Source organism: Nyctereutes procyonoides, unplaced genomic scaffold, assembly GCF_905146905.1.
Source record: "Nyctereutes procyonoides isolate TBG_1078 unplaced genomic scaffold, NYPRO_anot_genome, whole genome shotgun sequence".
Taxonomy (NCBI): domain Eukaryota; kingdom Metazoa; phylum Chordata; class Mammalia; order Carnivora; family Canidae; genus Nyctereutes; species Nyctereutes procyonoides.
Window position 1 is genome coordinate 16,921,610 of NW_026575160.1, and position 143,719 is coordinate 17,065,328.

The 143,719-nt window shown below is 43.7% G+C and overlaps 3 protein-coding genes, 1 long non-coding RNA gene and 2 other non-coding genes across 13 annotated transcripts; 2 read left to right on the forward strand and 4 right to left on the reverse strand.

The window, feature by feature from the left end:
• Positions 1 to 5,755: 5,755 nt before the first annotated feature.
• Positions 5,756 to 5,824, forward strand: LOC129503008 (small nucleolar RNA SNORD2). The gene has a single exon (XR_008663098.1). It is a non-coding gene; the product is annotated as a small nucleolar RNA SNORD2 (small nucleolar RNA).
• A 2,468-nt stretch (positions 5,825 to 8,292) lies between these two features.
• LOC129502789 (uncharacterized) lies at positions 8,293 to 31,752 on the forward strand. Of its 2 annotated transcripts, XR_008663029.1 has the most exons (4): positions 8,293 to 12,398; positions 14,454 to 14,645; positions 17,049 to 18,168; positions 31,148 to 31,752. It is a non-coding gene; the product is annotated as an uncharacterized LOC129502789 (long non-coding RNA). The 2 variants fall into 2 exon arrangements; XR_008663028.1 differs by having other exon boundaries at positions 8,293 to 14,645.
• NOD1 (nucleotide binding oligomerization domain containing 1) lies at positions 17,473 to 84,649 on the reverse strand. 6 transcript variants are annotated; one of them, XM_055314588.1, is made up of 14 exons: positions 84,550 to 84,649; positions 84,278 to 84,457; positions 60,501 to 60,681; positions 60,081 to 60,391; positions 57,115 to 57,289; positions 52,871 to 54,695; positions 50,168 to 50,251; positions 48,166 to 48,249; positions 47,157 to 47,240; positions 42,873 to 42,956; positions 41,896 to 41,979; positions 38,997 to 39,080; positions 35,584 to 35,667; positions 17,473 to 17,606 (listed from the first exon to the last, which is right to left on the reverse strand). In XM_055314588.1, the coding sequence occupies exons 4-14, from the start codon at positions 60,312 to 60,314 to the stop codon at positions 17,534 to 17,536; spliced, it is 2,895 nt and encodes a 964-aa protein (XP_055170563.1). In that variant the 5' UTR covers positions 60,315 to 60,391; positions 60,501 to 60,681; positions 84,278 to 84,457; positions 84,550 to 84,649; the 3' UTR covers positions 17,473 to 17,533. The 6 variants fall into 6 exon arrangements, 5 of the variants coding, with proteins under 5 accessions (XP_055170563.1, XP_055170562.1, XP_055170561.1 ...); XM_055314587.1 differs by having other exon boundaries at positions 60,467 to 60,681; XM_055314586.1 differs by lacking the exon at positions 60,501 to 60,681 and adding an exon at positions 63,758 to 63,893.
• LOC129503003 (small nucleolar RNA SNORA24) lies at positions 24,862 to 24,946 on the reverse strand. Its single transcript, XR_008663093.1, has one exon. It is a non-coding gene; the product is annotated as a small nucleolar RNA SNORA24 (small nucleolar RNA).
• On the reverse strand, positions 26,702 to 30,105 carry LOC129502788 (lysine--tRNA ligase-like). The gene is given in 2 exon segments (XM_055314590.1): positions 26,702 to 28,210; positions 28,213 to 30,105. Coding segments are annotated over 2 exon segments (1,788 nt in total). The 5' UTR covers positions 29,830 to 30,105; the 3' UTR covers positions 26,702 to 28,039.
• Positions 84,650 to 99,042: 14,393 nt separating the features above from the next.
• GGCT (gamma-glutamylcyclotransferase) lies at positions 99,043 to 112,736 on the reverse strand. 2 transcript variants are annotated; one of them, XM_055314687.1, is made up of 5 exons: positions 112,486 to 112,736; positions 108,250 to 108,395; positions 107,060 to 107,195; positions 104,544 to 104,719; positions 99,043 to 99,729 (listed from the first exon to the last, which is right to left on the reverse strand). In XM_055314687.1, exons 1-4 carry the CDS (start codon positions 112,624 to 112,626, stop codon positions 104,576 to 104,578), a joined length of 567 nt encoding a protein of 188 aa, XP_055170662.1. In that variant the 5' UTR covers positions 112,627 to 112,736; the 3' UTR covers positions 99,043 to 99,729; positions 104,544 to 104,575. The 2 variants fall into 2 exon arrangements, with proteins under 2 accessions (XP_055170662.1, XP_055170661.1); XM_055314686.1 differs by lacking the exon at positions 99,043 to 99,729 and having other exon boundaries at positions 104,113 to 104,719; positions 112,486 to 112,735.
• Positions 112,737 to 143,719: the final 30,983 nt, after the last annotated feature.

Consider the following 143,719-nt stretch of genomic DNA (forward strand, 5'->3'; position numbering starts at 1 on the left):
TTTTTTTATGTGGATGTGTGTTTTCATTTCTCTAGGATAAATATCCAGGAGTATGATTGCTGAGTCTTGTGGTAAGTCTATGTTTAACTTAATAAGGAACTGACAAATTCTTTTCCAGAGTAACTGTACCATTTGATATTCTTACCAACTATGTAAGAGATATCTAGTTACTCTGCATCCTCACCAGCAGTTGGTATCGTGGAATTTTTAATGCCATTCTAGTAGCTGTATTAGTGGCATATCATCATGGTTTTAATTTGCATTTTTCCTAGTGGATAATGATGTTGAAATCCTTACGTGTGCTTATGTACCATTAAATACTGTTTACCATTTGACTATCCTCTTTGGTGAAATGTCGAAGTCTTTTGCATATTTTCTCATTGAATTTTTTATTTTCTTACTGTTGCATTTAGAGGGTTCTTTATATCTTCTGAATACAGATCCCATGTCAGAATTGTGAATTGCAAATATTTCTCTGAGTCTCTTTCTCTTAACGGGGTCTTGCTCAGAACAAAAGGATTTGGTGTCCTAAGAACTCCGCTTAACTCGTAACATTTTCTCCTGTGTTGTTTTCTAAAAAAATTATACTTTCAGTTGTAAAACTGAAGATTTATGATCCATTTTGGTTAAGGTTTGTATCAGGTGTGAGGTCTAAGCCAGAGTTCCTATTTATGCCCAGGAATGTACATTATTCACACACCATTTGTTGAAAAACACATACTTTATCCTTTGACTTGCTTTTGCCTTTTTGTCAACATCAGTTGGCTAGATTGGGTGAGTTATTTCTGGCACTCTCTTCTGTTGACCTGCGTAATCCACATTACCACATTGCCTTGATTATTATAGCTATATAGTAACTTAGAAAATTGGGTAGTGTGATTACAGCAACTTTTCTTTCTTCCCCTTTTTATTTTCTGTTTGTTTTTGTATTTGTATTGAGAAACCGTTTCTCTAGATCTCCAAAAAACCCTTGAGATTTCATAATATACAGTAAGCCTGTAGTTAATTCAATTTGGGGAATATTGGTATCTTTAGTGTGTTGAATTTCAAAACATAAACATAGTAAGTTTCTCTATTTAGGTCTTCTTTTTTTTATTTATTTATTTATGATAGTCACAGAGAGAGAGAGAGAGAGAGAGAGGCAGAGACACAGGCAGAGGGAGAAGCAGGCTCCATGCACCGGGAGCCTGATATGGGATTCGATCCCGGGTCTCCAGGATCGGGCCCTGGGCCAAAGGCAGGTGCCAAACCGCTGCACCACCCAGGGATCCCTATTTAGGTCTTCTAAAAATGTTTTTTATCAGAGTTTTGTACTTTGTCCATACAGATCCTATACATATTTTGTTAGATTTAGCCTGAAATAGTTCTCTTTTAGAGGGAGCAATTATAAGTGGTTTTGTGTTTTTAATTTCAGTTTTGATATGTTCATTGCTGGTATATAGAAATACAATTGATGTTTGTATGTGACTCTTCTCTCCTGTGACCCTGCAAAACTCAGTCACAAGTTTTTCCGTTTCCTGGAAGAAATGGGTTAAAATTGCTGTTATTTATTTTTTGAATATTTGGTACAGTTCAGTAGTGAAACCATTTGGCCCAGAGACATCATTATCAAAAGATTTTAAGGGGATCCCTGGATAGCTCAGTGGTTTAGCGCCTGCCTTTGGCCCAGGGCGCAATCCTGGAGTCCTGGGATCGAGTCCCGCATTGGGCTCCCGGCATGGAGCCTGCTTCTCCCTTCTCTTGTGTCTCTGCCTCTCTCTCTCTCTCTCTCTCTCTCTCTCTCTCTATCATGAATGAATGAATGAATGAATAAATAAATAAATAAATAAATGAATCTTTTTTAAAAAAAAAGGTTTTAAACTATTGATTGAATTTCTTTAGTATTTGTGAGACTATTCAAGTTACCTATTTCATTTGGGGTAAGTTTTGATAGTTTGTAGCTTTTGAGGAATTGGTCAGTTTCATCTAAGCTGTTGAATTTATGTACATAGAGTTGTTTGTAGTATTCCCTTGTTATCCTTTTATTGTCCGCTGGGTCTGTAATATCTGCTGATACCCCCTTTTCCATTCCTGATGTTGGTAATTTGTCTTGTCTCTTTCTTGTGGGCACTAAAATGCTTTTTTAATCCATTGTGCTCATTTCTTTTAATTCATATGCGTCAACTTTATATTTAATGTAATTATTGATATGTTAGGATTTAAGTCTATTTTATTTTTGTTTCTTCTTCTGTTTCTCTTTGATCTTTGCTGTCTTCTGTGAGTCACTTGATCGTTTTTTAGTATTCCATTTAGATTTCTTTATAGTGTTTATAAGTCTGTTCCTTTGTATAATTTTGTTAGTGGTTACTGTACATTTGAATATGTAACATCACAGTCTACCATTATCAACATGATAGCACTTCAGATAGAATGTAGAAGCATACATTGGATAGTTGGGGTTTTGTTTCCTTTTTGTGCTAGGGTGCCTATCAAGTGAACAAGTTGCTCATGTCAGATTTCCCCAAAGTGACCACTGCATTACATAATTGTCCTTGATGCGATTGTGCATCTTGGAAGGTTGTATGCATGATTTATCAATATAGCAGGATATCATGAAGGAAAAGGTGTTTGGTCTGAAGTTGAATGCAGACTTCAACTACAAAGACCTCATGAGCATTATGGCACTGATAATATGCTTGTGCAACTACATGTCTCCAGCATCTGGCCAAGGACCAGCTTTTGCCAACTGAGGACTCATGTAAAAAAACAAAACAAAAAGAGCCCTAGGAAGATACAACTAAAAACAGTCATTCTTAAAATATCTTGAAAGGTGACTGTTGTGGGCTGAATTGTTTTTTCAAAATGTTATGTTGAAGTCTAAACCCCAGGTACCTGTGAATATGACATTATTTGGACCCTAATCTAATGACGGATATTTTTATTAGGAGGCTAGGTTTGGAGATGCAGAGATACACAAAGAGGGAAGTAGGCCATGTAATGACAGCATCAGAGATTGGAGGGCTGCTGGTATAAACCAAGGAGTACCAAGGATTACAGCAACCACCAGAAGCCAGGATTTTTCCCTGCAGCCTTCAAGTGGGCGTGGCCCTTCTGCCACTTTAATTTTAGACTTCAAGTCTTCAGAATTATGAGGGAATTGGTCAGTCTATTGTTTTAAGCCACCTCGTTTGTTACATCTGTTGTGGCAACCCTGGCAAACTAATAATGACGCAAGGTAAAGTCTGTTCCAAAGATGCAGCGCTGATGAGATGTCCTGAACTCATCAGCCATCAGGACCAGCCTCACTGAGTTTGTCTGGTCCATGTCCCTCACTATAGGCTTTTCCCTTATAAATGAGTGACAGTTAAGACAGTGGATAACCAGACAGATAATAGTAATGCCGAGTTAAATGCTTAAAAGCAAAATTTCACCAAAAATTTCATCAGAATTCAGAAGTCCTAGGAATGAATTCTAGACCTAAGACCGAAGGGCTCAATAGATTATTTGGAGCTCATCTTCAGCTCCTATTGTTTCAGAAAGGGTGGCCTTGAGAATATGGAGATTCAAGGAGTTTGAGGTATATACACCATTTCCAGGTTAAGGGTCACAGTTTGGGTAGGGGAGGGTTGAAACCAGATCTCCAGAGCTTCCACTTTTGTCAAAGCTCACCAGCCAGAGACCAACCCCGCATACAACCGAGGTCAAACAAAGTGAGGTTTCTGGACCTAGCTGAGGAACCCAGGGGCATCCTTGTGAGATAATGGTGCAAGCTTGTAGGTTTGAACTTGTTCTGGGGATTTAAGAAGGGCCAAAAGAAGTGGAGACCAGTAGTGATTTGGGTACTATTGGAGCTATTCGATTATGTACCTTGGTAATCTTACCTAAGAGGCGGTATGCTTAAAGCCGAGCTAGTCCTCATTGTCCGAAAACAAAATATTGGAAGAGTGGAGATGTATAATTATATTTGTAGTTGCAATGAAGTTTTTGTCATTCTCTTGTTTCAGACATGCTCATGGGGTGGCTGTACTCTGTCTTGGTCCACCATGGTCACAGAGTTGCCTTGTCATTGTTGACGTATTATGATCATTGTTTATGTTCCAGTGGGAATGTTACAGCCTTTCTATTAGTTGTCAGGGCCATTTTGCCCTTTCTAAGGGCCTGGCCTGGAGATAGCATATATCAATTCTGCCCACATTCCATTGGTTAAAATGCAATTATGTGCCCACACTTAAATGTACAAGAAACTGGAAAGTAGATTTTAGCTGTGTGCTCAGAAAGAAATGTGAATTACATAGCAACACTCTTTGTTTTGGGTTTTTCTGGCTGTTCCTTTTGAATCATTTTCTTCCTTTGTGCCCATTCCCACTCCCATAGACCTACACCCCAGTATATTTAATATATGTCTTTCTGATTTACCTTTTCTATATTAATTAGATTTTATGCATCTCTGAAAAATATATATGATTCCTTTGAGTATGTTTTTAAAATGTACATAAATGCTTGTCTATCATTTGGATTATTCGTTTTTTCACTATTTTTTGGAGATCTATTTATGCGGCTACCTATAAGTCTAATTCATCCCTCCTGATTGCTTCAGAATACTCCATTCATATTCATTCAACAATTTATTCTGCTGTGTACCAAAGACAAAAGCTTTCCTGATAATGTCATGTTTATTCTTTCAATTATTTTTGCTGCATAGTAAATCACCTCTAACTTAGTGCCTTAAGATAACAACAATAATTCATTTTATTCCTAAATTTGCAATTTGGGCTGGGCTTGCAGGGACAGACAGCTTCATCTCTGCTCCATGTGTTATTTTTTTTTATAATTTTTTTAAATTTTTATTTATTTATGATAGGCACACAGAGAGAGAGAGAGAGGCAGAGACATAGGCAGAGGGCGAAGCAGGCTCCATGCACCGGGAGCCCGACGTGGGATTCGATCCCGGGTCTCCAGGATCGCGCCCTGGGCCAAAGGCAGGCGCCAAACTGCTGCGCCACCCAGGGATCCCCTGCTCCATGCGTTATTAGCTGGAGCTGGCAACAACTCCCTGGGTTGGAGCCAGAACCAGCCGAAGGCCCAATCTCTCACATTTGGTGGTCGGTGTTAGCTGTTGGTTGTTTGCTGGCACATTTACATGTGACATGTCCGTGTAGCTATGTGGCTTCCCCATAGTGCAGTGGCTCGATTCCAAGAACAGTTGTCCCAAAAGGACAAAGAAGAAGTATATGGCTTCCTTGTGACTTTGAGACAAAGTCACACACAGTCACTTCAATGGTACCCTGTTGGTCAAGGAGGACACAGGTCATTCTCAGGTTCACAGGGAGAAGACATAGACTCTACTACCCAATGGAAGGAATGTCCATGTTACATGGTTTTTAAAAAAAAAAAAAGAAAAAAAACATGTGGGATGGAATATGTTGTGTTATCTATCTTTAGAAAGGACAGTCTGTCACATTTGTGACAATAAAAAAAATCTGATTTGGATACAAGATTATTTGAATATCAAGACTGATTAGCAAAGGTTTTAATTGTAAAAGTAATATTCCAATATGCTCTTTCTTCTTGAACAGAGTACTAGATTGTAGTCAACAAATACTTGCTTCCTATATATTCTTAGACTTTTTTTCTAAGATTATCAATATCTTCCCCCTCAGTCCTTATTTTTTATGTGGACAGTATAACAGATGAGATCAACCAATTTATAGGACATGATTACAAAGAATGTAATACAGAGAAATTGATTTTTTTTTTCTTCAGAAAATGTATCCTATAGTGAAATGATGGCAATCATCTTTTGGGATTGACCTGAAATGAAGAGAGTATTCATTGCTGATCACTTGGCTATTTGGGGGGAAAAAAAATCTTACAGAGTAGTAGCAAAAAAAAAAAAAAAAAAAAAAAAGTAGTAGCTGTTCTCAGCCATTTTTATTTTTTGCTGCTGACAAGAGGATCTCTTATGTACTGGATATTCTGATTAGATACCCTAATATACATGTGACTATCCTGAGTTTCTTGTCTCCATCACTAGAAAATAGATCTGTAATTTTTGTGGTTCTCGTGCTTTTTTCTCTGATCTGTTCTCTCCTGAGACTATTAAATATGAAGGTGTTTAAGGGAAATGCTGCCAAGATATCTCTGCCTTTCTTAAGGTGATACAATGTGAGGAGAGTAGGGAAGTGTTTTAGCAATCGGTAAGGTCAAGAAGTAGCTGTAGTTGGATTCATCCAACCCTGTCAAGTCCTGATTTCTGTAGATCACTTTAACCATTTCTCTCAAAATCCAGAAAAACCACAGCCAAAAAGATGATAATGCTGATCATGACAGCATTTCCCTTTGTAGTACATAGAGTTTTCACCAAAGAAGAAAATGACTTGTAATTTAATCACACAATTAAAAGTGTGATGTAAACGGGCCAGTCAAGTCCATCCTTTCTTCCTTCTTGAATCTCTAAGTCAAGATGAGACCAGTCTTGGGCTTCTGTTTTCTTTTGTTTGTTTGTTTAGTGAAAATTTTCAAATGTATACAAAAGTAGAGAAAACGGTGTGGTGAACTCCCATTTACCCATCCCCTAACTTAGCAATTACCAACTCATGGCCAATAGACACTCTTTAAAAATATAACCACAATAACATTACCATACACTTGAAAATTAGCAATTCTGGAGCCTGTTGAAACATGCAAAGGGTGTCATTGGAGAAAGGGAAGCAAAGATATGTAAATGGCATATAACATGAAAAAGGAAAAGAGTTCCAATCTCTGACATCTTGGAGAAGGTTCCAGTTTGGCAGGTCTTCCTTTGACGTGGAGAGCTACACCCTTTCTATCCTAATAAATCCTCTTCTTTTTTTGATAACACTTGTTTGAGTTGGACTTCTGTGATTACACTTGGACATGTCATGACTTATGTTGCTACTATCTGGATAGCTTAGTGTAACTCCTCATCTCCATGTTCTTTGATTTCTCACACCATCCAACTTAGTAACAGTAATAATGCTTTTAGCTACCATTTTTTGAAAGCCTGTCACTCTAACCAAGTGTTTTACATTTAATCCTTATAAAATGTAGCAAAAAGTTATTTCTCTGTGTTGTAGATGAAGATTTACATGGATTAGCTTCCCTGTATTCTTGTTGTGCCTAAAAAGGTAATATAAGTCTGTAGAATCAGACTCTGAGTTCATCAGACTGTTTCCTTGCCTTCCTAGGCACAGAGAGACGCCTTCATTGCACTTATGGTTGGTCATGTGATTGGGTTCTACCTCTGAAACGTGAATAGAAGAGATGTGCCCTGTTTCTTGACCAGGCCCATGAAACATCCCATTTGCTCCCCTCTGTGCCCTCCGTGTCTGCTATCTGGTTTGCCATGCCTGGATGACCTTGGCAACCACACGTTGAAGGTGGCAAAAACTGATGGCCTGGGTCCCTGGAGTGGCTGTATGCAACAAAGCCCCCTACCACCAATCTGAAACCTTCTGGAGCTGCTTTTATGAGTGGTAAACTTCTATTGTATTTAAGCCACTGTGTATTAGCGGTCAATTATTACAGCTGCTAGCCTTCCTTAAATCTTTATATACTGCTTCAGTTATACCTCACCAAGTAACAGACCATCCCAAAATTTTGTGGCTAAAAAGCACAGCCTTAACTCATGGTTCTGAGAGTCAGAAATGTAGGCTCCTGCCTATACTTGTTCATGCAGCTCCAGCCAGCAGATGCATCAGCTGGGGGTGGTGTTGTCTTAGTCGCACATTTCTGGAGATAAGTGCAGGCTGGCTGCTGGCTGGACCACGTGTCTCCAGCAGCGTTGCCTGGGATTACTGACATGGTAGTGGAAGGGTTCCCAGTGGCAAGGGAGGACAAGCTGCAATCTGCAAATACTCTTCAGGCATCTGCTTGCATGTGTTTGCCAATGCATCATTTCATGACCCCTTGCAAGTCACAAAGGTAGAGGGAAATGTAATGTATTGGGGAAGCATTTGCTATAATGATCTACCACACATATTATAGTACTAATGCAAATCAAGTTAGGCAAATCATTCACAGATCTATAACATCTTGGACACATATTTGATAATATAGTCCAGCTATGAGGCTGTTTTCATAACCTGACTCAAGTTCTAATATCAGTGTTGGTTATAGTAAAAATCATGTTGATTTTGTTTCAAAATTACATTTCAGGCCTATTTATAATGATGAAATATTTACAGATACATCATAAATTTAGATTAGTAGAATTGGCATTTAAAGAAATAAGCCTTGGGGCACCTGGGTGGCTCAGTGGTTGAGTGTCTGCCTTTGGCTCAGGTCGGGATCCTAGGATCGAGTCCCACATCAGGCTCCTCACAGGGAGCCTGCTTCTCCCTCTGCCTATGTCTCTGCCTCTCTCTGTGTCTCTCGTGAATAAATAAATAAAATCTTTTAAAAAATTAAAAAAGTAAAGAAATAAGCTTTCATCATCATTTGTATCAACCACTGCAGTGATGTTTTAGCTTACCATCCAAGTTAAGGTAGCCCTTCGTACCTGATGCTTAACGGATCCACCTGTTCCTGCAGCCTCAAACTGTTCCTCGTCTCTCGCTGAAGGTCTCCTTGTTCCTGCTCATCTTGGGATTACTCTTTATTGGTGCTTAGGGATAGCGGTCGTATGGCGTAATGGTTGAGCATACAAACTGGAGCCAGATGGCTTGATTATCTGCGTCTCACATACTGTGTGATCTCGGGCGAGTTACTTTAACTCACTGTAGCTCAGTTTCCTTGATATCATCAGGTTACTGTAAGGAGTGGAAAAAAGTATATATAAATGATTAGAAGAGGGGCTGAAATACTGTGAACCTTCTATGGGCGTTTGGCACAATTACAGTAATGTTTTGGTGTCCTTGACTTCGTTCAGTGAAGTAGGCTCTGGAGGCTTCCTTCTGAGGAAAGACAGTTGGGGGAAGACTGTAAGTGCTGCCTACTTAACACCTTTTTTTGTCTTTTCAGAAACCAAAGGAAACAAAATGGGCAAAAATCCTCCCAAAAAAGGTTTCCACATTTAGAAGAAATATGTTCTATTCTACTCTGTTTGTGGTTCCCCTTCTCCATGAAGAGATGATTGTTTCAGAGTCTGGCATTAGCCCTGGTTGTTGACAGTGTGCCAGCATCCCCCTCCTAGCCTCACATACCCATTTGGTCCGCACCCCACCTTAGCAAAGCCTTGCTGCTTGTGAAAGCCTCAGTCTCTCATTTGTGCTACAGGCTGAGGCCCAGCTCACCTCAGGAGCCTCGAGTTCTCAGTCACCACCTCACTCCCTCCTACACCTGCCACTCCTCCGACACCTGTCTCTCTCTCCCAATTAACATTTAACTCCTGGTCTGTCTTTAGATGAATGAACCCTCCCTAGATTCCATATCCCCTTTGAGCACTGTCCTATCTTTTCTTTCATATATTTCTTGAAAGACCTCCTAAATTCAGTTACTTCTCAACCCACTCCAGTCTGGCTTCCCTGCTATCAGTTTACCAAAATGGCTGTTATCCAGGTGATGCTTAGCCTCCATGTCACTGAACCCATGGGCACTTTTCAGGACTAATCTCACTTTGACCTTTCAAAAACATTCAGTGTTGACTAATTTCCTTATTGAGACCAATTTTATTCACCATCAGCTCTCTGCTGTCCTGTGGATGGTAAAGTCTTGTGTCTCTGACTCAGGAGTCTCTTGTGTCATGCCAGCATCCATGAAACAGTAACAGTCTAACTTATTAACTTGTAAATAGGGTAAAATGAAATTCCAGACATGACATTAATCATTATATTCCTACCAGCCCCCAAAACACTTGAGATAAAGTAGGTCTTCAATATTTATCTCTGAGGGGGAGGAGTTGGGGGAGGAAGGGATGGAAGGATGGGCGGGCCTTCTCAGCTCTGCTTAAGAGTTGCAAGGATCAACCCTTTCAAAAGAGCCCAATGTGTTCTGGAGTTTTTCTGGGTTGAGGATACCGATATAGGAGTTAGGCACTCTGGGCTTGCAGAGAGGCTTGGGTTCTATGGGTCTCTTGGATGTGTTGTCAGGGTAGGGGAATTAGGAGGTGAGAAAGGGAAGTGGGACAACAGCAAAGGCAAATTTGGTCAGCCTTCAGTTCTGCCCACAGGCCTGGGGCAGTCAGTGAAGTTCAGCTCTGAAGCTGCTGGTGCTGGAAACTTCAGGTAGGAACCGTCCCCGTTAGGACAGCCTGTTCCCCTTTTACGATTAGCATTTTTTAAAAAACAAGACCAGCAGTGTTTTTGCACAATGATTAAAATTGTTTTAGAAACAAAATTGCTTTAGGACAGATAAAAGTGAAGGAAGGAATAACAATGTTGTAACTACAAAAATTTATTAGACTAGAAGCTGAATAATGTGTATAAAGGCAGTCTTTAGGTGGCAGAGGGTTTTTTGAGATGGCAAAGGTAACAAGAATTATCTTGGGTTTGACTGGATCAAGCATTCTCAACCAGGAGGGTATCACCCCTAAGAGGGTGAGAACTGGTTCATGGGGGACCAGAAAGAACTTGGGTATTCAATGATTTGTGCCCAGGGGCCATAAAGAGAAATACAGTATAACTGTGGTGTTAGAATTTCATGGTGGGGAGGCAGATTAGGAAAAGATGTCTAAAAAGTCTCCTTAAAGGGACAATAATGGAAAAAAAGGGGTTGAAAACTAGATGAATTTCACTGAACTAGATGATTCAAATGGAAGAATGCTGTTGATCACCAATGAATCCTCCTGGGAAAATGAATTAGAAATAAGTGCATTATCCTGACGGAAGGAAAAAGACCTTACACATTGCCTAGGAATGTGGGAAATAGAAAATAAAACCCACTGGGAAATATAAAAGTAGCAGTGGGCAGCTGGGATATCCCCCACAGCTGCTCAACAGATGATGAGCCGCTGTCTCTGTAGATATCAGGGCCCAGGACACTGGGCTGATGGCCTGAGCCACACTGCGCCAGCCCCCGGACAAGGTGCTAGGAGCTGACACAGCTGGGTGCGAGCCAGGATTCAGTTCACCCACCCACCTCCCACCCTCCCGATCTGTTTTGTTTTCCCTTGTCTATCTCCCTTCCTACTGTCCTCTCACGACTCCCGTCATTCATTCCTTCAACAGGCTGGGGAATCAGGAGCAATGTTAATGAATGAAAGAAAAGAATGCCAGAAACAGAGAACCACAGGCTGACATCAAAGAAATGACCTCCAGCCATATGATTGTACGTAGAAGGCCAGATAGTACATGCTGACATCTGTGAAATCAAATCACAATGCAAACAGGCTTTTGGCCTCCCTCATCCACATTTCTGGGTATGACACGGATATGCAGTTCCTTAGCAAAATAAAAATGAAAGACGATGTCAAGTACGGGGAATACATCTTATCCCAGAGGTATTCAGCCTTGGAAATGGCTTCTGGCTCGAGGCTGCTTAACAGTCCCGAGCTTGTTATCAGTCTGAAAATGGTGGTGGTGTTTCGGAGGGGCTCTGAAGGACAGGGATGATGGCCCAGCACGGGCCCCTCTTTTCTTTTGCCTTAATCCTGGTGCTCATGAAGGCAGTGCTGGAAGGAAAATGTTGTGATCAGATAATAAGAGTTACTATTCTGGAACCCTTACTACAGGTTAGGTACTGTCTTACGTGCTTTACGTATATTAATACACTCCGTTAACCAAACAACCCTCTGAGGGGAATACTGTTATTAGCGTGGGAAACCCAAGCAACAGAAAAACTCAGCTACTTGTTCAAGGTCACATGACTACCCAGTCGTACTGAGATTTGAACCTCAATCCTCAGGGCCCAAGGACTTGCAGTCAGTACTACTCTTTACTGAGCCTTCACCGACTCTGCTTACCCATGTCTTTGAACACAAGGATGAATGGACTTGAAACGAAATTGCTTCTTTCACTGTGTATTTGGTATGGAGTCTTCATTAAAGGACAATGTGTCGGTCACGAGGCCCCCAGCACAGCTGGACCCTTGGGGGCCACTGACTGAATGGATTAGTTGCTTGCTGGACACATGCTGCCCTCTTGTGATGAGAACCATCCAAATAGGATCTTCTCCAGCTGTCTGGAATGCACCTACTTCCTTCCTTTGGTCCAGATCCATGGTTGGGGGGTTGGAGGATATGTGGCCAATGAGGAAGCTGTGGGCTCTGGAGAGTCAGACTCGCATCACCCAGCCTTCTCCAGAGCGTTCCGAGCCTTGTGACTCTTGGTGACGCTTGTAAACATGACTCCAGAGTCTTGTAACTTTTAGCACCAGGGATATAAGAGACTTTTCTTATTGTAGGCTTCCTGAAGAATCCCAGGGACACTGCAGAGACCTCATCTGTGGTCTTAGGACGAGTTTATTTTGTTTAGGTTGCCCTAGTGGATTGGACCAGATTTACCTGATTTAGCAGGAAGATGGTGAGTTGCAGAATGAACTGAAGGTCATAAACTATTAGAACAGAGGGAGGGACGCCTGGGTGGCACAGTGGTTGAGCATCTGCCTTTGGCTCAGGGCGTGATCCTGGGGTTCAGGGATCGAGTCCCACATCGGGCTCCTTGCATGGAGTCTGCTTCTCCCTCTGCCTGTGTTTCTGCCTCTATGAAATCTGTCATGAATAAATAAATAAATAAATAAAATCTAAAAAAAAAAAAAACCAAAAAAAAAAAAAACGGGAAAACCAAACCACAGAGACCTGTGTTCTAGTTCGTGCTCTACCAGTAATATGCTATGTGACCTTGGGCAAGTTGCTTTTGCTTCAACACGTTTCCTCAGTGGTAGAGTGTGGGAATTGAATAAATGAGCTCAAAAGCTCAGGTGTTGCCAGCTGTGGCTTTCTACATTTGCCAAAATCCCTTTCCTGAAGGGTTTTTCTCCCCTACCTCAGCCCACCACACACACGAACACATTTTTATGCACATCCTGATTAGTAAGAAGAGCTGCACCCATAGTCACAGGTTTTTAGTTTCCCTTGTTCATGAAGTCATTCCTACTTTGTAGGGTTGTTGGGGAGAGAGAGCTTCCGTTTGACCCAGTATTAATGGGTCCAGTCAGACTAGGTCTGTTCAGGCAAAGCAAGGACATAGATACGTCTATATAAATTTTTTAAAACTGATTTTAAAGATACTGATACCTACACTAATGAATTACTATCTTGCATGGTACCAGTTTCAAACAGATACTGATATATGGATCATTCATTCTTTCCTAAAGTTGTAGTGGTCACCAGTGCCAGTCTGTAGCTATAATCTGTAGGGTGGGGAGGCAGGGGCAGTGCCTAAACACTGTCTAGGGTCAGGGCCCAGGACACATTGCTGGCTTCACGTGACCTTGTTCTGTAATCTCCACCTGCTTCCAGACAATTTAGTACACCCCTAGACTCTATGGGCTGACACAGGTTGGAAAATGAAAATTTCATAGCAAGAAACTTTGACTTGATAATCCCACTCCGAAGAAATAATCCTAAAGAATTTTCTACTTCCACAGAAATGTTGTATAAAATAATCACCACCAAACCAATCTGGAAGACAGGATTTCTAACATTTGGAGCATAATTAAGCAGACCAACAATACGAATGATCATTATAAAGCCTATGTAACAATATGGGAAAATGCACCTGAGGACATTATGCTAGGTGAAATAAGCCAGAAATAAGCCAAAATAAGTTTGTTTTACAGAAACAAAAACAAACACTGTGTGATCCTACTTATGAGATACTTAAAATCCTTGAGACAGGGTGGTTGCCAAGGGCTGGGCAGAGGGGAGAATGGAGAGTCATTTAATGGGAGCACAGAGTTTCAGATTCTAAGAAAATTCTGGAACTGGATGGTGGTGTTGGTTGCACATTATGAATATATTTAATACCATTGAACTGTACATTTCAACATAGTTAAGATGGTAAATTTTATGTGTATTTTACCACAATAAAAAAATTGGGGGAAATGTCATAGAGTAAGCAAAACCTGGGAAGATGACGCGCAAAAAGTTAAAGTAACTTACTACTGTGTTATTTATAAGCATTATTTAAAAAATTTCCTTTAATATTGTGATACTGCTTTTTGTAATAAAAAAGCACTGGCAGGGAAAAAACCAAGGAAAAAACTTTGAGACCTTTTGATACTTGTTATTTCCTCCCCCCCCAAAAAAAAAAACCACCCAAGTAGTCATGGGAAAAACTTGTTTAACATCCTTGCACTTATTTTATGATTTACTGTTGTTTAAAAAAATTTTTTATTACAGATCACTGGGGACCCATAACCTTTTCAGTGCTTAGCGCCTCTAAAAGTTTTAAGCTGGTCTTGGGTGTAGTCAATTCCAGTTCGAGGCTGGGAGACTCATGCTGGGATGGCCCGGGGGACCCTGCTGCTCTGCTACAGCACGTCTGTGGTACCTCGGCCTCCTCGCCAGCAAATTCCATTTTCATTGAAATTCCTCTCTCTGGACCCGGAATGATGATCCTGGTTTTGCCTTTCAGCTCCAGGGCAAGGGCTTTTGTCTGTAAGCGAGCACTCAGTTACCGGAAATAGACATGCAGCACACCTGGAAATGGACCAAAATATCCAGGAGGCAAATGCTTCCAGAAGGGGACACCGGTAGAAAGCTCCTGGGCTCCTGCTCCATTCTTTACTGCTTGAGGACGACATGGCTGTGCCTCCCCCTCAGTTTGGTGAGTAACACTTGAATGGGTACAGGGCTCCTTGGTGATCATGATGGAAACTGAGGGCTATGCCTTTCTCTGTCAAAGCCAGACTATTCTAAGCAACGTGATGGGGAATATTCTTGGACCTGACCTGGAGAACTTCCAGGCCCATACGTAACCCCATCAGGAAGTTCCCTAAGCCTCCCAGCTGAGAAGGGCACCCCCCAGGGGGTTCCACTGAGCTGAAAGGAACAGCAGTGGTTACAGTGACTAGCATGGGCTGACCCAGGCCCCACCACTGCACCACCTGCTTTCCAGAATGTCTGAGCCTCACAGCCACCCCGGGGATCAGTGCTGGGATTCCCAGTTTTCAAAATGCAGGTTGAGCTTCTGACAGCCTTACCACCCGGCCCAAAGCCACCTGGTGACTTGACATGGCTTTTCTTTTCTTTCTTTCTTTATTTTCTTGGTAAGTTCTGAGTCAGCACAGACATGCCATAACCGTATGTCTGAAATGTGGGAGCTGTCGTTTCTTTCCCAAACCAACCAAAATGTCCCGTGGGAAGAGAGAGTCCTATCCTAGGTTTGTGGAATTTTTTTTTTTTTTTCAATTTTCAATGGTCTTTCTTTTGGTTAGGAAGTGTCTCCTCTTGTCTGCATAGAAGCTCACCAGTGAGTAATGGAGAACCCTTCTGGCAAGTTAGGAGACTGAGGGATAGAAAATCCGTTGTTCACCATCTAGAAGACCAGAAGTATTTCCAAGTAAAATTTAAGCCAACACTACACAAATTCTAATTTCCTTAAATTTAAGTAATCTGTAAAGGCAGTACTATTTGGTAGTTTCTGAGTAAACTTTAGTCTCTCAAAAGTTTAGTTTTAGTGGTTTAATGAAATCTGAATCTGTCAGCTGTGAAGTACAGTTCTTTGACTCAGGAGGTCATCAGCTCACCACGCTCATTCCATACCTCTTGCCTAAAATCTCTAATCGGGAGAGAGTTGCTGCCTCAGGGAGTAACTATTGAGTGAATACTCAGGTCTGGGGTGAGAGGAGGAATAGGTCAGAAGGTTCCCCTTACTTAGTGGAACTTCCTCAATCGCATGCCTCCTGACGGGCTGCTATACAAAGCCAGACTGGACCTCAGAATTCAGAGGTACTGTTGGAAGGTCCCCTCATCCCTTCCCCTCTCGTGTTTGGTCCTTATCAGCTTGGTGCCTCTTGCCACGGTGGGTGACAGGTCCACTCAGCAGTGAACAGCCACGGAAGGTAATGGACGTTGAGCCTGGCCTGCCCTACCGTGGCATAATGGTGAGGGCTGTGGAATTTGGCCCATGAGGTCGATCCTGGCCCTAGCCATCCCTGACCAAGTCTGCTCCCCTGGGAAGCCAGCTGTATGGATTCAGAGGTCAGATGGAGGAAAAGGCCACAGTTGCTTCCTTGGCTTTTTTTTTTTTTTTTTTTTGGTCCCTTGGTAGGTGGAGAGGCCTGCAAAGGACCATAACAATGACACGCCTGGCCTTCCTTCACCAGGCTCTTCACAGCACCACACGCCAGGGCCCCACCCAACACAGTGATTATCTCTGAAGGGAGCCAGGCATGGAGTCCAGGGATGCAGCATGCTTATCAGGCTAAATTCCCTTTTAAAAGTCCCAGACACAAGGGACTAGGGTGGCCCATTTGGTTAAGCGTCAGCCTTTGGCTCAGGGGATTGAGCCCCGAGGGGGAAACCTGCTTCTCCCTCTCCCCCTCCCCCTGCTCATGCTCACTTGCTCATTCTCAAGTAAATAAAATCTTTTAAAAATAATAAGGGATGCCTGGGTGGTTCCGTGGTTGAGCGTCTGCCTTTAGCTCAGGTGGTGATCCCGGGGTCCTAAGATCGAGTCCCACATCAGGCTCCCCACAGGGAGCCTGCTTCTCCCTCTGCCTGTGTCTCTGCCCCCCCCCCCTGTGCTCTCATGAATAAATAAATAAAAATACTTTTAAAAATAATAAAAATCTTAGACTAGGGCAATTAGAAATATTTTCAGTATTTTATTAAATGAATTGGCAAAAGAAACGAGTTATCTGGTAATATCACTGCCCCCTCCTCCATTTAACATCCAGCACATAACTGCCATGATGGTCACTGTAACATGCTCTGCTGGCTGGGTTCTCAGCAACCACAGCCTAAGTCCACTTGGGTCATCCTCACTACTATTCCAGGGCAGGGAAGAGACTCTCTTCCTCACGAGGGCAAGAGACAGGGAGAGAAGCTTCTGTTTAGACACCAGGGCCAACAAAGGCAAGCCAGGCCTTCTGCCTTTTGGAAGATGGGCACGGTTCTTCCTCAGGCCCGCCCTTATCATTCTTCCTGAGCAGAAACTCAGCATGATGAGGACATCACCCTATCTCTTAAGCCTGCTTAGGGGGTACCCCGTGATCTCTATCAACAGACCCTGAGACTCCAGGAGTAAAACAAAAGCCTACGAAGAGCCCTTGTTTTGGCAAAACGGTGGACATATCAAATCCTGACTCTGCGCACTCCTCAGTATCCACAGCTGTGATGTGGGCAGACGGTCAACGTGTGGGGAAGACCTGAGGAGGAAGAGAATTTCCAGGTAAAACACTTGTTCGTTGAGCACCTTTTCTCCAAGAAGCTTGGCACCAACTCTAAACCATGTCCTCAACTCTTCCATGAAGGCAGCATGACCAACTCACTGCCCTGGACCTGAGGGCCGTGTTTGAGCTCAGTCTTCCTCTAACGTCCGATAAAAATAACCCTGGATGTGCTTACGCCTCTTCATAGTGTATTTACAGTAACTAAAATGGCTCTCCAGGCACACTCCTGCCCTGTAAAATTGTAACAGCTATACAGGGAGGCTCATCTGGGTCATCGAGGCAGCAGGCTCTCCCGGACCCCCCACATAGAAGTGGCCTCTCAGAAGCAGATAATCCTCTTCTCATCTTCAAAGACTTTGGCCTCCTCTGGCTTTATCAAGTTTCCATTTAGGCTGTCGGAGAAAAAGAACACAGGTAAAATGTTAAGAACTCGTAGGGAGCCTTGCCAGTGCGTGTTCCTAACAGACTCTGATTCTTCACGTGGCCCCGAAGTGAAGGAACGTGCTCTACTCAGACACTTGTTTGATAACATTACTCCTTCCCAGCTATCGTCACTCTCTGAACTGGCTCTCACTAAGGTCACCAATTAGCCTCTGTGACCCTGAACTTAATGACATCTCTCAGAACCCGTGTGTCCTTCACAGGCATTTGGCTGTCCTGCCCTCTGCCTCCTTGAAACCCCACACTCGCTTGGTTTGGTATTACGCTCTCTGGTTTTCTCCTCTGTCTGACACTCCATCTCCGTCTCCTCTCCCATGTTCTCCTGCATGTAGCTTCTACATACTGGATTTCCTCCAGGCTCCCCAGCGATTGGTCCCCCAGGCGACCTCATCCCTACATCATTGGACTTGCAGCCCAGACCTCTCCTGTGTGGCTCCACCTACCTCAGCATCTTCATCTGGATGCCTTGCAGGCACCTCAAGGTGGCCATACCTGCCTAGGGCCCCTCACTCGGTGAGTCGGACCCCTCTTCATCCAGCTGTGCAAGTTAGTGACCTGAGGATCAGCCTTGACTCCTTCCTCCTCATCTTCACATTCTGTCATGGAGTTCTCTCTTTAAACATCCCCAGAATGCCTCCCTGGAACTGTCCCCATCCTCACCACCATCATGGTGGTCTGAGTGCCATCACCTCTTCTCTAGATGTCTGCAGTGTCCTCCTGACTGGTCCCTTTACTTGCACTCTTCTGGCCCGTTCCAATCCATTTTCCTGGAGGACCTAGAGTGCTTTTATATATATATATTTTTTTAAGATTTATTTATTTATTTATTCATGAGACACAGAGAGAGAGAGGGAGAGAGGGAGGCAGAGACACAGGCAGAGGGAGAAGCAGGCTCCATGCAGGGAGCCCGACATAGGACTCTATCTCAGGTCTCCAGGATCAGGCCCTGGGCTGAAGGTGGCGCTAAACCACTGAACCACCCAGGCTGCCTGAGTGCTCTTTTTATAATGCAAATCTGGTCATCCTCTGCTTCAAACCCCTCCATGACTTTCCATTGGTTTTGGGATAAAGACCAGTATATGTAGCATGACCCACAAACGTCTTATGTTCTATTGTGCCTCATCTCCTCTGCCCCCTGTTGCCTCTTCTTCCATACTGTCTGAGCCCCAGGGCACATCAACATCTCACTATTCTTCAAGGATACCGTGCTCCTCTGTCCTGCCTCGGAGCCTCTGCATATGCCGTTCCCTCTACCTGGAACACTTTCCCCTCACCTCAGCAGACTAACCCCTATTCAGTCTTCAAGGCTTAGCTTCAATACCACTTCCTTAGGGAGAAGTTCCCTGAACCGTCATCTGTATTAGGTTCCCTTCTTAGCTTTCTCCTTAGAGCATCATGAATGATTTTTTCTTTCTTGTGCCTGTCACTAGGTAGTGAACCTCTGAGGGCAGGTCCATTTCGGTCACCACTAGATGGTGCTAGCACAGTATCTGGCACTCAGACACTTGGTCATTCAGCCAATAAAGTCGCTCAGCTCGGGACAAGAAGTGACCACTGTATTTTTTTTTTTTTTTAAAGAAACCACCCACAGGCCCCAGGTTAAGGCCCCATCTCAGGAAGCTGGGACTTAATACCTCATCTAACTGCAGTTCCACGTCCCCAGGAATACCACCTTTAGCCAGGCCACAGGACCAGGAAATTTCCTGAGAGACCCATTCTGCGCCCCTCAGGAGGGCAACCTTGCCTACACAATGCATTCCTGACCAGTCAATTCCCTTTTTTTTAATGCTCTGAGTCCTCCGGGTTTGTGCCCTCCTTGCTGCCCCCTCGCTGCTCACCTAATGGGTCAACAGGGTGGTGTAGATGAGGGGCTCTCACGGAGCACCAGGCCTGAGCCCTGGGCCAGTCCACGCTGGGATCCCTCCCTTCCCAGCTCCCATGCATAGTCCCCACTTAGTGGGCTTTGCTGTTCTCATCCCTTCCCCATTTGCAGTGGGCAGTCCCACCATGGGGAATGCTGGGCCAGCCCATGCTGTGCACTGCCCTCTCTGGGCCAGTCGCAGGTTAAGGCCCCGTGGTGACAGCCCCGCTGGGTTAAGGTGCGCAGGTGCGCACGTTTAAGGGTCTTGTTTTGTGTAAACAAAGGCTTGTTAGCTAATGGGATCCTTAAATTCTGAAGTGTCAAACATGCCACCTCCCGGCACACCTGCTCATTTTATGTCTAAACTCTATGGTGCCAGAAGCTGTATCTAGAGAAATGGCAAAAGTTTGCTAAAAACAACCTAGAAGTACAATGGCCACAATGGGGGACGTTCCCATTAGATAAATGGTAGTTGAAGAAGTGTGTTTGAAAGCCTGGGTTCCCAAAATAAACCAAGCGGGATACCAGTTTACACTGGCCAGCAGAAGCTCCAGAAGTTTTCAAAATTCCAAAATCTTTTCATTAAAAGATTAATTAAAAGTATTTGGCAAAAGGCTAAAGAAAACAAAAGGTGTAAGAGGTCCCTAAAACGAGGTTCCAGTAACTCCCCTCTGTCCTCTCATTCTACTAATCCTCTGACTGCTTTGTCTTCCCTCCCACCCCCGAAAAAATGCCACCAGAAACCAGATTCACCTTACAGGCGCCCCCCCATATGGACCATTCTCAGAGTTAACGAAACCAGAGGATTTTTTTGGTGAACTGCTACATTATTCCCTTAGACAGCCAAGAGGAAACTCCAGTAGAGAGCAGAGCTCCCACAGGGGACCCTGGAAGGACTGGCAGCGGAGGGTGAAAATGCTGCGCAGAATCACTTCTCCTGGATGTGCCACAGGGCCCAGTGCAGAGGGAAAAGCAAACCATCCATCACCCTTACCTTCCCGAACCCAAACCCCTTGTTCCCTGATCCCCTCCCTCCCAGGGGCAGCCGTCACCCTCTTCCTTCCTCATCTGGTTTTGTGCAACCAGGCCTGGCTCTCTGCCTGCCTGGCACCGGCAGGTGATTGGTTCTTTCTTTTGACTGTCTTCTGGGAGTGACTGGATTTTGGGAAGGTAATATCCTTTGCACCCTCTTTGGGAACCCAGCTTAACACCCAAGGGGAGTTGTTATTCAGGACTGCCAGAAATATCTGAAATTAAAATATGTGCCCAGAGGGAAAGAAATGGATGGAGGATAATGTAGTTGGGGTAGGCCAGTCAACCTATGATGTCATTCAAGTTAGAGCCCAATTCCTTGAGAAATTGAGGGCAACTGTCCTTATCTGCCTTTTTTTTTTTCAAAGTAAAAGTTCGCTCCAGGCACAATTCAAAATTCACCTATTCCTTTACCTATTCCAAAACTTCCCTTATGTATCTCAAAAGACTCGTAAATGATTGGTCTTGGGAAAACCCAAGTCCTTCTTCCAGGAACTTACATTCTTTCCCTGTCCCTTGAAGTTCTACATCTATCACGTCTTTGAAATGTAAACAGCCCACAGTTACCTGAGTCAGAGAAAAAAGGAAAAAAAGAGGCCTTTCGAAAATACAGACTGCTTTAAAAGGGCTGTTGTGACCAAATTCTAGCACAGCCTCCGTAAGCTTGATTCCACGGACAAATACAAATCTTAAAACCTCTTCTCCACAGATACTAGTAACTACAGGGTCTTTGCCTCTGTGTGTCTGTATGTATGTCATAAACGTGAGATCGTGTTTCTGGGTGATATTACTAAAATCAATTTGTAGAAGAGCTCTAGTCAGTTGCTTTTGTAGGGGCCAAGGGCAGGCTGCTCCAAAATGGGCCACTGTGGCATATTGATTATTTTAAATAAAACGTATCTAAGAGGCAACCTGTATAAGGATACTCAGAAAGCAGGGAATAATTCGCCAGGTGAAAGTCACCCTCCCTCTACGAGAGAGGTAGAGACCTTGTTATCACCAAAGCTAGGAAGTTTAGAGCCAAGAAAGCTATCTAAAAACAACCCTTGTTAATTTTTTACAGATTTAATATCACACCCCAAATTCTGCCTAGAACTTCTTCCTAATTGGAGCTCCCAAAGTTCCATTTTCTTGGTCCTATCAATTCCTCATTAATTTATTTCTGGTTTCTGTCTAAAAAGTATAAAAACTACCCACCTTAGTCATTTCTTTAGCTCTCAATTTCATTATTGGCCCGCTTGTGCACACGTAATAAAACTTGGGTTTATTCCTCTGGTTAATCTGTTTTATGTAAAGTTAACTCTCAGTCCAGCTGGAAGACCTTGAAGGGTAGGGGAAGAATTTTTCCTTCCCTTTGGTTGGCACAGTGGGCAGGATACTAATCTCCGTTCTGCTGCAACATGGAGACCCTGGAACATCTGCCATCCAGCCAGCAGAAGGGACGATTTCTGATGGCATCAGCCTCCTGGCTTCTCGCAGGGTCTGGTGGAATGAGAGGGGTGAGAATCTTTCTTTCTCTAACTTAGGTTAGCAGGAGAAAATACTATAGAACTAGTTCCTTGGGCTTAGTGACTATTGGTGAAAATTTGGTAGCGTACTCTTTGGTTACTGATCATTCCCTCCCAGAGATGGTCACTGTTGTCTATTATGTTGAGTGTCACAGAAAGGACTTCTCACAGGACTGAATGTAGGCTTCGGCCCTATAAGCCTGCTGTGTAGCCGGCCTCACAGACTGGTGAGGTCACGGTTCTCCTCAGACCAGTGTCTGTTTAGACAAACTTTGCTGTGGGTTAACATGAACACGAGGTAAAGGATGTTACTGAAGAAACATCTTGGAAGCCCAAGCTACAAAATTGGTGGTCACGGGTCAGCACTTAGAAGCTGTTAGAGTGCTTATCATTAAACTCAAAGACTTCCCGTTAGGATAATTTGGCCATGGAATGGGTTAGATTCATACTCGGTCCCCTGCTGGCTTCAAGAAAATGTCCATGCAGCAAGGTAGATGGTAAAACACCCCAGAGTCCCCAACCTCAAGGCATATCCCTTCTAGGTATTGATTTGGTACCCAGAGACCCAAGGCTTAAGGCAGGGCTGTTAATGTGAATATAAGAGATTTTTCCTTTTGTTCTGTGTCCTAAGAGCTTGGCCTTGTGACCAGTGAGAATATTTTCTCTGGTCTCTGCCAGTCGGGAGGGCATACTTACTAGGGTGCGTCTTGGCGGCCAGTCCAATAGACCGGGGACGCAAGATGCACAGTTACAAGCAGCACTCTCTGTCCAGCCATGCCAGCTCTAAGGAAAGTTTCTTACAAAAAGATCCCAGCCCATAAGGGGCCTTTGTTGCTTCAACCTTCGTTGCTCCTTAGTGCTGGAAAAATCTCATCCCATTAGCACCTGCCTGATGTCACAGATTAATTAGCAGGTCTGTGACTAGAGGCATCTCACACTCGTGGGAGACCAGAGGCACCGTAACACCACCTCGTTCTTATGGCCTGTAAAACGAAGGTGTTTGCTTTCTCAGACTATTCTTGGGAGTAAGCTGTTGGATCATGGGAGCTGCATCATCTGTGCTCTCTCTAGGGATGCCTCTTGGGTCTTTGTTTAAGCTGTTGGGTTTGAATCACTATTGAAATCGGTAAGATCCTATTTGTCAATGGCCAGACACTAGGTCCTTTAAATTGGCTGTTTGAAAGCAGAAACTCATCTATAAAGAGCTCTCAATTGTCTTTTTAGTATATAATGGCTAGTCTTAGGGATTCCCTGGACAAGATAAAAGGACAAAAATTCAACTTAAGACAGATAAATGTCTATATCCCCTTCTTAAAATCCAGCCCAACCTCTAGATTCAAAGTACACAGGCTACTTTTATAAATCCTAAAAGCCAGAAGGTGAATTTCACAGAAGCACCTGGGACAAACAGAAGGGCATGGTTTACTGGAATTGACCCATCAGCCTCAGACATTTTTATATGCTCACGTTTGCAGGTGGATCCTAGACCCCGTCCCCCCACCAAAAAAATTCACGTCCACAGATCTTTTACAAAGCCCTTTTTCCTCTAGTTTCAGAAGATCCTATCAAGCTTAGAGAAACATTTAAAAGATTTGACTATTCACAACCCCCCTTCACAGAGGAAAGAGATGACCAATACAATTTCTCCTAGGCCCTCCTACGAATGATCAGAAGGCTATGTTGAGAGGCTAAGAGAAGCCAAGGCTGAACTGTGTAACCGTGAAGAAGGCTTTTGTTAAAATGCTTTATACAGACTGTACAAAAGCATAAATCTTTTGATTCCCATTTTAGTTAAAACTCCCCTTGATACAGAGAAGCAAATTTAGTTAAAAGGTTGGCCAGTCAGGCACCTGGGTAGCTCAGTGGCTGAGTGTCTGCCTTGAGCTCAGGTGGTGAACCTGGGATCCTGCGATCGAGTCTCACATCGGGCTCCCTGTGGGAAGCCTGCCTCTCCCTCTGCCTATGTCTCTGCCTCTTTTTCTGTGTCTCTCATGAATAAATAAAATCTTAAAAAAAAAAAAAAAAGGTAGGCCAGTCCCTTGATATTCGGCCTGGAATCTAGTTTTATGGGGGAAATTAAAAACAACTGTCTTTGTCTTACAAATCTCTATAAAACCAGAAATGAAACTCTAAAAATAAGTCAAAACCCACCTATCTTTACCAATCTCCAAAACTCACCTGTTCCTCTCAAAATACTTATGCATATTACCAAGGTCAGGATATTGGAACAAAATTGCCCTGTACTTAAAGAGAAAAAAAGGTAAAAAAATTTTCCCCCCAGAGGAATCAAGCATTTTATTTTTTTATATTTTTAAGATTTTATTTATTTATTCACGAGAGAGAGAGGCAGAGACACAGGCAGAGGGAGAAGCAGGCTCCATGCAGGGAGCTCGATGTGGGACTCGATCCCGGGACTCCAGGATCACACTCCTGGGCTGAAGATGGCACTAAACTGCTGAGCCACTGGGGCTGCTGGCATTTTATTTTAAATAGAACAAGGAAGCACTCACTTATTCTCTCCTTAAATCTATATTCAGGCAGAGCTAATATTCAGGCCTATATAAGAAAATACTGCCCTGATAGTTTCCAGAACATTATTTACCATTCTGGTCCCAAGCTGCTGAGATTTAAAATCACTTTTGGTAATGAACCACAGGATGGTAAATAAACAAGACTCCAACCACATCACTTTGAATTTCTTGATATCTTGTCTTGTGTTCTATCACCCATCAGAACAATTCAGCTTCCTTGAAACATTTGAATAGATGTGTGTCCAAGAACCTAGCACCACGTTTTTAAAACTGAGGAAGTTACCTGTGCAAGTCAGAATCTAATATCCATTACATAGTGACAGCTTGGCCAATAAATAAGAATATGTTCTTTCCGGCAGCCCGGGTGGCTCATCGGTTTAGCGCCGCCTTCAGCCCAGGGTGTGACCCTGGAGCCCAGGGATCAAGTCCCACATCGGGCTCCCTGCATGGAGCCTGCTTCTCCCTCTGCCTGTGTCTCTGCCTCTCTTTCTCTCTATGTCTCTCATGAACAAATAAATAAAACCTTAAAAAAAAAAAAAAAGAATATGCTCTTTCATGGCTAGGAAGAGAGACTGCCACGCTGACATGTTAAAAAAAAAAAGTCGATTTTAAGTCACAATTACCCCAAAACTCTTAGAAATAAAGTATTTTTGCATTATTTTTCTATTCCTGTAAATCAAATCTTATCTCACTTTTGAAATGTGAACATAGCCCACCATTGCCTGAGGCTGAAGGAAAAATCGGAAGGGAAGAGAAGAGGCCTTTTTAAAATACCAACAGCTAACAGGGCTCTGGTGCCCACTCTAGCGCCTCTGATAATAGGCAGATACGCTCCAAATCTCCACCTTGGACAAAGCTTGGATACCTTCTCCATACATTTTCCACCCCCATCTTCTCTAGGACTTAGGTAGGAACCGTTCTTTGAAATGCAAACTTGAGAGGGAAGTTTTTCATCAGAAAAAGGGAGAGAGGGAGGAGGTATTTGGAAATTGGGCATGTAATCTCTCTACAAACATTAGTAAAACCAAAAGCTAGAAGATTCTGTTTGCATCTGGTCTGTGTATTTGTTGTGTGTGTGTATCCAATGTGTTGTAAATGGGAGATATTTTCTATACTTCTGGATGGTGTGGCTAAAATTAATTATAACAGAGCTCTATTTAGTTTGTCTAAAGGCAAACGCTAGTAAGAACTGGACATTCTAAAACTCAGAGAGCTAGGGGCTTGCCTGAGTGGCTCAGTCAGTGAAGCGTCCGATTCTTGATTTCAGCTCAGGTCATGCTCTCAGGGTCATGAGAGGGAGCTCTGCGTCCAACTCACTGGGAGTCTGCTTGAGATTCTCTCTCTCCCCCTGTCCCTGCCAACCCACCCCCCACCCAGGCCTGCATACATTCTCTCTAAAATAAATCTTCAAAACTCAGAAAGCTAGAAACTAACCCAAATTTTTTTTTTAATTCACATGATCTGGGAAAATATTTGGTATTAAAACTAAAGTTATTGGTTTAATTAAAATAGACCTGTCTTTAATCAGCATTAAATATAAAACTTTTACCTGCCTGTGTTTACTGAAAGTCAAATGGGTTTCATGTTCTCTCTATTGCAAAATCTGTCAGAAAAAAAAAAAAAACAGAATAATGGTTAAGTTTGTCTAATGCCTCATGAGGCTTTATGAGTGGTCCAGATATAATTATTAAGAACAAGTAAATTAAATAGATGTAAAGATTAAAAGGTTTCTAGGTAAACTTTCTAAGTAGATTCCAAAATCTTTTGAGTAGTAACCCAAAAACTTTGAAGTTTTGCTAAATTAAATGGGTAGTTCAATTCACTGAGTATCTAGATCATTGCCAAATAAGAAAAATTAATACAAGATTAAGTATTAATAAAGGTTAACTACTTTCACCTTTAGTTTCTCTGTATAAGACAAATTTGAGTCTGTTAGCAAAACCTGTTTTGTGCTATTGTACTATGAAGAAACATGTTTCTAAATTACGAAATGTATTCATAAATTTGTTATTCTAGGGGTGCCTGCCTAGCTCAGTCAGTGGACCATGCGATTCTTGATCTCTCAGGGTCATGAGTTCAAGTCCCACATTAGGCATAGAGCTTACTTCAAAAAAAAGTAAGAGAAATTAAAAGTAATTTTTTTAATTTGCCAATCTAAAGAATTCTGATATAACAGTAAGCAGTTGTAAACTACTTACTTTTCACTAGAAATTAAGGTTTCTAAGAGTTAAGAATTCTAATAAATGTAATTAAGGCTACTGAAAATAAGAGAGACAAATCTATATACAGGACAAGTAAGATATGTGTTTTTGATAAGAAAAAATAGGAATAAAAGCACATTCTTTGTAGTGGAAAAAGAAATAAATTGGTCCTGAAGTGAGGCTGAAAACTTAGGGCAAAATCTGAATGTAAAAAAAAAAGTTGTAGAAGGTTTATGGAAAAGAAATCTTTGGAAAGAAGTTTTCTGTGTGGCCAGTACTGGGTAACAGTAAATTTAAGTAAATGAGTTTTATTATCAAAAGTACACTGGTACAAAATTAGGATTATTTTCTCTGTGTTAAAAGGACAAAATTTTCTTGGTCTGCTCTTAGTAAGAAATTATAAGCAAAAGTTTTTCTTTACCTTTAAAGGATGCTGCGTTTTGCCAAAATAATTTCCTATGTTTGTCAGGCCTTTCATTATTTAAATAAAACTGAGTCTTAATATTAAAAGGGCTAAATTTTGCTTACAACTATGTAAACTTCTATTGGCCTTTATAATCTTTTATTGTCACTTTGGTTAAATGGATAATTAACTATTGTTTTATAATGATTCGTGTTCCTACTTAACCAAATGTCCAAACCTTTTATATTTTTTGACATAACTTCCCAAAATCAAATTCTAAAATGAAGTCGTTCCGACCACAATCTTAATTGAAATTTTCCAGAGGGCTCCTTGCACATTTCAGAGATTTTGTGAGTAATTAATTAGGCTTGTTTGTTATTGTGTTTAATCATATGGACAGCACTGTCAAATAAGTGCTACCAAAATTTATATAGATGTTGGTTATCAAGATAAGTGTTCTAAAAATTATATGAAACTCCAAACAATCTGATAAGTCCTGGTATGTTATTATCTTAAAGCATTATATGTCACAGAAATAACCAAACATCCTTGCCACTTGCATCATAATAAACTCTAATCATATCTTTAACCAAATGGCCATTTTTAAGACTTCTGTCATTTACAGTTATACTTTTCACACTCAGATGCTTTTTTTTTTTTTTTAGAGACAAATGGTTTATTTGGGAACAAGAAGTAAAAAGGAATTTTTAATTCCTCTTCTCTATTCTCGTAGCTGAACTGAACTGTGATCGTCAAATGGACAGCAACACACGAGCACTCCCCTGCAGTCCTTGAACTTGTGCAAGATGCAGAGAGGCCTGAGTTACAGGACTTGCAGTGATCCTTTTCTAGACAGAAGTGCCAGCTGTCGTGCTCTGTAATGTTTCAGGGGTAGCTCCACTGTCTTTCTTGTCTTCGGGTTTCATGGCAGGAAACAGAAGTACTTCCTTGATGTTATTGGAGTCTGTGAGAAACATGGTGACACGGTCGATGCCCATGCCCCAGCCAGCGGTGGGGGGGGTAGCCCGTATTCCAGAGCAGTGCAGAAGTTCTCATCTATGAACATGGCTTCATCGTCGCCAGCAGCTTTGGCCTTAGCCTGTTCTTCAAATAGCTGCCGCTGCCGCTGCCGCACAGGGTCGTTGAGCTCGGTGTAGGCGTTGCAGATTTCCTTCTTCATGACAAACAGCTCAAAGCGCTCAGTCAGACCCTCTTTAGAGCGGTGCCATTTAGCCAAAGGGCTCATTATCTGCGGGTGATCACAGATGAATGTAGGATTGATGCATGTCGTTTCCAGGAACTCCCTGACAAGCCTGGCCGTGGTCCGAGGTGGAGGGCATTCAACAGCTCTTGCTAGACAGATGTCATCAAGAATTTTGCGAGTTTCTTCAGTTTCAAAGAGCTTAGTTTCTGGCAGCTTCACCCCCAAGGCCTTCTCAAGCTCTTCTACCATGCTGATTCTCCGGAAGGGTGGGGTGAAGTCAATCTCATAGGCTTCACCCTCTGGGCCATCTGGATGGTATGTGACCTTGTAATTGCCCGTAATGTGCTTCACCATCCCTGAAATCATCTTCTCTGTGATTTCCATGAGATCATGATAGTCTGCATAGGCCATGTAGAACTCACAGGTGGTGAACTCAGGATTGTGAGTCAAATCAATTCCTTCATTCCGGAACTGGCGTCCAATTTCATAAACCCGGTCAATGCCACCAACCACCAGTATCTTATGGTAGAGTTCTGGAGCAATCCTCATGTATAAATTCATGTCCAGCTCATTGTGGTAGGTGATGAAAGGCTTGGCCACAGCTCCCCCGGGGATGATGTTCATCATGGGAGTTTCAATCTCTAGGAATCCCAACTCATCCAAGAAACTCCTTATGTATGTGATGATCTTAGAGCGGATAATAAATTTCTGCCTCACAAAGTCATTCAGGATCAAGTCCAAGTATCTCTGACGATACCGTGTTTCCTTGTCTTTGAGGCCAAAGTGGAGATGAGGTAACATATGCAAGCAAGGAGACAGCAGTGTGATCTCGTAGGGAATGATGCTCAGCTCACCCTTCTTGGTTTTCCCAGGATTTCCCTTAATTCCAATTATGTCTCCCTGACGTAGTTTGTTATTGATGTGATTAAATTCTTCTTCTGATTTATAATTCCTGGAATTGGCCATGACTTGCAACTTGACCCCTTCTCCTCGAAGGTCATAGAAGATGAGCTTTCCCCCAGAAGCTCTTTTGGCATGTATCCTACCTGCCACATTTAAGGTGATGTCAGTCAGGTGGTCCCCAGGCTGCAGGTGACCATACTCTTCGATGAAATGAGTGAGTGAGATGTCAACAAGGAACTTGTGCGGGTATGGGTCTTCCCCATTGATTTTCAGTTGGTGGATTGCTTGGCTGCGTATCTTGAAGTATTGATTTGGGTCTAGACTCTCCTCCTCAGCACCCACATCATTATCAGTGGTGTGATTGGTGGCAGCAGCAGTGGCCTGGCTTAGCTGTTTTTCACTGAGCTCCTTCTGCTTGGCTTCCTTCTCTGCAATTTTCTTCTCAGCTTTTAGGCGCCTCTTTAGCTCATTTTTGCTCAGTTTTGGCTCGCCGGCGTCCACTTTCACCTCAGCACCCTGCACCGCAGCCATCTTTCCCGAGGGCCCGACCTGAAAGGGCCACTCAGATGCTTTTTACAGAAGCTTCCTGCAAATGTATTTTGTCTTAAATGAGACTCAGAAAGACCTCTCAATACAGGTTTCTGATAACCTTCAGCTCATAAAACTAAACTGGGTAAGAATTTCCAGAACTCATAGAAGAACTCAATTCAAGCAGAACAAGAAAAACGTGATTAAATGCACTAAAGAGGATAATTTTTATAACTTTTCACTTAAAATATCACTGACGTTTGGGGGATCCCTGGGTGGCTAAGCGGTTTAGCGCCTGCCTTCAGCCCAGGGCCTGACCCTGGGGACCTGGGATCGAGTCCCACGTCGGGCTCCCTGCATGGAGCCTGCTTCTCCCTCTACCTGTGTCTCTCCCTCTCTCTCCCTCTCTCTGTGTATCTCATGAATAAGTAAATAAAAATATTTAAAAAAATAAAATATCACTGACTTTTTAAAAATGTTTTTTTTCTCCAAATTTAAGGAAACTTCTTAAAATACTTAAAACAATTACCAAGCGTAGGTTTATCTGCATTTGACTACTTATTACAAGGAAACTAAAAATTTAGATATCTTAGTGCTACTTTGGGAAACTGAAAAAGGCATCTACCTCTAGAAATTGTGAAACATACTCATAAGTCTGAAAATCTAAAGAATGCTGGCATAACAGTTCACAGTTGCTTACTTACTAGCTTTCACTGAAAATTAGGGTTTTAAGAGTTAAGAATTCTAATAAAGGGGCACCGGGCTGGCTCAGTCACAAGAGCATGTGACTCTTAATCTCAGAGTCATGAGCTGGAGACCCATGTTGGGTGTAGAGATTACTTAAATAAATAAAACTTTTAAGATTTTATTTATTTATTCATGAGAAACACAGGCAGTGGGAGAAGCAGGCTCCATGCAGGGAGCCCGACGCAGGACTTGATCCTGGGACTCCAGGATCACACCCTAGGCCGAAGGCGGCACTAAACCGCCAAGCCATCTGGGCTGCCTCCAATAAATAAAACTTAAAAAAAAAATCTAATAAATATAATTAAGGTTACTGGAAATAATAAGAGAAACAACTCTGTATGAAAGGAAAGAAGGTTGTGTATTTTTTTGGTAAGAAAAAATAGGAAAAAGAGAAATACACCTTAGATGGAAAAGAAAGGACAAAATCTAAATGTAAAAAAGAGAAAGTTCTAGTAAGTTTTTAGAAAAGAAATCACTGGAAAGAAATTTGAATGTGTGGTCAAGGTGACTTTGGTGCAAGACAACAGAATCTATAAAGACGTGTACTAACTCCATTCTCCTTCTCCTTCCGCAGAAAATGGCCCCTCATTGCCAGACTTTTGCCATCCTGGCATCCTTAAAATATGGCAAAGATCTGCTCCAGAACCAGAGAAATTAACGTTGGATGGACACTTGGTTCTTCCTTGCTCCTTGACAAACTCTGTTTTTGGTTTTGGCCTTCCTGTACTCATCACAGTGCATTCAAGATGACTCAAATTATATAGACACTGCTGAAATACTCTTTTTGCAACTTTATAGAAGTTTCCCCACTAATGTCTGACTGATCAAGTCCCTAATCCTGAAAAAGCTGTTTTGTTTGTCCCAGAGGCCTCTGACCTCCCTGCTCTGGACCCTTTGAACACCTGCTCTTGGTACCAGTCACCAATAGTCTGGTTATTGCATGGGCCTCACCCTCCCACAACACTTTGCCCTCCCTGTGGGAAATTTAAAAAAAAAAAATTTGTGTCTCTGCCTCTCTCATGAATAAATAAATTTAAAAACAAGAACAGGGGATCCCTGGGTGGCGCAGCGGTTTGGTGCCTGCCTTTGGCCCAGGGCGCGATCCTGGAGACTCGGGATCGAATCCCATATCGGGCTCCCGGTGCATGGAGCCTGCTTCTCCCTCTGCCTGTGTCTCTGTCTCTCTCTCTCTCTCTCTGTGACTATCATAAATAAATAAATAAAAATTTTAAAAAAATAAAAAAAAAAAATAAATAAAAAGAACAAAGAGTCCTGTTGGTCACAGTCTAGAGCCTGGAAGCGATCAGGTATTCGGGCAACATCACCAGAGAAAGACAGCTCTTAGGACCTGACCAGTGACACTGATGCACAAGTAGAAGGTACTGAGCCTTGAGTACCCATCACATGGCTGAAGAAGGCTCTGCCGGAGCCCTGGTCCCTGTACCGACGCTGGCGACCTACCAGTACTGACCAGGGAGAGAAACAGCTGCCACCAAGGTAGACTGCTTCTGCTCATGCACCGGATAAGACTTTACACCCTGGCATGAATGTGACACCTGTTCTCCTCTCTTCCTTCTCTTCACTCAGGCACTAGGTTGGAGAAATAACAGCCTTATCTTTACTACCTCCCAGGCCATGCTCAGGGGGCAACTCTGGACCTGAGAGCAACCTTTTATTTCAGCCTAGGAGGAAATCTAACTTTTATCGTTGGTCAGCTCTTGTGATTTTACATTGTGAGTTAGAAGGGAACTACCAGGAGGCTTTCTTGATTCAGGACTCTCCATTTGGCAGATCCCTACCTCCCAGGGATAAATATAAATGAAGCTACGATCAGGAGCTTCTTAATTCTTCAAATTTCTACTGAATCGCCACTAAAGCAAGAACTGCCCAACAAAGATCCTTAGACTCTCTGGCCAAAGTTGTTCACGATCACAGAATAGCCCTTGACCATCTTTCAGCTGAGCAAGGAGGTGCCTGCTGTAGCCAATACCACCTGCTACACCTGGATTAGCCCTTCTGGGAAAGTTGAAACTCAGTTATATCAAATCACAAAACAAGCCATTTGCCTTAAAAAAATGACTCCATCCATGGGGTCTTTGATATATTTGATTTTGACTGGACTAGAGACCATGGCTTCAAGGTATCCTGCAAACATTGGGAATTATCTTGCTTATTGTAATCATAATAATCTCCCTGGTGCATTATATTCTCTCAAGGATTTTAAATGCGTGTTTGCAGCCCCTGACCACCAAGCAAATGGTCTCCCTCAGACTGGACCAACAAAAAAGGTACAAAGAGAACAACCGACTTAAAAGAATATAAATCTGGGGTGCCTGAGTGGCTCAGTCGTTTAAGTGTCTGCCTTTGACTCTGGTCACAATCTCTGGAGTCCTGGGATTGAGCCCCATGTCAGGGTCCCTGTGCTCTGCAGGAGGTCTGCTTCTCCCTCTCCCTCTTTCTCCACTTCCCCACCTCCCCACTTGTGCTCTCTCTCTCTCTCTCAAATTAATAAAAATAAAATATTAAAAATGCAAAAGAATATAAATCTGAAGTTGTAACCTGTGGATATCAGAGAGAGAAAGCCAAAGCATCATGACCTGAGAAGGCCAAAGATCAACCAAAGCTGTGAGAACTACAGAGCAGTAGCGGAGAGTGGCACTAATGCCTTAAATTTTGATCACATCAAAAAAATTGTTTTGATCACACCTCTCAAGCGGACAGTCTGGTCAGAAGGGAGCTACACGCACAGGCCCAAAATGGCATCGCTTAGTTAAGGCCCCAAATCAGTAAACCAAAACTTAGTACCTATCCTAAATTTTAACATGCCAGGAATCACTGTAACCTCTAATCAGTCAACCTAGAATTTCTTAGTCAATGCTAGGAAATTTCCCGAGAGGCCCCTTTAGCTCCCCTTAGGACAGTAACCTTACATAAAACAATGGATTCTCTGCTAATAACTTCATCTTTCTTTATACCTTCTGACTTTAATTAAGAACCTTTCTTTTGTTCGGCTCAGCAGAGCTCACCTGTACTTGCTAGATGGAATGCTGCCCAACTCATGAATTGTTTAATGAATCCAATTAGACCTTCAAATGTACTCAGTTGAATTTTTTTTTTAACACTGTGACCCAGGCCCCACCCTCAAAGACCTCATAGTCTGGTGGAGCAGCCTCACAGGATAAGTACGTGTGATAAATGCTGTGCACCGTCAAGTCCTGAAACCCCTGACCTATCTTTAAAGAATTCACAGCGGGACTTCAGACTGCAAGTTCTTTGGGACAAGGGCAAGGAGATGTCAGCACAAACAAGTGGCTGTGCCGCTGGTGCCTGCGGACGGAGCGGCTCCCTCGCCCCCACGGCCCTGGACAGGACTTTGTGGAGCCCAGTTCCATGAAGTCTACACACGTGGGGCCAGCCAGGGACTGAGGTGAAGCAGCCCCCAGGCCAGCACCTGAGCCCTCCCTCTTGCCTGCTCTCTGAATCCACACCTCCCAGCCCTCCCAACCCCTCTGCCTCCAAACACACACAAAGTGCCTCCTTCACGCCCTGGGTGTAGCACAGTTTGCAGCTAAGGACACCTGGCCCTGCACACACAGTTCCTTGTGTAGGAACAGTGGTCCGTCAGAGGCAGCAAAGGCACATTTTCAAGCTCAGCAGAGTTCAGTAAAGCAGCTGTGTATCCTTGCAGCTGTCCTAAGCACCTTCGAGAAAGGTTGAGGCCAACCACTGTCTGCAAACTTCTGCAGCCTGGCCTGCCTCCTCCCCCTCGCCCCGCTGTCCTGCAACAACAGAAGCAGCAGGACATGAAGGTCCCCTTCTAGGGAGGGGACCACAGGCAGGAGGGGGGCTGGAGATGAATGCAAATTCAAGCTCCATTTGCTCTCTGGACTGAGGAGTGGGTACGTACGGCCTCCCAGGCACACAGGCCACAGCACCTCCCTGACTCCTCAGAGCTGGGCCTTCTCTAAGAGTTTTCCAGATGTCTTTTTCAACCATCACCCAAATAAGAATTACATTTTGCATCGTGAACCAACTGTGCATACACGCATACCTATATTATAATTCCGAAATGGGATTAAAAATACCACTTCATGCTGTACACAGCGCTTTCTGGTATTCTGTTCAAGCTTGTTTTTTTTTTTTTTTTTTTTTTTTTTAATGATGCTGGTTGCAACCCACCAAACTCCTTTCCAGATCCGCTAACAAGTTCCTAAGCAAAGTTCATCAAACACTGTTGTGGGAGCCAAGGTCAAGGAGCTGTATCTCAACTTACTTTTTTTCTTCCTTTTGGCTTGGAAGTTCCCCCCAGTCATGAAGAAATAAAGTAGTTAATGAGTCACTACCCCCTGAGCTGAGGATCTGAGTTCATAGGCTGCCCCCTGGGTCTCAGACAAGCCACTGTGAGAGCGTGAACTCTCCCTCCTGGTCTGTGTCCTCAAGGGAGGTCTGGCTCTGCCCCCTGCCAGGTCCTCTACACATCACTCTGCAGGGCTGTCTCAGGCCTGAGGTGCAGCACAAACCCCAGGGCACTTGGGAACCTGCTGGGCACAGGTCAGCTCAAATCCAGCATGGAAGTATCTCCTCAAGCCCGGGGAGCCCAGAAAATGAGAAGAACGGGCCCCAAACTCCAGCTAGCACATCCATCTCTCAGCCTCATGAGTCCCCAAGTGATTCGCTTCCAGTGGGAATCCCTTTCCTGGGCTGTCTGCCCCATGCAACCCCAAGAAGGTGGATGAGGACAGGCGGCCTGGGATGAGAGCACTGACCACAGAGTCAGCCAGTCTGGACCAGATTCCAGTTCTCCTCTTAGGTGGTACCTTGGGCAAGTTTTACTTCACTGCACTGGGCCTCAGTTTCTATATCTGTGAAGTGGAAATAATACCAGCTACTGGACAAGATTATGGGAAAGATGAGGGGTAAGTGCAAAGGGCTCTACATTGTGCCCGGCACACAGTGGTGCTGAGTACGTACGCAGTGTTACCATTATGACGAGCAGTGGATGTGTCTTACCAAATCTCCATTATGCCAGTGTTCTTCTGTAAGGCATCCGCCAGCTGGGCAATCCCCTTGGCTGTGATCTGGTTCTGGATAAGCCTGAAAGAAGAACATATCTTGGAGCAGATACATAATCCTGGACCAACTGCCTCCTCCATGAGGGAGCTGTGAGGGATGATGGGAATGAGACACGGTCAGGGGAAGAACTGTGTCCGCGTGGCTTTAATCTGGCTAAGACGGTCTAGATCAGATCTACGAGAATAAAGGGCATCCTTAAAAATGTTTAATTTTTGTTTTGTTTTGGGTTTTTTTGTTTAATTTTTTTAAGAGTAAACAATGTATCTGTGCATTTATATGAAGATAACTTAATACATGAACACATTTCAGGGTGCACGCTGGCATTTTTCGCTGCAGAGGTGCCTAGTCAAAAACGTTTGGAGGCCTCCAGCCCGAACAACAAATTCTAGGAAATATCCAGGAGACAGGCGGCTCCTTCCAGCTGGCTGGGGAAGGCAAGGCAGTTTTCAAAGAGGCGGCCAACTGGCCATTCACTTCTTTGGGGAAAATGAAGGCTTCTAAGAACGCACCATGTCCTCTCCAACATCTGGGGGAGGGAAGGGAGCGATCATCCTGCTGCCACTCACGGGTCCCAGCAGGAAAGCACCAATAATGGGGCCTCCAAGAGTGCACCCTATTATGTCAGGTAGCAGCGATCCAAATGAAACAAAGGTTTCTGATATCGCCAAGGAGCCCCGGCAGTTTCTCAAGTGCCCCCCGGGGCAGCCGTGCTTCCAACCCAACCAAGAACACACTGCCAAGGCAGCCGTGGGTCTCTATTTCATCACAGACCCACTCCTCATTCCTGGCCATCTGTAGAATAAAGCTACTGCTGGACTTGGCTCTAAGAAACCCTCAGTGGCCCTGGAAAGTATGACCACAACGTAACTTGCACGTTTTTGCAAAAGGACCAAAGGTAGAACCTGCAAGTGGACACAGACCCGTGCATTTGGCTAAACTGCTGTGTTCTAATCACCTCCATGGCTGCTACCACTGGCACCACCTACAGTTTGCGGGGAGAGCTGCTTCCAGCCAAGACCCAGCAAGAGACTGGGTAGCAAGAGGGCCCCAAAGTGTGGCAGTGCTCAGGCACACATGTCCCTTGGGGCCTTCTTCACAAGAGCCAGTGTGGTCTGTCCATGCATGAAGCAGCCAAGACTCGCTCTCCAACCCCGTTCTAGCTCTGGGCTGCCTGCAGAGGCTGGCATAGCACCAAGGAAAGGAGATAAAAGACAATCTACAGGCCAGAAAAACTACAACAAAACAAACGTAAAGGGGCAGCCTGGGTGGCTAAGCAGTTTTTTTGTTTGTTTGTTTGTTGTTGTTTTTTTTGTTTTGTTTTGTTTTTTTGCAGTTTAGCGCCACCTTCGGCCCAGGGCGTGATCCTGGAGTCCCAGGATCAAGTCCCATGTTGGGCTCCCTGCATGGAGCCTGCTTCTCCCTCTGCCTGTGTCTCAGCCTCCCTGTCTCTCGTGAATAAATAAATAATCTTAAAAAAATAAAAACATGTAAAAGCAGAGTCTGGCTGTTTTACAGAAACTGACAAGGCAAGCTAAAATTCATATGGAAATACAAGGGACCTGGAATAGCCCAAACGATATGGAGAAAGGACAAAAGTTGGGCGACTTCCCACTTCCTGATTTCAAAACTTGCTACATAGAATTAATGAAGACAGTGTGATCCTGGCACAAGGATAAACAAATGGATCGATGAACTAGAATAGAAAGTCCAGAAATACACCCATACATTTACGGTCTATTGATTTTTGGCAAATGTGTCAGGGCCATTTAAAAGGGAAAGATACGCTTTTCAACAAGAGGTACTAGGACAGCTGGAGAGCCACAGGCCAAAGAATTAGTTTGGACCCTAGGCCTCATGCAGCACACAACAACTGACTCCAGAGATTAACATTTAGGATCAAAGACCTCAATGCAAGAGCAAAACTGTAACACTTAAAGGAAAACTTAGCTGTAAATCTTTGTGACCTTGGATTAGGCAACAGTTTCTTAGTAAGACACTTAAAGCACAAACCACCAGAGAAAAAAACAAATTGGACTTCCATCAAAATTAAAAACTTTTGTGCTTCAAAGATCACTACCAAGAAAAGTGAAAATCCCCACAGTGGAAATATTTGCAAATATTCTATCTAGTAAGCGTCTAGTACCCAGAATATAGAAAGAGCTCTAACAGCTCAGCAATAAAAATGCAAATAAATTTATTCAAATTTAAATTAAATTTTGGGGAGGGATGTGGAGACGTTTCTTCAAAGATACACAAAGGCCAATAGGCACAGGAGGGGCACCTGGGTGGCTCAGTAGGTTAAGCGTCTGCCTTGGGCTCAGGTCATGATCCCAGGGTCCTGGGATGGAGCTTCAAATTGGGCTCCCTGCTCAGCGAGGAGTCCACTTGTTCCTTTCTCTCTGCCCCTCCCTCCTCTCATGCTATCTCTCAAACAAAATCCTAAGAAAATAGGCACACGAAGAGATGCCCAATGTTAGTCACCAGGGAAATGCAGATCAAAACCACAATGAGATACCACTTCACACCCACTAGAGTGACAAGATTCAAAAAATGGACAATGATGACTGTTGTTGGTGAGCATGTGGAGAAGTGGGAGTCTTCCCACATTACTGGCGGGAATGTAAAGTAGAGCAGCCACTTTGGAAAATACTTCAGTGGTTCCTCAAAAAGTTGCATCCAGAGTGGCCATATGACCTAGCGATTCTAGTCCTAAGTTTATACCCAAGAGAAATGAAAACATGTGCACACACAGACATGCACAGGAACGTTCATGGTAGCATTATTCACAACAGTCAAAAAAGTAGATGCAACCCCAATGTCTACCAACCGACGAATGAACAAAATGTGGCCTATCTGTACAGCGGAACATCAGCCACACAGCAATGAGGTTCTGGCATGGGCTACAGTGTAGATGAACCTTGAAAACTCATGCTAGTGAAAGAACATGGACAAAAAATGACATGTTGTAGGATTCCATTTCCATGAAATGCCCAGAAAAGGCAAATCCATAGGGATAAAAAGTAGATCTGGGGTGGGGGCAGAAAGACAGGGAGGCACAGCTTAATGCATACTGGTCTCTTCTGGTTGGGAGCGGCGGGGAGGTAAAACCATCTACAATTAGATGGAGGGAATGGTTGTGCAACCTTGTGAAATACTAAGAACCACTGACTTGTGCATTTTATTTTTTAAGATTTTTTTTAAGTGATCTCTACACCCAACATGGGGCCTGAACTCACAGCCCCAAGATCAAGAGTCACATGTTCCACCGAATGAGCCAGCCAGGTGCCTCATCTCAAAAAATATTTTTTTTAAAGTAGCACAACCTGAAATTCTGAGGTTCTCTGACTTACCACAAATGTTTCAATGTCTGGTTGACTTTCAACATCTCTGCCAAGCTCTCTGCCACTTCATCATCAAGTTCATTTTTGGTGAGCCTAGAAAAGAAGTGTTTACTCAGGAGAGACCTACCTGGCACACATTTTTAAATGAGTTCTCAGAAGTGGGATCCCAGCCCAGATCTTTCCAGCTTAGGCTGCTAATCACTTGCTGAACTAAGCAAACAGCCAGGTCCCTGGCTCAGCCTCTGAGCCCCATAGACAATAAAGGGTGATTCATTTCTAGTGCAATCCTGTACCCAAGCTCATATTTCTTAGTCCTGCTGCTATAGAGGAGCACTTGCTTCTCCTCCCCATCTTTCCTGGGGCCTCAGATCCCAACACCTGCTTCCCAGGCTTCCTCCAGCCCCCAAGGCCCCTTGAACACTCCTGACAGCCTGTAACCAAAGTCAGTCATATGAAAACCCAGAAAAGCTTGTCAACTACATGTTAAAATGTGCTCAATGCTTTGCTCTGAAGCCCATTGTGAAGGACCCAAGTTCAGTGACTCAAAGTTCAGGAAGTCTCTCAATTGTTCTTAAAACCAAAAGTGGTCTGGATAAAGCACAGAGAACTAGGAAGTTCCCAGATATAAATAGGATTGGACTTTGTCGTGCCAATGGATGGAAAAATAAATTAGGAAGGAGAATGAAATAGAACATTCAAAAAAAATCATTCCTCAAAGGGCAATTTGGTAGCATCTATCTGAAGATAATTTTAAATGTGTTCTACTTTGAGCCAACAATGGCGCTTCTGGAAACTGACCCTAACTGTGCAAAGATGTGCACACCAGGATCTGTACATGCAGCATCAACGGCAGTGTTATCCGTTGTAATGTATGTGAGCCCGAGTAAATAGCAGTAGAGGCTACTAGGGAAATAAACTGCAAACATCCATTCAGTGGGACGTTGTGCAGCCTTTAGAGGGAATGAGGGGTAGAGAGAATCAGGCAAAAGAACACGATAGATGAGAGGACCCTGGAGCCAGACATGCCGTGTGCGTGTCACTTGCTAGCAGGACAACTTCGGGCAGGTATTTTAACTTCTCCGGGCCTGAGTTTTCTCACAAGAAAAATAAGGATGAACAGTCACAGTATAGACATTATGGGGTGGCTGTGAGGGTGAGTTAAGACATACAAGAGGCTGAGAATAGGGGCTCCTGGATGACTCAGTCGGTTAAGCGTCTGACTCTTGATATCTCTCAGGTCATGAGCTCAGAGTTGTGAGATTGAGCCCCGTGTCAGGCTATGCACTGGACATGAGGCCTGCTTAAGATTCTCTCTCTTCCTCTCCCTCTGCCTGGCCCCCACTACCACTTCATCTCTCTTAAAAAAAAAAAAAAAGTAAAAGGCCAAGAATAATGCCTGGTGTACAGTCAGCACTCGAGAAATGCTGGGTGCTAACATTATTACTATCCATGTAGAGTAGTAGCTCTCAACTGGGGTGCTTTTCCCTCTAGGGGATATTTGTCAACATCTGGAGACATTTTGATCATCACAGGTGGAGGCTACTGCTGGTATCTAGGGGCTGATGCCCAGGATTCTGCTAAACATCCTATAAGGAACAAGACAGCCCCTCACAAGAATGATTTGGACCAAAATGTCAACAGTGGAAGGTAGGACCGAGAAGCCCTGATATAAAAGGATATGTAAAATGTGGACAATATATGGTTAAGATTTTCTTTTTAAGATTTATTAAGAAAAAAGATTTATAAAAAAAAAGAAAAAAGATTTATTTATTTTAGAGAGTGCACGTAGAGCGGGGGAACAGAGGGAGGGAGAAAGAGAGAATCTTGAGCAGACTGTACACTAAGTGTGGAGCCCCCCATGTGTGGCTCAATCTCTCAACCCTGAGATCAGGACCTGAGCCAAAATCAAGAGTCAGATGCTTAACCAATCGAGCTACCCAGACACCCCTTAAGATATTTTTTAAAAGCCACCTGGTAAATGCTATTCTATTTTGTAAGAAAAGGGACATACATGAATATGCATTCAAATACTAGAGAGGTAGAATATACATTCAAAGGCTAGAAGAAAAAGGTTGTATCTGGAAAACATGAAGGAGGAAGTACTGTACTTCCTACTTTTTGGACTTCCTTAGTTTTTTTTTTTTAATATTTCAAAATATTTTTAAGAATATTTTTTTAGAGGAAAAGAATTAAAAATCCATTTACCGGCCAGCCCATCTAGTAAGAGAATTCTCAAAATGATGGTGTTATATATTAACTAAGTCAGCTGATACCTCACGTGCCCTGAGCCCTAATATAATTTCATTACCTGTAAGGAATTTATGATACAAGCAAGTAAATAAAAGTTCAAATAAATAAAATAGAGTAGATGACAAAAAGAACAACAACAACAAAAGCACTGTCAGAGGGCAACATATACTAAATTAGTACCCCTAGAGGACAGGGAGGGGTGAGGAACGTGGGCTTCGGGTGGCCGGTGAGCTGGACCAGATGGTGCATGGTGAGAAAGGCAGCTCAGGAGGAGAAGGGAGAAAAGCGTGAGCCGAGCGCACTGAAGTTGGACTCTACAAGGCATCTTGGAAGGTGTTCTGAGGATAATCCGGATAGAACCACCAACCTTCAGGTTTCCCTGAGGCCTGGGTTGGCGAAGGCGGCTAAGGTCAAACATCATACCCCTGGGACACACTTCCCCCTTCGGTACCTGTTTGTGCTTCTAGAAATGGCTGTTTTCTTATCTAGGAGGAAATTAAATTATCAACTTGACACTGAAGAAAAAGCCTTTTCAGTTAAAAGTCAGCTTTTTCAGTTAAGATTCCAGGCTTTTCAGGGAAGATTGCACATCCAGTGAAGATGCGGTCTTTGGAATAATCCCCGAGACCCAGCTTTTCAAAAGGGCTCTGTTTATTACCAGAATATTCTCAGAGAGGTGTTCTGCTGCAGGGCCTGTGCGAGGCTCTTTCCTCCTTCTGTGGAGATGCCGTTGAATGCAAGACTAGGAAGGAAAACACCTGGGGTCAGTATTTTAGAGACACGTCTACATTTGGCTTTGGCTTCAGCCACCGAAGCACCCAGAAGGTGCCACCTGGAGGCGGGGCCTGCCCAGGCTGACATGAGGCAGGAAGCAGAAGTACTCAGCCTTGCCAACAGCCGCTCCAGCTTGGTTGCTCCAGAGCCCACGCTCCGAGCATGAGGACAGGCACAAGACAACTCAAGGAGAGGCCAGACAGGAAGCGAACATGAGGCCAATGTCACAGGCCAATCAGGGGCTACGAGGGCTCCACTTCAGGAGGCTGACATTTTCAAGGTGTCCGGCAATGAGACCTGGAGAGGTGCCCTCTGTTCTCATGAAGAAAACTCTGCTAGTGCCTCCACTGTCTTGGATTCTTTTTCAGTGTTAGGAAGAACCCGGGCAACAGGAGACACCCGAGGCTCTGAGATTTGGCCAGAGGCCTAAGAGGCGGCCAGGGAGGAGTAGGTCTCTACAGAGATGAAGGTTCCCCTTCCTACTCAGCATCATCCTGTGAATGAGGAAGGGCCAGCATCCCTTTCGGTTTTATCTGGACTTCCCACTTCCCTACTCCCAAGGGGCCTGGGGAGACCACTGAGATGCTGGCAAAGTCCTACATCTGGGTCCGGGTGGTGGCTATGTTGGTGTGTACATATGGCAAGTGGCCGAGCCAAACAGTAATGTACTTTGACGTAGGCCTCTTATATATCAATAAAACTGCTTACAAAAGAAAAATCACACACACACGCGCGCGCGTGCACACACACCCCTTCTCCACTGTGAAAGCCAACCGCTCTCTTCCCCCTGGCAAACCAAGAGGCCCACGGAGTGACCCGGTTGGGCCCCGGTGACAGCAGGTCTCAGAAGGCAGCAGTTACCTGAGGTTGGTCAGACTGGGGTGGTTCCTCAGAGCCTCTGCAAAGGCCTTTGCTCCTTCATCACCGATTCTGTTACCCCACATCCTGAGGATAGAGGCAAGATGGTGAACATTAGCTCGTGCCCACCCCTTCCTTTCTGCTGGTGGCCACGCTTGGCGCTGCACTCATGGGCAGGGGTCTCTGCTCTGTCCCTGGAGCTCTGGCCTGGAGTAGATTCCCAGACCAGGCCCTTCATGAAGCTGCTCTAGGTTCCAAATCCAAAGGGAAAGGTGGGGTAAGGGCAGCAAAAAGGCTTGTGAACAGAAGCCCAGCAGGTGGCTACACAGAGACTGAGATACCCTGGGCTTTCGGAGAGCTGTCAGAGGGCCTGAGCACAGGATGGTCCAAGAAATGCCCCCACCGAGGATGCAGGTTGGCAGCAGCCTAAACTGGAGGCCTATGGAGGTGCAGACTGCCAGAGTCCATCTGACCCTCTGCAAGGGTCTGAGACATTCGTGAGGACACAGTGGGTCTTCCAAGAAGCAAATATCAGGAAGCACCCTCAGGAATCTCCCCAGCAATGCTGCTTTTAGGTGAAGAGGACCCTACTCTCACGGGCTGGTGCACTGTTGCAGTCTGGGGTCTCAGCGGGGAGCTGCAGTGATGAAGCCCCACACCCTCCCTCCCCACAGCAGATGACTTGTGAGGCTCTGGCAGGAGGAGGCTGGCCCCCTGTTTTAACTGGAATTTTTTTTTAAGATTTTATTTATTCATGAGAGACAGAGGGAGAGGCAGAGACATAGGCAGAGGGAGGAGAAACAGGCTCCATGCAGGAAGCCCGATATGGGACTCGATCCCGGGACTCGGATCACACCCTGAGCCAAAGGCAGGCGCTCAACCCTGAGCCACCCAAGTGTCCCTTTAACTGGATTTTTATCTGGATTTAAGATTCACTCTGGTGAATCACATAATGTCTTAGACCTTATTCTACTTTCTGTAAAAGAGGGGCTACTAATAACATTTCCCCTAGAGTTGTGGGGATTAGGTTAGTTAATAGATGCACAGCACTTAGAACAGCACCTGGCCTACAGCAAGCAACAGCTGTTTTCAACAGGCTGAGAGCACCATCTGCCCAGCCCACACACAGCAGAGCCAGGGCCGCCTGGGCAACGTGCTCTCACCGCACCAGCGACCCACTGCCATCCCTCCCGGGGATGCTGGAGCCCAGCCATGAGTTCTCCGTGTTTTGCATAAATGTGTACTCCCATGCAGAGAAAGGGGAACCTCTTACACTCCTGGGGGAAATGCAAGCTGGTGCAGCCACTCTGGAAAATAGTGTGGAGGGTCCTCAAAAAGTTAAAAAATAGAGCTACCCTGTCACCCGGCAATTGCACTAGGTATTTACCCAAAGGATATAAAAATACGGATTCAGGGGCACCTGGGTGACTCAGTGGTTGAGCGTCTGCCTTTGGCCCAGGGCATGATCCCGGAGACCCGGGATCAAGTCCCACGTCGGGCTCCCTGCATGGAGCCTGCTTCTTCCTCTGCCTGTGTCTCTGCCTCTCTCTCTGTATCTCTCATGAATAAGTAAAGAAAATATTTTTTAAAAATACAGATTCAAAGGGGTACACGCACCCCGATGTTTACAGCAGCATTATCAACAATAGCCAAACTATGGAGAGAGCCCAAATGATGTCCATTGACTGATGAATGGAGAAACAAGATGTGGTGTGTGTATATATATATAAATATTACTCCGCCATCAAAAAGAATGAAACCTTGCCATTTACAATGAGGAGTATCATGCAACAGAGTCTCATGGAGCCAGAGAGTATCATGCTAAATGAAATGTCAGAGAGAGACAAATACCATAGGATTTCACTCATAAGTGGAATTTAACAAAAACAACAACAACAACAACAAAACATGGGGGGATAAAAGAGAGGCAAACCATAAAACATACTCTTAACTACAGACAGCAAACTTTGCTGGAGGGAGGTGGGTGGAGGATGGGCGAGATGGGTGATGGGCATTAAGGAGGGCACTGGTGATGAGCACTGGGTGCTGTATGTAAGTGATGAATCATTAAATTCTACTCCTGATATGAGATTAAACAAAAAAAAGAATAAAATTCTGTACATTTAGCTTGGCCTTTACTGGATTCAAAATATATTGGATATTTTGCACACACCCGTGTGTGAGAGCAAGAAAGCTTAACTGACCTCAAATGTTGACAATATTTCTGAGATGATTTTCAGATTTTTTGCATTTTTCCTAGTTTACAGATAAAATTATCATGTTTGTTTTATAATCAGATAAAAATGATAACAATATAAAAAGGTTTAGGGCAGCCCAGGTGGCTTAGCGGTTTAGTGCTGCCTTCGGCCCAGGGCATGATCCTGGAGTCCCGGGATCGAGTCCCACGTCAGGTTCCCTGCATGGAGCCTGCTTCTCCCTCTGCCTGTGTCTCTGCTTCTCTCTCTCTCTCTCTCTCTCTCTCTCTCTCATGAATAAATAAATCTTTAAAAAAAAAAGGTTTAAAAAGCCTCCTGAATCAAAACCACAATGAGATACTACCTCGTACCCGTTAGGATGGTTACTATTAAAGAGCAGAGAGTAGGGCCACCTGGGTGGCTCAGCAGGTGAGCGTTTGCCTTTGGCTCAGGTCATGATCCCGGGGTCCAGGGATTGAGTCCTGCATTGGGCTCCCGGATGGGAGCCTCCTTTTCCCTCTACCTGTGTCTCTGCCTCTGTGTGTGTGTGTCTCTCATGAATAAATAAATTAATCTTAAAAAAAAAAAAAGAACAGAACAGCAAGTGTTGGCAAGGATGCTGAAAATCCAGAACCCTTGTGCACTGTGGGTGGGCATATAACGTGGTGCGGCTGCTGTGACACTTCCTCAAAAACCTAAAAATAGAATTACCAGCCGATCCTACAGCTCCACTTCTGGGTACATAGAAAAAAAAAATCAAAGAGGTATTTGTACACCCATGTTCCTGGCAGCCCTACTCACGACAGCTAAAATGTGGAAGCCACCCAAGTGTCCGTGGAAAGATAAATGGACGAAATGTGGCACATACACACTGTGGACTGTTCCTCAGCCTTAAAAAGGAAGGAAATTCCAATACAAGCTACGGCATGGGTGGATCTCGAGGAGAACACTGTGCTGAGTGAAGGAAGCCAGGCACAATGACCCAAATACCTCGCATGGCTCCACTTCAAGAGCTACCTGTGGTAGTCAAACCCCTGGGGACAGGAAATCCAAGGGTGGCAGTGGGGGCTGGAGGAAGGGAGGATGGGGAGCTGTTGTGAGATGGGTAGAGAGCTGCTTTTTTGCAAGATGAAGAGAGTTCTGGAGATGGTGGTGATGGTCACACAACTACGAAGACGCATAATGCCCCTGAACTGTACCGCTACAAATGGTTCAGATGGTAGCTCCTGTGTTAACGGATTTTACCACAATTAAAAAAAAAAAAATTGAGGGCAGCCCGGGTGGCTCAGCAGTTTAGTGCCACCTTCAGCCCAGGGCATGATCCTGGCGACCTGGGATCAAGTCCTGCATTGGGCTCCCTGCATGGAGCCTGCTTTGCTTCTCCCTCTGCCTGGGTCCACTCTGCCTCTGTGTGTGTGTGTGTGTGTGTGTGTGTGTGTGTGTGTGTGTGATGAATAAATAAATCTTTTTTAAAAATTGAATTAAAAAAAAAAGACACAGGGCACTTGGGTGGCTCAGTGGTTGAGCGTGTGCCCTCGGCTCAGGCTGTGATCCTGGGGTCCCAGGATCGAGTCCCACGTCGGGCTCCCTGCGTGGAGCCTGCTTCTCCCTCTGCCTGGGTCTCTGCCTGTGTGTCCCTCATGAATAAATACATAAAATCTTTAGGGATCCCTGGGTGGCGCAGCGGTTTGGCGCCTGCCTTTGGCCCAGGGCGTGATCCTAGAGACCCGGGATCGAATCCCATGTCGGGCTCCCAGTGCATGGAGCCTGCTTCTCCCTCTGCCTGTGTCTCTGCCTCTCTCTCTCTCTCTCTCTCTCTCTCTGTGTGTGACTATCATAAATAAATAAAAATTTTAAAAAATCTTTTAAAAAAATACATAAAATCTTAAAAAAAAAAAAAAAAGAAAAAAGAAAAAAGCCCCCGAGGAATACACCGAAGGTCGCCAAGAGGAAAGTTAGTTGCCACACGGGGCTGGAACGGCTCCCTCTGTTGGCTGCGGCGAGAAAACCGGACTCTTGCACGAGGAGTTCCCGGGCCTCTGGGGCACACGGGCGGCGAGCGTGTCACACGCGAGCCTTCGCCTCTACTCACCCGATTTCTAAGATGGAGCTGCTGTTCCTCACGGCCAGGGCGAGGCACTTTCCCCCTTCGCTCGTTATCTTGTTCTCCCCCAGCCTGCAGAGAGAGCGGGCGGGCAGCCCCGGCGTGAGGGGACCCCACCGGCCCCCCGCCCCGTCCTGGGACCCGCGGCGCCCAGGCCCCCCCCACCCCGGCAGGACACGAAGCCCTGGAGGGAGCCGGCAGGCCCCTCCCCGGGCGGCGACCCCGGCCCTCCCGGGGGTTCTGGAAACGGCCCCCAGAGGCTCACTCGCACCCCCAGGGGCCCGGGGGCTCCGCTTCAGCTGCGAGCGGCCCTGCCGCCCGTGCTCTGTCGCCTCCGGAGAGCATCCCTGTGACAGGGCCGAGGCCGGGCTCGTACTGGCGGCGAGGCGGGTGCTAGGCCCGAATGCCCGTGTCCCCCCAAGCCCACATGCTGAGATCCGAACCCCTGAGGTGACGGGATTAGGAGGCCCTGGAGGCGACTAGGGCACGAGGGTGGAGCTGTCCCCTACGGTCCGTGATTCATAAGAGGCCCCACAGCCGCTCCCTGGCCTCCTTTTCCACCGTGTGAGGACGCAGCAGGAAGGCCCCGGCCATGAACCAGAAGCCCGAGCCCGAGCAGACACCCGACCGGCCGGCACCTCGGTCCTGGGACTCCTCAGCCTCCAGAATGAAGGAAGACCATGAGGGGCTTCCTTGGGGGATGAGGAGGGGGAGGCTTCGAGAAGGGGTGAGAGTTGTGGCCTTTCTTCCCGTCGGTACTCAGTCAAATGGGAATGCCAAGCTTCCCCCAAGGTGGCTGGCCCAGCAGAAATCCGAGCCCCCCCCTCAGGCCGTGATTCCCCCAGGCTGAAGGCCTACCTTCCGCGCACAGGCCTCTTAATTTGACCAATGTGGCCCCGGGGCAATGCTCTTTATGGTGACGTTTATTCTCCGTCTAAATAATGAAGGGGTGACCACAGAGGCCGCAGGGTACCCTGCCATGCCCACCCCCACTTACTTCAGGTGTGTGAGGCCTTTGCACTCATCCAGGATTCTGGCGACGTACCTGGCTCCCACATCCGTGATCTGGTTGCTGTACAGGCTTCAAGAAAAAGCACAGCATGAGACTTTAGGACTCCCAGGCTTTTTTTTTTTTTTTTTTTTATCTTTTTTGCAGAGGTGACACAATGTTACATTAGTTTCAGGCATGTGACATAGTGACTCTACAAGCTTCTAAGCTATGCCACGTTCATTCTGAGTGTAGCCCCCACCTGTCACCACAGGATGCTCTTACAGTGTCACCACCCACATTCCTTACACTGTGCCTTTTATCCCCATGTCCCAGTGTCATCTTAATGACCCCCATTTTTATTTTTTTAAATTTTTTAAAATTTTATTTATTCATTCATGAGAGACACAGAGAGAGGCAGAGACACAGGCAGGGGGAGAAGCAGGCTCCCTGCGGGGAGCCTGATGTGGGACTTGATCCCAGGACCCCGGGATCACGCCCTGAGTCAAAGGCAGACGCTCAAGCCCTGAGCCACCCAAGGCATGCCAATGACCCCCATTTTTTGACCCCCATTTTTAAAATGGGTATGTGCTGGCTGCTGATTTCTGAAGTCTGGGCTGAAAGGACAGAGGGACGACACAAGGAGAGCCGTTTGGGGCTCCGGGGTCTCGCAGGCCACGTTCAGGGCCAGCTCTGCCGTTTCCCCGGCTTCTGCTTCTGCGTCTGTAGAAAGGAGCAAGAATCCCAGCGCCCCACGGGGTCATTCGGACAATTCCGCACGGTCATTCCAAGCCCTCGTGTGCAAGGGCCCAGCCGGCGGCAGGGGATGGGTATTTTTCTATTAAGGTCACAAGCAGCAGTTTGAGGGAAAAATGTTTGTGTGCTGGAACCTCCTCCCTGCGGCTCCTTGTTAGTCACCTTACCACCTGATTCCAGTTCAGCAAGGCGGCAGAAAGAAGCTGAAAGTGGTAACCAGGCAGGTCACACCAAACTCCTGAGCCGAAAGGCCCCCTGGGCTCATGTGCTCCCTGGGCCTCAATCCAGGGATTAGCTCTTTATCCTAACTGCTTTGAATATTCACACATTTTGCTGCAGAAATACTAAAGTATTAAATATTAAGTATTAAAGTATTTGAAACCAGGGTACTGCCCTTGACCTCCCTGGTCTTATCACCACGGAACAGCATGTCCACTCAATTCGGATTGTGTGTTGTGCCCTCCGGGTTCTGGATAAGGGATCATGGGCCCAGAGTGGTGAATCTAACACATAAACAGTATCTGGCATCTGTAAAACATATCCCCAGGGGCGCCTGGATGGCTCAGGGGGTTAAGTGTCTGACTCCCGATTTCAGCTCAGGTCATGATCTCAGGATCCTGGGATTGAGCCCTGTGTTGAGCTCCACTCTCAGCAGGGAGCCTGCTTATAAATTTTTTTAATTTATTAATTTATGTATTTATGATAGTCACAGAGAGAGAGAGAGAGAGAGAGAGAGAGAGAGACATAGGCAGAGGGAGAAGCAGGCTCCATGCACCGGGAGCCCGACGTGGGATTCCATCCCGGGTCTCCAGGATCGCGCCCTGGGCCAAAGGCAGGCGCTAAACCGCTGCGCCACCCAGGGATCCCAAGGGAGCCTGCTTAGAAGTCTCTTCCTCTTGCCCCTCTTTCTGCTCAGTGTGTTCTCTCTCTCTCTCTCTCAAACAGTTGAAAAAAAATACCATATTCCCAGCTACTTCCTCAGCAACCCCAGATCACCACTCGTAAAATACTTGCCTATATTAAGATGCCAATATGCGACTGAAAAGGCAGCTCAGCAACATTTCCTGACTTGCTCAAAGAGTGGGCTGCTGGCGGAGCCCAGCACATGAACCCAGGACTCCCTGCTCCCAGGCCAGGGCTCTTCCTGGCGCCTTGGCCATCATTCCAACCATCCAGTGACCCCCACGAATGGCAGCTCCCCGCTCCTCTGTGTTATTACTACATCACTGGCTCACCACTGTTGAGGAATACGTACCCTAAGAACGTCAGAATTTTGTATTTGGTCAGCTCTTCATATAGCACCTTTACCCCACTGTCAGTGATCTGGTTTACGCTGAGTCTGAAACCAAACAGCAAAGAAAGTCATAAATCACCGCAGCTGTTCACATGCAGAAGCATTAATGCCACAAGGATCCAGAAGCCTGTAGGTCCAGGAGATTTCCCAGCTGCTGACAGGACAGCCAGAGCAGTCAGCCGAATAGCTCCTAAAAAGCCCCGTCATCGTGGGGCCAACAGGCCTACCCAGAACCAAGGCTACAGCGCAGCCCTGACTCAACACAAGGGCTCCGAAGGACACATAAAGGACACACGAGGCCAGCCAGCCCTGACCTCCTGCATTTGTGGGTGATGTCCGGGTCAGCCAGGCCCCTCGATGCGGTTCTCACTGCACAGGAGGGGCCGTGGGATTCGGAAACGTGTGGAGCCGCTTCTAGTGATGACAAAGCTGGAGGAAGGAACGCTCCACCGTCTGGCAAGTGGAGCCAGAGATACTAGGTGTCCTGCAAAAGGCAAAACAGTCCCCACAAGAACCGCCTCACCCACAGTGCCAGCAGCCTCCCCATCTGGAAGTCACATTCACAGAAGGGGGCAGGAAAAAGCCTTCAGGATGATGGCCGTCTCCTACCCAAGGGCCAGCCACTCGCTGGAACTGTTTCTGCACAATCCGTAGACTAACAGGATATTCTGATATGGCTAAAATGTGATTTTTTTTTTTTTTTTTTACTACCAAGTAATCTGTATAACCAACTACCCTGATTTTTTCAATCCTCCTCTCCATCATTTAGGTGAGGCTGCAGGACAGAGTAAAGCTCAGGGATAGAGGAGAGTGAGGCGTCAGGGGTGGGTGAGATAACAATCCAAGGGTCAGCAAACTTTTTCTGTAAAGGGCCAGAGAGCAAATCTTTTAGGATCTGCGGGCCATGTGGTCTCTACCGCAACTACTTGACTCTGTAGTGTGAAGCGGCTGATATGTATGCACGTGGGTATGGCTGTGTCCCAATAAAACTTTATTTACAAACACGAGCCCTGGGCCAGACTGAGCCCACAGGCTGGCCTCTATAATATGTGAAAGGCTGAACAAGCGGAAGTTTGATTTTTAGGCCACATCAGGTCAGATACTCAGGAACTCTCCTCCCATGGTGCCCACTTTGGTGCTGGGGCACAAAGTGTACACACACTGCACGCCATCTCAGGGTGGCCATCTCAGGAAGGCTACTAGTCACTTTCAATATCTGTACTTTCTTAGGAACAGAACCCCCCATTTTTTAAACTGGACACATGGGATTAAGTTGTGTCCCATGAAATCTAAGCAGACATCTCATTAGCAATAGCTGAAAAATTCTTCTTAGAAGAACGAGATGTGTCCTTTGCCTTTCCTTCTTCTCGGTGGCTAGAATGTCAACTGAATGGCTGGAAGTGACCAGCCATCCTGGGCCAAGAGGTAGAAATCAGGTAGTGAGGGCAGCAGGGTCACCACAGGGCAAAAGAGAGCCTGGGTTCCCACTGGTCATGGAGGCACCACGGCAGCCCTGAACCCCCCGCCTCTGCGCTTGGACTTTTCTATGAGACAAGCTTGTAACCTATCTAAGCCACCTCTATTTTGAGTTTCCACTAACTTTCAGTCAAAATTAACCCTACCTGGTGGTCTCCGGGAGCTCAAAATGCTTCTCTGGAGTTGCCCATGGCGTCCTGCTCTCCCCTTCACTGGCGTGGAGGAGAACTTCACCCGAGGACAGCTGCCTGAGGCAGGAGCATCACCCTGGTGCACTCCATCGCCTGAGATGAGCACAGGGGTGCCCAGGGTGTGAGCGTGCCCTGGGCTGAGAGCAAAGAGAACAGGCCAAGGCAGCCTTGGGCTCCCTACATCCCACTGTCCCCACCTAATGTACACTCTGGCATTGGTGTAACCGGTTCCAAATCCCCCCCGTTCTTCAGAAATACTTGAGCCAAGTTATGGAGAACTGAAGCCCTCGTGAGATTTACAAGGTGTATTTTATCCAGGAAATGCTAACAGAAGAAAGCAGACTAGCCTCTCCTTCCTCTAAACCATCAAGCAGGAAACCGTTTAGTTTGGACGAAGATCTACGGCAGCTCAGGGCTGCTGGCTCTGATCATGGAAAGTGACTGGGGCCAGTAAGCACAGAGTCTGTTTTTTCTGCAAACACAAAAGCTCCCAGAAACCTTTCACAGGCTATCTCCGAGCCTCCCACGAATCTCAAAAGGTTGGTGCTTTTTGATTCTGGCTCCACCGTGGCCCTGGCATGTGGCCTTGAGAACATCTCTGTGCCTCCAGTTCCTCCGTCGCCAAAATGAAACTAGCAGTACCCACTACCTTATAGGGTTGCTAGTATTTGTAGTGCCCTTCACCCATTCCCAATGAATGCTGTTGCTATTACTGTAACTGCTAGGATACCAGCATCTCCCTTTTTCAGATGAGGAATCAGAGAGGTGAAGCAATTCATTCAAGGACACCCAGCCAGGGCTGACCTGGAGCCGCCTGCCATGGAGGCACTGCTCCTTGCCCTGTGCCACCCTGAGATAGAACAGGTCTGGGTGTGCCAAGACCAGTGGTCACAGGTGCCAGGGTAATTCAGGAGGTCCTAACCCATGATGCTCGTCCTGGTGTCTCTGGAGCCTGGCCCTCCCCGCCCCACTGGCTGCTCCCTGTGCCTAGCCTCACCTGAGGACGGTGAGGCGGCTGAAGCAGGGCTGCAGCTCCCGCACGCCGTAGTCGTTGAGATTGTTGTTGTCCAGGTCGAGGGCAAGCCGCTTGCGGAAGTGGTGCAGGACGAAGGAGAGGGCGCTGCAGTCGGCCGAGCACGCGTTGCAGTAGGTCAGCTTGAGGTAGTTGGCGCAGATGCCCTTGGCCGCCAGCCGGCCCACCTTCTCGCTCTGGGTCTCGTAGATGCAGCGCAGCATCCAGATGAAGGTGGGCATGGCCTGTACTTGGCTGAAGCCCCCGGACTGAGTTCGGGGCAGGTTCTTCAGGTGGGCCCGCAGGCTGGCAAGCAGGTGTGCCCACAGGGCCCTGCGCTTTCTGCGCAGGGCAGCGGGGGGCACCAGGTGCCGCAGGAGTTTCTCCTTGGCCTTGGACAACAGGCCGCACAGGAAGAGGTTAGTGAACTGAAAGTGATCCTTGTTCTTGAAGGGGTCTTCCCCCGCCAGGCCACCGCCCTTCAGGCACTGGAAGGGGAGGAGAGGGGGATAGCAGGACTCTGCTCCCGCCTCCCCGGGAGGCGCCCACTCCTGAAAGAACCTGAGCAGCTGCTGAGTGCCCACCTGGTCGTCCACCACGAGAAAGAAGGCGGTAAAGAAGGCCTGGAGGGTGATGTGAAAAAACTCGTAAGACTGCTGGTCGCCGCCCACGCCCGGCTCTGGCACGGCCCGCAGGAAGCCCAGCTGCAGCTCCCCCTCCTGAAACTCGGCCGCCTGCACCTCCTCCTGGCCAAAGACAAAGAGGCTCTTCTCCATGCCCCCGTGGGCCACCTGCCCCAACGAGCGCAAGGTGCCCCGGCCGGCGCGGAAGGTCTCCACCTGGCTCCGCGTGTTCCGCTGCACCAGGCTGGTGGGCTGCGTCCTGTTCAGGTGGACCTCGGTGACCAGCAGGAAGACATCGGTCAGGGTCACCGTGCGGCTGGGCAGCTGCGCCGTGCTGTCCCACACGCTGTGGAAGTGCTGGAAACAGCGGAAGATGATCCAGCAGAAGAGGGGCACGGCGCACAGGCTGCAGAGGTTGGGGTTGGCCTCCAGCTGGGCCAGCAGGTGCTGCTGCATCGCCCGGTCGGGGAACATCCTCCGGGCGTAGGCCCGCAGGTGGCTGGGGGAGAAGCCGCGCAGAAGCACCTTCTTGCGGAGGAGCTGGCGCGGGATCTCGACGCCCGTGCGGGCCGTGAGCAGCTTGGCGGCGCCCTTGAGCAGCTTCCCGCTGAGCAGGTTGGCCAGCAGGACCAGCGGGTGGGCGGGCTCCCAGGGGGAGGAGGTGTCAGGTGCGCCGCTCAGGTCGAAGTCCGAGTGCAGCTCGTCCAGGCCGTCGAAGGTGAAGAGGGCCGCGTGCGGGCAGCGCAGCAGGAAGGCGAACACCTCGTCGGGGTCGTGCTCCGGGTAGCAGTAATGCTTGAAGAGCAGGTCCTGCAGGCACAGCGCGTCGCCCTCCTTGAAGCAGCTGAACACGCGGCAGCGGAAGTGGAAGAAGAACTTGAACTGGGCGTCCAGCCGCCGCGCGGCCCACAGGCTCTGCAGCCGCTGCAGCAGCATGGACTTGCCCACGCCCGCGTCGCCGCAGATGAAGATGGTCTCGCCCTGCTCACTGAGGACGCCGCTGGAGCGGTCCAGGAGGCAGGCCAGGCTGCCCAGAGGGCCCAGGCTCTCGTCCTTGAGGCCCACCAGCTCCGCGATGGTGTCGGTGTACATCTCCTCCAGCAGCAGCTCCTCCTTCTGGGCGTAGCACAAGACGAACTTGGAATCCCGGCCCAGTTGCTGTCGCAGCTTCTCCGTGTACCTGCTTACTGGAGGGTGGGGAGGACAGCCAGTTCCCAGTGAAATGCTTTTTGTTGTTGTTTTGAAGTGTATCTATTTATTTAAGTAATCTCCACTCAACAGTGGAGCTTGAACTCACCACCCCCGAGATCAAGAGCCTCTTCGGGGCTCCCCGGACTGAGCCAGCCAGGCACCTGGAAACGTGTACGGTTGACAAAGAAATAACCCTAACCTTTCTTCCGCTTATCACGTAGCTCTGAAAACGAGGCGTAGTCTCAAAACTAAATGCCAGAACTTTTAGTGAGAAAATACACTACACAGTAGCCTGGATTACAAATGAGCTGTGCCAAAGCACAAAAAGAGAGTAAATTAGGGGGATCCCTGGGTGGCTCAGTGGTTTTGTGCCTGCCTTTAGCCCAGGGCCTGATCCTGGAGTCCCGGGATCGAGTCCCACGTCAGGCCCCCTGCATGGAGCCTGCTTCTCCCTCTGCCTGTGTCTCTGCCTCTCTCTCTCTCTCTCTCTTTCTGTGTCTCTCATGAATAAATAAATAAAATCTTTAAAGAAAAAAAAAGGACAGTAAATTAGGATAAAAACTACCTTATTGAACTCCACAGAGCACACTAGCCCCAGGACCCCAGCATCTGACACCTTAGCATCTGTCCACAGGGGAAGAGACACAGTAACGTGCTCACATGTGCGTGGAGCTCAGCAAACCTGAGCTAGAAACGGACCTTACCCCGCAGAGGGAGGTGGTCCTTCCCCAGCCATACAAAAGGCTGTTCCATAAATGCCTTTAAAATACTTCCTGGATTTTAATTATAAGTCAGTTAACAAAAACGAGATGCACGTGCCCATTTCCAAATTCATCTGTAACCTTTTCCCATCAACTTAGTCTAACTTGGTTGTCTGCTTAAAATTTGTGAATTACATTTTTTATATCTTTAGTAAGGCATAATTGATGTACCATAAATTCACGTATTTTACAATAGGTGCTGTGTACTACTCACTGATTTTTAATAAATTTACCAAGTTATGCGAACATCACTACAATCCAGTTCTAAAATATCTCGGACGTAAGCCCACTCCTAGACAGTCTCTGCCCCGGACCCTAGGCCACTGCCAATTTGCTTTCTATCTCTATTAATTTGCTTTTTCTGGACATTTCATATAAATAGGATCACACAGTATGTAGTCTTTCACATCCGGCTTTGTAGAGTGACTTATACTTTAAAAGCTACTGAAGTGGGCAGCCCAGGTGACTCAATGGTTTAGCGCCACCTTAGGCCCAGGGCCTGATCCTGGAGACCCGGGATCGAGTCCCACGTCGGGCTCCCGGTGCATGGAGCCTGCTTCTCCCTCTCTCTGTGTCTCTGCCTCTCTCTTTCTGTGTGTCTCTCATGAATAAATAAATAAAATAAAATATGTGTAAAAAAAAAAAGCTACTGAAGTAAAAGAACCAGTGGAGATGTCTTTTGAAAGAATTATCACAGGCAGGACCATTTTCCTTTTCTCCTGGGGAAGAAAACAGGATGAAGTACAAAGGAGCAGTAGAAGTAAGAAGCTAACAGTGGCCACAGGTATCTGCAGGGGCGGCTGCAGAAGAGCTGGGCCTTGACACTGCTGGTTGGCCTGGTTTCCCTCAAACACACACCTGACTGTCAGGAACATTGTCCTTTGTCTCTGTGTTCAAGGTCAAACTGGATGCTTTAAACATCCCAGTTTGGGAGCTCAGTGCTGGTATATTGTCAACACGTGTCTCAAACTAGAGAGAACATGGGCATGGAAAGACCTCCTGGCTCCCAGGCCAGATCGTGGCCCCGGTGTGCACTGCAGCTTCAACTGGTCTTGTCCTTGTCATCACGTGCAATCACACGTTCCCCTGATCATGTTCCAGTGGGCCTCCTGCACTGGCCTCCGAGCTCCCTGAGAACCAGAACCGTAACCAGTCTGCTCCACATTGTAACCCTGGCATCCAGCACCATGGCTCGGCACATGGTGGGCACGTCGTCAATAGTTGACCTAATGGGTCAGCTAATGTGGTACCACTGTGCTTCAGAAATAAGGACTGGCAACTCGGGGTGACAGAAGAATACTTTGCCCAGGATGAAATTTGGAAAGATGTTCAAAGGGAAAAGAATGCAACCTGGAATTTGTGCAACCACTGAAATGTCTCTATATGTCAGAATGGCAAGTAAGCAAGAGGCCAGGAGAGAGGCCATGCCAAGGCTTCCACAGGCCTCTCCATAAATCACACCAGCCCCCTGTGGTCAGTTCAGTCACGGGGCGGGTGGCACCCAGAGGACAGGGATCTACTGGCTGAGGGTGCGCGCAGGGCTGCTGGTGCCGACCCCCTGCCCTGTGGAGCCCAGATGCCGCAGCATTTCCAAGCTGCAGGGCTTTGCTTGCTGGCAGTCTGCAGTCCCCTTGGGGGAGAGGGGGACTCGTACCTGGGTCGGTGTTGACGACAACTTTGCTCTGAATAAGCTCTGACGGGGAGAAGCCAATCTCCGACAGCCAAGGCCTGAGATCCACATAAGCGTCTTCGAGTTGTTGGAGCACGTAGAGGAGGAACTCAGATGCTTCTTCACCCTTGCTCTGTACCAGGTCCAGAATTTTGCGGACCTGGTGGCAGTGTAAGCAAGAGGGGGTGAGCTAGTGCTTGGGGAGTCCTGCCACCGCACAGGCCCACACTAGGGCTCCAAGCTCTTACTATGTCCTTGAACTTGGCTGTCCACCCAGAGGTGTGAGATGCTACCTATGAAGGCCTAGAATCTGGGAAGGGGACCCACCTTAAGAAGAAATTAAACGATGCAGCTCTAAAAAGCTGGAAGGCGGGGGATCCCTGGGTGGCTCAACGGTTAAGCCCCTGACTTTGGCCCAGGGAGTGATTCTGGAAACCCAGGATCGAGTCCCACATCAGGCCCCACGCATGGAGCCTGCTTCTCCCTCTGCCTGTGTCTCTGCCTCTCTCTCTCTCTCTCTCTCTCTCTCTCTGTGTGTCTCTCATGAATAAATAAAATCTTTAAAAAAAAAATAAAAAGCTGGGAGGCTTCCATGAACTTAAAAGTACAGAGTCAGACTCACAAACCAGAGCTATGTCCACCCCTGTTAAGCTAACACTGCTGCTGGCCAGGAATGAGCAGTGCTGGGACAAAGTAGCTGCATAGGGGAAAGACGATCCACTGGAAAAAGGACAGTCTCTTCAATAAATGGCGCTGGGAAAATTGGACAGCCACGTGCAGAATGAAACAAGACCACTCTCTTACACCACACACAAAGATAAACTCAAAACGGATGAAAGATCTAAGTGTGAGACAAAAATCCATCAAAATCCTACAGAACACAGGCAACACCCTTTTTGAAACTGGCCAAGCAACTTCTTGCAAGATACATCTATGAAGGCAAGGGAAACAAAAGCAAAAATGAATTATTGGGACTTAATCAAGATAAAAAGCTTCTGCACAGCAAAAGAAAAGTCAACAAAACTAAAGACAACCTACAGAATGGGAGAAGATATTTGCAAATGACATATCAGGTAAAGGGCTAGTTTCCAAGATCTATAAACAACTTATTAAACTCAACAGCAAAGAAACAGACAATCCAATCATGAAATGGGCAAAAGACATGAACAGAAATTTCACCAAAGAAGACACAGACATGGCCAACAAGCACATGAGAAAATGCTCCGCATCACTTGCCATCAGGGAAATACAAATCAAAACCACAATGAGATGCCACCTCACACCAGTGAGAATGGGGAAAATTAACAAGGCAGGAAACAACAAATGTTGGAGAGGATGAGGAGAAGAGAGAACCCTCTTACACTGTTGGTGGGAATGTGAACTGGTGCAGCCACTCTGGAGAACTGTGTGGAGGTTCCTCAAAGAGTTAAAAATAGATCTGCCCTACGACCCAGCAATTGCACTGCTGGGGATTTAGCCCAAAGATACAGATGCAATGAAACGCCGGGATACCTGCACCCCGATGTTTCTAGCAGCCATGTCCACAATAGCCAAACTGTGGAAGGAGCCTCGGTGTCCATCGACAGATGAATGGATAAAGAAGATGTGGTTTATGTATACAATGGAATATTCCTCAGCCATTAGAAACGACAAATACCCACCATTTGCTTCAACGTGGATGGAACTGGAGGGTATTACGCTGAGGGAAGTAAGTCAATCGGAGAAGGACCAACATTGTATGGTCTCCTTCATTTGGGGAATATAAAAAATGGTGAAAGGGAATAAAGGGGAAAGGAAAGAAAATGAGTGGGAAGTATCAGTGAGGGTGATAGAACATGAGAGACTTCTAACTCTGGGAAATGAACAAGGGGTAGTGGAAGGGGGGGTGGGCAGGGGGTTGGGGTGACTGGGTGATGGGCATTGAGGGGGGCACCTGACGAGATGAGCCCTGGGTGTTATGCTATATGTTGGCAAATCGAACTCCAACAAAAAATATACAATAAAAAAAAAAGTAGCTGCATAAGCAGAATGGGGTGGGTGCTGGGCCACAGAGCCGAGGGCTGACATATACCCGTATGTAAGCTATGCCCTAAAAAAGCTTTCTTGTATTATTAAAAATGCAGGGGGGGAATTAAATTACACAAGTCAGCTACTGTGCTTTCCCCCCAAAACCCTCTGGTCTCCCCGGAGCCTGGCAGGAGCACCTTACAAACAAGTTCTATCACTCCTCCAACCAAAGAATTTTGGGTCTTGCCAATTCTATTTTTCAGGACATGACACAAAGCTAAAAGGGAACTAAGGGCTGTTTAGACTTCCCACAGTGAGGGGCGCCGCCTGGGTGGCTCAGTCAGTTAAGCAACTGCCTTCAGCTCAGGTCATGATCTCAGGGTTCTGGAATGGAGCAGAGATCTGCTTCTCCCTCTGCCTCTGCTTCCCCTTCTCCCTCTGCCCGTGCTCACTCCCTCTCCCTCTCTCTCTCTCACACACACACACACATAAATGAGGGGAGTGTGGAAAAGTCTTCACTGAAGACCAGGCTGGGATGTGTTTGTTCCCAAACCAGAGGCAAGGCCATTCTCAAGAGTCTTACCCAGCAGTGAGCGGCTCTCTGGAGTTCAGAGGCGCTGAATGAACATCACTTGCTAGTGTTTGATGGTCGTTACCTTTTTCCCTCCTCCTAATAGAAAGTGGATTGAAAACAACAGGCTTTGGAAGCCATACGTGCCCCAAGAAGAGAGGAGAGGTGAGAGGAGTCTGCTCCCCACACCAACTCAGAAATATGGAACTGTATAATAAGCTGGTAGCTCAAGTGTTTCTGCTCTGTAAGTGACCCCAACGGGAAATCCCGCCAACGTGCTAAATGCCCAGAGGTCCTCCCTCAGGTCCCCCGAGAAGCCCCTTCTGGCTACTGAGACATGCAGGCCGCCAATGGCAGCCCCTGTCACCAGTACCTTGTCGGGCTGCGTGGGGCAGGCACCCACGATCTCCGCATCTTCGGAAGAGAAGTAGTCATTCTCCAGCAGGTTGTCCACCAGACACTGGGTGTTGCGGATGTGAGTGACCAGAAGTTCCCGGTTGATTTTCAGCAATTTAACGTGGGAGTGAGACTCTGATGGGATCATCCCCATCTCACCGTGACTCTGCTTTTCCATGGCTAAGGGAGCGAGGGATGGCTTTGCCCACATTCATCTTTGGCTACATGTGTCTTCCTGGCAGGAGGCGATCAGGATCCAGGGCACCCACCTCTCTCTCAGTGCCGCCCCTGAAGAGACCAACGAAATCACAGTGAAGCAAAAGTCACGGGAAAGATGCTTCCTCTTTGGTCCTGGAAACTTACTTCAAGCAGGGGGAGTCCTGCTTAAGATGCTGACCTGAGGGGCACCTGGGTGGCTCAGTCAGTTAGCACGTGACTCTTGACTTGGGCTCAGGTCATGATCTCGCAATCTTGAGATTGAGCCCCCCTTCAGGTTCTGTGATTACAGTGGAATCTGCTTAAGATTTTCTCTCTCCCTCTGCCTCTGCCCCTCCCCTGGCTCTCACAGTCTCTTCTCTCTAAAAAAAAAAATGATAATAATTAAAAATAAATTTTAAAAAAAGATGGTGATCTGAGATACATTAAAGAAAAAATCATAATTGAATTGCTTCCGCTTGTGGGTTACAAGCCTAGGGAGGGTGACCAGAGGTAGACACCCTTTTGTTTAGTTTTGTTTTGTTTTTAAAGATTTTATTTATTCATGACAGACACAGAGAGAGGGGGGCAGAGACACACGCAGAGGGAGAGGCAGGCTCATGCAGGGAGCCTGACGTGGGATTCGACCTTGGGGCTCCAGGATCAGGCCCTGGGCCGAAGGCAGGTGCTTAACTGCTGAGCCACCCAGGGATCCCCTAGACACCCTTTTGTATAGCAAAACGTCTTTATTATCTCTTAAATAATAATAATTGTAAAAAGTGTGCCTCAATCCCAGCCTGGGATAGAGATGGGAAGGTATATTATTTTTCATAAAAAGGAATTGGGAGCACCATGGTTGGCTGAGGGTTGGGGAGTTGCTGAGAGAGAGGGTCTGAGCGCAAAATGGCCTGAAGAGGAAGATAGCCAGCATGAAGTCACCTGTGTTAGCCAGAGCCCAGGAACCTGGGAACAGGGACGTTTCCATCACTTTTGCCCGTTCTGGGCTGTGCCGTAGTCCTCCTGCAGCCCTGCTCCAGCTATCCTCACACCTCTAGCAAAGTCTGCCATATACCAAGCACTCTGGGGCATGAGGGAGGAATAACAGCCATGTCTGGAGTGAAGCAGGACAGACAGAGGGCAGCAGACAAGGTGACATGGACTTCCAAGTGGCAGATGACCAGGAAAAGCCGTCTTCCTGGAAACTCTTGAAAACCTTGTGCATCTGCTGAGCTTCCGTCTGGGTACAAACAGGGACCCAAGCCATTTTATTTGGGTATTAAAAACTGATTTGGGTTCATCTGAGTGACCCCCACATTGCACTGATTTCCTTTCTTGTACCGTAAGATCCTTCAGCCACTTCTCCACTCATCCTTGTGTATATAAAGTGGGTCATTATCTTGGAAGTAGAAAGGCCTTAAACTGGCCACTTAGTCCCTCCTTGAGGTAGGAAAACTCACACATCCCAGAGAGATCATTTTTATACTTTTTTGTTGAGCCCCGTCACCCCCAAAATGACTTGTAAACACTGTCACTGTCATTACTGGATCTCTTACAAGCCCACATCTGTAAACGTTCAAGTCCAGCAGTTCTTGATTTTACCCCCCAAGTCACATAAGTCTCCTGGTCTTTTACACACATCCATTTTTCCTTCTTTTATGTCAATTTGCTAAACACTGCTAGCCTTACAGAATTTCTCACTGGGACCCACACAATAACTTTCCTTTTATAACCTGAGTGACTGAGCAAGAGAATAGTACAATTTAACATTCTAAGTAGCGGGAGGACAAGACATCCTTATCAAAAAGAACTTTCACGGATGGAAATGACTGGTTAGTTAACTACCGTACTAGACGTATGCTTGCCTCTTAGATGTTAATTCAGCCTTTTCCATTGTGGTCAATCGTATGACCTATTTTAGGATCCACAGCATTTGAAAAATGGTTCCCTGAAGGGATACCGGTAGATAATATTAAATTTAAATTAGGGGAAGGGGCAGCCCCAGTGGCGCTGCGGTTTAAAGCCACCTGCAGCTCAGGGCGTGATCCTGGAGACCCGGGATCGAGTCCCACGTCGGGTTCCCTGCATGGAGCCTGCTTCTCCCTCTGCCTCTCTCTGTGTGTGTGTGTGTGTGTGTGTGTGTCTCAATAAATAAATAAAATCTTTAAAAAAAATAAATACATTAGGGGAAAATGATACCGTTTTAAGTTTCCAGCATTATTCTCTGAAGTAAGTCAGAATATTTTATTTTTTTAATTTTTATTTCTTTATTATAGTCACAGAGAGAGAGAGAGAGAGGCAGAGACACAGGCAGAGGGAGAAGCAGGCTCCATGCACCGGGAGCCCGATGTGGGACTCGATCCTGGGTCTCCAGGATCGCGCCCTGGGCCAAAGGCAGGTGCTAAACCGCTGCGCCACCCAGGGATCCCTAAATCAGAATATTTTAAAACAACTTTCTCTTCTGAAATCTTTAATTTCCAATATTTTTCTGGAATCTGCAAAATTAAAAAAAAAAAGACAAGTTTCTTTGAAAATACCATTGTAATGAATGGTGAATGAATGAATGAAATTGATGATGGGGTAGTTTTAAATCCAGAACTCTAGGATGCTGGAGTACTCTCTGTATCTTCTTCCTTCATGACAATGTTTTCTAAATGTCATTTGGGCAACATATTCACTTATATTATTTTTTGGCCACAACTGAGTTCCACCTGTACTTTATTTGCTTAACTTTGTGCTTTAGATTGACTTTTTTTGTTTTGTTTTGTTTTTCATTTGTTTTAGTTCTAGTATAGTTAACACAGTGTTATGTTAGTTTCAGGTGGACACTACAGTGATTCAATACTTCCATATGTCACATCACAGCAAGTGTACTCCCTATTCCCCATAAGTTGCCTATTTTAAAACTCAGATTAATTTTTATAAAGATTTTATTTATTTAACAGAGAGAGCAAAAGCAGGGGGAGCAGCAGACAGAGGGAGAAGGAGAAGCAGGCTCCCTGCTGAGCAGAGACCCTGATGTGGGATCATGACCTGAGCCAAAGGCAGGCACTTAACTGACACAGCCACCCAGGTGCCCCAAATTTTAAAGGAAATTTTATATCACCATTATAAATGAAGACCAGCACTTTCAATAAATAGGAAATAACACAAAAATAAATTCTCCGGAAATAAAACCATGCTATTGTATTCCACCTCAACAGGGCTGCCTGGAAAAATCTGAGGTCTGGGGCCTGCTTGCTTGTAGAAGCATTTGAGGGTGTTAAAGACATAGTAGCACAAAACTGAGACTTTCTTTGCACTAATCCTTAATCTGAGAGAACTGGAAAGGGAACTGCTTGCTTATTTTATAAGTGTTTTGCAGGCATGGCTGCTCGCTGGAACAAGGCTTGGAAGGGTGTTCGTTTCACCTGTTCAAACCTCATCCATGTCCATCTACACTGAGGGCCCCATGTTACTCACAGCTCTTGTCTCTTCTGAGCCTGAAATTCCCACAATACCAGTGATTTCTCCCCTCAGCCTGCCCACAGTGACCCTGCAGACATCTCCACCTTTTGCTATCAAAGGCAGAAACTTCAGCCTCTTGATTTATGGCCACCTAAGGAAAGCAACAAATGCCATGTCAGCCAGCTGGCAAGGAGGCTGTTGTTCTATAATTTCCAAAGCCCTGGTTTGAGATTTAATCATATTTGTGGAATTAGCTCAATCCAGCGGGAACTTGAGGTATGGCTGGTGGAAGAGGAAACAAAAAAAAGTTGAACCTGCCTGGTAAACAGGATCCAAGGGAAGACCAAATCTATACCCTGGGGCACCATAGATAAATCCACTTCATGGGCATCTGGTTACCAAAATACCGAACAGAGCCAGGGATCTCCTAGGCCTGACAGGGGATCCATCATGGTCTTTACCCAGTAAAAGATGGGTCTGCCTAGTGAAGATGGTCAAGGTGCCACGTTCAGGCAAACAGAAGACCAAGGCTGGGTCAGGGTCAGGTTTGGTGAGCTGGACCTGTTCCAGCGGCTGGGGTTCACCTGGGGCCATAGTATTGGAAAAGACTGAAAGCAGATATCCTGGTGAGGCAAGTCCAGCAAACAACCAAAAAAACCATTAAGCCAATGGAGATGGCCAGAAAATAAGACTCATCACAGAACAAAAGAGGAAGATGAAGTAGACAAATGAAGCAGAAAAGGTCAGAGGTGGGCTGGTCTGCCACCAAAAGCCATCTCTTGAGACAAAGGCAAGTTGAGGTAGAGCCTATTGATGGGGAGGGAGCCCCTTGGGAGCTGAGGGGGTTAGATGGCACCCCCATCCCCTCCTCTTCTTCCTGGGTTTGTAATCTGCCCTCACAGACGGTTAGTCCCCAGGTAACAGAATCCCAGCATCAATCCACCACCTTAGGCTACTTATAGAGATCTGTGCCCAGGTCCCATCTTGCAATTTGAACTTCTGAACTAAATATAAAGTCTGTAGAGTCTCCATTAAAGGCGCAGGGAAGCTTCTCAGAAGAAAACAGAGCAAGTACTAGGGGAGGGCAGGCAATCAAAGGAAAATAGAAATAGAGACAGAAGAGAGAAACTCTCTATGTTGAATAGAAATAAAATATAATGTGTGATCTAAGATTTTCTAGCGGCCACAAAGTAAAAAGAAATTAATTTTCATAATGTTCTGTTTAACCCAATATATTAAATTTCTTATTTCAATATAGAATTAATGAAACATCTTACATTCATTTTTTTCATACTAAGGCTCTGAATTCCAGTGTGCACTTTACACTTACTGCTAGCACTTCTCAGTTTGGGCCAGCCACACACCAAGTGCTCAACAGCTACGGTGGCCAGTGGCTACTGTGCTGAATGGTGTAGCTCTAGAGCAACCACCGGAAGCCATGGTAGAAGGGCATTGGAGCTCCTGCCCTGTCCCCCCTCCATCTAAAATACTGAGGCCAGGAATGACTCTGAATTGGCTCTTCAGGTTAGTTTCTCAGAAAGTCAGTGAGGCAGGTAGTTAAAAAGGTGAGATCACTGACAGTTTTGTGAACTCAGAAAGGAAATAAGTAGGGGACCCACTGGTTTTATAGTTGGTGTACAATTCCTTTTAACTATCGGTAACAGATTTACAGCTTTTCATGCTCGAAAAGATTAAAAATAAGAACTATTTTTTGTCAAGGCATTTTTGTCAAAAATGCTATTGATAGTATCATGAGACAGAGACTTCCGTCCGCCATGGGTAGGGATGCATCTTGGTGGAGACCATCTGGGAACCCATTTAACAGTATGTATCAAGAGCCTGTGAAAAGTTCAATTTAGTAACTTCCTATTCTAGAAATTTGCTTTCTGGAAAGATTCAGAGGTTCTGACAATTTTGTTTTTTTAAACAGATTTCGTCTGCTTCTAGCTGTGATATAGTAGTTTCTGACTCTCACAGAGGCCAACAAGTAACCAGTATTAAGAGTCTATTATATACCATACCTATACACACACATATACGTATACACACATGCATTTTCAAAAGTCATCAATCTGTACACTTATAATCTGCGAATGTTATTGTATGAGATTATATCAACAATGAAGGTGATTTTTTAAAGGCAAGATACATTTCCAGGTAATAAAAACTGAGAGATTTTGTTGTCAGCCTAGCTGCAATATTTTAAAATAAATACTAAAGAGTTTCCCAGGTAGAAGAAAAATGATCCCAAGACAAAACAAAATGAGAGGAATGTAAAGTTTTACGTGAGTAAATAGAAATGTGTATTGACTGAACAAAACAATATTAACATCTTGTGGAGTCTAAAATATACATAGAGTTAACATGTATAACAGCTATAACACAAAAGGTGGAGGGGAATAAATGGAATTAAAGTGTTATTTTTTTTTAAAGATTTTATTTATTTATTCATAATAGACAGAGAAAGAGAGAGAGAGAGAGAGAGAGAGAGAGAGAGAGAGAGAGAGAGAGGCAGAGACACAGGCAGAGGGAGAAGCAGGCTCCATGCAGGGAGCCTGATGCGGGACTCGATCCTGGGACTCCAGGATCGTGCCCTGAGCCAAAGGCAGGCACTAAACCGCTGAGCCACCCAGGGATCCCCCGAATTAAAGTATTCTAAAGTCAAAACACTTTCAGGTACTAGGCAAGACTGTGACTTTGATTTATTCTGTTTGTTTTTTTAAGTATGCCCAACATGGGACTTGAACCCATGACCCCGAAATTAAGAGCCATACGCTCCAGTGACTGAGCCAGCTGGTTGCCCCAGTATTACTTTTAGACATACTTTAAAGATTCAGATTATTATCTTTAAGACTCTCACTAAAAAAAGTAGACAATAGAAGGAAGAAATGGAAAAATAAATACACTTAATTCTAAAAGAAGACGGGGAGATTAAAAGGTGAAAGAACAGCCAAGACAAATAGAAACCAGACAGCAGATATAAATCCAAATGTATTAGTAATTCCATTACATGTCAATTTGCTAAATACACTAATTATAAAACAGTTTGTCGGACTTGATAGAAAAAAACTACATGCTGCTTAAAGAGACACATCTTAAATAAAATGGAGTTCCATTCATTCATTTCCTCAAACAGGAAAAAAAAAAGGAGATACACCCTTAGCAAAAAAAAAAGAGCTGGCGCGACTAGTCAGATTACAGAATTTAAGGGAAGAAACGTTACTGGAGATAGAAAAACATTTCGTAATGATAAAATGATCAATTCTAAAAGATGATACAAATGTGTTAATTTTTATGCGCCTAGCAACATTTTCAAAATAATAAAGCAAAAATTGACAGTCATAAAAGAACTAGACAAATCTACAATCACAATGGAGGACTTTAATACATGCCTCAGAGTAACTGAAAGAACAAAAAGAGGACAAATTAGCAAACAGTCAGAATATGGAGAATCTGAACAGAGTAACAAGGCTCCTCACTGACATCTATAGAGCACACACCCAACAGCAACAGAATGCTTAGCATTTTAAGTGCACGTGTAATATTAGTCAAAACGGACTTAAAGCAAGTTCTTTACACAATTTCAAAAAGATTTTACTTATTTGAGAGAGAGAAAATGAGCAGGAACAGAGGGAGGGGCAGAAGAAGCAAGAGAGGGAGCCTGATGCGGCTGGCTCAATGCCGGGACGTTGGACTCATGATCCACGTGGAAGGCAGACGCTTAACCTACTGAGCCACCCAGGTGCCCTGCAAATTCTTAACACATTTTAAAGGACTGAAATCATCCAGAATATATTCTCTGACCATAGTGGAATCAAGCTAGAAATCAAAGATAAAAAGATGCCTAGAAAATCCCCAAACCAACTGGTCAAAGAATAAACAGAAATTAGAAAATAGTTTGAACCATATAATAATGAAAATACAACATAGCATTTGTGAGATACAATTAAAGAAGTCAAAGAAATTTATTGACTTACATGCATACATTAGAAAAGAAAAACAGGGGTGCCTGGGGGGCTCAATCAGTGAAATGTCCAACTCTTGATTTCAGCTCAGGTCATGATCTCAGGGCTGTGAGATTGAGCCCTACATCTGCTTAGGATCCTCTCTCTCCTTCTACCTCTACCTCCCCCCCCCACACACACACTCTGTTCTCTCTCTCTTTCAAAACAAAAACAAAAATTCTCTCAATGAAGTGGGTTTAGAGGGACCATACATCAACATAATAAAGGCCACATATATCAAAAACCCACAAAGAACATCATACTCCACAATACAAAACTGAGAGCTTCTCCTTTAAGATCAGGAATTTATTTAAAACAAGCAGTAGATGAGAGCAAGTACATGGTCAGTGCAGGTCCCCACGCTCTCTGGCTGCCACCATCCTCTCCTTTACTGGGCAGCAGCCAGGAAAAGCCTGGAGGGGAAGTAGGTCTCTAGTAGCATGAAGCCACACCTTCCAGAGAGTGCTACTATAAGGCAGCCTTATTGCAAAACCGTCAGCAGTGGTGCCCTCCCAGCTGAAGAGCACAGGGGAGGTGAGCAGGCCTGCTGGAGAGCTGAGACCTCAGGCTCATTCATTTTTTTGTTTGCCTTCCTCATGCATAAGGGCCACTGTACCCCCGCCCTCAGGGGGCTCACAGACAAGAGAGGCAAAGCATCAACAGAAACCTAGCAGGCCACCAAACGCAAGGAAAACACAGAAAGAGAAGAATGCTGGGAGCAAAGCAAAGACTTCTCCCCAAGGTGAACTTGGAACCCCAGGATGAAGGGAGGTCTGTGTGAGCCAGGAGTCTGGGGATGGCAGTTGAGGCCGGGGTGGGGGTGGGGGGCAGGGTGCTTAGCGGGGGCCCTGCAGCTGGCCCACTGTCAGGATGCATGAGATGAGGTCACAGGGACACACAGGGGAAAGGATCCGCTTAGAAAGGAGCCCCACTGGGGATCCCTGGGTGGCTCGGTGGTTTAGCGCCTGCCTTTGGCCCAGGGCATGATCCTGGGGTCCCAAGATCAAGTCTCAGGATGGAGTCCCAGGATCCAGTCCCACATCGGGCTCCCCACATGGAGCCTACATCTCCCTCTGCCTGTGTCTCTGCCTCTGTGTGTGTGTCTTTCATGAATAAATAAATAAAGGAGCCCCACCTGGGGACAGGGTGACTGGGACTCCAGCCCCCCCCCCCCCCACAGTCCTGGGATCTTGGGAAGGCCCTTCCCCCACACTCAGTTTCACTTTCTAAAGAGGGATTTTGCGCAGTGCTGTTGCTTTCTTCCTTCTCTACTATCCCAAGGGACCCTGAAAGTTAATGCGCATTCTTTGCAACTGAGATGCTAAGATAAAAAACACTTTATAAAGACATTCATCTCCACAGATGTTCCTTTTTATGTTTTAATAACTTTCCCCAAGTATAAAAGCAATTTAGCTGCTCACTGTGGAAACTTTGGGGAATGCAAAAAGTAAAAAGAGAAGAAGAAAGGAAAAGAAAATTAAAGAAAAAGCCAAATCACCTACACCACTGTTAACATGCTGGAGTATTCCCTTTCTGCTTTTCTCTATGTGCAGTTATGCCTACACCGCTCTTTTGCTTGCTTGCATCACACTATATACATCTGCTGTAACTTGCCCAGTATCTTGTGTGTCTGTGTAACCACCAAAGCCCTCACTTGAGCTGCAGAAGCTGGTTCCTGAAAGATGCTCTACTTACCGGGTTTTTATTTCATAAAATAAAAATAGGAGCTACCTGCCTGTCTTTGCTCTCTTAAAGCCTCGTAACTGAGAAATTCCACATGCCAAATTGGAGGACCAAAGATGACGTCCAGGGGTAACACCTTCCCAGCCTGGGCCTGCCTGCCCGAACCACCGCAGCAAACCCAGACACCCCTATCTGCGGCGGCCAGTCGCAGGACAACATGCTATCAGCAATAGGACCCGTGGAAAGGCCACAGGGGACCCAGTAGGGGAGGGACACTGGAAAGACTCCAGGATGCCAGCCTCCTGCGTCCTTCTCCAGAGGCCAGGTGTCAAACCCTGTGCTGCATGGTGGCCCCACTGGAGGGCACAAACACTGAGCAAGCCCTTTACTAGGGGCCCAGCATCCAGCTAATGCTTTCCACTCCCTCTGAGAGCTACAGTAACGTAGGGGTGAGGTGTGGTCCCTGCAACCAGCCAGGCTGAGGGGCCCACCACTCATTAGCAAGTGAGCCAGCCTCTCTGGACCTCAGTTTCTTTTTTTCTTTCTTTCTTTTTTTAAAATATTTTATTTATTCATGAGACACACACACACACAGAGGCAGAGACACAGGCAGAGGGAGAAGCAGGCTCCCTGCGGGGAGCCCGATGCAGGACTCGATCCCAGGACCCTGGGATCACACCTTGAGCTGAAGGCAGGTGCTCAACCACTGAGCCGCCCAGGCTCCCCAAGGGCCTCGGTTTCATCACAGGGGCAGCCCCTGCCTCAAAGTGCTGCTGCAAGGACTGAGTTCATATTCAAAGTGCCTAGACCAGGCACTGAGTAAATACTAGTAATTGTCACCTGATTTAATCTTCTCTATTATCTCACTCGATTCTTAGGACAACCCTAAGCGGCAGAGGAATTGATAACGCCGACTTAGAAATCGGAAAACGGAGGCCCACGAGGTTAGCCATCAGACAGATGCACAGAACAAGAGATTCCAAGCGTGGGGAGCACATCAAATGGGAAATGAGGCAAGAGCGCCAGCACAGCCCGCAGCTCCCCGCAGGCCTCCATCAGTCCTGCTGGGGACAGGTGACCCGGAGAAGGGCTTAGAGCTCCTGTCCCTTCGGAGTTTGAACGTGAGCCACACTGAGTCCCAATAACCCCCACCCAGCACACGAGGGCTCAGCCAAGGCTGCCCACTGCTGAGGGACACAGTCTCCTCAGCCACCCAGGGGTGCCACCCCTTATCCCGTGGATCTTTTTAATAAGATTATAAAGAGGGACACCTGGGTGGCTCAGCGGTTAAGCACCTGCCTTCAGCTCAGAGTGTGATCCCCGGGGTCCCGGGATCCAGTCCCGCATTGGGCTCCCCGCAGGGAGCCTGCTTCTCCCTCTGCCTGTATCTTTGCCTCTCTGTGTGTGTCTCTCTCATGAATAAATAAATAAAATCTTTTTAAAAAATTCTTTTAAAAAAATAAGATTATACAGATATAATAAATTTTAGAATAAACCTCTATGAACGGAGAAGGCCTCAGTGTTTTCTGTGAGTGAGACAGTGAGTTAGATGCTAGCAAATTCGTTCATTCAGCAGCTTTGCTCTGTGCAGAATCATCCAGCAAAGCCGGGGTGCAGAGGCCACCCTGCCCAGAGTATAACCATGAATGTCGACACCCAGGATGAGTAGACGGGATCTGGTTTCCACCCCAACTGACACAGCCTAGATCAAGGACAGAAACCTCAAGAAAAATCATTTCCCATCAGCTATGCTGCCCTCAGGATTTCACTCTTTTCCCGGGAATCATCACTCATCCTGGGCCTGAATGATATGGATTTCAGAAAAAAATGACACAGCTTTCCACAAATTGGTGTTGCAATGCCAGATAAGATTCCTAACAGATCTGAGGCCTAGTCCTTCAAACGTTCTTTAACAATGGGACAGATGCTGACTTAGCATTACAACCCAGAGTGTTTTCAACAGGGAGCTCTGTGGAGCCAGGCCACTCGACAAGCATTTCTACCGTGGCCAGTGTCCACTTGGAGTCTAGAAACCAAACAAACACACGCAAAACCAAAGCCAGCTTTGCCAGCATCCAGGTGCTATGGAATCTGGCCAGGGCTGTGCGCCTCTGCAACTACCCTGACCCCTTCGCCACCTGCCACCGCCCTCCCCTGTCCCGCTGCTGCCAAGTTCTGTTCATTTCTCGAAATGTGAGTTCTCCAACAGGTTGCTGCTCTCTGGAAACTTGGAGGCTGCAGGGGAAAAAAGGTCAATGGTTTTATACCTAGAGAGGATCGGCTGTCATATCCCATATATGGGATATGACTTAATTGACCACAGGACAGTTTCACAGACTTTCCTCCTGCTTCCTTGAAAAACAACACAGTGAGAGAAGTAGGTGGCCCATTAAATAGTTTTGGACTCGTGGGGCACCTGGCTGCTCAGTGGGCAGAGCATTTGGCTCTTGATCTCGGGGTTGTGAGTTTAAGCCCCATGTTGAGTGTAGAGGTTACTTAAAAATAAAATCTTTAAGAAACAAACTAATGGTTTGGACTCTCTTCCTAGATACCAGGAAGGGTTACACTTCCATACCCCCCTGGGTCACTTGCTTTCACTCATGAAATGTAAACAGAAGTGGAGGGAATTACTCCAAGTAGGAAGCTTTCTGCCTCAGTGCAACGGAAATCAGCGTGCAACTTCCTCTGGCACTTGGACCAGCTCCTGCAAGAAGGTGGCTGTTCCAGGCCCACAAATCACGGCAGCGAGGACTGCCTCCTGCCAGACTGTGATGGGCAGGGTATGAGCAAGACACACACCTCTGTTGTTTGAGCTGTTGAGATTTTGGGATTATCTGTAACCTAGGCCAGAAGGACAGATACCATGCTTTTGGACAAGAAAAGCATTCATGTGTTGGGAAACTGAGGCCCAGAGGGGTGAAGTGAGATGTCGCAGGCCAGACAGCTGGCTGGAGGCAGAGCAAGATGCACACCACAGCCCTCACCCTTCCTTCACAAGACAGCAGTTCCTCTCGGACACAACCCCATGGCATTAAAGGACCACCCTTAGTTAAAGATAAGCGACTACAATTTTTTTTCCAATACCATAAAATTGACCCTACTGATCAAGAGTTAAAATAAAACACCATTCTCTGCCTACCTCCGACTTACAGTCATCTATTAAAAAATAAGACTAATGTATCAAAAAGAAAGAAAGGAAAAAAAAAAGAAAGAAAGAAAGGCACACGAGAAGGTCAAGCATACTCTTGATTTGGACTGAGGTGGCTACTTGCTGTGGTCCCACATCCTGTCCTTTCACCCAGCTACCTGCCCCACGCCAGAACTGCACCTTAGTCCAGGCCACTGTCACCACTACTGCCAGTCAGGATGGTCGGGTATGAACCATCTCAGTGATGAAAAAGAACGTGACAGGGCAGCCCAGGTGGCTCAGCAGTTTAGCACTGCCTTTGGCCCAGGGCCTGACCCTGGAGACCCGGGATCGAGTCCCAGGTCGGGCTCCCTGCATGGGGCCTGCTTCTCCCTCTGCCTGTGTCTCTGCCTCTCTCTCTCTCTCTCTCTCTCTCTCTCTCTCTCTCCCCTCCCCTGTGTTTTTCATGAATAAATAAAAAATCTAAAGAAAAAAAACATGACAGAGCTATCTGTACTGACACAGAAAGATCTTCGAGACATAGCGTCACTTGAAAAATGCAAGTTGCTGAAAGAAATACGGGCAAGTTACATAAATGTTATACCCTATATCGCCTGGACTAAGAGTACACAAAATACTATATATTTTCTCCAAGCGTACATCTATAAACATAAATGCAAAGAAAATATCTGGAAGAAGACACATTCTGTGAGAATAGAGATCACTTCTGGGCAGGGAAGGGGGGCACCAGGATCGTGTAGTACTTTTATTTGTAATGTTTTAACATTTCAGAAAAAGATTATAAACTTGTATAATTTAAAGTTACTTTAGAGCCTTTTACCTTGTTTTTAAGATTTATTTATTTGAGAGAGAGAGAGAGAGAGAGAGAATGTGTGTAGGGGGGGCAGAGGGAGGAGAGAGAGAAACCCAAGCTGACTCTGTGCTGAGTGTGGAGCCTGATTCAGTCAGTGCTCATTCCCACCACCCCGAGATGAGGACCTGAGCCAAAACCAAGAGTCAGATGCTTAACCAACTACACCACCCAGGTGTCCCACTTTAGAGCCTTTTTAATCATCAGGGCATCTTAGGCTGTTTCGAGACAAGTCAGTGAAACCTTCTCAGTCACTTGGTCCTAAGGAACTTTGACTTTCACTCAAAGAGCACATCCCCCTAGAAAAAAAGGCTCAGTCCCCATTAAACGAAATGACGGTTCATTGAAACCAAAGGAACTCAGGTGGGATGTTACGACTCTGTGCATCTATAAATAAATGAGATCCTCCTTGTTTGATGAAATATCACAGTCAAGCTGACAGGGTTGTGAGTGGGAACAGTTTTATTCTGTCTTCAATTTAATAGGAGGCTGTCCACTCGTGGCATTGCCACGAAGTCTGGTTTGAAAGAAGGAATCTAAAGTGAAAATATCAATCCTCACACAAAAAAAATCCCACAGCAAAAGAATCAACAAAACTGACTTTCAAGTAGATTTTTTTTTCAATCTCAGGACCTCAAGCAATATCCTATTGAAGAAATGCTCCATGATCACCAAATACTTCGTTTCCATTTGTATTTTCCCCTTTCTTTCAGGTAGCACAAACCTCTGCACAGTTTAAAACAATCTCAACTTGGGCAACTTGGATGACTCGGCGGTTTAGTGTTGCCTTCAGCTCATGGCCTGACCCTAGAGACCCGGGATCAAGTCCCACGTCAGGCTCCCTGCATGGAGCCTGCTTCTCCCTCTGCCTGTGTCTCTGCTTCTCTCCCTGTGTCTCTCATGAATAAATAAATAAAATCTTTTAAAAAAAAAAGTAAAAAATTTTAAAAAATAAAACAATCTCAACTCAACTGCCTTCTGTGGAATACTTTGACCCCAAGTGACGCTTTCATTTTGATGAGTGATGCCAAAGGGGCCTCACATTTTCCCACTCAATATATCTCCTCTCCACCCAAAAGATATCATTACCAACAAAACCATTTTAGATTCTTTCCCCTTTCTGTGAAAAGCACATCCTATCATGAAGGTCTACTGAGCAAACACCATCTCTGGCAAAGCCACAAGCTGCCATGTACAACATGGATTTCTAAAACACTCTCACTCCCACAGACCTGGACAACAGAAATTGATCATTGATATCAGATAATAATTAAATATTTACTTGTTGAATTCAAAGTTCAGATGAGTTCAATAAAGCCATCATTCCCTGCCTACTTCAGAGATATTACCTGGGTTGTAAAACACCATTTAGAATAGACCCGGTCAACCTGATGCTAAACCCCAGCAAAACTTGAACCCACACACCTATGAGCATCGAGGGCCACATCCGGATTCTCCTCAAGGAAATTTCTCTTCTCTTGAATAAGATTCATTTTGGTGAATAGGATCCACAGCCTCCTCAGACCAGTTCTAAAATGATGAAGGTAATTATACCGTGTTTGTTGACTTGAACCAAATGGGTATTCACGGCGCCCAACAGCAAGTGGGTGGACTAACCCATCTCAACAGCAATCTCACAGAAAGCGAATGCCCAGCAATTTGCTACACAGTATCGGCAGAGCTGAGCAGAGAATACACCCAATGGGTCAACTCAAGTTGGCTCCCACTTTCCCTGCTGTACAATCCACAAAAAACACTAGCTCCATTATGCTCCCAGGCTTCTGACATTACATAAACACAAGCCGCCGTTCTTTAATGGGTCTACACAGATTGATCTCTCTCTCTCTTTCATGGGTTTCCTGTTGTTCTTTTTTTTTTTTTTTAAGATTTTATTTATTTATTCATGAGAGACCCAGAAAGAGGCCGAGACACAGGCAGAGGGAGAAGCAGGCTCCCTGCAGGGAGCCCGATGTGGGACTTGATCCCAGGACCCCAGGATCACACCCTGAGCCCAAGGCAGATGCTCAACCACTGAACCACCCAGGTGCCCCTCAAAGAGCAATCTCAATGTCTCTTCTTATATGCCCAGGCATCCCTGTTGTCATCATTTTTATTCACTTGCCTTATTTTGTTTTCAAATTCATATCCTGGAAAACAAGCTCACTCCTGTATGCCTCTGTCACACCAGGAAACTACCAGTTCCCCCTAGAGAAAATTAAGCAGATGGATGAGGCTACAATTATTATTGGAAGCTTTTGAGCTCCATTAACACTCATTTAAAGTATCTGAAAGCCCTTAATCCCTCAGCATTTCAAAGCAGATACAGAAGTCTCCCATAATCTCCCTTGCCTTCCTCCCTCCCCGCCTCTCCCCTCCCCCTTCCATCTATCTCTTTGCTATCTTCCCTCCTTGTGAAAGCGCCACAGGACTCCAGACACAGACACTGCCACCCTCCCTACAAAGGAAGGAATGCAGCCCCAGCTGATGTCATCACTCAGGATGGGTGGACACTGATGGAATGCAGACTTCCCGTCACACTGCCGGGGCCTTCTGGGAAGTCAAATGTCTGCCTCCACATCCCTCAGAGTCAGGCCTTCTGGTCCAGAAACCTTGGGTAGAGGGCACCTGGGTGGCTCAGTGGTCAAGCTTTGGCTCAGGTCATGGTCTTGGGGTCCTGGGATCAAGTCCCACACTGGGCTTCCTGCATGGAGCCTGCTTCTCCCTCTGCCTGTGTCTCTGCCTCTGTGTGTTCTGTGAATAATAAATAAAATTTTTTTAAAAAGAAAAGAAACCCTGAGTAGAATGCATGCAGAGCCAGCCCTTCCCTTCTCTGCTGGAACCATGGACTTCCAGAGTGGAACAGAATGTCGTTCAATGCCCTCATTTTAGAGGTGAGGAAACTGAGGCCCTGGGCCGAGTGGATCAAACAGAACCAGAACCCAGGTCTCCCAGCACCGAGGCAAATGCTTCTTTCGTATTTAAAATACCTGCTTGTGTGGCAGGACCACATCTCCCCACCCAGCAGGGGCTGAGCCTGTTGGAATGGGGGAGGTGGGACCCCCTCACCCTGTTCCTCGGCTCCACCCCTCTCTCCCCACCGGGAACTCCCTCAGTACTTTATTCCCATTTCTCACAGAGGATGGGGAACTTCAGCTTTTTCTTTCCTGACTTCTCCCTTCAAATTGACTGATGGTGGCAGTGAACAGCCGAGACTCTGAAACCAGCTTACCTGATTCCAATCACTAGCTGTGCGATTAGGACAAATGACATCATGCCTCCCCCTGCGCTTTGGTGTTAAAATGCAGATAATAACAGAACCTAGCTCCTAAGGCTGCTGAGGGTTCACTGAGTGAATATACACACAGTGTTTAGAACAGCACTGGTCTTGACTTATCCTGGTCAAGAAGGGAGACTGGGCTAGGACTTCAGTCTGGTCCATCCTGGAGGCCCAGCATTTGACTTCGGGGCATGGAGTCTCTCGGGTTAGTCACCGTATCTCTAGATAGAGGATGCAGCTAAAAAACTGCTGAATGAATGAATCTGGCACATGCACTTTTATAGCAGGTGCTTCATTAACGTGCATTGAACGTTAATCCCAGAGTTCACACACTCACTTGCTAATGAGTTTATTAGTGGGTACAGTCAGATTTGCAGGCACCAGTACTTTCTACTGCTCAAAGGCATTTGTATTAGCTGCTGTCTTAAAAAGTTCAACCAGAACTCATGCCTTCCAGGGCATTGTCTATATACGCTCTCGGCACAAAATCACTTATGCTTTGTGACAATGACCTGCCAGGAGGCCTTATGAGACTGATGTGCAATTAATTGTTGCCAGACATTTTTCTGGTGTTATCCAGGCTTTGAAAAACAAAGTTCCAAAAACAGCCTGCTTGCTATTCATCTCTGAGGGGCCAGCGAATAGAAATATCTCAAAACAGAAGACAACAGAGGCCTGAATCGGAGACCCAGATCTGGAACTTGGTAAGTGGATTTACGTACTCAGGGAAGAAAGTGCTCCAGAAGCGTCAGATCCAGAAGCCCCACGACATCTGGAGATGGCATTTAGAACCAGCAGAGAAAGTGTCTGGGGCTTCTCAAAGGAAAGGCACTCCATAAGAACAGAATATATTAGTCACCTCAAGAGGCTGAAGTTGAAACTTGGCCTTGAGTAAATAAACACTGCTGATTGCTGGCCAAAACACTTAGCTGGAGACTTTTATTCACCCCACTTGAAGATGCAGCCACAAGTCAGAACCGCCTGAGACACAAATCTACCCCGGAGCTTGGCCACAGGGTATCTGGGATGTACTAGGGTGGCCCTGAAGGGTGCTGAGGGGTTAAGAGGATGCAAAGTACCCCAAGAGGCAGCAACACTCTGGGCCTGAGCCCTCCAGAGTTCTCACGCAGTGCGTCCTACCTGAGGGAACAGGCCCACCCACCGGCCCAAATACACCTGACCTGCATGGCCTCTCATTCTGTGACCTCATCACAGGAGTACGGAGAAAGGGGGCAGTACGGATCCGGTCCCCCAGCCCCTGCCCCCAAAGCAAGCTGGCATGCCGTGGTGAGGTCTCAGCCTCTTATGATTAGGAGGCTTTTTCTGTGACCTGAAAGCTCCAAAAAAGAATTTTTTTTCCCCCAAAACCCTGTGTCTTTTAAGTGTATGCACTCCCCAGGTGATGAACAGTGTGGAGAAAGCACATCTTTCAGGGCTTTTGGGGAAAAGCCACAGGGAGAGCAGACTAGCATGAAGAACTGTCCGATGCCCCTTCCCTTGGCCGGGGCCGCAGGGGCGGGGGGGACCAGATTCCCAGCAGCTGTATCTGCAGACCCTGATGCTCTGACACCCACACTTCCAACCTGCCTCTGCTCTTCGGGGCCTTTTGTTCCTGTTTCCAAGGAGCCAGGAAGGACTGGAATCCACCCACATCCATCCACTGAGGCTCCTGCTGAAGGATGCTCGTGCCTAGGAGGCCCACACGCATTTACACATCTGCCCCGCAGAACCACAGAGCCGGTGCTCCGATTCCTGGTCCTGCCAGCTTTTACTTTATTCTGAGCTTCAGTTGGTTCATCTAGAAATTGAAAACCATAATTTCTGCCTTCAGAATTGTCTCACACATTAAGGTTTATAAAGCTTAAATAGGAACTGTTAATTACTTTTATTTTTGGAGATTACTAACAGGTGGGGGAGGGAGGATCTCCTCAAGGCCTCCCAATACCTTTTGTTGTTGTTGTTGTTCTATTTACTTATTTGAGAGACAATGATCAGAATGAGGGGCAGAGGAGAAGCAGACTCCCCACTGATCATGGAGCCTGACACAGGGCTCCATCTCAGGACCCAGGGATCATGACCCAAGCCGAAGGCAGACACTCAACTGAATGGGCCACCCAAGCACACACACACACACACCCTCCCCCACTGCCTTTTAGAATAAAATTCCAAATCTTTTCCAGCCCGGGAGGCTCTGCTTGGCCTGAGTTTGGTTCATTCTTCAGCTCTCTCTACACGTTCCCCCACACAGCCAGCTCATTCCCGCCTCTGAGCCTTCAACCTGCTGTTCCCTGTGTCTGGCAGGCTCTGGCTCTTTTTCGTCCCAAGTCCTGGCTGAAAAGGCTCATTCTTGGAAAGGCATACCCCAGTCTTCCCTAATCCTAGTACAGCTCTGGTACTCGATCTCATGACATCCTACCGTTTTCCCTTGCAACACTTAGCACAGAACTATGTATTTGTGCGGTACATCCCTTCCTCCTCCGGTAGCCTGCAAACTCCATCTGGCCAGGTGCTGAGACTGTTTCATTTATTCCCAGATCCCAAATATTTTAATAGGCTGGCACTAGCCAGGTCTTCTGATAATACTTGTTGAATAAATACATTGAAGAACCGAAGCCCCAGTGAGCCAGGAGGAACCGGGAGCTACAAATAGCTTCCTAACAGCCCTCAACACCAGGCTGGGGAGCCAGCAGAGCGCTTCACACCCAGGGGAAAGCCAGAAAAACAATTGCCACCTCATTATCTGAAAGGCGAGAGCATCCACAGTTCACTCAGTGGAGAATTTGCTTATCTGGGCCCAAGTTTCACTGGCTCAGGCCTCTCGGGAGATTGCCAGATCCCCCAAAGAGGCAAAAGCTGCTGAGGTGTCCAGAAGAGAGAAGATGAGTAGGAAATAAAAAAAAAAAAAAAAAGGCAATCTACTTGGAACAGGCCTGGCACTTTGGGGTGGGAGGGGAATGTTCTTTAAATACTGTTGTGTCCTCCTGCCTGAACCCCATCTGGAACTTCCAGGCCTGGTTTCTGTCTCCCCGGGTATCATACACACCTGTCCGGGGGAAGGTAGGTTTTATTACACCCAGGCTCGCAATCTCAGTGCACCGAGATGACGTTTTTCTCAAAATAAACATCATAACCCATTCTGGTAACAGTCATCAATGTGAGTATCAGGGCTCCCCCAACCCCACCACACCCATCACCACCCACTAGTTCAGCCAGTGGAAGCCACAGTCGAGATTTAAAAGCTGCAAATCTGGGGTGGGGGAGGAGTCTTACTTTCACTTCTTAAGCAGACAGTTGTTTGGAAGCTGGGGCCCTGCGTCCAGAAACAGAGCCCTTCCAAGAGCATAATCACATCTGCCGGCCAATTACAGAAGGCGGGTGTGGAAACAAGGAGGAGGTGAGCAGAGGGAGGGGTGCTCCTGGACCTCTGGTTCAGTGGGGTCTGCTTCAAATCCTGGGTGCAGCATTGACTCTCTGTTGCCTTCGAGCTAGTTATTTCATCTCACTAAGCCTTAGTCATCTCATCTGTAAAATGGGGGAAATGATAACTAGCGCAGAGGGCTACTGGCTCAGGGCTGTGAAAGTAAATCGATGTACCTGTTTGCTTTTATTTAGGGTCCACCGATCAGATGCATCATCATCTCATCAGGCCTCAAATCAATCCTTCCACAGAGGTAGGTAGAGTTATCCCCATTTTACAGATACAAACACTGAGGCTCATGAGTGTCAGACACCTTATCCAAAGCCACACAGCTCCGAGAGGGCAAGACCAGCACTCCAACCCAAGCAATCTTCAGCAGCAGCATCGGAGCAATTACCGTTTCCTGAAAGCCAGGGGGTGCGCTAAGCACTTTCCATCAACTACCTCACCAAATACTCAAAACCGCTCTGTAAAGAAAGCATGCTTTTAAGTATTTGACAAAGGAGGACACAGGGTCCCAGAGGTTAAGTATCTTGGCTGAGGTCACACAGTTAAGGAACCAAGCAGGGGCCCGAGCTCAGTTCTGACCCCAAAACCACAGTCTCCTCCATTTTCGTCCTGCCTGTCTATATTTGTTACGATCTCCTACCTCAGCTCAAAACCGCTGACATGCCTGAATTCATATTAAAAGTAAAACAAAACACTCCCTTGATAAATGGGGTGGGTCCCTGAGTGCCTCCATCCCAACGAAAGAGCCCACTGTCATGAACTATACGAAGTAAGGGTATCCCCAAAGAAAAGCCTACCTTTCCACCAAGTTCCTTCTAGAAGGTTTAGTTTGGGGTCATAGGTAGCAACTGGGGGATGCACACAGAAAGTTCTTAGTCATGAGACTTTGATTTTTTGAAAATTAGAACAGCACAAATATTTTTTCAAGTAAATCATCATCTGCTCACAGCTCTTGCCATGGAAGGATTTTCCCTAGCAATGCACTGTCCTACCCGGTTGCATGTGGCTCTGAAAATACCTACAAATCGTCACAACTATTTACTGCCTCTTACCTGCCTGGTGATGAAGACACAGAAAGAAGGCAACTACCAACATCCTGAAACAAACAGAATGTGGTGAGTTTTCATGTTTTATTAAAATATCAACCTACTAGGGATGTCTGGGTGGCTTAGTCGGTTAAGGGCCTGACTCTTGATATCAGCTCAGGCTTTGATCTTGGAGTTGTGAGTTCAAGCCCCATGCTGGGCTCCACAATGGGCATGGAGCCTACAAAAAAATAAATAAAAAACAAAACAAAATAAAATAAATTAAAATACCTACTAAAACCTGGTGCTTAATCTGGTGCTCACTTTGCAATTTCCTGGACCCTTATGATAATTTAGGACCTATTTATCAGTCCTTTAAACTATAGTTTTCTATAATTTAGAGGAAAAGGACTACTCAGCCAAAGTCCTAAGTGGCACCACTGAGCCACCCAGGTGCCCTGAGCATCTGCCTTTGGCTCAGGTAATGATCCTGGAGTCCCGGGATCAAGTCCCATATCAGGTTCCCTGCGGGGAGCCTGCTTCTCCCTCTGCCTATGTCTCTGCCTCTCTCTGTGAGTCTCTCATGAGTAAATAAATATTTTAAAAAATAAACCATAAATCAACTGAATGGCAGTGACTACTCACTTCTTATATAAAAGGCAAGTTTGGAAAAAACGCTTGCCCTCAATGAGCAGTTGATGCACCAAAGGCTTTTCCTCCAAACAAGTTCAGACTTGTGGATGGATGAAAGGAGGCCCTTTGTGTGGCACACAACTGACTTTGTCCGGACAATAAAAGAAAACAGGACTTCCAGAAACATGCAAAATATCTACAGCTTCTGCATGACAAAAATTCAGCACAAGTACAAATTTTAGCTTCTCCAATTTCATCTTGCCTAAAATCCTCCCCAAAAAGAGAATGGTAAAATAAACCAGTAACTTAAACCTCAAACCCTAGTCTTAGGTCTCAGGTTTTGAAGAAATATTGAACTCTTCTCTTCAGATAAAAAAAAGAATTTGATATCCTCGTGTAAGTAAAAATCAGTGATTGCACATATACCATGAAACACTGATCTTCTTTACATGACATCACTGTTTATGTTACTAATATCTAAAGAGTGCTGCTGTTACTGTAAGTGACCCTGATCATCACTGACAAACACAGCAGGTTTCTGGGTGACAGGTTCATCTGGGATATTGGCATGACAATTATAGGATCTGAATCCCCCTTCCCCAAATTCCTGACTGTTCTTGGTCATTGAAGAACGGTTAATTGTCCCTAGGCCAAGAGTCAGAGGCAAAACAGGAGCAGCCCAGGTGTAGGGTGGGGACGCTGCCAACAGGAGAGCCACATGTGTGCCCACATCAATCCTGAGACCCTATAAACAGCCCAGTTTTCTTGGAAGCCCATTTTTTATATATGTGGCAGTGGGGTGGAGATGTCTCAAGATGAAGGACTGCTTTCTTTTACCAAGAAATTCATTCCCCAGGGCACTTGCGTGGCTCAGATGTATATCTGCCTTCAGCTCAAGTCATGATCTCGGGGTCCTGGGATTGAGCCCTGTGTCTGGCTCCCGGCTCAGCTGGGAGTCTGCTTCTCCTTCTTCCCTCTGCCTCTCTCACCTTCTTTTGTGTTTTCTCTTTCTCTGTCTCAAATGAATAAATCAAAAATCCTTTTAAAAAAATTAAAAAATGCATTCCCATCATTCAGAGTGAGCCATATTCCAGAACCATCAACTAGCCCTGGGGGCAGGAGGTGGGAGGAACTGGAGGCTGGAATGTCTAGACCTCAAAGCACCCAGAGGCCCAAGGGGCAGGAGAAGAGCTGGGTTACAGAGTATTGAGGGAGACAATTTTGGACAACCCCCATCCACCCCCACATCATGTCTGTACTAAGAAAATTGTCAGACACAAATAACCACCACTCACAGTGCACCTGCCATGTGCCACCTGCCCTGCCAGGCACACGTTATCTCATTTAACTATATTAAGCCCAGGACAGTTAGCATTTCTAGTCCCAGTTTTCAGGTGACTTATCTATGGTCACATATCACAGAAGTGAGAGAATCTGAATTTGGGTCCAGGTTTGATGGGACTCCAAACCTCTGAACTTCTTTCCCCACAAAAATTAAATGTACTCTTTCTTCTTAAAACCTTTGAGAGTCCTTTCTTCTACCTCTTGGATGTTGTTTGTTTCAAATCCAGCTTTTTTTTTTTTTTCCTTTATCTGCCCTGCACATGTGGTAGAAGTCTGTGTCTTGTGCAATGTCCCTGCTTCTGGGTTGGTAGCTACTTGCCCCCAGCATCTCTCCCAGGGTGAAGAGGGGTCCCTCCTGTGAAAACCGCCCCTCTCAGACATTCGCAGTCCAGGTACCCTTGGCTGGATAGGGCCTAAGCCGGATGGGGGCTTTTAGCAAGGGGGACAAACCCAGCCCTGTGGCAAGCACAGCCGGCCTCACCCTTAAAGCAGATCACCCACAAGTGTCAAGGCCTCGAGTTTACTGATTTCCCCCAACTTCATTTCAAATGCAACAATGGAGCCATTTACCAGAAGGCAGAACCAAGCGGGGGTCATAAGGCGCCGGCAGCCCGAGTTTTCACAGCGTGCGGAATAGCTGAGGTTCTGAACCCGCAAGTCCCATTCCCCTCGGGGCGGCGCGCACAGCCCAGCCCGAGCGAAGCCCCTGCCGCCCCGGGGCCGCGCAGCGCGGGGTGCACCGGGTCCGTCTGCGGCGGGTCCCCGTCGGGGGTCGGGTCGGCCCGCCCGCCCGCCTTCCCTTCCCAACCCTGGGCATCACCTGGGGAATTTAAACGCAATTGAGGCCTGGGTCCCCCCCACCCTCCCCCGGACTCTGATGTAAGACCGGGGCCTTCTAAGCTGCCGGAAGGATTTAGAAAATTCCCCAATTCCCCAAGGATCGATGATCCCGCAGACACTGAAGTTCATCCGTCTGAACTTTTTCTGCATTTCTCCTCCCGGTTCCACCCGGAGCTCTGCCCGGGGAGCTTCGCGCTGCGCCCACAAACCCGCCCCCTCCTCTCTGCGCCTCCTCGCTCGCGGCGCCCGGGGCCCCTGGGAAACCTCTTCCCCGTGCGAACCATCGCGCGTCGCTGAAACTTACCTGGGTTCGTCCCGTGCAGACCTCGAAGCAGCTGGGACCCAGAGCGAGACCCGGAGCGCGGAGACCCCCGGAGCGCGGAGAACCCCCGGGAGCGCGGAGACCTCGGAGCGCGGAGACTCCCCCCCCCCCCAGGAGCGCGGAGAGCCCCGGAGCGCGGAGAACCCCCGGGAGCGCGGAGACCTCGGAGCGCGGAGACACCCCCCCAAGCGCGGAGACCCCCGGAGCGTGGAGACACCCCCCCCCAAGCACGGAGACCCCCGGAGCGCGGAGACACCCCCCCAAGCGCGGAGACCTCGGAGCGCGGAGACACCCCCGGGAACGCGGAGACCCCGGAGCGTGGAGACCCCCCCGGGAACGCGGAGACCTCGGAGCGTGGAGACCCCCCCCCCAAGCGCAGAGACCCGGGAGCGCGGAGACCCCCCCCAAGCGCGGAGACCTCGGAGCGCGGAGACCCCCCAAGCGCGGAGACCCCCCCCAAGCGCGTTGACCCGGGGAGCTCGCGGCGCGGGCGGCGGCGGCGGGAGGCTTAGGGCGGGAGCGGCTGGGCCCCGGCCCGGAACGGGAACTGGCCGGGAGGGCACCGGCGGCCGCGCCCACGCGCCCTTGCTGGCGGTGCGCAGGGGGAGGCGGTGCCAGGCGGCCGAGGCGGGGTCTGCGCTTGGGCCGGGCTGGCGGGAGGTGGGGACACGCGGGGCGCGGAGAGGGGCGGGGGGCGCGAGGGGCGCGAGGGGCGCTCCGCGCAGGGCCGGGTGAGCCCGCGGGAGAGCACGCTCGGGAGCGACGCGCTCGGGAACTCTCCCCGCCAGGCCGGCCGCGGCGGCCGAGAGCCCGGGCCAGGCCTCTCCAAAGCACCCCCCAGGGGGCACCCGGGTGGCTCAGTGGTCCAGTGGCCTTCGGCTCAGGTCCTGACGCCGGGGTCCAGGGATCGAGTCCCGCGTCGGGCTCCCTGCGAGGAGCCTGCATCTCCCTCCGCCTGGGTCTCTGCCCCCTCTGAGTGTCTCGCATGAATAGATAAATAAAATCTTTAAAAATTTTAAAAATAAATTTAAAAAATAAAAGTACCATCCCAGATCCTGCAACCAGAGTCGAAGTCGGTGAAACTCTTGTTAAAATGGAACCCGTGTGCCTGGAGGAAAAGCTTCTCAAAGTAATCAAACTTGTTGCAACAGAGCATTTACTTCGATTTATACTTTTACAAATCTAAGCTTTTCTTCCTGTTCTTAAATCTGTTCTTGGCTGCACATCTTATACCGTTTACGTGAATCCGTGATTTCCCCCAACCAAATACATATTCAATAAATTTCCCCAATAAAATATGTATAAACCTTTTAAACGGGGAAAGTCTACATAAGGCATACTGATTCTATCGCGTGTTGTCATTCACACTAAAATGCATTCAGCCTGTGACCGCAAATGCTCAAGAATATTTAAGTTCCTATCAAAGGTTGCCTTCTGAGAAAAGTATGTTCAAACTCAAAAGTAAAACTTTATCAATGTAAAATTGATGAGATACACCAAAATGAAGACAATAAAGATACTAATTCTTTCCATTTACCCTTATATTAACCTCTGGTAGAAAAATTAGAAAGATTCTCTTTTATTCTAGGATTCTGAATTTTATGTTCCATAACTTTTAAACTCTCATATTTTATATATCCTGTTTCTTTGGCTCCATTCTGAGTAACCTCTTCATTTCTGTCTTTCCATTCATTAATTATTTTGCAAATATTTGAATCTGCTCTTTAACCCATCTGTGGTAGGCAGAGCAATTAATACCTTCCCCCCCATGATGTCCATGGCCTATACCTGGAAAATGTGAATATCGCAAAGCAGAATTAAAGTAGCAGATGGAATTCAGGGTGGTAATCAGCTCACCTTGTGATGGGAAAATTGTGGTGGATTATCCGGGTGAGCCCAGTGTAGTTATAAGGGCCCTTATGAGTGGAAGAGGGAGGCAGAAAAAGAAGAATCAGAGATGGTAAGCAGGAAAGGATTTGGCCTGATGCTGCTGCCTCTGAAGATGGAGGAATGGGGTTCTAAGCCAAGGACTGTGGTGGTTCCTAGAAGAAAAAAGGCAACAAATTGGGTTCTTCCGTAGAGCCTCCGAAAGAACAGTCTTGCTGACACTTGATTTTGGCACGGTGAGACTAATTCAGATTTCTGACCTCCAGAAATATAAGAAAATAAATATGTGTTGTTTTAAGCCACTAAATTTGCAGTAACTTATTACAGCAGCCATAGGAGACCAATACGCCATTAATTTTAACAATGTATTTACAATCTTTTTATTTATTTATTTATTTTTTAAATTTTTTTTCTTTATTTATGATAGTCACAGAGAGAGAGAGAGAGAGAGAGAGAGAGAGAATGCAGAGGGAGAAGCAGGCTCCATGCACCGGGAGCCTGACGTGGGATTCGAGCCCGGGTCTCCAGGATCGCGCCCTGGGCCAAAGGCAGGCGCCAAACCGCTGCGCCACCCAGGGATCCCTACAATCTTTTTAAAAAAGATTTTATTTATTTATTCATGAGAGACACAGAGAGAGAGGCAGAGACATAAGCAGAGGGAGAAACAGGCTCCCCACAGGGAGCCTGATGCAGGACTGGATCGGACCCCAGGACTGCGACCCGAGCCAAAGGCAGACACCCAATCACTGAGTCTCCCAGGTGCCCCACAATATATTTATTTTCTAAGCATTTTGGTTCTATTTCTAGTTTTCTTGGTCATTTTTAATAGTCTCCTGTTATTTGCTAATTCCATCACCTTAAAAAATACATATTGTTTTCCATTAAATTCTTTATTTTGAGATCATTACAAATTCACATGCAGCTGTTAGAAATAATGCAGAGAGATCCATTTACCCTTAACCCAATTTCTCCCAGGATTAACATATTCCAGAACTACAGTGTAATTACAACCAGGGTGTTGGCACTGACACAGTCAAGATACAGAACATTTCCAACATTATAAAGATCCCTCATGTTGCCTATTATACCATACCGCTTCCTCTTTAGTCACTGGCAAACACTAATCTGTTCTCCATTTCTATAATTTATCATTTCAAGAATGTTATATAAAAAGAGGCAGACAAGGCAGCCCGGGGGGCTCAGCGGTTTAGCACCGCCTGCGGCCCAGGGCGTGATCCTGGAGACCCGGGATCCAGTCCCACTTCAGGCTCAGGCTCATCAGCCTCCCTGCGTGGGGCCTGCTTCTCCCTCTGCCTCTCTCTCTCTCTCTCTCTCTCTCTCTCTCTGTCTGTCTCTGTGTGTGTGTGTGTTTCATGAATGAATAAATAAAATCTTAAAAAAAAAAAAAAAGAGGCAGACAAGGTGGCTTAGGTAGCCTGGGTGGCTCAGTTTGTTAAGTGTCTGCCTTTGGCTCAGGTCATGATCCTGGGATCCTAGGATAAAGTCCTGCATCAGGCTCCCTGTTAGGAGAGTGCAGAGCTTGAGCTTCTTTTGCCGCCTGGCTTGTGCTCTCTTTCTCACTCTCTATCTCAAATAATAAATAAAATCTTTATAAACAAATAAATAGGAGCCTACCATATGTGACATTTGGGGATTGGTTTTGTTCAGTCAGCATAATTCTCTGGACATTTAAGGTCATTGCATGTATCAATAGTCCTTTCCCTTTTATTGTTGAGTTGTATTTCATTGCATCACCACATAGATTACCACAGTTTGTTTAACCATTCACATGTTGAAGGACATCTCGGTTTTTCCAATTTGGGACTATTATGAATAAAGCTGCTGTGGACATACACATACAGGTTTATAACGTGAACATCATAAATGTCCAGGAGTGCAACCACAAGGTCATGTTTAGCTTTTTTTTTTTTTAAGAGAGGGAGAGAGGGAGAGAGGTGGGGGAAAGGGCAGAGAGAGAGGGAGAGAGAGACTCTTAAGTAGGTAGGCTTCATGCTTAGCACAGAGCGCAACAGAGCTCCATCTCATAACCTGAGGTCATGACCTGAGCCAAAATCAAAAGTCAGACACTTGATTGACTAAGCCACCCAGGTGCCCCACATATTTTAGTTTAGTTTCTTTTCCTTTCTTTCTTTCTTTCTTTTTTTTTAAGATTTATTTATTTGAAAGAGTGAGAGAGTAGGAGGAGGGGCAGAGGGAGAGAATCTTCAAGCAGACTCCCCGCTGAGCAGAGTCTGATCCATGGGTCCATCTCAGGACCCACAAGATCATGACCTGAGCCAGAACCAAGAGTCAGTCCTACAGTCAACTGACTGAGCCATATGTTTAATTTTTTAAGAAACTGCCAAATTGTTTTCCAGAGTGGATGTATCATTTTACATTCCCAGCATCAATGTATGAGTAATCCAGCTTCACAGCATCCGCATCAGCATTTGATGCTGTCACAATGTTTTATTTTAGCCATTCTGATAGGTATGTAGTGATAGTGATATATCATGGTGGTTTTAATTTGCTAATGATGTCGGATAACTTTTCATGTGCTTATTTGCCATCTGTTATCTCCTTTTGGGTGAACTGTCTCCTTACACCTCTTGTTCATTTTCTAAGTGGATTGTTTGCTTTTTTACTATTGAGTTTTGAGAGTTCTTTATATATTCTAGATACCAGTCCTTTGTCAGATATGTGGTTTGTAAATATTTTCTTCCACTCCCAGCTTGTCTTTTCATTCTCTTAATAGGATCCTTCACAAAGCAAAGGGTTTTAGTTTTGATGAAGTTTAGTTTATCAATTTTTCCTTGTGTAAATCATGCTTTTTGTATTAAATCTAAGAACTCTTTGACAAACCCTAGATTTCAAATTTTTTCTCCTTTTTTCCCTTAAAGTTTTATAGTTTTATGTTATAGTCATATAGTTTTATAGTTTCAGTTATAGTTTAAGTTATAGTTTTATAGTTTCATTTAAGCCCATGATCCAAGTTAAATTTTGTAAGGTACTTAAGGTTAATTTTTTTTCTTTTTCTTTTCTTCCTTGTGTTGTTCTTGGCCTATAGATGTCCAGTTGCTGCTCCAGCACTATTTGTTAAAGTTTATTTTCCCTCTATTCCTCCATTAAATTACCTTTGACCCTTTGTGTGGGTCTATTTCTGAGTTCTCTGTTCTGTTCCATTGATCTATGTATTTATCCCTTTGCCAATACCATACAGTCTTAAAAACGGGTAGATTCTTCTCATGTTCTTCTTCTTCTTTTTTTTTTTTTAATTGCTTTACATAGGGGTGCCTGGGTGGCTCAATTGTTTGAGTGTCTGACTTGATTTCAGCTCAGGTCATGATCTGAGTCATGATCTCAGAATCATGAGATTGAGCCCTGTATTGGGCTCCATGCTCAGCATAGAGTCTGCTTGTCCCTCTCCCTCTGCTCCTCCCCCTGCTCTCTCTTGCTCTGTCTCTCAAATAAATAAATTTTTTAAATCCTTTGAAAAATAAAAAATAAATAAAATTGCTTTACCTACTCTAGTTCCTTTGACTTTTAACATGAATTTTGGAAAAATAATCTTACTGGGATTTTTATAGGAATTGTTTTAAACCTGTACAAGGAAGAATTGACATCTATCCTGTATTGACCCTTCCAAAACACAAACATGTTATGTCTCTCCATTTGTTTTGATCTTTGATTTCCTTCATTGGTGTTTTATAGTTTGTATGCTTTATAAGATTTACATTTTAAGTATCCAATTTTTTAAAAAAGCAATTGTATACATCACAGATAGGAATGTAAAATGGTTCAGCCAATGTGGGAAATAGTTTAGTGGTTCCTCAAAAGTTTATACATAGAATTACAATGTGATCCAGCAATTCCACTCCCAGGAATAAACCAAAAATAATTGAAAAAAGATACTCAAGGGGTGCCTGGGTGGCTCAGTTAGTTAAGCATCTGCCTTCAGCTCAGGTCATGATCCCAGGGGCCTGGGATCAAGCCCCATGTCAGTCTCCCTGTTCATTAGGGAGTCTGCTTCTCCCTCTCCCTCTGCTATTCTCTCTGGTTCTCTCTATCTGTCTGTCAAATAAATAAAATCTTTTAAATAAATCTAATAAATATATTTTTAAAATTTTCTAAAAATAAAGAAACACTCAAGTTCTGGGAAGAAAGTCTGGGACTAGTGGGAATCTATGCTAACCTTGTCCCATGGGCACACCTAGATTACAGCCACATCAGTGCATCCAACCCAGAAAATGACCTGAAGGCTGGCATAACAGACATTCCACAGTTAACCCTAGAGAAGAGGATATATTGAAGAGGGTAGGAGGGGCAGAGATAGGGTTGGGAACCAAACTCCTGGAGAGACTAACCACAACAGGAGGAACGCTACATGCACAGAGGAGAAAAAGAAGCAGACTTACATCAGGCACTCTGGATTTCGGGACGAGTGCTGGGAAGATGTATCCCCATAGCATTGGGTTTTGAAACCCCGTGGTGTTTAACTTCATGAATTTTCATAACCAGCAGGGCTTCACTCTTTAGCATACTTTAAAAATCAACAGGCTGGAGGGTGATAGGAAACTGAGTCTCCACTCTTAAAGAGAGAGCATAACAAAGAACCCCACTGAGACACAGCATAAAAGCAGCAGTTTGAAAAGTGCCTGTGGGGATCCCTGGGTGGCACAGCGGTTTGGCGCCTGCCTTTGGCCCAGGGCGCGATCCTGGAGACCCAGGATTGAATCCCACATCAGGCTCCCAGTGCATGGAGCCTGCTTCTCCCTCTGCCTATGTCTTTGTCTCTCTCTCTCCCTCTCTCTGTGACTATCATAAATAAATTTAAAAAATTTTTTTTTAAAAAAGAAAAGTGCCTGGGGTATGCATGAAGGAGGTTGATTCACTAATCCTGCCATGTGTACTGGAGGGGCAGGGATCTTTAGGAGAATTTTCTAAGAACAAAAGAGTTAGCAGGAGCCATTCTCTCTCTCTCTCTCTCTCTCTCTTCTCCCCAGGCTAGATAGCTAGACCCCTGCGAAACATAGCACAATATTCTCCACTTACTTGCTAATGCCACATGACCCACCCTCCACATTCTCTGGCAGATCTGCCCCATCCAACCTGCCCACTAGGTAGGAGTGCCTCAGAAGCAGCTCCTGCCACATCTCATCCCGCAAGCAGCCCCTGAAAGACCATTGCCACTCCAAAGTAACTCCTGCCCCAGGGAGAAGGGAAGATAACAATACACACCAGTACACTCATAGCCGCAGCAGCCCAACCTTATAACTGTCAGTGCAGAGAGAGTGCCCTGCTGATCAGGGCATCTGCAGCCCCTGCAGGCTAGCCTGCATCTAGCCTGATGCCAGACCCACCTACCAGCAAAAGCCTCTCAGGGGATGAGTCAAGAAGAGCACCCAAAAAATGGGTTGAGGACAGGTATCTAGCCTAATTGCTGACACCACCCAACTACAAGCCCACGATGGTCTCAGGCTGGCCCTTTAACAGCACAGTGATCAAACCTGGCCCACAACAGACAAAGTGGGCCTTTGCAGCCAACTGCACTGAAGACAAACAAGGCTTAGCACATGAAATCCACAAAAGGAACACCCTGAAGCACCTGGTTCTTGTTGAGAGGGGATATTGTGCCATATAGGACACCACAGGAACTCTTCTTCATAAGGTCATTACTTTCAAGATGAGGAGATATAATTGACTTTCCTAATACATAGAACAAATACAGAGTTAGCCAAATGAAGAGACAAAGGAATATGTACTAAAGGAAAGAACAGAACAAAATCATAGCAAAATAGCTCAATGAAATAGAGATAAACAATATGCCTGATTAAAAATTCAAAATAATGGGGGATCCCTAGGTGGCTCAGCAGTTTGGCACCTGCCTTTGGCCTGGGGCATGATCCTGGAGTCCCGCATCGGGTGGGTCCCCCATTGCTCCCTGCATAGAGCCTGCTTCTCCCTCTGTGTGTGTTTCTGCCTCTCTCTCTCTCTCTCTCTCTCTCTCTCTCTCTCTCATGAATAAATAAATAAAATCTTAAAAAAAAAGAATTCAAAATAATGGTAATAAAGATACTTACTGGTCTTGAGAACAGAGTGGAGAATCTTAATGCAACTCTCAATGAAGAGATAAAAAATATTAAAAAGAACCAGCTGGAGATGAAGACCTCAATAAATGAAATTAAAAATACAGCAGAGGGAATTGGTAGTAGATTACAAGAGGCAGAAGAATGGACCAGTAACCTAGAGGACAGAGTAATGGAAAATAATCAAGCTGAACAGCAAAAAGAAAAAAGAATAATAAAAGTGAGACTAGGTTAGGGGAACTCAAGGACATCATCAAGTATAATAACATTCACATTGTAGGGGTCCCAGAAGGAGAAGAGAGAGAAAAGGGGGCAGAAAAGTCTTTTTGAAGAAATAATAGCTAAGAGTTTCCCAATAAAAACAACCCCAAGAGGTCCATACCAAGACACATAATAAAGAAAATGGCAAAAAGTAGTGATTAAGAGAAAATTTTAAAATCAGCAAGAAGAAAGAAAACAGTTACATATAAGGGAAACCCCTTAAGCCCATCAGCTGATTTTTCAGCAGGAACTTTGCAGGCCACAAGGGAGTGGAATGATATATTCAAAGTGTGGAAAGAAAAAATCTGCAACTAAGAATATTGTACCCAGCTCAGCTATCATTCAGAATAGAAAAAGAGATAAAGAATTTCCCAAACAACAGCTAAAGGAATTTATCACCACTAAACCAGACTTATAAGAAACATTAAATTTATTTATTTATTTATTTACTTACTTACTTATTTATTTTAGTTTTAAAAAGGTAATCTCTGGGATACCTGGGTGGTTCAGTTGGTTAAGCATCTACCTTTGGCTCAGGTGACGATCCCAGGGTGCTGGGATGCAGCCCTGCATCTGCGTTCCTGCTCAGTGAGGAGTCTACTTCTCTCTCTTGCTCTGCCTGCCACTCTCCCTGCCTGTGCTCTTTCTCTCTCTGTCAAATAAATAAATAAAATCTTTTTTAAAAATAAGTATTTTGAATGGCAATGAACTAAATACTTCAGTCAAAAGACATGAGGTGATGGAATTGATTTTAAAAAAGCAAGGCTCATCTATATGCAGCCTACAAGTGACCCACTTCAGATCTAAAGACATATTCAGATTAAAAGTGAAGGGATGGAGAAACATTTATCTTACAAATGTATGTAAAAACAGCAGAATATTTACATTCTTTTCAAGTGCACAAGGAACATTCCCCCAAATAGAACACTTTTTGGGTCACAAAACAAATCTCAACGAATTTAAAAAGACTCAAATAATATCGTGCATCTTTTCTGACCTCAACAATATTTAATTAGAAATCACATTTAACTAGAAATTTAACTAGAAATCAATCACAATAAAAAAAACTATGAAGAAGGAAAATACATTGAGACTAAGTAACATGCTATTAAACAATGAATGGGTCAACCAAGAAATCAAAGAGGAAATCAAAAAATCATGGAGACAAATGAAAATGAAAACACAATCAACCAAAATCTTTGGGATGCAGCAAAAGCTAAGAGGGAAAATTATAGCCATGTAGGTCTACCTCAAGAAGCAAGAAAAATCTCAAATAAACAACCTAACTTTACACTTAAAGGAACTAGAAAAATGAGAATAAACAAAGCTCAAAACAATTAGAATGAAGGAAAAAGTAAAGATTAGAGCAGAAATAAAGAAAGAGACTAAAAAATAGAACAGATCAATGAAACCAAGAGCTGACTCTTTGTTTTGTCATTTTTTGTTTTTTGTTTTAAGTAGGCTCCAGGTCCAATGTGGGGCTTAAAAACATGACCCGAGATCAAGAGTTCCATGCTCCCCTGACTGAGCTAGCTAGGCATCCCAGGAACTGTTTCTTTAATTTTTTAAGTGATTTTTAATGTATTTCTTTATTAGAGAGAGAGAGTATGCATGCGAGTTGGGGATGAGCAGCGGGGGAGTGAAAAAACCTCAAGCAGACTCTGCACTGAGCATGGAGTCTAACACAGGGCTTGATCTCACAACACTGAGATCATGATCTAAGCCATAATAAAGAGTCAGACACCTAACTGACTGAGCCACTCAGGTGCCCTATGAACTGGTTCTTTAAAAGATCAATGAAATTGATAAACCTTTAACTCACCAAAAAGAAGAGCAAGGACTCAAATATAATCAGAGATAAAGGAGAAGAAATAACCAACATCATAGAAATATAAAGGATTATAAGAGAATATGATAAAAAAAAAACCTACATGCCAATAAATTGGACAACCTAGAAGAAATGGATAAATTCCTAGAAATATATAACCTTCCAAAACTGAATCAGGAGGAAATAGAAAATTTTAATAGACTAATTAGTAATGAAATTGAATTAGTAATCAAAAAACTCCCCAAAAACAAAAATCCAGGACCAGATGACTTCACAGGTGAATTCTACCAAACATTGAAAGAAGAGTTAATACCAATTCTTCTCAAATTTTTCCAAAAACCAGAGGAGACGGAAAGCTTCCAAATTCATTCTATAAGGCCAGCATTACCCTGCTACCAAAACCGCATACAGATACTACAAAAAAAGAAGACTACAGGCCAATATGTATAATGAGAATAGATGCAAAAATCCTCAACATGATATTAGCAAACTGAAACCAACAATACATTAAAAAAATCATTTGGCATGATCCGGTGGGATTTATTCCAGGGATGTAAGGCTAGTTCAATATTCACAAATCAATAAACATGACACATCACATTAACAAGAGAAAGGATAAAAACCATATGATCATCTCAATAGATGCAGAAAAAGCATTTGACACAGTACAACATCCATTCATGATAAAAACTCTCAATAAAGTAGGATTAGAGGGAATGTATCTCAACATAATAAAGGTCATATATTAAAATCCCATAGACAACATCCTCCTCAATGGTAAAAAAAACTGAGAGCTTTTCTTCTAAGATCAGAAACAAGACAAGATGCCCACTCTCACCACTTTTATTCAACTTAGTAATGGAAATCCACAGTAGTCAGACAAGAAAAATAAATAAAGGGCATCCAAATTGGTAAGGAAGAAGCAAAACTTTCATTATTTTTTTTTAAGATTTCGTGTATTTATTTGACAGAGAATGAAATACAGAGAGAGAGAGAGAGAGAGAGAGAGAGAGAGAGAGAGAGCACAATCAGGTGGAGCAGCAGGCAAGGGAGAAGGAGAAGCAGGCTCCCCGCTAAGCAGAGAACTCATGGGGCTTGATCCCAGGACCCCAGGATCATGACCTGAGCTGAATGGCAAACACTTAACCGACTGAGCCACCCAGGTGCCCAAAAACTTTTATTATTTACAGATGACAATGATATGACACTATATATCAAACCTCAAAGATTCCACCAAAAAAATTACTTGAACTGCGATAAATCAATTCAGTAAAGCCACAGGGTACAAAATAAACATACAGAAATCTGTTGCATTCCTATACACTGATAATGAAGCAGAAATGAAATTAAGAAAATAATCCCATTTATAATTGTATCAAAAATGCTAGGATACCTAAGAATAAACCTAACCAAAGAGGTAAAAGACCTGTACTCTGAAAACTATAAAACATTGATGAAAGAAATTGAAGATGACACAATTTTTTTTAATTTCTTTTATTGGAGTTTGATTTGCCAACATATAGCATAACACCCAGTGCTCATCCCGCCAAGTCCCCCCCTCAGTGCCCATCACCCAGTCACCCCAACCCCCTGCCCACCTCCCCTTCCACTACCCCTTATTCATTTCCCCGAGTTATGTGGATGACACAAAAATTGAAAGACATTCCATGCTCATGGATTGGAAGAACACATATTGTTAAAATGTCCATACTACCGAAAACAATATTCACATTTAATGCAATCCCTATCAAAATATCAACAGCATTTTTGGGGCACCTGGGTGGCTCAGTCGGTTAAGCAGCCAACTCTTGACTTCGGTTCAGGTCATGATCTCAGGGTTCTGGGATTGAGCTGTGTGTCAGGCTCTACACTTAGCAAGGAGTCTACTTAAGGATTCTCTCTCCCTCTCCCTCTGCCCCTTCCCCGCTCATGCTCTCTTTCTCTCTCTCTAACATAAATAAATCTTTTTTTTAAAGATTTTATTTATTTATTCATGAGAGACAGACAGAGAGAGAGAGAGAGAGAGACAGAGGCAGAGACACAGGCAGAGGGAAAAGCAGGCTCTATGCAGGGAGCCTGACATGGGACTCGATCCCAGGACTCTGGGACCATGCCCTGGGCCGAAGGCAGGCGCTAAACTGCTGAGCCACCCAGGGATTCCCCCAAATAAATCTTTAAAAACAATATCAACAGCGTTTTTCACAGAACTAGAATAAACAATTCTATAATTTGTGTGGAATCCCAAAAGACCCTGAATAGCCAAAGTAATCTTGAAAAAGAAAAGCATCACAATTCCAGACTTCAAGTTATATTACAAAGTGGTAGTACTCAAAACAGTATGGTATTGGTACAAAAATAGACACATAGATCCATGGGGCAGAATAGAAAATCCAGAAATAAACCCACAACTATATGGACAATTAATTTTTGACAAAGCAGAAAAGAATATCCAATGGAAAAAAGATAGTCTCTTCAACAAATGGTATTGGAAAAACTGGACACTACATGAAAGAATGAAACTGGATGATTCCTACACAAAACACAAATTCAAAATGGATTAAAAACCTAAATGTGAGAAGTGATACCATAAAAATTCCAGAAGAGAGCACTACAGGTCAGTAATCCCTCTGACAACAGCCATAACATTTTTAAAGATATGTCTCCTAAGACAAGGGAAATAAAAGCAACCATAAACTATTGGGACTACATCAAAATAAAAAGTTTCTGCACAGTGAAGAAAACCATCATCAAAACAAAAGGGCAACCTACTGAATGGGAGAAGATATTTATTACATTTTGCAAATGATATATCCATCATGGGGTTACTTTTCAAAACATAAAGAACTGATAAAACTCAACGCCAAAGAAATAAATAATCGGATTAAAAAATAGGAAGGGACATTTTTCCAAAGAAGATGAATGGCCAAGAGACACATCAAAAGATGCTCGACATCACTAATCATTAGGGAAATGTAAATCAAAACCACAATGAGATATCACTTTAACAATGTCAGAATGGCTAGAATAAAAAAGAAATAATAAGATTTCTTGCTGCAGCAACACAAGTGGGAGCACCAGGCACTGGACTCAGAGCAGAACTCCAAGGATCACTTTACAAAAATGACAGACAAACCAGACATGGATGGGGGAAATTGCCAGCTTCCATAAGGCCAAGGTGAAGAAGACAGAGATGCAGAGAACACTCAGCCAACCAGAGACCATTGAGCAGAAGAGGAGTGAAATTTCCTAAGAACCTAGAGGATTCCCCCATCATCTCTAAGACATCCCAGTCAAGATGTGAGGAAGAAGAGCCACCTGCAAGATGGACATGAGTGACAAGCTGCACTGTGAACCCCGGGCACTCTGTGCCTACACCACTGGCTTGTGGGTCTCTGAGGGGATCCCACAATCAGACTGCCAAATTCTCTGGTTTGCCTGGGATATTTTAGCAAGCTTTTTGTATGATTAATGAAAAATAAAACACACCTTGTGGCAAAAAAAAAAGAAGAAAGAAGAAAGAAAGAAAGAAAGAAAGAAAGAAAGAAAGAAAGAAAGAAAGAAAGAAAAAGTGTTGGTGAGGATGTGGAAAAAGGAGAACCCTTGTTACACTGTTGGTGGGATATAAATTGGTGCAGCCACTGTAGAAAACAATATGGGGGTTCCTCAAAAAATTAAACATAGGATTGCCATATGATCCACTAATTTCACTGGGTATTTACTCAAAGGAAACAAAAAACTAATTCAAAAAGATATATGCACCCCTATGTTTATTTCAGCATTGCTTACAATAGCCAAGATATGGAAATAGCAAGAGTTGGATAGATGATAGATAGATAGATACATACATACATACATACATACATACATATAGATACATAGACAGATATCCATAGATAAATGGATAAAGAATATATATAAATAATACAATAAAATATTAGTCATAAAAAGAATGAAATCTTGCCATTTGCAACATGGGTAGACTTAGAGGTTATAATGCTAAGTGAAGTAAATCAGACAGAAAGACAAATTCCAAATGATCTCACTCATATGTGAAATTTAAGAAATGAAACAAATGAACAAAGAGGAAAAGAAACAACCCAAAACCCTATGCTCTTAGGTGGTGGGGGAATGCTGAAATAGATAAAGGGAATTAAAAGCACACTTTACTTTCTTTAAGATTTTATTTATTCATGAGAGACAGAGACAGAGAGAGAGAGAAAGACACAGACAGACAGAAGAGACAGAGGCAGAGGGAGAAGCAGGCTCCATGCAGGGAGCCCGACGTGGGACTCAATCCCGGGTCTCCAGGATCACACTCTGGGCTGAAGGCGGCACTAAACCACTAAGCCACCTGGGCTGCCCAAAAGCACACTTTTCTTGATGAGCACCGAGAAATGTATAAAATTGTTGAATCATCCTTTTGTACATCTGAAACTAACATACTGTTAATTATATTTAAATAAAAAAGGAGATATTCAAATGTATATGTGCATGTGTTCAATAATAGCACTACTTATAATAGTCAAAAGATGAAAACATTCCAAATGTTCAATAATGGATAAACAAATAATTGTAGTCTGCACATATAATAGAGTATTATGCAGCCAGAAAAAAGAATGAGGTACTGATATATGCTAAATGTTGGTTAACCTCAAAGACGTGCTAAGTGAAAGAAGCCAGACACAAAAGGTCACATTCCTTTTATTTGAAATATACAGAATAGGTAAATCCAGAGACAGAATGCAGATTGGTGGTTTCCAGGGAATTGGGGAGGGGGGAGGAATGGAGAATAACTGCTCAATGGATATGTGGTTCCCATTTAGGATGATGAAAACATTTTGAAAGTAGACAGAGGTAGTAGTTGGGCAATATTGTGAATGTATTAAGTGCCATTAAATTTTTCACTTTAAAATAGTTAATTTTGTTGTATGGATTTTATCTTAATAAGAAATATTACAGTTTTACAAAAACCAATTGCAAATGGTTATTACATTTTTAATTTCACTGTCCATGTATCTCAATGTATAGAAATACAATTGATTTTTGTACGTTTATCTTGTATTCTGAGACTTTGCTGGATTCAGTTATTGGTTCTAGGCAATACTTTTTTTCTGTAGATTCCTAGGAAATTTTCTGCATGGACAATCATATCCCATATCAAATAGGAACTGTTTCATTTGTTCCTTTCCAATTTGTAAGCCTTTCTTTTCTTTTTTTTCTTTTCTTTTCTTTTCTTTTCTTTTCTTTTCTTCTTTTCTTTCTTTTTTCTCTTTTCTTTTCTTTTCTTTTTTCTTTTTTCCTTATTGCACTGGCTAGAACTTCTAGCACCATGTTGAATAACAGTGGTAAGAGCAGGTATCCTCGCCTTATTCCTGGTTTTAGGGGAAAAGCATTCAGTCTTTTACTATTAAGTATAATGTTAGCTGTAGGTATTTTATAGATGCTCTTTATATTTCTGACAATTTTTTAAAAGATTTATTTATTTATTAGAGAGAGAGAGAATGTGCAGGAGCAGAGGGGAGGGGCAGAGGGAGAGGGAGAAGCAGACTCCCCGCTGAGCAGGGAGCCCTATCTGGGGCTTGATCCTAGGACACCAGGATCATGACCTAAGCCAAAGGCAGATGCTTAACCACCTGAGCTGAGGCACCCAGGCGCCCTGGAAAAGATTCTTAAGCAGGTTCCATGCCCCCAGTAAAGAGCCCTATGTGGGGCTTAGATCTCACTACCCTAGGATCATGACCTGAGCTGAAATCAAGAGTTGGATGCTTAACCAACTGAGCTACCCAGGTGCCCCTCTATAATGTTTAAGGGTATCTGTTTTTGTACCTTTTTTAGCTGTTTCTCTAGCTATTACTATATATACACAATTTTTCAGTCTACTAGTGTCATCATTTTACCAGTTCAAATAAGTATAGAAACCTAATGTCCCTTTACTTTCCTCCTTGTATAATTTTTTTAAAAAGATTTTATTTATTTATTCATGAAGACAGAGAGAGAGAGGCAGAGACACAGGCAGAGGGAGAAGCAGGCTTCATGCCGGAGGCCCGATGTGGGTGGGACTCGATCCCCGGTCTCCAGGATCACGGCCTGAGCCAAAGGCAGGCGCCAAACTGCTGAGCCACCCAGGGATCCACTCCTCCTTTTATAATTACTTTAAATGCTACTTCTACATATATTTAGAACCACAATGTCATAATTTTTGCTTCATTATTTCAGAAATTCAAGAGGAGGAACATGTCGTATTTACTAGTTTTGCCTACCAGTTTACTTTTTTCCTTTCTGATGTCCTACTTCTTTTGATTTCTTCCTTCCTGTCTAGAAAACTTTCTTCAGCCATTCTTTTAGGGTAGGTCTGCTAACAACAAATTTTTCTAGTCCTCCTTTATCTAAGAATGTCTTGATTTTCCCCTTTATTCTCATAGGCTATTTTAAATGGATTCTGATTTGACAGTTTTCTTCAGCACTAGAAAAATATGCTACTTCCTTTTGGTTTTCATGATTTCTGATGAGAAATCTGGTGTCATTTGAATTGTTTCTCCTGCAGGTGAGGTGTTATCTGTCATTTGCTGCTCTCAAGAACTTTTGTCATTTTTTTTTAACGATTTTACTAATTTATTCATGATAGACACACAGAGAGGCAGAGATACAGGCAGAGGGAGAAGCAGGCTCCCTGCAGGGAACCTGATGTGGGGACTTGATCCCCAGACCCGGGATCATGCCCTGAGCAAAGGCAGATACTCAACTGCTGAGCCACCCAGGCGTCCCTTGTCATTGGTTCTTACAAGTGTGATTATTATAAAGTGTCTGGTGCAGATTTCTGTTTGTTTGGGGTTCACTCACGTCCTCCTCCCTCTAATGTTAACTACTGCTTACTAGGCAACAGCTGTATATCAACGTACTGTGCTAGGCATTTTATATACACTATTGTTAATTCCACCCACAAACCTGGGAGTTAGATGTTTGGGTTAAACAACATGAACTGTCATGGCTTCATTCAATTTCTTGAATCTATAGGTTTATGTCTTTTAGCATATTTAGGACATTTAAACTATACTTTTTTTTTAAGATTTTATTTATTTATTCATGAGAGAGAGAGAGAGAGAGAGAGAGAGAGAGAGAGAGAGAGAGAGAGGCAGAGACACAGGCAGAGGGAGAAGCAGGCTCCATGCAGGGAGCCTGACGTGGGACTCGATCCCGGGTCTTCAGGATCATGCCCTGGGCCGAAGGCAGCACTAAACCGCTGAGCCACTTGGGCTGCCCTAAACCATTATTTCTTGGGGTATTTTTTCAATCTGCCCTCTTTTTTTTCTTCCTTCTTTCTGAGACTCCCATGACACAAATGTTGGATCTTGTATTATAGCCCCATAGGTCCTTGAGGCTGTTAATTTTTTTTCCAGTCTGTTTTTTCTGTGCTAGATAGAACAATTTCTTTTGTTCTTTCTTCCAGTTCACTGCTTTTTTCCTCTAAGATAACCTGTTTTGGCATCTACTTATGATCTTTTCTCATTTAGTTTGAGATCTTCCTGGCTCTTGGAATTAGTGATTTTCAATTAAAACCTGGACATTCTGGAAATTATAAGCCTCTGGATCTTATTGAAATCTACTTTAGCTAGCTTAACCTGAAACCACTCCAGCAGAAGGCAGCAAGGGTCATTGTCTTGATATTGCTAAATGGAGGTAAAAGTTCAGGTTACCACTTAGCTACTGTTGTCACTCAAGGGAGTGTAAGTGTTACTGTTGAGTGGAGGTGGGAGTTCCAACCTCCCAATAAACCTCCACTGGTACTTCCCCAGTTCCTAGGAGTAGGAATGCCTTATCACTGCCCAACTAAATGGCACTCACTGATGTAATAGGAAAGGATGGCTTTTTTGTCATTGGGTGGTGATGAAAGTCCTCAACTACCACTTGGCCTCTGACACCACCCCAGCAGAGGGAGGCACCTTGTTAATGCCCGATGGGCAGTCTAAGTCCAGGCTCCCTGCATGGTATCCACTAACATGATGAGGGGTAGGCAGAGACAGGGCCTGTTATTGCTGGGGGCGGGGGGTCCCTTCTCACCCTTTTCTGACACTGCCCTGGTAGTTGTGATAGGGGACAGTGTTAGAGTGCCTGGTGAGGGTTGAAGTCTAGGCTCCCCTCTTGATCTTTCTTGGCATGGGTTAGAGGTAGGAATGGGGTCCATAATTTTTCCTTGTGGTAATTGGCTGGAGAACATTTATTTTCTGAAAGTTTTGTCTGATTAGATAATACGCTTCCTAGTCCTTTGACTACAGAGTAGGTATTCCTTATTTTGCTTGTCTGTGCTCATAGGTACTTTAGATTGCTGACTTCTTCAGCTACACATTTGAGCTGTATGAGGCAAGAGAAAACTCAGGGAATTCCGTACCATCTTGTGTCTTGGTCCTGAGGTCCCTGGCTAGCCTGCTTTCTCTCCTTTCGGAATCTTGTTTTATATATAATGTTTTAGTTGTACTTAACAGAAGGAATAAGGAAGATTATGTCTATCTTTCCAGAAGTCAGTCTCCAGATAGAATTATTTCATACTGTTTTTGATCATTTCACTATCTCAAAACCCTGGGGATCTAGGTATTTTTTCTGTTCTCACTTATGATACATCATTTTCCTTATTATTATCTTTTAAATTTTCAGGTGGACATTCTGAGGACCTAAATTAAAATTGCTTTCTCCAGAGAGGATTTGCATATACCTCTGCTGGAAGCCACGAGGCTTACTAGAGATCATTTTAATTCTCTTCAAGGGTCCTAGTTTCATACAGAATTATCAGGTTGTTTTCCTGTCCTGCAGCAGGATTGCTCAAGGGTTAGTAGTCAAATTCCAGGGCTATTATTGGCATTTGTACCCAAAGATGTTAGCTTCACTTCTTTACCAGTGCTAGAAAATACTTTATCTTCTTTTTGTGAGAAAAGGATTGGTACAACTTGAAGGTATTCCTCATTTTTCTGCAAGCCCAGAAATGCTTTTCAAAAACTGCTTGTTAGAGTTTTATGCAGGAGCTGGTGGTATTGTGGTTAGAGGGTCAAAATCACTGGAGGAAATGCAAATCCCTGCATAGGACATTTGGTAGTACTACCTTGAAAACTGGAAAAACAATATACTTCATAATTACCAGATTTACGTTCAAAGGCCAGACATGAAGTCTTTATTGTTAGTGTTTTAAATTCCTCAATGAAAGTTGTCATTTTAGGTGGATGAGATAGATTATGAGAATATTGTTTTTACACCAAAACTAAGCCTTGCTCACTATATTACTGTAACTGAGTTCTGGGTACTGACAAACTCGGTCTTCTTGGGAGGAGTTAGGAACTGATGAAAACTAGAATATTAGAGAGTATACTTGAAAACAGTGAGGTATACCAGCTATAAAACATGATCTAACCTGAAGTCTATGGTTCAGTCCCACTATAAAAGCTGTAGCTGAAAAATTCTTTGGTTATTTTTCCCAAGAGAATAAACCAAATCTTTATGTTTCTGCAGCTAGCTCACTTCATTCCAATAACCTATTTCAAAAGTCTAACTCCAGAGACCTGAGTTTTTGATAATCAGTGCTGTTTTATTCATGACTCTTCTTTCCTCATTTGTTCAGTAAATTCAAGAAGCCAAGAGTCAAATTGGAGCTTCCATAACATGTTTTTCTCCTCATAATCCCTCATAATCTGTACAGCCAACACCATACCCAGTATGTGTGATGATAGGAGTCTCTAACAAAGTGAAATATAGTACTTTAGTAAGGAATATAGGTTAAACCACAAATACATTTATTTCTCTAAGAACAGTATACCATTTTTAAATTAAAAAAAAATTATCAACTGTCTCTGCCGTTTCCTTGCTCTTATTAAACTGATTTTAAAAATCCAAGAGCAGAGCAATTCACCCGCACGATCGTTAAGTTGCAAATCTCTCCTTTGTCACAGAGCAAGAACACGTTCAACTCCAGAAAATAACTTTTAAGTATTCACAGATGGAGTACCCATATCCACTTGTCATGCATTCCAGTGCCTCATGGCATCCTTTTCAATTATCTAATTTCTAACCTAGTTTCTTTTTATAATCTGAAAACAAAGAATCACCTAAGTAAGACACCCCTTCAGAGCACTGCTGAAAATATATTAAACATAGAGATATCTCAAATCTCTGTTCTAAATGTTAAAAATATATTAGCACATACAGAAAATATCTGTAGATATATTCTATTAGGTTCTAACGAGTTTTTATTTCTCCCTTTTTGATAATGTCTTCAATTTCTTCTGAGACTTCTCCTTTGTAGTCATTTGGTTCTATTGCATTTAACTTCTTTTGATACTCCAGTGGCAAACCGTTTTCTTTTGCACCTAGGCAAATGACCTAGAAATGGTTAAAATAAATAAGAAATACCTTTTAGTTGGGAACATAATTAAATAGACCACAGCTTCATGTGCAGTATCAAAGTACAAAATATTAGCTTTCAGATAACTCTAGAATAAACAATTATAGAACAAAATAAAGACAGTCATTCCTCTCACAATGAGCATTAATGTGCAGGGAGTTTTCAAAGCCACAAGATACATCCTTATGGAGTATCAATTCTACTCAATAACATATTCAGATATTTTTAAAAACTGAAGTATAACATATAGTTTCAGGTATACAATATATACCTGAAATATTGAAATTTTAAAAACTGAAGTATAACATATAGTTTCAGGTATACAATATAAGGACTCAAGAATTCTTTACATTACTCAGTGTTCATCATAGTAAGTATGCTCTAACCTCTTTCGCCTATTTCATTCACCTACTCACCTCCCCTAAGGTAACCACCAGTTTGTTCTCTGTATTTAAGAGTCTATTTTTTTGTCTGTTCATTTGTTTGCTCATAAATTCCAAGTATGAATGAAATCATCTAGTATTTGTCTTTCTGTCTGACTTATTTCATTTACCATAATACCTTCTAGGTCCAGCTGTGTTGCTGTAAATAGCAAGATCTCATTCTTTTTTTTTTATGGCTGAGTGATATTCCATTGTATGTATGTGTGTGTGTGTACACACACACACATGTCTTATTTCTCCATAACTATGGATGGACACTTGGGTTGCTTCCATATCTTGGTTATTGTAAATAATGCTGCGGTAAACACAGGGGTGCATATATCTTTTCAAATTAATGTTTTCATTTTCTTTGGGTAAATACCCAGTATCAGAATTACTAGATCAAATGATAATGCTATTTTTAATTTTTTGAGGAACCCCTATACTGTTTTCCACAGTGGCTATACCAGTTTGCATTCCCACAAGCAGCACATCAGGTTTCTTTTTCTCCACATTCTTGCTAACATGTTACTTCTTTTGTTTTTGATTCTACTCATTCTAATTTAAAACATTTTTATTTTATGACAAAAACTTTTTGTATAGAATTCGCATGATCTATTAAGAAAAAACACCATTCTTTTTTTTTAATTTTTTTTAAATTTTTATTTATTTATGATAGTCACAGAGAGAGAGAGAGAGAGAGAGAGAGGCGCAGAGACATAGGCAGAGGGAGAAGCAGGCTCCATGCACCAGGAGCCCGATGTGGGATTCGATCCTGGGTGTCCAGGATCGCGCCCTGGGCCAAAGGCAGGCGCCAAACCGCTGCGCCACCCAGGGATCCCAAAAAACACCATTCTTTAAAAAAAATTAAAGTTTTCAGGGAGCAGTTTTAGTTTAATCTGAGTATACTCTGCCTCTGAATTAGAACTGAGGTAATAAATGACAAATATGCTTAGTGGGTACTTCTCAGATTCATAGCAGTTTAATTCTTCTAGGCTCCATACTAGAAAATTCCAGATTAGCCCAGGAACTGGTCATCCACTCCAGGTGCTATGTCCTGATTAGGCCTTCCACAAGTACCTAAGTTTAGGTTTCTAAAAAGGGATGTTGGGGTTTCTATCCCACATTCTCTCCTATGCTTGTGGGAGTGGTTTCTCTGGTTCTGAAAGACAAGATGACTTTTTTCCCTCGATTTTAGGATGGAAAACATTTCAGCAATAGGAAATATATTTTTTCTCCATAAAAATGAATCTTACTGGGATCCCTGGGTGGCGCAGCGGTTTGGCGCTTGCCTTTGGCCCAGGGCGCGATCCTGGAGACCCCGGATCGAATCCCACATCGGGCTCCCGGTGCATGGAGCCTGCTTCTCCCTCTGCCTGTGTCTCTGCCTCTCTCTCTCTCTCTCTCTCTCTCTCTGTGACTATCATAAATAAATAAAAATCAAAAAAAATTAAAAAAAAAAAGAATCTTACTATTACAAAATATTCTTTTGTGGAAGAAAAAAAATGATTACAAAAGCCTATGTACAGAATAAATCCACTAAAAATACACGCATATATGTTATTTTCTACTTGAGGAAAGAAAACACACACCTGGAATTATGGCTTTATATATTTCCTAAGTTTTTAAAAATAAATGTGGTTTAGGAACATGGTTCTTTCATTACAAATAAATCTGAACATTTTTCAATTTGCAAGTTAGGTAAATAACTATCACCTTTGCATTAAAAACATTTTGATTAAAATGAAGTGTCCACAGGGGTAGGACAGGCAAAAAAAGAATGAAGTATTCAGGTAGAATTTAATGCATACAAAGTCTTTTTAAAACAAGATCTTTTTTAGTTTAGCTCATTGAAAAATAAAAAGGAATCACCAAAAGTCTTTGCAAGTAGTTTACCTTTTTATACTGGGGAGATGGGGGAGCACTCTCATAATTTTTCATCTGATAACTTCGACAGGTTATTTCTTTTCCTTCTTGAGTATAAACATCAACTTCTATTGGAACATATGTTCCGCTTTTAACCCCTTCTTGCCTGAAACCAGAACAGCCAAATTTTAACCATATTTGACTTAACCAAGTTAGTTTACTGGATTAAAAATTTACCTATATATGGAAGTACTTGCTCCCTACGTATTTTGGGATATGCAGAACATATTATAAATACTACTACAACAAAAGTAAACTTAGTATTTCAATTGGAAAGCCTCTTAGTGTTACTTGGTATACTTCTAACAGACCTCTATATTTATCCTATCTAAGCACATGCTTGAATATAGTTATTTCAATCTTTATACCCTTCAACATTGCCCTCTAGGCTATAAAAAATGACTGTGTTCCGAAAACAATATTCATCCAAAGAAAAGTAGAAGGAAGGGCTCATTCTCATTCACCAGTGACATTAAGGTATCAAGCGTATCAGATAATGTGTTCTAAAGTCCTACTCCTTTCTGCCAACTTTCTTTGTATACATGTTCTGTCACACAACTCTTGAGAGTTCTAGTTGTAAAAAGTATCAAAAACATTTCTAGTATGTTGTCAGTTTTCACAAGTTATTCCTTTTTTTGCTGACTCAACTGCAGCCTTAAAAGAATTACTTTTTTAAAAAGTGACTCTAATAAAAATTGAACTGCTTTTGAAACCAATAAAAAGATGCAACAATTACAAATATCTTCAGGCATTTTCACAATATGAAACTACAAAGATCTTTTATAAAAGATAAATAGAACAAAAATAAGGACTTCCATTTTTTGCATTAGAGATTATAAACGTCCCCTCAATCTCAATCAAAATATGTGAGCCTTCTAGGCATTTTCTTTCTTTTTTCTTTTTTAATGTAGGCTCTACACCCAACATAGGGCTTGAACTGACAACCCTGAGATCAAGAGTTGCATGCTCTATGGACTGAGCCAGTCAGAGGCCACTAGGCTTTTCTTTTTAGGATGTGCACATTATACCTTTTATGTTAACTCTAAAGTGTAAAGAACATAGTATATGGTTTTGAAAAACCAACACATATATACACATCTTTGCATATGATCCACTTTCTGAATTAGTTATTATTTAACTTATAATTAGAAGCCACCTACTTATCCAGAGAACTTAAATTGCTTTTGTTCATTTTCCATACTACTCCCCATACTTCATCTCCAGGACTTTGAAAAATGGTGGCTATACCTCCATGCCAAGTTTCACTTGTTTTGCCTTGGGAATTGCCAAAGTCAAGCTTAAAATCCTACAAAGGAAACCAAAATGATATAATCAATATCCACTTAAACCCAAATTTCCTTCCTTAAAATAAAAAAAAAATTACCCTGAACTCCATGCAATTAACACATAAACTTTGAGTTCCTTCTCTGCATAAGGAACCGTAAAAAATACAAAGGTAAAACAAGGACCCAGATCTCAAGGACTGTATTTTTTCATATTCTTCTTTAAAAGTGAAATGTACACTACATATATAATATGTATACATCTTACCATAAACAGGTTTAAAGGTTTAAAAAACCCTTGTAATTCCAATGCCTTAACTATTTTCATTTTTGACCAGTCTACCTACATACACATAGATTTTAACTTAGAGGCAACCATAGTATACATAATTGTTGAGTCTCGGTAGCTACATAGGGCTTATAACCTACTTTTATGTATGTAGAGAGTATCCTACTAGCATCTATCACCATGTTTGCCCTCGAGGAGCTGGCATTTGAGGGTGATTTGTATACTTACTAACAGTAATTTAGCATTCATGAATTATATACTATTATATCTATAACAAGCTTAAGAGCAGCTAACACTAGTACATTACTAGTGCTATAACTACACTATGAGCTTTATATGGACGCTCATTTTTATCCTGCCAACAACCTTATTATACCCATTTATCAGTAAGAAAAACTGTGGCTTCTAAAGATTAAGCAACTTGCCCAAGGTCTCACAACTAATAGGTAGTGGAGCCAGGTTTCCAGTTGGGCCGCTTCCCTATAGAGATGGGTAATCAGAGCAGAGAGAACTGGGAAAGATTAAAAACCCTTATTTGGCTGTTTGGTATAGAAAATTTCTTTTCATCTCTCCAGAGCTTAGTTTCCTTAATAATAAAAGGCTGGACTAGATACTGAATCTAAGGTTTATTATTTTATCCCTGTCACCTTTATTTTCTTAGAAATGTCAGACGTTTCAGAAGAAAGGTTGATATGAGTGACCAGTATCTTCTTCAATTGGTATACTGGACCAAGTAGCCCTGTCAGGACATCAGGAGAGCGGATAAAAAGTCACAACCACATTAGGTACTGGCTGTCCACTGCTAAATCCAATAGACAATTTTCATTCCTCTGCTTGCTCCACATTTCGGCTGTTTCTAACATAGTTAACCACCCTGTCTTGTTCTGTCTCCTTCCTGACTTTCAGACTGTTCCCTGATCTTAATTCCCTTTGCTGACTCTTCCTCCATACCTGGCCTTTAAATGGTAGAGTGGCTAAGGGCTCAGTTTAGGTCCTTTTCCCTGTTCATCAGCAATTTGTTCAAGACAGTCTATCCGTTCCAATGACTTTAAATACCATCCAATATTCCAATCATGTTTTAATTCAACCCAGATCTCTCTTCTAAACTTCAGAAGTGCTTAGAACAGGGCCTACCACACAGTGAATAGTTAATAAATGATCACTAATATTTCACTGCTCACTTGGATGTACGACAAGCATCTCAAACTCAGTATGTTCAAAAACTAATTCTCCTCTTCTCTTTACAAATACACTATCATCTACCCTATTGCATCAAAAACCTTAGTCACCTCTGTTATCTCTTCCTCCCTTCACAATCAATCACCAAGGCCTAACATTGGTTTCTGCTAAATCTCTCTCTAGCCCATTTACCCTCCGCTGCTATCAGTTCAAGGTACCATTATCCTTAGCATGCACTGCTACAAAAGCTTTCTAACTGGGCTCCCTACAACCACTGCTGTCTCCCTTTCCAATCCATTTTCCATATCAACCAGAATGAGCTTTGAAGTTGTAAATTTCATCTTTCATTTGCTTAAATTCTGCAATGGATCTTTTCATTGCTCATAAGATAAAGACCAAAGTCTTCTTTGGCCTCTATGGCCCTGTAACATGTGGTACTTCCCTACCTCTCTAGTTGCCATGCTATATCCTCCTCACACATTAAACTCCAGCCATAGCAGCTGGATGATCCAGCTTCTTCTTTCCTGAGGTCATTCGTACATGCTGTTCCTTCTCTTTTCTTGGTCTCCCCCTGCCCAACCATTCAAGTCTCTGCGTAAAAGTCATATTTTCAGGAAGAGCTTTACTAAGCTCTTAGGTCAGGACCCCAAGTCATACATTCCCATAGTATCTTGTAGGTTTCCTTTTTTTTTTTTTTAAGATTTTATTTATTTATTAATGAGAGACATACACAGAGTGAGAGAGGCAGAGACACAGGCAGAGGGAGAGGGAGAGAAGAGGCTCCATGCAGGGAGCCCGACATGGGACTTGATCTTGGGTCTCCAGGATCACACCCCAGGCCGAAGGCGGCGCCAAACCGCTGGGCCACTGGGGCTGCACCCCCCCCCCTTTTTTTTTCAAAGACTTCACTTTTTTATAGCAGTTTTAGGTTCACAGAAAAATTCAGAGGAAGGTACAACATGTCTCCTCTTTAAACTCACCATATCCGTAACTGAATAATCATTTGCTTGATAGCTCTTCCACTTGTCCCAACTATAAGCATCTGAACTTCTTTCCCACAGTTAGGCAACCTCCGCCCTCAGGAGTCAGGGGGGGGGGGGGTAAAAAGTGCTAGAGCACAACTCCCATTTTTGAGGCTTCAAATGCCAGCAGTTGCTTCTCCCAGGTTTGCTTGCAGTCAGGGCGTGGGCACATGGCCAAGTTAGCCAATCAGGACACCCACCTGGGACTCTGAATTAGAAGCCAGTGCTAGTGCCCAAGAACCGCAGAAATGACCTCCTAGAGGTGGAGGACGCATCTAGTTTTCAGGAACTGCCCTGCGCTGTGACAGGAGCAGGTAAGGTCCAGAGCAGGCGGGGTCAGTGATGCACAACGCAGTGTCCACACTCATCAAGTTCAGCAGCGGTGCCCCAGCGGCCCCCTGGGCTAGTTCTATCTGTGACACTGGCTGTTACAGTTGCTGTGCTCCCCTTTATGCCTGCCTGTTCTTCATTTTCGTCTTTAAAGTAGGCTCCATATCCAACGTGGGGCTTGACCTCACTCACAACCCTGAGATCAAGGGTCCCAGGCTCCATCCACTGACTCAACAACGAACCCCTCCTCTGCCTGCCTGGCCTGTTTGGTCAGCTCTGTGGTCCTGCCTTCCTGGTCATTCTGTGAGTCCTCCAACAGCCTTTCAAACAGACTCTTTTTTTCTGCTGACATCAGCCACTTTCTGTTGCTTGCAACTAAGAAACCCGGACAACGACAGCAGAGACCGTGTTTCTCTAATTCAACAATGTCAAAAGATTTCGTACATGATCTTTTTTGGGTGTCCCTCTCATAGACCTGGAGGTCCTCAAAGGAGCCAACTTTATCAACTTTTGTTATCTGCAGGGAAGAAAATCCGAAGAAATGACTGGTTGCACCGCAGAGCATTTTTTTTTTTACTTTTTTTTTTAAAAAGTTACTTATTTATTCATGAGAGAGAGAGAGCGAGAGAGCGAGAGAGGCAGAGACACAGGCAGAGGGAGAAGCAGGCTCCACGCAGGGAGCCCGACGTGGGACTCGATCCCGGTCCCCAGGATCACGCCCTGGGCTGAAGGCGGCGCTTAACTGCGGAGGCACCGGGGCTGCCCAACTTTTTTTTTGTTTGTTTGTTTTTTGCATCTGGTAAGTTTAAATTCAATTTGCCAACTTTTTTTTTTTAGGTTTTATTCATTTCAGCGATGTCTACGCCCCACAGCGGCGGGAACTCCGACGCCGAGACGGAGAGTCGCAGGCTCCCCCGAAGAGCTGCGCCTTTCACCCAGGTGGGCCCCGACGTAGCCGGGCACAGCCCCTCCCCCCGGCCCGTCCCAGCGCGGCCGAGCTCGGGCAGCAGCTGACCAGCCCCGCAGCAAGGGGCGGGGAGGCCGAGTCCCCGACTGGGGGCACAGACGCGAGGAGGAACCGAGGCAGGGAGGCTGTGCGCGCGCCCCACGTCGGCGGGCAGGCCCAGCCCCCCGGGGACGTGCCCCCGCAGCAGGAGCCGCGCCCCGGCCCCGGCCCCGGCCCCGGCCCCGGCCCGGCAAGGCGACTCCTCGGAATGCGGCCCCTCGGCGGCGGGGCGGCGGGGCGGCGGGGCGGCGGGGCGGCGGGGCGGCGGGGCGGCGGGCAGCACTGACCTGCAGGCGGGCCACGCAGCAGAAGGCGGCCGACGGGTTTCGGAGGTGGATCCGCTCGGTCAGCAGATTGCTACCGTAGGCGAAGTACAGAAAACTCTCCCCGTCCTGGCCCTGCGGGTCCTCACAGCCCGAGGCCGCCATGGCGCGCCGCGCACCGCGGCCCAGGGCGCCGGCTCCGCCGCGAGGACACCACCGCGAGCGCCGCAACTCCCGCCGCCAACCAGCCGGCGCCTCGGGAGGGAGCCGAAAGGCGGGAAGCGTGGGCCGGGCGAGCGGGATGCGACCGCTCTTCTGATTGGCTGTCGGTCCCAACTCTAGAGTTACCCCCCCCCGATGATTGGCCAAGCCCGCCACCTCCTATCCACTCTCCTGTTAGGACTCTGAAAGGCTCAGGCCTGAGGCGACCGGGAGCCGATTCCTCATTGGACGTGCTCCTCTATTGTCCCGCCCAGATACCCGAGGCTCCCTGTGATTGGCGAGTGGGCGGGCGCTACGGAGAGGCCGGTCAGGGCCGGTGGGTTCGGTTTTGCGGGTTGCGCCGCGCGGGTGCGGCCCGGGGTTTCTCCCCTTCAGGGGGGGCAGGCGTGGCCCCCTGGCTTGCCGTGCTCTTTAGGGAGCTCCCTGTTCGGCCACGGCAGGCTGTTCCCCCACATGCTGGTCCCTGCATCCCCGGCCCTGATCACTTCCGTGGAGAAGCCCCTCGGAATGACCGGGACTCCCTTCCTGGATGGAACTAGCGTGCGGGGTTCAAATCCCGACGCTGCCCTTTACTGCCCCGCGTAAACCTGGGCACCTCTTGTTTGTTTCCTCCTTGTAAAATAGCGACTTGCACGTAAATCACGATCGCATGCTATACGGCTTGTGATCCCCTATCTCACAGGGTTGCTTTAAGTATTTAAAGAATGATTTTGTTCATGTGCAAAAACTCCAGGGTAAAATAAGATATAAAAGGGTAAAAACGAGAAGTAAAACCTTATGTTTGTTAACTTTGAAATGAAAATATTAATTTGAACTCAGGGCAATGGTTTTCCTTTGCACCCAATTTTTTTTGGGGGGGGGGTGTATTTTACTTTTTCATGAGAGACACACAGAGAGAGGCAGAGACAGGCAGAGGGAGAAGCAGGCTCCATGCAGGGGGCCTGATGCGGGACTCGATCCCAAGACTCCGGGATCAGGACCCCAGCCAAAGGCAGCCGCTCAACCACTGAGCCACCCAGGCGCCCTGGCGCCCAGATTTTGATCTCTAAATACCACTCTCCACTAAAAGGTCCCAGGGCTCTTTGGAGAAATGGTTTCTGCGGGGTCAAAAACTGAGAACGAATAGGAGTGCCTGGGACATCTTGTGACAGTAAAGTCTGGAAGTATCCAAGACAAACAAGGTCCTTTCAAAATGACATGGGAGCCAACTTGAAGGAATGCCCACTGGCCAAAATTAGAACTTGAGCACCAAAAATAATGACTGCAATTGATTGAGAATGTCAAACATAAAAGCCCCACCAGAAGAGTAAACCAAATATATATATATATAAAATTTTAAAACCTCATTTGCCATGGTAACTATTACAGAAACTCTTTACTCTGAAAAGTGGTAATCTAAGAAAATAAACATTTATCTTGCCCTTCTACTTGCAGCTGTATTTCAGGATAACCAAATAGTCCCAGCTAATGAGGAAACAGTTCTCTTTACAAACGTATGCCAGCTAAATAATGTAAGATGAATGATAGAATTGGAAAAAATCACCAATTTGTAGCCCCTAATGAAATCAGTGATTCACGCCACGATCATCAATGAAACCATTTGGTGACAGGGTGATGGGGAAAAGAATATTCACCTAGGGCCAAATTATCCCCCAGGGATTGCTAGCTGTAGTGTGAAGAAAAACATAATGACAATGAAGGAATCTGGTTCCTCCCACCTTAACCTAGATTGATCTTATAATCACTAAAAGTGGACCAACCCGACATTATGTGTGTCCTGATGTGATACAATATGAAGCACTAGTATAGTCTGTGAAGCACTGTTTCCCAAACTCACTTCTATATAATCAAGCTCAAGCAGGAACAACAAGGGTAAAAGAATAAAATGATACTGAGAGGAAAGCATCAGAAAAATTCTGAACAAATGGTGGGACATCCTGTAGAACAAATGGCTGTCTCTTAAATCGAGTCCCTGTAATTACAAAAAAAAAAAAAAAAAAAAAAAAAAAAGACTGAGGGCAGAGTGTTCTAGATTAAAACAAATCTAAGAGACATAGTAACTATGTGCAATGGCTTGTCCTTGGTTCTGGTTCAATAAACCAGATATAAAAGATATTTTGGGGACAATTAAATCTGCATACAAACCAGGGCATGAGATGATATTAAACAATGGCTTTTTTTGTTAGGTATGATAATAGCATTGTGCTTATGTAGAAAAATGTCTCTCTTTTAGATATACATATTAATGTATTTAGGGATAAAATGTTTTATATCTGTATCTTAAAATAATTTAGAAAAATTAAAATATGGAAAGTGTTAAATGTTCAATTGATGGATGTGTATATGGATGTTCATTTTATTATTCTATCTATTCTATATATTTGACAATTTTCATGTTAAAAAGTCAGAAAAAAGGGACGCCTGGGTGGCTCAGCGGTTGAGCGTCTGCTTTCAGCCCAGGGCGTGATCCTGGAGACCCGGGATCAAGTCCCACATCGGGCTCCCCATGTGGACCCTGCTTCTCCCTCTGCCTGTCTCTGTCTCTCTCTGTGTGTCTCTCATGAATAAATAAATAAAATCTTAAAAAAAAAAGTCAGAAGAGAAATATGGTGATGTGTGTACAGCACTTGGCATACAGTGAGCACTCAATAGGCAATAACACTGTTAGGTATATGGAAAAATAGGAAGGCTCATGCCTTTTCCCATCCCTCAGGCTTCAGAGCAGTCTTCAAGTAGAACTTGAAATACATACTTGGTTACTTCATTGAGCAAGCTGTTCTTCTTGGCAACACAGCGCTCTACGGCACCATGAATTTTTAAGGCCTCTGCTTTGGGGCATTCCTACTTAAAATGTCCTTCTGCATTTTCAATCGGTTTTAGACATTTTAAATGTATTTATTATTGAATTGTTTTCTAAGGTCTTTGACTTTTTTTTCTCTTCCTATGTTTCTCACTAATTGCTTACTTTTATGGTTACTGATTTCTTTTAACACCATTTTACAAAAATTTTCTGAAACACTAAGTTTTCCTCAAACACTGAAAATCGTTTCTCACACTCATTAAGCATTTTATTTAGCTTCCCCATGTAAATTGCTGTGTACTGACCCCTGTTGGCCAAGGCAGTAGATAGCAAGGGTTTTTGTTCCAAATTTAATCAAAGCTTGATATTTAGTAAATATTCACTGAGCACTTACCAAACACCAGGCACCAATTTAAACTCATAACTATTAACTCATTTAATCCCAAAAATAACCTTATGCAGAAAGTACTAATTTTATTCTCACTTTACAGTTGAAGAAACTGAGATGCAGTAGTTTAACTAATTTGCCCCAGGTTGTAGCTAGCAATGGCAAGCTAGTTTAACAGCCAAACCCTCTGATTCTACAGTTATTCCTGGGTACTGACTCCCAAATTTCTCAAACTGTAAAGTCCTGGTGGCCTAGGTAGCCCACTTTCTAGTACAATCTCTACCTTATCTGTAAGGATATTATTTCATAATAATTCTAGCTTTTGGGGCACCTCGGTGGCTCAGTGGTTAAGTATCTCCCTTTGGCTCAGGTCGTGATCCTGGGTCCTGGGATTGAGTCCCACATCAGGGTCCCCATAGGGAGCCTGCTTCTCCCTCTGCCTATGTCTCTGCCTCTCTCTTCTGTGTCTCTCATGAATAAATAAATACAATCTTTAAAAAAATAATAATTCTAGCTTTCAGTCACTTGATAATAAGTTAGAGGTCAGATTTCTTCCAAGTGCCATTATTCAATCTAGTGGTCTTTAAATTTTTTATTGAATCATTAAAATTTGTGAACACACATTCATACACTATGTATATAGTATTCTACCTTCAAAATGGCAAATTAAAAAGTGTTTTAACTGACATGATAATGCAAACATACATGTAGGGTCAAATTAATTATAAATAATAGTGGATAGAAATCCATATTTCAAATAGTCTTCTTGCAAATTTCCATTTTTTGACTGACCTTGTTGGATTATAGTAGCTTACCATTATTTTTATACCAGAATGTAAGTGATAAAGAGCCTATATCAGAAGTCAGAAATGTGACCTTGGTCTCTTTTTTTCTTTTCTTGTGCTTGTCATTTTATTTTTTAAAGATTTTATTTATTTACTTATTTGAGAGCAAGCGTGTGCATATGCATGTGCAGAGGGAGAGGCAGAGAATCTCAAGTAGACTCCCTGCTGAGTGCAGAGACCGACATGGGGCTTGATATCATGATTCTGAGATCATGACCTGAGTCGAAATCAAAAGTCAAGCACTTAACCAACTGAGCCACCCAGCTGCCCTGTGCTTGCAAGTTTAGTAAGAGCTTTAGCCAAAGTTTTTTCACTTTTAACTTTAGCTAAAGTTTTTTCACAGAAATCTTTTTTTGTGAGAATTAGTTAGTTCTCTGTAAATCCACCAGTAAGTTGCAGTAAATCACAAGACATGGAAAGTAAATGAATGAAGGTGTCCCCAGCACCCTCTCCTCAGAGGGGCACTCCCACTCCTCCCCAGGATACCTCACCTCTCATGAGACCGGTAACATCTCCCTGACTATGAGTCCTAGTGTCATAATAAAGCAAAATTCTTCTTTTAAGATTTAAGTATATTTACTAAATGTAGTGAAGGATTTCAAAGCAAAATTCTAATTTTTTAATTTAAAAATAAAAATAGAATTTTGTTTCTATCCACTTTGAATACTATTGCTGTAATTGATTTTAGCATTATCATTTTAAAAAGTATACTCCAAGCCAAAACATCTGCACATTATGGAAAGTTTCACAAGTTGTATAATAAGAAGGCTATGTGTCTCATGAGCAAGGCCAAGCTGGCTACTTAGGCAAGGCCGTTTAGGGCCATTTAGTACTTTAGTGGGACAGATAGGGACTGGTTCTCATTCTTAGCTCTGTGGGCTAGGAAATTTAATCTTGACTCTGGGAGTAGATACACAGTAGCCAGATTCATAAGAGATAGGTGTACACATCAGAATGCCAATTAGTTGATATACAATGAGAGCTGTAATAAATAAATAAACAAGGTATGTGTGTTCAATGATCAATGCATTTTCTTCCACTAGGAAAATAAATCCACATGAGAAGGCTCCAGACAAGAGTTGAGCATGTTTGAGGAACTATAGATCAGGTGGTTAGAGAGGAAGGAATAAGAGGGAGAGCAGTGGGAGATGAGGCTGAGGCTGCAAAGCCCAGCTCATGCAACACCTTGAAGGCCATGCTAAGAGTTCTATTTTTTATTTTACTTTATTTTTTAAATATTTTATTTATTTATGAGAGAGAGAGAGAGGCAGAGGGAGAGGGAGAGGGAGAAGCAGGCTCCATGCAGGAAGCCTGGTGTGGGACTCGATCCCAGGACTCCAGGATCACGCCCCAGGCTGAAGGCAAGCACTAAACCATTAAGCCACCCAGGGATCCCAGAGTTTTATTATAAGAGATAAAAATTGATTAGGGTGTTTTAGGCAGAGATGTGATATCATGTGCTCGTCGATAGGATAATTGTGGATGCTGAGCAGAGAATCGATCCCAAGGGGGAATTAAATTAAGAGTTAAGAGACACATCAAGAAGCTATTACATAAGTCTTGACAAAAGTGGATGGTGGCCTTGGACTGGGGTTGCAGGAGTGAAGTGAGAGAGAAGAGGACTGATTGAGGGTGCTATTTATGGTAGAGAAGACTGTACCTGCTGAGAGACTGAAGTGTGAGTCTATGTTTACCAAACAACTTCCCAGTTGTAGTCTGTTGTCTTCTTTTTTTTAAAATTTAAATTCAATTAGTCAACATATAGTACATTATTAGTTCCAGATGTAGTGTTCAATAATTTGTCATTTTTGTATAATACCCAGTGCTTATCACATCATGTGCCCTCCTGTGGTCTGTCTTCTTAGTAGATTTTCCTTCTAGAAGGAAGCACTGATCAGGGATTACAGGGTTGTGCTTTTCCTGCTAATTTTCTTCCCTGAGAACTTGAACTTGGGTCTGGGAAGGTGAGGCTCTTCACTGGGTGCCTAGACTACAGCTTGTGGCTCTTGGAGCTGGTGTCAGATGGAATGGGAAGAGGAGGCAGGTGATCTGAGTGAGAAGAAAGAAGACCACACCTAAGGAGAGAATGGAGCTAGAGAAATCCAAACCTGGAGCTCACTGAAGTGCTTGGCTCCAGCTGTTAACAGATCCTGCTGAATTTCTCACTTTTGTTTTCACGAGATAGTCTCATAAGCCTTATACTCCAAACCACACTGGTAATGAAATGAAAGAGTCTATTAAGTGCACAAAGGTTATGTGAAATGTGGCATATTTAATCCCACAATAATATTTTAGAGAGTGTCTTGAAGACTTCTAGCTCCCAAAGTATTTTGCTATGCCTGTATTATTTTTTTAAAATAAATATTAGTGACAGAGAAATAATTATACAGAGATAAATATAAATATACAGATAAATATACAGAAATAAATATACAGAGAAATAATTAATTATGTGTGGTCCTAGGTTACACAGGCAGTATGAATAAACAAACTTCCAACAACTGCAAGGATGTGGAATAAGCAGTTATGGAGAAGGAATTGTGTTTGCTGCCTAAAGCCTAAAATGAGTTACCTTTGACTCATCTCTTCTTTCAAACCCTGTGTCCAATCAGTCAGGAAGATCTGCTGCCATCAGCCGTCCTCTGCATTCTCACACTCACTACCTTCTCCCTGGTGACATCAGCTCACACCTGGATTTCCTAGCTGTTTCCCCTGACTCTGCTTTTCTCTGGAGATAGGGTAAGGGTGGAGGATCACATGAGGACAGCACAGAAGGGGTTTGGGGGAATGGTAAGTAGTTCAATTTCAGTGGAGTAATAGGTTTGTATTAGGGAATGGGAGACAAGTCTGGAAGGAGACTAACATAATTTACAGGAGGGTCTTGAATTTTGCACTAAAAAGCTCAGACTATTTGGTGGCCAAAGGGGAGACATGTTTGACTTTTGAGCAGATACGGGCTCTCCTGCACGTTTAGAAACTCTTCCTTGTGGCTGAGTGTAAGATGGCCTGGGAGGGAGTAGGATGCTGAGATGGTCGAATGCTGGACACAAGTTCATTGCAATAGGCAAGGTCATAAAAGTCAGAGCTAGAGCAGTAGTGACAGAATGGAAATGAAGGGATGGAAAGGAGTGGCGACACCTTTTTCTTTGTTTCTTTCTTTCTTTCTTTCTTTCTTTCTTTCTTTCTTCTTTCTTTCCTCTTTCTTTCTTTTTTTCTTCCTCCTTCCTCCTTCCTTCCTTCCTTCCTTCCTTCCTTCTGAAGGAAAGAAAGAGAGGGGTGGGGGAAGGGGCAGAGGGGGAGAGAGAGGGAATCTTAAGCTGGCTCCATGTCCAAAGTGTGGAACCCAAAGTGGGCTCAATCTCACAACCCTGAGATCATGACCTGACCCAAAATTAAGAGTTGGATGCTTAACTTACTGAGCCACCCAGGGACCCCAAAGACATATTCTTTTAATTAGCTTTTATCTTATCACTCCTTCATGCAGAAACCTTGCAAGGTTGTCTGTTATCTATTACTTTATCAAGTTCAAGCTCTTGTGCAAGCTTTTTGCTTCCATTCTATTTGTCCAGTCTGATTTCCCAGCTGATGATAAACCCTTTGGAAGCAGGAACTCTACCTTATCTTTCTATACACCTACAGTGCTTACCACAGCATAGGTGAATAATAAATACTTGCTGATTAATCAAACCAGAGTCAAAATCTCTCCTACCCTTCACAGAGGCTCCCAAACCCTTTTTTTTTCTCTATAATTTTTTCCAGCATTCCTTGACTTACTGAGAGGCATTTGTCCTTTAGCTCTAACTTAAGATTTAAAAATTTATATTAATCCTTAAACATACAGGATTCTGCATATATTTTATTAGCCATAGAGTATTTATATTTATCTCTCCTCCCTGCTCATGGCCACATGACTGAATATATATTAAATCAGAAGTGTTCTGGGGGGAAAAAAGAATAAATTCTGGTGGGCAGTAATTTCTCAGGGGGGTTGACAGATAATCCATATTCTTGTTTTGAGATTAACCCTGAAAAGTAGTTCCAATATAGTTTTTTAGTGCTTAGTAAATGGTCTCCTTTGTATTTCTGTATCTATATGTATTTATATCTATAACCATATACTTTAGAAAGGCATGTACCAAACTGCTAACAGTGCTGATCTGTGTGGGAAGGGACATAGAATTGGAGGGATGGGTATTAGGGGAGCAGGTTGGAGAAAAAGCTTTCATTTTCCTCATTCTGTATTCTTCAGTATTTTTTCCATGTTTGAGCATTCCTGTATTACTTTTATTATATAACAATACATATATTATTATATTCATATCCTGTGGACTTTAAGTCAATATCTAGAGATCTAATATCAGGAGGGTAAAAAGAGGATGTTGACTAAATAAGCTGTCCAAAATAAAAACAGACGCAGCAAACACGTTCCCAAATGCGTCTGCATCTCATCATGTCAGATAATGAGGCCAGAGCAGGTTAACCTTCTCTGTGGAAGGATACAACCCCATTCTAAGAGGCCTACAGCAGTAGAATCTCAGGGGGTCTATCTGGATATTCCATCTTTGCCCTGTGAGATGCCAGTGGATACAAGACCCAGAATATTTCTTTCCAGTCTGGTTTAGGAGAAGACCACACATATATTCTAGGACAATGACCTGCAAGATCTTACTGCCAACCTTAAGTCCCTTTCAGAAGATTCTGGAAATCTAGCAATTCAGGCATCCCCGTGTCATTTACCATAGCTACATTTGATTGAGATGTACCAGTCCCAAGATGAACTCCCATTAATGTTAAAGTCTGACAAACTGAATCATAAATAATATATTCATTTCCTCCGTGTATATGTCCATGTTATTTGTAATCCCTTAAGTTTAACTGAAATTAAATCATAAAGGAAGAATATTGTTGCATGTTTCTACTGCCAATAATAGCAGTAATATAAGCAATAACACTGTAGAATGTAGATTTACTTAAGTGAGAATCCCAATGTTTCCCTTGATAATAGACCTCATTCTTTTCTTCCTGGAAATTTAAACTCAGTAAATTCTTAATATCATGTATAATAATTAGATGAGAGCCAAGGTTTTCTCCATGTCCCCATAGGAAGAATGGCTTTGGAAGGTGGCCTAGTTTAAGCATTTGGAAACATTTATGGAAAGTGAGAACTATGCGTGAATTCTCTGCTTAATTAATGTGCTTGGATTTCATGTTTTCAGTCTATTCAACAATATTTAATCAACAATTAACACTTCTCAGAGACATACACTGAAATGAAGCGTTTTACTTGACTATAAAACAACTCTGGATGTTTGGAAATCTTTCCAGAATAGCTGATCTAGTGCTGGTGTCAACCTTTTTTCTTCTTCATTATTTTCTGCTTTCACATGAATACAACACACCCCAATAATAGAGCTCCCAAAAGGCATCTCTACTTATTGTCTTTGTTAAATGCTTATTGGCTGAGAAGACAACAAAAACTCTAGATAGCTGAGTAACAGAAACTCAAATGGCTCAATGAAAATGACAGTTGTTCATGGGAAAAATAGGTATGTTTTGTGTGGAGGAGAAACTTGCTTCAGTAAGTCATCCTCTAAGTCTCCTGAGGGTAGTGCATTTTATAAGCATATTTTTTAGATGCATTAAAAACTGTCTCAAGGTAGCTAAATCATACAAATTTTATTAGAATTCATATGCTTTAGAATTTTACTTCTGTGATCCAACAACTCCACTCTTGAGCATATAACCAAACAAAGTGAAAATAGATATTAAATAAATACTTGTGCATAGATCTTCACAGCAGCACTACTCACAACAGCCCAAAGGTGGAAATAACCCAAAGTCCATCAGCTGATGAACGGGTAAATAAAAGGTGGTATGTCCATACAATGGAATATTATTCAGCCATAGAAAGTAATGAAATAGGGGTGCTTGGGTGGCTCAGTGGTTGAGTATCGATCTTTCGCTACTGGGGTCCTGGGATCGAGTGCCGCATTTGGCTCCTGCAGGGAGACTGCTTCTCAATCTGCCTATATCTCTGCCACTCTCTCTGTCTCTCATGAATAAATAAATAAATAAAAGCTTAAAAAAAAAAAAGAATGAAGTACTGATACAAGCTACACCATGGATGAACCTAAAAAACCATTATGGTAACTGAAAGAAGCCAGACATAAAAGGTCACAGATTGTATGACTCCATTTATATGAAATATCTAGAATTGGTAAACCCTATAGAAACAGAAAGTTGACTGGTGCTAGGCAGAGGAGGAGTAACTACTTAGTGGGTACAGGGTTTTATGTTGGGGTGATGAAAATGTCTTGAAACTAGAAAGAGTTGCACAAATTGTAAATTTACTACATGACACCAGGTTGTTCACTCTGAGAGGGTTAATATTAGATTATGTGGATTTCACCTTAGTAAAAAAGAAAACAAACAAACAAACAAACCATTTATTTTCCAAGGTTTCTCATCAGTGGTGTGAGAAATAACAGTAGAATGTTGGTGGATCAAGGAGTGGGTGTGGGAGGCAAAAAAAGAAAAAAGAATGTTGGTGGATAACTCGGACATCAGGTTCCTCTGATCTGAGATGAGAGTGAAGAGTTTAACAGATTTGATGTGTGTCCCTGACAGGTCACTCCAGTTCCCACATATACTCACTGAAGGAATGTGATGTCCTTACTATTTTCAAGGGATGATGGTAGAAGCTTTGCCTCCAGTAAGTGCTTGGTGGATGTTGTGGGAAGTGAAAATCAATTATTACTAATATGCTGCTCCTTCCCTGGGGTCTCCTTACAGTGTCTGATGCTCCATTAACAATAGGGGGGTGTTTAAGAATAACAACTATATTTGAACAGCAATATTTCCCAAAATATGATTCTCGGGACATGCTTGGGACATTGGCCCCACTAGATGGTCCTCCATCCAAAAACAGCTCTGTAGTCGAATGAGCTGGAAAATAGTATATTCTGTATTCCCTCTTAGAGATTCATGATGTCTGTTACCACACAAAAGAGTTTGAGAATGCTTGTAGTGAAGAAACCTGGTGAGGTGTTTGTCCTGATTTTCCTACACCTCTTTGGTCACAGAACCCCTTGGGTGTGGAAAGCATATTACTCAGAGTATGGAAAATGATGCTCTGTGTTGATAGGCTGACCTGATTTGTTTAGGATGACTATTCAGTTCCTGAAGAATCATATTAAATAAATCTCTAAATTATTCAGAAAATTGAAGACAAGTAACGGTGTGTTAGCTAGAAAGGGAAGATTCTAAATCCTTGTACTGTTCTGGTCTGCTACTGCCTGGTTTGGTGGGTGATAGATAACCTTTTATCACAGATTGACTCATGGAAATGTTGCATGCCTTTGCTGGCTAAATACCTGATAACGAGAAACTGAAGATACCTGATAATCTGAACTGTAGAGTCATGTATAAAACTAAATACCCATCAACCATCAACTTCTGTTAAATGCAATAATGGTTGCAAGCTGGTGAAAATAAGAATTTGATTACAAGGCTGAAAGCAAAAGTGATAGAGTCCCCAATTCTCAAATTGGAAAAAGATTTGGCTCCTTGGTTCTTTTTTTTTTTTAAAGCCTTCTACTTTTTAAAAAATTTACTCATGAGAGACACAGAGAGGGAGAGGCAGAGACACTGAGGGAGAAGCAGGCTCCCTGTGGGGAGCCCAATGTGGGACTCCATCCCAGGACCCCGGGATCATGACCTGAGCCAAAGGCAGAGACGCTCAACCACTGAGCCATCCAGGCATCCCTGGCTCCTTGGTTCTTTCTTCTATTTGCCAACTTATTTTGTTCCTTCTTAATTCCTTTAAGATTGTCAAAGAAGTTTATAGGCTTAATAAAACAGGTTAGACAACTTCATGGAAATGTACCTAATTACCATTGATAACAATGGCAGGTCTTGTTAGGCCAGTAGCTTCTTGAAACAAAATGCTTGAGCTTACTCATTAAAACATTTTAGTAAGTGTCAGTACTGATTCATGTTTCCTGCTGCAAATAAGAGTTCTTTCTAAATTCCCATTTGGAGAAAATCGTTGGCTTAGCAAATTCTACTCCCTGATGTAATATGATTTTCCAAGCTGTCATGCAATTAAGAATTTTTTCAATATATAAAATCACTAATGAATTGATAATGACAAATTAGATTTACTGCATTTGGCTGCTGCAGGTCCTTCTGCCAATCTGGTTTAGTGTGTACAATATCTGATGTTCTCCAAAGTCAGCAAATGACATAAAAACACCAGTGAGGCACAGAACAGAGGTGCTTTCTGGGTTCTCAGCCAGGTATCAGAGAGGAAGGTTTGGAAGTGACAGGGAGACTATTTTTAATAAGAATATCTTCCATCTGGCTTAGCAATGTGAATATTTCTCAGGAAGAAACTTAGAATACATCCTTTTTTTTTCTTGAATCAATTTCATTCACTCTGTCAAATTTAATCTTTTTTGTAGAATTGTTTTGAATCTTACTTTGCCAAGCTATCACTGCCTAGGGAACAAAAGTAAAAATAAATTCAAAAGACTGAAACCCAGCAAAATGTTGGTTAATATTTACATTAGCAAAGTAGGATTGGACTGGAGTGAAAGAATCCTGCATGCAGTTTCAGTCTGCCTGCAAAGACTTTTCCTACTTTTCTGGAAAACTCTTATTGTTCTTTAAGATCAAACTAATGTTGCCTCCTGCATCAAGCCATCCCTAACTTCTATCTAAGATTCAGTCTTCAATGTTTATAACACTTCTTTCCTTCACTCTTGCACTAAAACCATTTTATTTTAATTGACACGCTTCCTTACCCTACTAGACTAGATGCCCACAGAGGGCAAGAATCATTACTCATTCAGCATATATTTATAGAGTACTTAGTATGGACCAGCAGGCCATTTTGCTACTCCTTAAAACCACAACATTCATCTTTTCATTCCCAACACTTAGTACATGCCTGTCCCATTATTGAGTAGACACCCAGCAATGAGTTGCCAAATAATTGAATAACTGAGTGAAAGGATGAACGAATGAATGAATGAATGAATGAACTCAATTGTATAAGGCAGAAAAGATGCCAGTTTTACAGGGAAGTTTTAGCTTCCCAATTTGCAAACAGAGTCAGTGCAGAGAAGTTAAGCTCCCAAGGAGAGAGGACTTATTATCTTACAAGGAGAGCAGTGACTCAATTCCTGGTGGACCTTAAAGGTTTAAAAATACCAGGGCTATAAAGTGGTATAACTTTAGAAGGCAGAAGGCCTAGCCTGATGCCTTCTATGAGCTGGATCTATTCCGAGATAAGATTGAAGGCTGGCTACATCAGGAGAATTCCCAGAGTTCCCCTGCTAATAACCAGAGTTGAGAGAGAGAGGTGTGGGCTCTTGACTAAGGAGGAAATAATAATGCAAATTAGACATTTAAAAGACTGTGGGTGTTCTCCCTTATTGCAATATGCTTGTTGCAGAATATATAATGCTTGTTGACCTTTCTCGTATAATACTTTCCTCTGATACTCTCTCTCTTCATAAAGAATGTGGTAGGCCCTTTATAGTTGCTGCAAATCATTTTTGACAGCAGGGAGCATTTTTCCATCATGAGCCTGAGCCGTTCTGACCCTTGAACTTGCTCATCAGCAGTTTGCCAACATGGCCATCTCTGTGGCTGGCCCAGACAGGCTACAATGCCGCTGAATTTCACACTTGAGATGACAGTTCATTATGTGGAGTCTGATCTAGCTCTAGTAGCAAGTGTGATCTCTGTGGTTGGGTTTGGCATAAAGGAAGACAAAGCACAAAAGAAAACCGTCAATCTTATGAATGTTCCTAGTTGATTTCTTTTCCTGTTTTCTGCATGGCATTTCAACCTCCTGCCAGTCTTGTCAAGCCACCATATGCTCAGCAAATAGCATCCCTCATGTTTTAATTTACAGAGAAAAGATAGACAGTCAGGCATCTGTTTTCTATCCTTTTCCATATCATGAATGTCTTCACCTGTCATTCTTCAATTTCCTTCTGACTCAGAGAAAGAGGTAGCAACAAATTGCTGTGTAACAACCCTAAAATTTAGAGCTGAAAAGAACAAACATTCATTATCTTACAGTTTCCATGGGTCAGGAATTTAGAAGCAGCTTAGCTGGGATGGTCTGGCTTAGATCTTTCATGAAGTTGCAGTCAAAATAACAGCTGGGGCTGCATTCATCTGAAAGCTTGACTGGGGCTGAATGACCAACCTCCTAGATGTATCATTCACATGGCTGTTAGCAAGAGACCTCAGTCCTTGGTCCATGGGCCTTTCCACAGGGTTGCTTGCTTGCATGTTTTCATGAAATATCAGCTGGCTACCCCTAGATTGAATGATCTAAAAGAATGAGCACAGGAAACATGGCAATGCCTTTTATAACTTCCTTTTAAAAGTTCTACATTGTCACTTCCACCTCATTCTATTAGAGTCACTAAATATCACCTACACTCAAGAGGATGGGGATTAGCCCCCATATTTTGAAGGAAGGGGTATCAAATAATTTGTGGTCATCTTTTAGAACCATCACAGAGGGATCCTCTTCCTTTCCATGGCTAATTCATCCACCTATAAGCTTGATTCTATCATTTCCCATCTGGACTTGACTAATCAGTTATGCTCTCTCTTAATCTCTTAATAGTAATCCAATTTATGGAACATTTGATATAACCTGGCTACTGTGCCAAGCACTTTATGTGGATAATCTCACTTAATACATACAACCACATGAGGTAGGGGAATGATAACTCCATTTTTATAAATGAAAAGATCCAAGCTCAGGAGGATCCAAGCTAAGTGAGACACCCAATGCCAGATAGCTAGTAATAAGTAGAGAAGTTACTATTTACATCCAACCCAGATTGACTCCATAGCTGTGTTTCCCTCCACTAATCTATTTTACATTGCCTTGCATGGACCTTTAATCTCTGCCTCTCCATCAGCTTCTTCTCCTTAGCTTTCAAAGAGGCTCCATTCTTCCTCATACAAACATTACCTTCCCGTAAACCTTACCTCAATTCCAGTTTCATCATATCTTTCCATCACACAAATTTCTCAAAATGGTGGTCAGCATGTGGTTCCTACTTCCACACCTCCCATTTGCTCCAACTTACAGCCATCAGTTCTGCACTTACTGATTTCTCTAAGTAAGGCAAGCAATGCCTTCCTAATTTCGAAATCCAGTGCTTTCTTTTTCTGCCATATTTCATCAATTCTAAGACACACAATTTTTACATTTCTGAGGTCAGGATGTCTTAAAATCAGTGGTACCTTGTATTTGGTAAATTCAATTTCTTCACTCTTTACATTTCATACCAGGCCCATTCCCTTCTCCTGGAAACTCTCTGCTCCTGTGCCATTGACATCCCTGTGAACATCCTTCCCCTCTGATAGCTCTATGCAGTCTCTTCTTCATTGACTCCGCTTCCTCGGCAAACCCTTAGATGATGGTATAGATAATCTGGTGGTGATTCACTCTTTTTCCTTCTGCATTGTGGGTAATCTATTTTAAAATCATACCAACTTCATGTTAATACTCCTAATTTTGTCTCCAGCCTCCATCTTCTCTTTTAATTAATTACTTACTTCCTGTATGTCTTACAATTACCATAAACTCTGCATGTGCTAATCCTTAACCCTTTTCCAGCCTATCTGCCCTGCTTTTATTGCGTATCTTTGATGTTGACATAATCACTGTCAAAGAATGTCTCACAGACATTTAGTTTAAAGCACAGCTGACATTTACTCATACAAAGGGGAGATCTAGTCACATATAGATTGTCACCAAAGAGGCAAAACAGGAACCCTTAGTCGGTGGAAGAGTAAGAACGTTTTTTGTTTTGTTTTGAACTTAAGCATGCTTAGTTGGCTGAAACTATCCAGGGGGCAATTTGTACCCAAGCAGACTGTATTATTACCAGGATAGACAATTTTAGTTTTTGTGATTTTTCTCCAGAAATCCTGTGATTTCAGCTGTGGAATAGGTAGGAAGTACCTATTTTCATTTTGGTATTGGCTGCTAACGTCCTTCCCTTGGTTGGTATCTACACCATAGGTAAGCTAGTACTATTTCATTTCTTCCTTCTTATGGCCAGACTCAGACCCAGGACCATGGCTGACCATGAAGACTTTAGTGTCTTCCTGATGCAGTATCACCCACTGGATGCTGACTTGAGATAATAGCTCATAGTAATATTTAAGTGGCTGGATATCAGACATGGAGGAGCTCATAAAATATGAGAACAATTACAAATATAATAAAAAAACATTTGAAACCAGTTTGTATCCTAGTTGGCTTAGCCCAAACTGGGCAAATAAGTCTCTTGTCTTTTTTTTTTTTTTTAATCCCTCATATTCTTTGAATTCCTTTGAGGCTTATGTAGATTTCAGTAACAGCAGCTAGTTGTTAGAGACCAACGGTTCAGTTAAGACATAGATATATTAGGGGGTCTTCTTAGAGGAGTCTAAAGTCATTGGTAAATCCATCATCATTTTTTAAAAGATTTTATTATTTATTTGACAGAGAGAGAGAGAGAGCGAGAGAGCAAGAACACAAGCAGTAGGAACTGTAGGCAGGGGCAGAGAACAAGGCTCCCCACAGAGCAGGGAGCCTGATGCAGGGCTCCATTCCAGGACTCCAGAATCATGACCTGAGCTGAAAGGCAGGTGCTTAACTGACTGAGCCACCCAGGTAGCCAAATCCATCCATTATTAAAATTGGCAGCCATTGCAATTGTTTGAGATAGGTGAATTAGAGAGTTCAAAGAGTTTATGGCAAAGAAGACAGCTGAGAGAAAAGCAAACAGGACTATGGCAGTCATTTTACAATCTCATCCTTTGACCCACACAAAGGGAGGCATATAAGTAATAAAGGAGGAGACAAATAACAAAATATAAATCCTAACGACAATCTTAATCTGGAAGTCTTGGGTAGAAAATGTCTACACCTCATATCATCATTTTGATTCGTAGATCTTGAAGTAGTGATCTATTTCCAGAGATGTGTGCTTCTAAAAGTTTTTTACTAAGCCTCAGGGTTATATATCTCCAGTGGGATTGGATGTCCAAATTGTAGAATCCTTAGCACGTTTACAGCAAGAATCATGAATCCATGAGTACGCACCCTAGATTTTAAGAGCAATTGGCTGATCAAAGTCCATGATATGACTTTTCCAAGGCTGATGTCTTGGCATCCTTCTCAGTATACCCAGTTTCCTGGTTTTATATCATGTAGGAATGTGTTTGATGTTGTTATTTTCAAAGTGCAGCTTGCACCTGATGGGCATGTGATTGAGTACATGTATTAGTTTTGACTTTTTGACAAAGATTACAAGATTGGAGTGTAACAAGGTAAAATCTGTTGGAGAAGGAGTCAATCTGAGCTTCACTGGTCTTCTTCTTTTTCAAGTAAACTATGCTTGACATGGGCTTGCACTTACAACCCCGTGATCAAGAGTCACACTCTCTACTGACTGAGCCAGGTGCCCCCTTCATGGGTCTTCTTAGATGAATTTTTTATGGTGCGAGTTTGAGGTTTTTGTAGTGTACATCACATTACCATTAGGTCATTTCTTGATCTTTAAGTCAAGAAAGGTTAAGTTCTGGAAATTTTGAGTTTTGATTTTAAAATATCATTAATTAGAGCACCTGGATGGCTCGGTCAGTTAAGTGTCTGCCTTCAGCTCAGGACATGACCCAGGGTCTTGGGATCAAGCCCTGAATCAGGCTCCCTGCTCAGCAGAGCAGTCTGCTTCGCCCTCTGCCCCTCCTCCTATTTGTGCTCTCTCTCTCTCTCCCAGATAAATAAATAAAATATTTTTAAAAAAATCATTAGTTTGCTTTACCTTTCTAGAACTTTGGGGGATAAAATGGGCAATAAAGTTTCTGCTTTATTTGAAGATTTTGCACAGATTCTTAAGTACAGAAACTGTAAGCTCCTCCTTCTAGGTAGAAAAAAATAAAATCCCAAGTTTGTTTTTTTTAAATCAATTAAAGTATTACCCTTTTAGCAGAATAAAGCATTTGTCCCAATAAAAAAAAAACTATAAAAAAAGTATACTACTGAAACATATTTAAAATTTTATCACTTGTGTTTAAGTGAATCTTTAGGTGGGATTCTGAACTTTGCCCTTTCTTTACAGTTTTTCCTGGATTTTGATACTTACAAAGAAGTTTCAGTCACCTATTGGGCCTCAGATAGAACTTTTCTCAACCATATTTTTGTATTTTAGATGAATTCATCCTTGGCATAGTAGATGCTTCCTTGTAACCAATGTAATAAAGGCTTGTAGGTGTACTTGAGAGCCACCAGGTGGCCATCATGGGAAGTCCAAAACCCAAAACTCTGCATGAGAGTTTTGATACAGAATCTTTTCTCCTTCTGTAGGGGCAGATCATTGTATTCAAATAAATTCTTCTGGATTGATGAAATCATATTAAGTAGCTCTCCCTATAATAACAATAATGGGAAAATCAGTAAGGACTGTTTGTTTTACATAGTAAATGGCTGGGGCACTTCCTTTAGCATCAAAAGTATTATTAGTATGTATTTATAGTGGTATTTAGGTAGTATTTTAAAAATAATATTTCTTTCAGGTGTTACCTTGTCTCTAGTTAGTTATTAATTCATTTCCATCTTTGATTCAGGTGCCCAAGGAAGTTAGAAAACCTATTTGCTTTCAAAACATGCTAAGATCTTAAATGATCCAAAGGCATATCTACCATCAGGGTGTTTTGAACTCTTAAATCTTTAAAAGGATGGCATGCTCTTGTTAAGAGTCAGAGTTCTGAGGTTATAATTTATGCAGCACAGAATGTACTTGCTTATTTTTAAAATCAGAACCATGAAAAAATAATACACCAGCATTGGCCAAGGGAATATCAGTCAGGATGGGGAATACTAAGAGTCTGAAGAGCTGTTCAGTAGTCATGAGATTCACTTTTATTAAGAGGGGGTGTTATTAAATGGATTTCCTTAGATTGAGTTATTGAGGTCGGGGTGGTGCTTGACAATTACATGGGAAGTGGACAATGAAAAACCATCACAGGTAAAACACAAATAACTGTTCTGCATTGTTTTGAAGCAATTAGGTTTGAACGACAAATTTGAAGAGGGTAGTGAGTAACAAGTGGAACTAACATAATTCCTACTGAGGTTTAACTGTCTTAGCCACAGGAAGAAACAAGGTGCAGAAAACTATCCAACGTAGGCCATAGGCTTCTGATATGTTTTTAGCTTTTTTTTTTTTTTTATGTTTTTAGCTTTTGCATAGCACTTGCCTTTTCTGTACAAACAATGCAAAAGATGTAGCATGGTCATGTTGTCTGAAGGCAGGAGCTGCTATATAAAGTCTGCTCAGGAAAGGAAAAGGCCTATTTAACATCTGGTTCCCAAGGGAGGGGCTCTGGAACATGTGTTTTAGATAGCTCTTACAGTGATTCAGCTAAGAGAAATATGGAAAAGCCAAACATGTCTAATTATCTCCAGTAACTCTCCTTGAAAAGGTAAAGAGACAAAAGGTGGTGCTATTCAGTAGCCATCTGAAGAATGTCAAGATTGCATAAGGTATCTTAACAGCTTTACCATCTTGAGTTAGAACTTGAATATGGGAATAAAAGAGTTGTCAAATGAGATATGAACATACATAAAGATAAGAGCACAAATAATAGGTGCCTAAAAATAGGAAAGTTATGACAATCTCTGTCAAATGGACAATTTATAATAAAAACAGTAAAAGGCAATAATAATTCCTAAGAATCCTAACTTTCTCAAATTGAAGAATTAAAAAAAAAATGATTCCAAGGTGCCTGGGTGGCTCAGTTGGTTAAGCATTAAGATCATGATCCTGAGGTCCTAGAATCAAGTCCTGCATCAATCTCCCTGCTCAGTGGGGAGTCTGCTTCTCCCTCTCCCTCTGCTTCTCCCCATTGCTTGTGCTCGCTCTCTCCCAAATGAATAAATAAAATCTTTTAAAAATTAAAAAAAAATGATTCCAAAGTATGGCAAAACCAAAATAAAAGATATTCAAAGATCATCTTTTTCTGAACTATTTTTACCATTTGTAAACTTTGTTTAATTCACATGACTTTAGGTGTATATATTTAGACATACACACACAGTTAAGTGATAAATTTACAGCCTTAGAAGGTAAAAGATACACCACATTGAATTTACCATCTTAATAAAACGATAGCAATTTTCTTTAAAACCCAATAAAACATACCCATCATGTCATATATTTGCATCTCTTTGCAAATACTATTTTGGTACTCATTTTATGATAGTTTTTAACCAAAGAAACTAACTTCTGTTCCCTATCAGGTGCAGAGAAAACTGGGAGGGAAGTAACTGAGCACTGTCTGCCATAGTCAACTGCCTTAGCAGTGCTCTACAAGGACAACCTGGTTGTGTACTGTAAACACATATTCCACATTCATTCATTCTGCAAGTCCTTAGTGGGGCAAATGGTATCAGGCATGCTCATATGACCTGAAGGCATCGGTATATCACTTATTAATCTACTAACTGATGGTCATTCTCTAGAGCATAAAAGTAGGAGGCAACGGCAGATATATTAAAACTATGCTTGTTTGTTTTTATATTCTCTAATTTTTTGAATTTTGATCAGCCAAAGGTTATTTATTAATTAACTCAATTAGTCCAGGGTCTCAAAGTCAATTTAAGATCTTGATGTTACGGTTTAAGCTGAGGCTATAGAATAATATGATCACTGTTGCCATCAAATATTATCAGATGGGTGATATAATGAATTTTATGTGGAAGTGGAGTAACTAATTCTAAATAGGTTTTAACATTGCTTGAAATTATTTTTTATTTTTAAATATTTTATTTATTTATTCATGAGAGACACACAGAGAGAGAGGCAGAGACACAGGCAGAGGGAGAAGCAGGCTCCATGCAGGGAACCCGACATGGGACTCAATCCCGGGTCTCTAGGATCAGGCCCTGGGCTAAAGGCGGCGCTAAACTGCTGAGCCACCCGGACTGCCTAACATTGCTTGAAATTCTTAAAGCCAAATCTTTAAAAGAGATATAATTATAACTCAGTGTAGTTGGGCATATACATTTCTTAATATTTCTATATTGTCAAATAATTAGTAACATAAGGTTATTTGAAGAGCAAGGCTAGTAAATGATTCAGGAAGTTCAGATTAGTAAGACTTTATAGGAATAAATAAATCCAGATCTTGCAAAAGCTAGAATATTAGCTGCCAATATTTTATTTTTTTCTTTGTTTAAAACAGAGAAAACGTACTATTGTTTTTAAATCAAAATAGTCAAATCAGTAGATCTAAAGCATATGGAATTAAATTTTTTTTCTTTTCTTGAATTCTCCTAGATTTATATGAAAGATTATTAGTTTCTGGTTCTATGTTTATGGATTGGAAGAACTGATCTTGTAAAAATGTCTGTACTACTCAGAGCAATCTACAGATTTAATGCGATATCTGTCAAAATACCAACAACATTTTTCAGAGAACTTGAATAAATAATCCTAAAACTTGTATGGAACCACAAAAGACCCAAATTGCCAAAACAATCTTAAGGAAGAAGAATAAAACTAAGGTATCACAATCACAGATTTCAAGTTATACTATAAAATCAAAACAGGCATAAAAATAGACACAGATCAATGGAACAGAATAGAGAGCCCAGATATAAACCCATTCTTATATGGTCATTTAAGCTATGACACAGGAGGCAAGAATATACAAAGGGCAAAAGACAGTCTCTTTAACAAATGATGCTGGGAAAACTGAACAGCTACATGTGAAAGAATGAAAGTGGACCACTTCCTTATACCATACACAAAAATAAAAATGGATGAAAGACCTAAATCTCAGACCTAACCCGTAAAACTCCTACAAGAAAATATAGGCAGTAATTTCTGACATTGGCTGTAGAAACACTTTTCTAGAGGTCTCCTCAGGCAAGGGAAACAAAAGCAAAATTAAACAGTTGGGACTACACCACAATAACAATATTTTGCACAGTGATGGTAACCATCGTCAAAATGAAAAGGCAACCTACCGAATGGGAGAAGATATTTGCAAATGATATATCTATCCAATAAAGGGTTAATATCCAAACTACATAAAGAACTTATAAACTCAACACCAAAAAAATAAGTAATCTGATTAAAAGGTAGGGAGAGGATCTAAATAGACATACAAAGAAGACATACAAATGGTCAACAGACACATGAAAAGATGCTCCTCATCATTTGTCCTTAGGTACATACAAATCAAAATCACAATGAGTGGGGTAGCTTAGTGGGCTAAGCAACCGACTCTTGGTTTCAGCTCAGGTCATGATCTTGTGGTTGTAGGATCAATCCTGGAGTCAGACTCCACACTGACAATGGAGCCTGCTTTAGATTCTCCCTCTCTTTGCGCCTTCCCCTGCTTGTGCACTCTCTCTGTCTCTCAAAATAAAACAAATAAATCTTTAAAAAAAAAACATAATGAGATGTCATCTCACACCTATCAGAATGGCTAGAATCATAAAGACATAAGATAACAAGCATTGGTAAGGGATGTGGGAAGAAAGGAACCCTCCTGCACTATTTGTGGGAAGGCAAATTGGTGTAGCCAGTTTGTGGCCAATTCCCAAATACTCTATGAAAAACAGGATGGAGTTTCCTTAAAAAATTAAAAATAGAGGGATGCCTGGGTGACTCAATGGTTGGGCACCTGCCTTTGGCTCAGGTCATGATCCCGGGATCCAGGATCGAGTCCTACACTGGGCTCCCTGCAAGGAACCTGCTTCTCCCTCTGCCTGTGTCTCTGCCTCACTCTCAGTCTGTATCTCATGAATAAATAAACAAATCTTTAAAAAAAATTAAAAATAGAATTACCATATGATCCAGTACTTCCACTACTAGGTATTTACCCAGAGAAAAGGAAAATACTTATTCAAAAAGATATATAGGGCACCTGAGTGACTTAGTTGGTTAAACGTCTGCCTTTGGCTCAGGTCATGATCCCAGGGTCTTGGGATGGAACCCTGTATCAGACTCCCTGCTCAGCTGGTAGCCTGCTTCTCCTTCTGCCTGCTGCTTTCCCTGCTTGTGCTCTCTCTCTGTCAAATAAAATAAATCGTAAAAAAAAAAAAAAGATATACATACCCCTACGTTTACTGCAGCATTTATAACAGGCAAATATGGAAGCAACCCAAGTGTCCATTAATAGATGAATAAAGATGTGGTATATATATACACAGTAGAATATTACTCTGTCATAAAAAAGAATGAAATCTTGCTATTTGCAACAATATGGATGAACCTAAAGGGTATTAAGCTAAGTGAAATAGGTCAGACAGAGAAAGACAAATATATATGATTTCACTCACATGTGGAATTTATGAAACAAAACAAAGAAAAAAGAGACAAATTAAAAAAAAAAAACAAAAAAACAGACACTTAAATACAGAGAACAAATTGATGGTTGCCAGAGGGAAGGTAGATGGGGGGATGGGTGAAATAGATAAAGGGAATTAAGAGAACACTTAATGTAATGAACACTGAATAACATACAGAATTGCTGGATCATTGTATTGTACACCTGAAACTAATATAACATGTTATGTCAATTATACTTCAATTAAAAAAAGACAATTAGTTTCTATAAGTCAATCAAAATAGAGGCACCTTTAATTTTAAGGTGTTTTATAATGCAATTTATAAATTCTCTCTGGAGGTAGGCAAAGATCAATCCATTTGTTTAGAAATTATTTATACCTTGTATTCATTAAGGTTCTCCAGAGAAACAAATCAATGGGATGTGTCCATATAGAGAGAGACTTATTCCAAGAAATTGGCTTGCACTATTATGGAGACTGGTAAGTCCAAATCTTCAATGTGGCCTAGAGGCTTGTGACCCAGGAGAGTGGATGGTGCACGTGAAGTCCAAAGACAGTCTGCTGGTGAATTCCTTCTTGCTCAGGGAGGCTGGTCTCTCTCTTTGTTCTCTTCAGGACTTCGAGTGAGTGGGTGAGGCCCATCCACATTTTGGAGGATAGTCCAGATTTAAATGTTCATTTCATTCCCAAACACCCTTTGAATGGAGACAAAATTAACCATCACATATCTGTACATTGAAAATATCGAACTGTCAGGAAAGCTAGGTAACTATTGGAGGAATTGATGAGATATGAGTTCCTTCATATCTTAACAGGGCTCATTTGCATGTATTTCTATTGAACTTCCCTATTTCTTCGAGTAGAGAATGGAAGAAGAAAGAGCCTTGTACTCAGAACCTTTACAATTTCATGGGGTGTCATGAAGCTCTGAGAAGCCAAAAGCAATTACTCCTACTCCATCTGCATTCCCAAAGCACACATTCAGTATATTTATACAATTGATATCAGCTAGAGTTCTTTATTTTCCAGGTCATGAAAAACCAATTTCAATTGTTTCTTTTTTATTTGTATACATTTCCCTCCCCTTTGATAGAAGATATGCATGTTTGAATTAGATATAGCCTATGGTGTTCACAAATGACAAAAAAAAGTCTTGTGGCTGATTAATCTCCAATAATTAACAACCAAAAAAAAGGTGTCTGATAGGACTCCTGGGATGCGGGTGTGAGTGGCCAGAATAATTTAGAAAAAAAAGAAAAACAATATAATCAGAGGATTCACACACCTCAATTTCAGAACTTACTACAAAGCAACGACGATGTGGTTGTGGTGTAAAGAAAAACTTACAGATCAATAAAGTCAGAGTCCAGAAACAAACCCTTGTATTTGTAGTTAATTGATTTTCAACAAGGTTAGCAAGATAATTCAATGGGAGAAAGTATAGGTTTTTCAGTAAATGGTGTTGGAACAATTAGATATCCACATGCAAAAGAACGAAGCTGGACTCTTTTCTCATATCATATACAAAAATCACCTCAAAATGGTGATAGACCCTAAATAGGAGGGCTGAAACTGTAAAATTCTTAGAAACAGTAAATCTTTATTACGTTGAGTTAGGCAACTCTTCTTAAATGTGACATCAAAAGCACAAGTGAAAAAGAAAAAAATAAGTTAGCCTTCATCAAAATTAAAAGTTTTTGTGTTTCAAAAGACACTATGAAGGGACACCTGGGTGGCTCAGGGGTTAATGGTCTGCCTTTGGCTCGGGGCATGATCTGGAGTCCTGGGATGGAGTCCCACTTGGGTTCCCTGCATGGAGCCTGTTTTTCCCCTTGCCTATGTCTCTGTCTCTCTCATGAATAAATAAATAAAATCTCAAAAAAAAAAAAAGACACCATCAAAAAAGTGGGGAAAAAAATCCACAGAATGGGAGAAACTACTTGCTAATCATATATCTGATCAAGATAAGTAGCCATCATGGGATCCCTGGGTGGCGCAGCGGTTTGGCGCCTGCCTTTGGCCCAGGGCGCGATCCTGGAGACCCGGGATCGAGTCCCATGTCGGGCTCCCGGTGCATGGAGCCTGCTTCTCCCTCAGCCTGTGTCTCTGCCTCTCTCTCTCTCTGTGTGACTATTATAAATAAATAAAAAAAATTAAAAAAAAAAGATAAGTAGCCATCAGAGAAATGCCAAATACAATGAGATACAACTTCGTACCACTAGGATTGTCAAAAAGACAGTAATAAGTGTTGGGGAGGATATGATTGGAACCCTCATACACTACAGATGGAAATGTAAATGGTGCAGCCGCTTTGGAAAACAGTTTGGCAGTTCCTCAAAAAAAGTTAAACATAGAGTTACCATATGACCCAGCAATTCCACTCCTTGGAATATTCCCAAGAGAAATGAAAACACATGTCTACACAAAAATTTATATACAAATGTTCATAGAATCATTATTCATAATAGCCCCAAGGTGGAAACAACTCAAATGCTTATCAACTGATGAATGAATAAACAAAATGTGTTATATCCATACAATGGAATATCATTTGGTTTTAAAAAGAAATAAAGGGGATCCCTGGGTGGCGCAGCGGTTTGGCGCCTGCCTTTGGCCCAGGGCGCGATCCTGGAGACCCGGGATCGAATCCCACGTCGGGCTCCCGGTGCATGGAGCCTGCTTCTCCCTCTGCCTGTGTCTCTGCCTCTCTCTCTCTCTCTGTGACTATCATAAATAAAAAAAATAAATAAATAAATAAAAAAAAATAAAAAGAAATAAAGTACTGGTATGTGTTACAATATGGATGAACTCTGAACACATTATGCTAAATGAAAGAAGCCAGTCACAAAATACCACATGTTGTATGATTCCATTTATATGAAATACCCAGAATAGGCAAATCTATATATAGAGAAAATAGATTAGTAGTTGCCTAGGGCTTGGGGTAGGGGTAGGGGCACAGCTGTTAGGGAGAAAAGGGAGTGACTGCTAATAAGTATGGGTTTCTCTTTGGGGTGAGAATACATGTTCTAAAAGTGTGGTGATGGCTGCATAACTCTGTGGCTATACTAAAACCTACTATATTTATGCTTTAAATTAATGAATTTCATGGTATGTGAATTACCTCTCAATAAAGCTGCTTAAAAAGATTTCCACAAATATATGGGGTACCTAGGTGGCTCAGTCAGTTAAGTGTTGGGCTCCTGATCCCAGCTCAGGTCTTGATCTCAGGATTGGTGAGTTCAAGCCCTGTGTTGGGCTCCACTCTGGACAGAAAGTCTACCTAAAAATTTTTTGGGGGGGATCCCTGGGTGGCTCAGTGGTTTAGCCTTCGGCCCAGGACATGATCCTGGAGACCCGGATCGAGTCCCACATCAGGCTCCCTGCATGGAGCCTGCTTCTCCCTCTGCCTGTGTCTCTGCCTCTCTCCCTGTATCTCTCATGAATAAATAAATAAAAATCTTAAAAATTTTTTTTAATGTCTATAAATACAAAAGAAATAGAATTATTAACAAACTGCTAAAAAATATTTCCTTCCTTTGCAAGGAAGGATAAGGCTTTGTTCATTTACAGATACTCAGAGAACTGGCAAAAGTAAATATAGGGCATAAGACAAAGAACACAAAGGGTTCTATTAATAGTCAAAAAATATAATAAATCAACAGTGTTGGATATGACATAACTGAATTTTCAGCTTTATAGTGAAGGTGGCAAGTGCTTGATAAAACCCATTGTCTTGTGATCTCAAGGCATACATACAGGTTTCCCAAATATTAGAATCTTCAGGAAAAATAGGAACAACAACAACAAAAAATCCAGAGATACGGGGCTCCCAGTCATTTGCCACTTGACAGAGATCAGAGATAATCAAGGCTTAACCACTGGCTTTTCTTCCACCAATAGGGGAAAAGAAAAAGGGGGCAGCTACTGTGGAGCTAGCACTACTCAGAGACCAGTTTTAGCATCCAGGAGTCATAAATCTTAATGGTCATCCAAAGAGATCCCCCAGAGGGGCCGAAGGAAGACAATTCAGAATTCAAGGTGTCCAGAAGAGATGCCACATATAGGCTCCAGCAAGGGAACTAAGGTGGACTGATCTCAATGGAGATTCCAGAAATAACTATCAAAGAATAATTCAGAGACACTCATCACAGCTGATATTTACTCATATATGTGGGAGACCAATCGAGCACAGACCATTAGAGAATAAAGGCAGGGCAGAGTTATCAAAGCAAACTCCACACAGGAGGTAGTACAGCGAGACTTCCCTTTGTGCCTGTTGGCAAGCTGCCTGCCTGAAACTACCAAGGAGAGCAGTTTGCACCGCAGGAGCAGAAGAGAATTTCAGTGATTTACTGACTTTCAGAGAAACCTTGTGATTTCGGCTATGGAGTGTATGTGGTGTGCTCTCCTCTCTGTAATGGCTACTGGTGCCCCTTCCCCGGGCATGCCCATCATAAACCAGCACTGAACCTCTCAATTATAATTCCTTATCACGAATCCAGTAGTCTAAAATAAGAGCCTAGCACCCTCAATTCTTCTGTTTCACTCCCTCTGACATAGGAAACAAAGGCAGAAGGAAACATAGATAAAGTTAAATGTCCTTATAACCTGCAGCCCATTGACAAACACTTGAGGCAAGCAGAGGGTAACATTCCTCCAGGATGCTCCCGACTTTTTTTTTTTTTTAAGATTGTATTTATTTATTCATGAGAGACAAAGAGAGAGGCAGAGGGGATCCCCGGGTGGCTCAGCGGTTTAGCACCTGTCACTGGCTCCGGGCATGATCCTGGAGTTCCTGCATGGAGCCTGCTTCTCCCTCTGCCTGTGTCTCTCTCTCTCTCTCAAGAATAAATATATAAATAAAATAAAATAAAAAGAGAGAGAGAGAGAGACAGGCAGAAAGAGAAGCAGGCTCCCAGCAGGAAGCCTGATATGGGAGTCGATCCTGGGACTCTGAGATCACACCCAGAGCTGAAGGCAGATGCTTCAGCTCCCCTAAGTATATCATCAGCCAATCATGCCTCATAACTCCAGTGTAGCAGCTCTTTCTGACCATGAGTCCTGCCCCTGTGCTTTAAAAAAATCACCTTTTTTACACCAAAGACATCACAAGAATTCTTTCTTGGCCATCAGCTCTGGACCTCACCAACATTCCAAAACTACATCCCCTTCCCAAGTCCCACTAATTCTGCTTCCTTAATACATCTTAAGTCCTCTCTTCCTTTCTACTTTTTGTCCTCATCATTTGTCCTACTTCAGGTCCCTACAATCTGCAGTCTCTTAACTGGGCATCCCCAATCCATCTGCCACATGGATGCCAAAATTATAATAAAACACAGATGTTTGACATTCCTCTGCTTAGCAGCCTGAATAGACTCTACGTTGCCACTAGAATGAAATCCAAATGCCTATAGAAATGGCAAACAAGGTCCTTCACAACCTTGTCCCTGTGGAGATGGGCAGCTCCATCTCCACCAGCCCTCCACCTGTCTGCCATCCACATTCCCAAACCTCTCCCTCCACCTGGATGTCTCACCCCTTCTCTGCAAGGAGAAACTCCTGTCATCCTTCCAAAATTAGCTCCTCTGTGAAGCCTGATTTGCCTATCAAAGCAAGTCACCTCCTTTTTTTGCGTTCCCAAGGTACTTGGGACTTCCCAGTCCTTTACTTAGCACTTACCACATTGTATTTAACTACTTGGTTGCTCTTCTCACTGCCTGAGGTGGTGCCTGTCTGGTCTTTGTGTCCTCCAGCACCTGTCTTCTGCTTTGGAAGGAAAAAGCCTCTCTGTACAGACTGGGAGAATGAAGGTGTTCATCTGTCACAGAGACACAGATCAGCTAGTGTCTTTGTAATGCCTATACCAGCCCTGCAGGTGAAAAAACAGAGAGAGCTTGCAGTCTGGTGGAGGTTTAGGGAAGTTAATATGAATACTACAAACCATACAGCAATCATAAGCCCTATGAGAATCATAACCAAATCTTACGGGGTCAGGTGGGAGAGGATGATTCTCAGAGACACTTTAAAAAAATATTTTATTTATTTGACAGAGAAAGGGAGAGAGCAAGCATAAGCAGCGGGGAGTGGTAGATAGAGAGAGAAGCAGGCTCCCCACTGAGCACAGAGCCTGATGTGTGGCTCAGTCCCAGGACCCTGGGATCATGACCTGAGCCAAAGGCAGACAATTAACCAACCTAGCCAGCCAAGGGTCCCCTTAGAGACCTTCAGAAATCTGAAGATTTCTAGTTAGAGCTTGGGGCCAACTGAATGTGGGAGAAAGGAAGCAAAGAAGCTGTTTACAAGTCTGATGCTAGGACATATTGGCTGGTTTACGTCACTTTCAATGGCAAACTCTGAAATAAAAAACTCAGGGATATTAGGGATTTTATCAAAGGATTGCACTCTCTGGGAATACCCTTATTTTAGACAACATAACTGGAGTGCTTCCTTCTACTATTAAGGTGACCTTCTTCTTCTACATTTGGGAAAGGGCTGTCACTGTGACTTCTGAGCTGGCTCACACTGTGGACGTGGCTTCCCTGTTGTTACCTGCCACTCCTTGCTTTCCATCTTGGTACTGGAACTTCTGGACCACTATCCCCTTTGATCTGATACTGCCATTGCCACTTTGGCCTGAGCAGAGGGGGAGCAAAGAAAGCTGCACTGCCCCCGGTTGCCCAGCTTTTGTATTTCTGCAATCCAAAATCACTGGACTATCGGGCTGAAGCACCTCAAGGTTTGGTAGGGAGAGACTAAATATACAAATGGACAATGGCCAGGTCACATATGCAAGAGAACTCTAACCTACACCCTGCAGCAACCATCCCAGGCAGCCACTCTACTCTCTGTAAGTCAGACTTGTAGGAAGTCAGACCTCTGTCTCTACCACCCAGTCCAGGAAGTCAAGCAAGAACTCCTGTAACCATTAGACCCAAATGGTCAGCACTTTATTCATAACTGCCAGCCTCCTTAATTCTTGCCCCTAATGTAAAGCAAATATACGTTCCTGACCAGTCACATAAAATACCCCACTTCTAGTTAGGCAGCCTATAGCTTGCACCTGCCAACAGCCTCCAACAGGAGCATGGACATGGCCTTCCCTTCTTTCCATGATAAAGCTTTCCCATTCCTCTGTCTGCTTCTGAGTCTGCCAAAATGTGTGATGGTGGCTGACTCCTTTGCTATATAGCTAGCCCTGAATAAATAATCTCCTTTGGTTGGTCCTTGTTGATTTTCACAGAAGAAAAAGTAGTTGCTAACTATTGTTCCTAGGATTGAAAGGGGGAAAATGTTAAATACAATATAAGAGTCCTCTGGAGGGCATAAGGAGCTCCAGCCTCACTTTCGGTTTCTCAAACTTAACCCTCTTCGGTTCTGTAGGCTGCCCAGGGAAGCTTGCACAGGCTATTGTTGCTCTAGTATCTGTACTTTACCCTGAGTGGCAGAGTGGAAGATGGTAAATAAAGCTGATGGTGAGTTTCGTTTAGAATCCTGTGGCCAAAGAGCTCCAGCAAAGGAGCCCAGGATGGGCATTGCTCCGGGTCCCTCAGACCCTGTGAGCTCTCTTCCTCAGGGCCAGGTGACATCACAGGGCCCCCTTTCCCCTGGGA

What these genes read in the sequence shown, in the direction of transcription:
- NOD1 (XM_055314585.1), bottom strand. Translation starts at nt 60,314, where the DNA reads ATGTGGGCAAAGCCATCCCTCGCTCCCTTAGCCATGGAAAAGCAGAGT. An exon ending in CAGACATTGAAACATTTGTG is followed by an intron (nt 35,668 to 38,996) that starts GTAAGTCAGAGA and finishes TTCTTCTTTCAG; the next exon opens with GCTTATCCAGAACCAGATCA. An exon ending in ACTGGCATAATGGAGATTTG is followed by an intron (nt 17,607 to 35,583) that starts GTAAGACACATC and finishes TTTCTCCGACAG; the next exon opens with CCTAAATGGAAACTTGATAA.
- GGCT (XM_055314687.1), bottom strand. Translation starts at nt 112,626, where the DNA reads ATGGCGGCCTCGGGCTGTGAGGACCCGCAGGGCCAGGACGGGGAGAGT. An exon ending in AATTTAAGTTCTCTGGATAA is followed by an intron (nt 107,196 to 108,249) that starts GTAGGTGGCTTC and finishes TTCTGGTTTCAG; the next exon opens with GCAAGAAGGGGTTAAAAGCG. An exon ending in CATCTCCCCAGTATAAAAAG is followed by an intron (nt 104,720 to 107,059) that starts GTAAACTACTTG and finishes AACCATTTCTAG; the next exon opens with GTCATTTGCCTAGGTGCAAA.